We start from the raw sequence: 121,706 nt of genomic DNA, 5'->3' as shown, positions 1-121,706 counted from the left end.
AAAACGTGAGTTTTGGGTAATTAGCTTCTGGATAATGTTCAAAGTTGGAACATGTCAAAAGAAACAGGCTGAGAAGTGAAAACCTTGGACTAGGCCAACCTTAATGTTCAAAGTCTGAACATGTCTTTAACGCTTTTCTTAAAACGAAAACGATTTTAAAAAATAACTTTAATGAAAAAGAACAAACTAACCTATAATAATATATATTTGTGTTTAAATTGGTACATACATTATTACTGATTGTAAAAGAAGACGTGTTTCAATTCAAATTAAATTAAATTTATTTTAATAAATTTAAATAAGAAATCAAGAATATAAATGTTAATCTCCACCTTTTTTTTTTTTAAATATAAAATTTCGTATTTTAAGCATTTTTTTAAAACAAATTCATGGAAAGCAACCATATCAATCGATATGAATTCAGGATGAAGGGCCCGGATTTATTTCCGGGTTGATCAGATTCCGAAAACCGTTAACGCGCATAGAGATGGATGTTTGTGGATGAAAGATAATCGGTTTTTAATTGGGACGCCGTTTGTGACCAGACCAGACTAGACCTACGTTCATCTGGATGTCCAACCAGATTATGACGCGTCAGCTACACCACGTGGATCACCCAATCACCAACGATGGTTGTGGGCCTGTGGCGCTTCGTCCGGGGATCCTAGCAAGTTAGCAACCTATTCCTGAGCTCTATATATATATAATGGGTTCTTCTATACACGAGGATACGAAGTCCGTGGTTTATTGCGACTTGCGAGAGAGAGAGAGAGAGGACCAGAAGGCAAGGAAGGGGAGAAGAGAAGGGAAGTAATCTCCTTTAATTCTCCGACCGTCTCGTGCTCCAACCGTTTCCGGCAACCGGATCTCCTGTTAATCATGGTAAGTTTACTCTCTCGTCTCTTTGGTAATTCGAAATGTTAACTCGTTTCCGGATGGATTTTTTTTAATTTCTTTTATTTTTATCTTTATTTGGATTATGCTGTTGACATCGTAGTCTTTTCTTGATCCGTTCTTATTCCTGATAAGTCGATCGCTAGATCGATCTGATCTAGCCGAATGCAGCTGGAACGGTTGTGATTAACGAAGGATCTAATCTATAATTTTGTTCTGCGAATAAATATTTGATGTTGATTCGTCGAAAGCGTCCATAACATCCCGCTCCCCTCTCTTGCTGCATGCAGATGGTATATTATGATTGTATTTCCGATTTCTCATCTTTTAAAATCGTTACCATCTATTATTGAAAAACAAAAGACTTGAAAGGTTGTTGTAATTGTAAATGCCGAGGTGAGAGAATATGAACCATTTAGTTACAAATAATATTTAGCATTTCAAGAAATCTAAAGATCTCTCGATCTAAGTAAATATAACACCATGCATCTAAGCATTAAAATAGATTTCAGTGCTATGAATAAGAAGTAACCGAAGGTATGAGAAAGTAATGAGTTTTTGTATGTTAGTTTGTTGCGCCTTTCTCAGTCTATATTTATGATTTTATTTTTTTTACCTTGTTTGGATGGAAATATAAACCTGAATTAGAGGGTAAATTGAAAAATTGAAGGCCATGTCTTTTTTTGCCCTATGGTTTGATGATTTTGAACGAATTTGTCTTGTTCGGGATGCTTGTGCAGACAACTTCAAGGCGACTTGCGGATAGGAAGGTGGAGAAGTTCGAAAAGAACATTACAAAGAGAGGAGCTGTGCCCGAAACAACCACGAAAAAAGGAAAGGACTATCCTGTTGGTCCTGTTCTGCTTGGCTTCTTCATTTTTGTTGTCATTGGTTCATGTAAGAATCTACTTCCTTGGTAACCTTTGTACCTATTTGTCATCTCTGGTTTGTTTTGTTTTGTTTTTGTTCAAGGTGGCGCTTTACTTATGACAAATTTTTTGAATAATGTTGGTAGTACAAGATGACTTAGTTTCTTCATTTGAATTGTAAGTTTAAACGATTAGCCCATTCTCTTAGGCTAGTAAGTGAATTGAAGGGCTCTCTAATTTACAACCCCCCCCCCCCAAATTATCTTCCTAAGAATTATTTCTGTGAATGATCACCAACTTAGTGACTATTTTCTGCTGGTGATCTTTGTTACTGTGCTTGGGTTGGGGCTGCTTAGAAATCTTAGGTTATGAATATCTGAGTTGTTGAGCTTTGGGATATCTATCTTGAACCCAAAGTTATTCAAATCAAACGAACTGAAATTTCTCATTCTATAATTTCAATGGATTGGCTAGCCGCTTTTTTTTATAAAATTATGGTTTAAGTTGAATGTGATACTTTAATCATGGCTTTCTACATCATAATTGACATGGGCTAACATTAATAGAAGTAATGAGCCTTCACAGAAACTCTCCACTTTGTGACTAGTGTGCTTAAATCTTACCGAACCTTAGAGAACAGAGTGGAAAATGAAACCTATTCTCCAGTTTGGACTCATGAAAGTTTACTTCAGGTTGAATTGAATTCGAGAATCTACCGTGGCCGCTTATATATATATATATATTTTCCTATCCTTGTTTGAATATGAGTTTTTTTGTATGGTTAAGTGGCGGGGTCAGTCAGTACAGTTATTTCTGAAAGTGCAATCACATTATCTAACGTTGGTTAATGGTTCCTTTCAAGGTTTACTGATGTCATATTTTCATTGTTCAAACAGCTCTCTTCCAGATAATCAGAACAGCAACAAGTGGAGGCGTGGCGTAAAACATGACCTGAAATTGAGAGATGGCAGCAGATGTATTCCTGTTATGTCTTTTAACTCTTTTTGTTAGCTGTTTAGAAAACCGATGATACATCAACTAGTGTTCGTTCTTTCATGTCGGGACTAACTCGAGTGTTTCTAATAAAAGACACAATTTCCATGTGTAGTAATTATAATTTCTCTTATATTATCTTGTTTCTATTGTCTTAAGGGTCCGCAAGTGACCTGAGCATTGGCTGAGAAAATTTTGGTTAACCAGCACACGAGGTCTTTGTTTTCGAGGATGAGAGACTCGAGCTTAGTCAAGCTTCCTTATTCATGAATAAGTTTTTTCCTTTGTTTTTTGAATGGTTTCTTGAATAAGCTTTTCACCCTCCAAAAAAGTAGAAACTCGTGAAAACTTATTGGGGACATTTCGGACTTCGGGGGATGGTGTACACAGTTTGAAGTCATTCGAAAGGCCTGGATACATGGATTGCATTGTTCTGATTAGCGTGCTCTTTTACAGCCAGTCTGAAAGAGGTTAGGTATTTGAGAAAAACGACAGAGGTTTGCCTAGGATGTCTATGATATAATCCCGGCGCACCCCCAAAATGGATTCCAATCCGGTTGTAAAGATTGTTTTAGTGGCCGTTTGGTTTTACATTAACTTGCCAGCAGTATGGGGTACGAACTAAGAAGCCTAGGGTTTTCGGCGCGGGAATGAGTTCTGAATCTCTGATCAATGCGGAAGATTTTCATCACGAAACAGAAAAACGTATCCGCACAAACCCTGAATTATCTTATTATATGCATGGCCGCCGAGAGAAGGGAAGTCTTGAGAATTTTGAATACAATTTTATCTTCAGTTCTTACATCAACTAAGGAAAAGAAAATTCATTCAGAGTTTTTTTATAGTGGCGGGGTTGGGGGCACAATTACTTTTAACTTTTGATGCTCCTTGACCGTTTTCGCCAACTAAAAAATAGACACACATCCAGCTAACTGAGAAAATGGACAGTCTGGACTATGTTCTCTAGAACCGAAGTTATTGTCATTGTTTGTACACAAAAAGGGAAAGGTGATCATCATAGAACCCACAGTTACCATCTGAGTCACTTACAATGGAATTTGGCTGAAACAATTTCCAGTAATCGCTAAAGCCAATCATGCCTAAAACCCGAACTGAAATGACAAAATCCATCCGACACACCGATGCTGCTAGAAACAGAAAAATTGAAATTAAGCAGTAGCAGTCAGGCAAGGGTGAAATGCAGTGCCACATGCAATCCATTGCCGCTTCCTCCCACGTGGCACAGCACATCCAGGAACCTTCAGCCACTCTCTGCTTGATACGTTATAAGTAACCAATCGGTTCATTTGTCTATATCTCAAGGATAGCATGAGCAAGCCTTTGTTACCCAAGCAAGTCATCCTAACGTGCTTTCCGTAAAACTCCAAGCACCATATGTTTGGCATTCTGTCTACCTCCTTCCACAAGAGCGTCATTTTCTGCAGCTCCCATATGCAAACACATGTGGCTGCATTCTTTGTCAGCAACCCCACTAGCATGATCTGGCCTCCATACTCTGCGAGTGTGTGGTCAGTCAGATGTAGTGGGGCAGGAATTATATACTGCTTCCAAACCCCAGTTACCATATCATAGGACACAATCCCTTCAGGATCTGAACGCATGAAGTAAAGTGTTCCATCAATGGAAACAGCCTGTGACCGGAAGTTCAGGGATAGTGGCAACTTAATATACGAGGGCATGTTTCCAGGACGGATCCAAGAGTTCTTTACTGAGTCATATACTTCAAACTCGCCATTACACCCCACCCACAGGATCTTATAGCCCCCAGTGGTTGAATTCCCATTCAGAGTCATCCCTACTGCAACACGAGACCAGACCTTAACAGATCTAGCTGGCAACTCTTTAAAAGATTGAGTCAGGGGGTTGCATATGTAGAAGTTCCTATGACCAATATCAAGAAAACACACTAGGCCCCCTGCTGAAGCCACAGGCAAAATGATAATCTTATTGGGTAGAGAAGAAATGGTGGGGTGGAGCCATTTCTTCAAGGAAGGGTCATACATAGCTCCAGAATTCACGTTTTCATGGGTAATGGTGTAAAACCAGGGATTGCCTTGTGGGACTTGGGCACAATGCTGAGAGAAACTTTGAGAGTTCAGCAAGGAGTTCCATTTCTGGCAAACTGAACGAAAGCGAAAAAAGGTAGCAATGGGAATTCTTGCAATAACAGCTTCAAACAGGTCCTCTGGAAAATCTTTCCAAATCTGTTCTTCCATCACCTCAACTGTATTAGTAGTCATGGATGATTTTCCACGGGTCCGATCCTTCCGAGATTTCTTGGCCAGTGGAAGTTTGTAAGGTTCCAACATCTTGAGACTTTCAGACTTTCTAGCCGTCATTATAAGACTGTAGTAATCATCAGTAGAACTGTCATTGACATCGAGCAAGCACAGCCTGCATGGAGAAAGATAGTTATCAGTATATTTTTTATTTGAGGTGCATTACTGTGCCCATTCCAAAAGTATATACCCAAAATAACTTACACAATAATTTTGGAGAGAGAGAGAGATTGGGGGCATACAAAAGTGAAAAGGCTAATGAAATATTTTTTTTTATTGATAAACAAAATTTTATTGAGAATAAAGTAGACACAAAAGGCTAATGAAATATTTAAAGTTGAATGCTGGAAAACTCATAACAAATTAAAGAGAATTCAATCAAAACATGTTAATATACATAAAAAATGCTATTCGTTTAGGCAGCATTTGCAAGAACTTCTATGGACAGGCTTGTCAAATCTAAAACTCCAAGAACTTTAGAGACTATTGTACACTAGCAAAATCTGAAGGATAGATCTAAGGCATTGAATTTTCGAAGGTTATTCCTCAAGGAGAATGAAATTAACGACCAAATGCTTTCTAGTCAATACACCCAAGCTACAACTCTTCAGTTGTCCTCATCAACACAGATTTGTGCTCAAGGAGGAGAACAACGCCATGATTGGACTATATACTCACGACAAAAAGGTTCTTTGTATACAATATACAATAAGTAGTTTAGAGAACACTGGCATTTAGTAGCTCAATAAATCATTGCACTAATTACAACATGCATTTTAAAAGTGACCTTAGGCAAGTGAAATGAAAGGGAAGAACATCAATGGCAAAACTATATGAATTATATAAACATTGAAAGAAAATTTTGTAACCTAATCTGAAACCTAGTGAAAATGATGTCAAAACATAGCAAATAAATAAATAAATAAATAAAAGAAAAGAAAAGAAATTCTCCAACAAACACAATTTTTTTTTAAAAAAAATGTAATATTTAAGAAACTGTATATAACAGGCAGAACATTCACATTTTTGCATGGACTAAATAACACAAATAGCATAAATGTTTCTTAAACCTCAGTATCAACTCCATTAGAAGCCCATGCCAGAAGTTTATGCAAGGGCTCTGATGGATTTCTCACCCACAATACAGAAGTCAGACATTGTGGCGGAAAGATGCTGCTGCAATCTCAGGTTTCTGGTGAGATCATGCATAGTTTCACCTCATAGTTTTCAACAACCTATAACCCAAGCCAGACCAGACTGCAAGTAAGGCTACTAAGGCACCAGTATGACTAGGGAAACATTTTTCAGGCCATATAATCAGACAAAAGCAATGCTACGTCCACGAAATGACTACAATATGTAGTCTGATCTGTGCAGAATTAGACTATGGTAGCAAAACTTACTAAAGTTTATTTTGTGTACTTATAAAAAAAGTTTATTTTGTGTATTTACATAAAAAGAAGACTCAGAATATATCTAAAGAAAATTTAATCATGTACTTCATAACCCAGAGTAAGATGGTGGGTGCAAACTCTGGTTACTTGAAAGGTTGACATGGAAATATATAAAGTTTTTAAAATAGACATGAAACCTCATCAAGACAGGGCCCTTGGAACCCAACCTTAGAGAGTAAAATCTCAGATACACAATCCAACCACAAGAACTATGTATCAGGTAATCTAGGAGAACCCCTAGTAGGGAGTTGAAGCCAGGATGTACGAGTCTGCAGCTTATCCCAAGCCCATCTGTGACCACTAGGCTGCACCCTGATGGGTTAGAAACAATTTCAAATTGCAACTAGCTATCTTGTACACTGTTAGCAAAGATAATTAGTTGTATTCTAATACGTTAATGAGTATTTGACTGCATAGGTGCTAGTTTCCATGTCGCAAAACTATCACCTACCTCAAATCTATCTATCTCTGCTGCAAGGGACAAATTTAGCAAAGAACAGACATGATGTTGATATATAGGCCACACTCATGTCAGTTTGTCACCAATTCTGAAAAGCAAATCAGGTCTTTTGGGCTCATGCCTTAAGCTTTATTGTTGACATAAGTTTATATACCCAATTCATGAACTGCAGCCTTTCTTCCAGGATAAATCACAAATGAAGAAATCAAGATAAGACTGTGATAACTAACACCTTAAATTTTTTTTATGTAGTTCTTCTCATTTGGTGCAGGCCGTTTTACCTTTCTATAGTCAATAATCTGATATATATATATATATATATTTTATAAGTAGTAATCTTATATATATGTATGTATGTATGTATGCAGGGCGTTGCCACAGAGGGGAGAGCCTTCCAAGAAAAATTTGACCCCAAGTTCTCAAAATGAAATGGGTTGTATTTTCTAATAGAGAAAGATAGACAGATCACATTTTTTTTGTAAGTATCGGAAAAACAATTTAACACACCTGAATCACCAAGAAACTACAAAAAAAAATTCTTAATTCCAAAAAAAAGGAGAATAAATAACATGAATTAAAGAAATCGGAATGCCTAAGCAGAAGATCGCACCCCCCCCGCGGAAAAAAAAGGAACAGAGATTTCTCAAATAATAAACAAATAACATAAATTGTCTGTGCACAGTATGGATTCTCAAAAAGCTTGGAAAGATCTAGATAGAGATAGAGAGGGGGGAGGGACCTGTGGTGTTGCTGAGAGTGGAGTTCGGAGACAGGCAATGGATGAAGAGGTTGAAGAAAATGAAGAGGTTGAGGAGGATGAGGATGAGGAGGATTAGAGCCGTAGAGTTCCAAGAGCTCCTGAAGCTGACCGATGAGCTGCCTCAGCATGGCCAGCCCTTCCATGCCCCAGCCGAAGGCCACTCTCCGATTCTCTCTCCCCCCCTCCCCTATGAAGGCAAACTCAAAAGCTAAAAACCAAAAATAAAACAAAAAATAAAATAAAATAAAAACCTCAAAGCTCTCCACTCTTCTTTTTCCACGTCAGATGGCCCAGTCGATAACTTGTATTTGGGTTTCGATCATCCCGCGAGATTTGTACATCAATTTCTCCCCTCCTAGTTTACCGAACTGCCCTTCCTGAAAATAGACGTAGAATCAAATATGAAAGAAATTATGTGAGTATTATTATGCTAACAATATTACGATTAATAAATTTATATAAAAGAAAAATATTACGATAAAAATAAATTTATAAATTGATATAATATATTAAATTTATTTTAAAATAAACATATTTTATATTTATAAAATTATTTTTATAAAAAGCGGAATACCATTCTGCATTCCACGTGTGAGCACGGACTTTATAACTTATATCTTTATGGACTATGGTCAAGACGACTCAAAAAGCCTTTTTCAACCAGCTACACCTTTTTGAAAGATCAACGGCTGAGATTACATCTCACGAGTCACTTTCTTTTCTCGTTCTTCCTTCCACAGTTCCCACGCACACGGCATGATTGTCCCACCACTTTCATTTTTATGATGATTTTGTTAGATTTACGAAACTACCTACTATTTATTACTAATGTCCCCTCTTCAACAATTGTCATAAATGCCCTTTACCCCTCAACATCATTTATTTTATCTTTTCCTTTTAAGTTTTATGGAGCTCGATTTCTTTAGAGAAACCTTGTGATTTTACTTTATTTTTCCTGCATTGACTCTCCTAACCGAAAAATTCTACCCATATACTATATATAATTTTTTTTTCTCTTATCAAATATATAATGTACGGATGATAAATAGAAGAACTCAATTAATTTAAAAAGAATAAAACCAAAAAAGATTTAAAATTTTTATTTTTAAATGTAGTATGCGGTGTGTGGAGATGATGAGTAGTAAATTCCGTAAAAAAATAATTAATTTACAACTCTATTATAATTCTATATTAAATGAGTGATATTTTTAATAAATTTTAAGTGGCTTAATATATCAACTACTTAAAATTTAATACATAATAAATGTAATCGGAGATCATGATCAAATTTAGAATGAAGAACAAAATTTCTGTAAGATCTACGATAAAATGCTGCTATACCATTGATTTATGAAACAAACTAAACATACCTAACTAGTTAATTATGAGCTAAGGTATTAAATGAAGGTATGTACAAAATTCAATTGAAGAGAGTAGAATAGAAGTAATGTCATTATTCTATAATGCATGGTCTCTAGGGGACCCAAGTGTCATTTTGGATTTTTAATACTTTGCAACCAAAAGTTGAGATTGACAAAGGAAATTGCATAAACATCACCAACAATTGAAATCATGAGTATAGGAACATCCTTGTCTGCCCACACGGCCAAACCATCATTCATGGACAGGATTGCATCATTGTGTGGATGAAACAACCGTGCTGTAATTCGTGTGGGGGGTGGGGATGATTATATATATTGTATTCGTCCAAGTTCCAAGGGAATGCTTCCTTTGCTGACCCAAAAAAAAAAAAATAAAAAAAAGAGAGAAGAATCTGAATCATCTGAGAAACTGAAATTTCCCCTTTTCTAGAGCTACCATGCATCTTTCACTTGCCTAATAACATGGTTACAACCAAACTGTCATAGGTCATTTCTTTTTAACTCTTCCCCGCAACCCCAACGTACCCAAAAGTCATGGTCACGTCGGATATACATGATGATATGAATAATGTTGTTGCTTCAACGTAGCACTTGGGACAATGTCTGCCTTTAAGGTTAGGTTAAACACTCTACAAGATATTATAATGTGCTACATTATTTTCTTTGTTTTTGTTCCTTTTTTTTTTTTGGAATATTCTATTGTTTCGATGGGCTTGGCGGGAGGAGAGGTTGGTTGGTAGAGTACCGTGATTCAGCTTCTCGAGAATGTTGCTTCAAAATGTAAGCTTATCATGTGTAAAGGTATATATGAGGGAATATAGGAAATTTGACCATGTATTTCTATTAAATATGAGGATTTGGACTTTTAGTGCCATATTTGGTGATTTTTTTAGTGATTTTATATGTAAGAGAAATGTTTTAAGCACGTAGAGATATTCGATAAAAGTAAATCTACAAACTGATATGATTTACTGTGGTATATTAAATTATAAAATAAATTTAATATATCACATAAAAACACGTCAGTTTATAAACTTACTTTTATAAATTCTCACTTAGTCATATTTAAATGGATAATGACTTGAGATATGCTTTATTAACCAGTGCAACTGGCAACATTTGGATGAGAGAGATCCTGGGAAAAAATTCAAGAGGGAGATGGTCGGAGAGTAAATTTGAAGGAGAGAGGTGGGCAAATTGGGTAAAGAGAAAGTAATGCATCATGATATAGAGAGGCAAAAGGTAAGGTCATAGGGGAAGGGTTTGATTTTGAATGATGGTTTGTCAAAAACCAAAGGGGGAGGAGGATGGGGAGGCGGTGGGTAATCATTTCTTATGGTCTGGGGAAGAGAGGATTTTGGTCCTTTTGTGGTGGGTATAGTTGTATGATAGCTCATGATGATCATCATCATGGATTCCCTTCTTTTACGTGTGCTTTTGATTACTCGTTTGGCCACTTTTTCGAACATGGGGGTTCTTTCTTCTCATTGCTCTCGTACATGGGGTTCCTTTTGTTTTCTCCATATGTGGGCTTTTGTTTTTGGACATGAAAGTCACAGAATGATCAGCCATCAGACTATGAAGGATCTAAGAATGTGGTCCGAGCATGAGACCCAAGCCCAAGAAAAAATGGCCCTAGAGATTTGGCAAGCCCATTGGCCCACATGCACAACGACTCCTAATTAAAGGAACATTGGGATAAATCTTCCATGCAGAGGGGAGACAGTTTCACAAATTGTTTATAAAAGAATAAAAGAACAGTCCTACCTCAGTCATAGCCTTTGGATTTAAAAACTATCTTAACTCTTCTAGTCTAAATTTTTAAATAAAATATAATAAATAATTCAATTTTTTAAAATCTAAAACTAAAATTATATCAAAAAATTATATTATAATAATATTTTATTTAACTTCAACTCTCATGTCATCTCGTCTCAACTCAACACACTCTACAAAATGTGTTTCAAACAAATGCTTTGTTGAATGGATAGGAGTTGTAAGTTATTGATTTTTTTAATTAGCTGTTTTCTTGGGTCTAGAAGTCATGCTATGTGTTAGGGTGTACCATACTTACATGTTCCTATGTGTGACATTATTCATTATTAAAATAAGCGATAATTCAAAAATTATGAATAATACCACGTTAGTAGTTAGTTACATATTGTTCTACTAAAGTATTACGTATTATTATATTAGTTTCTAACTTAATTATATACTAGACTTAGTATTCTATATTTAATTTATTATACTAGTCACTAGTGATTATATATTATATATTGGAACATTGGTTATTATACATTACTATTATTATATTATATGTTTTTATACTTTAGTTATTATACATTACTATTACATGCTATTATATTTATATATTAATAATTTATTGTTACATAGTAGTAATATTGTAATAGTATGATGTTTATATATAAACTATTATTAGTCAATTTAATCTATATATATTATAGTATAAATATATTATTTAATAATAATGAGCTCATGCTAATATAGCATGGACTTTAACCAACTATATAAAATATAAATATATACAATTTTTATGATTAATATATAGAAAAACACATATATATATATTTATAAAATATATATAATATCGGTGTTGGAGTCGGCGTATTGGAGTCGGATCAGATCGGAGTTAGAGTCGGTTCAACTCCACCTCCGACTTCGACTTCTAAGGAGAAAAAGCCTACGACTCCGACTTTGCAAGGTCTTTCAAAATATACATTGGATATCTTGACTGACTTAGAGACACTTGGCAGCAAACCTCTCAAGCTGCCACTTGAGCATAATTTGAAGCTAAGGAAATATTCTGGTGCTCCACTCTCAGAACCGAGCTCTTATAGAAGACTTATTGGCCGTTTGCTGTATCTAACCACCACTAAGCCTAATATATGTTATGATGTCTAGCTCCTTAGTCAATTTATAGATCATCCCACGACTTCACATTTGGCTGCAGCTCATAAAATACTTCGGTACATCAAAGTAGCACTTGGACAGGGCATCTTGCTCTCATCTTGCTCTCAACTTCAACTCAAGGCCTATTGTGATTCTGATTAGGTCTCGTGTCCTGACACACGTCGTTTTGTTACCAGGTATTGCATTCTTCTTGGAGACTCACTTTTTTCTTGGAAGTCCAAAAAACAATCTGTGGTGTCTCATTCTTTAGCCGAGTCTGAGTATCACTCCATAGTCTCCACATGTTCTGAGCTCACTTGGTTTCGATATTTGCTTCTTGATCTTCGGGTTTCTCATCCTCAAGCTGCATTACTTTACTGTGACAATCAAGCAGCCATCCATATCGCTGCCAATCCAGTCTTCTACAAATGTACAAAGCATATCAAATTAGATTGTCACTTAATCAGAGACAAGATCCAAGAGGGCAGCATCATCACAACCCATTTTTCCTCGAAATGTCAACTTGCTAATATCTTTACAAAGGCTTTGCCTTCATTTAATCTTTAGTTATATTTGTTCAAGATGATAATAGTCAACCTCTATTTTCCATCTTGTGAGAGGTTATTACGATGATCAAGCGTACGTTCATCTTTAAAAGAAACTATAAATCGTTTTAGCCTAAAGTTAAAAAAGGGATAAATTATATTTATTCAAATTTGCTTATTTTTATTACTCTGATTTATTTTGTAAATAATTATTATTTTTTTATTTAACTAGCTGCTACTTTTTAGTACAGAAATGGTTAGTTTGTTATACAGAGTAACAGAGATGACGGAGGTGTACATGTAGGACAGACTGTACAGTGCTCAATACAGAGAACGTTCAGAAACGGTGTATATTCAGAAAACTCTTCCTTTATCCTTCGTGCAATTGCTCTCTGCGTTCCTCCTCCTTCTTCTTTGAACTCTTACAGACAGCACCACGACGCCGAACCCCTCCTCCCTCTCGACCTCACTCTCAGAAACTCTCTGTTCACCTCGGTTTCTTTTCGAAATGGATGCCGTTGATGATTGATTTATATGGCTCCCCCACCTTCTGTTGTGAGGCTTTTTACGGGATTTTACTCTGTGGGTCGTTGAAGAACTGGGTAACTCATTTTGATTTTGAATGACTTTGTCTGGTGCCTTATTTTTCTTTTTACTGGTTTACTTCTTTGTTCATCTTCAATTCGGTTTCTCTATCTTTATATGCGGATGCTTTTTCAATTTGATTTTTGTCTCAAGTGGTTCAGATTTTTGCAAATTATTGTACATGATGGGTAATTTGCTTCCAAGTTTTCTGAAAACGGTAGTTTTTATTGTCAAATTAGAGGAATCTAAGGTGATTAGCTTACCTTTTAGGTAGTTTAAGATTCATGCGGAATATGGATGCAAAGTAAAAGTGTTTCAATCACATAATACTCTGCTATAACTTTTTTTTTTTTTTTCCTTCTCTCTGCCTCTTTTGGTTAGAAGCCATACAGCTTCAATTAGTAAATCATAATTGAATGAAACCAGCTCCTTTATGGCTTGTTTAAAGAACAATTATTTAGTTAATGGTGTTGTTTGCAACAATAGATAATTTTGTTGCAAGTAGATTCTGGAAATATTGTAAGAACAACATTTGATGGCATACTATCTCACAGGAGGCCTGCAGATTCTATCTAATAGAGAGTGCCTTTGCACTAATGGTGGCTTTCCTCATTAATGTGTCCGTTATTTCAGTAAGTGGTGCAGTTTGTAATTCCACAAATTTGATTTGCTGAAGAGCTGCGAGGATTTGGACTTGAATAAGGCCTCATTTTTATTAAGAATATGCTATTCATCCAAACTTGTTAATGTTCCCATTTTTTTTCTTGGCCCTGGCACTTGTTTTCTCACAGAAAATGGCAATGGTTATTAATCCAGATGCTTTTGTAATCTTGGTTTTAATTTATTGTTTACAGAATGTCTTAGGTAGTTGGAGTTCAAAACTTTTTGCAATTGCTTTGCTGGCATCAGGTCAGAGTTCTACCGTACATAACAGGAACGTATGCAGGACAATATGTTATGCAGGTACTTTGCTAATTGACCATACATATTTTCAGGCCAAGCAAATATTTCCCAATTCTTTTGTTTATCCAAAGGACAGTATTTAAATTTCTACCTAGAAAGCTTTCAGATTTGAAATTTAAAGTTAAGAATAATCCATTTTATCTAGCATTGTCTCTTAATCTCAAAGAATACAGATAAGTTATGTCCGTTTCCTTTTATAGAATGAACAGCCAGGGAATAGAAAAATTATATTTCTAATCATAAAGTATTGGTAAATTAATTTATGGATATTTGCTTCATGATGGCCTTGATCAGTGATTGGGAATTCATATTCTAACTGAATTGTTTTTGTTACTAGTTCAACTTCGAAGTAATGCCTGAATTACTTGGATGCTTTTAAGCAATTACTTTATGGCCTCCCATTTATTTTTGGGAGTCTCATATCATGAATATACTTTTGTCTAACTTGGTTGAATTACAAGATCATCACACTAATTATTTTGACCTGACTCATCTTATATTTTTGTAAGATATATAAAGATATTGGTGGCTCTGCTGGGGCTGGAAAGCTGATCATCATTATTGCATCAGTAAGATATATAAAGATATTCTTGCCTGTAAATTACCTTTTTCTTCCAGAATATGGGATCACAATTCCAAACTAAATTGAATATACTAAGAGACGCCCTGAGCTTTGTATAGATCTGAACCCTATATTAGTACTAAAATGCATGTTTATATTCACAAATCAATGCAGTTGAATTAGACTTATTTTCAAGTTAGTTTCAAAGGAATAATTCATGATTGCTAGTAAAATAGCCCAATCTGTTATGGCTTTATTTTTTTCTTTTGAATGGAATGTAAAAGACATTGGATCCTCCACAGCAATAAAACTCCCAAATGTTCTCTAGGTTTTCACATTTTCCCAAATGTTTCAATGATCTTAGTATTGGAAAATTACATTTTGGAACGGAAAGCAGTGTCTTTCTGCTTGAACAAAATTCTCTGAAGAAAAATAAATAGATTTTACCAATTACCATTGTTTAATTCACCATTATGGTCCCTTGGCTATATCCAAACAGCACCTATACCACCGCACGCCATATAGAAATTCCTCACTGTATGCTAAATGATTACAATATACGTCATTGACAGGCTTAATTTGTGGTTTAAAATGACATTCGTGATCTCATTTTCAACATGCAATGTTTCGCAAATTGGATGTTCTTGTCTATCTCGTTTGTGCTGCAGCTTAACTATCATTTGTGTTGTCAGATGATTTTATCATTTGAGCTTCCTTTTCCTCTCATTCCACTCCTCAAATTCACCAGCAGTAAGAATAAGATATTGGGGATTCATGCAAACTCCAGAGCGGTAAGGTTTATTATGAGTAGCAACTCATCTTCCTATTCTATTCCTTTACATATTTGATTCCAGGGTTAGGCTGGGTATATTTGAGTTGGTTACATATTTCATTTCCGTCAAACACAAAATTGCTGCAAAAAGACCTTTTTCTTGTAGTGGGATCGGTTCTTTAACGCAAATTTATTATGAAAAATATTACTCTCACCGCTACTTTCTATTACTGTGATTTTTTATTTTATTTTTATTTAGTGATTAAGTAAGTATTTTTTAATAATATTGTGATTTTTTTATTTTATTTTTTATAACTAACGATACCTACAACGATAATTGAGAGCGGTGACGGTAATGACACTCATTTATTATTGCATTTTTCTATATTGTTTGAACAAATACCACTTTTCCTCTTAAATTTTTATAATGTTTTGTGTCCGATAGACAGCGGACAGCATCGGACCAAGTAAAACCTAACACGAGAAAATGTGCTCTCGAGGACGGAACTTCTGTTTCGATCTTCAAAGTTAAAAGTAATAATCAACTCCAATTATTAACAATCTCACTCGCCTGATGAAGCCACCTGGTGCCAACCTTAATCCACACAAAAACTTGTGTCATTCTTCGATTGTTAGCGTTAATAAAATATTCAAAGGCTCACACACAACACATCTCTCGCTTTTCACCTACCCACCCGTGCCTGCCTTCATATCCTATGTTGTTGTTATGCGTGAATAATTATTTATTTATTCCAAAGATTAATTGGACCTATTTCCATTTATTTAGTAGTATCTTCATGTCAATTTGTCCGAGTTGTAGATTACTATAAACATATATAAGGTTGGTTATATAATCGTTTATGACACAAACTTCTAATGCTTGTTTATTTCTTTTTCCTGCTTTTTGAACGTGAGAAAAAAAGGTTTGTTATTACAACACGAGTAAGAGAGTATGAGTAAGTTGAAGTAAGTTAAAGATTTCAACAAACTTATACCAACTCTTTAAATAAGTTAGCAGTCATGTTATTACAACATGTTAAAGTTTCTGTCCTTTTGAAGTTAGTCTCTACCCTTTCTTTGTGTGTGTGAAAATTTGCCCCCTTTGTATGTATGAAAAATATAAAAAACTCATTTTTCTTCCCAACTTTGTATGTATGAAAGAGAAATACTTTAGTCATAAAAAGATTATACAAAAATTAACCTATCAAATTATGTAATTTGATATGATACATCAAATTATAAAGTTATTTTTATTATAAAATAGATGAAAAATTATATTGGGCCCCATGATTTTGCCCCCTTAAAATTATTGCTCATTTTTTTTTTCTATTTTTTTTAACGGTCAAAGAAGTGATTATTAGTGAAGTGATTTTTTTTAAATATTTAAAAATATTTGAAAGAAAAAAAAAAGGTGCAACTATACTAGTGGTAAGTTTGAGGGGGCAAACTCATGAGACTGAGTAGAAGTACCTAAGAGCATTGGTATTGGATTAGCCAAATGCTTTTTCATCTTCAAATTTAGTAAATATCGTCCATATTTGCTCCACATTGAATCAGCTAAATTGTTTTCATCCAAACTATAAACTATAGTAAATTCATTATTCTTTTCAAATATGAAAAGAACTATAGCTAGTCTAAAAGTATTTTTTTAGATTATTATATTATAAATATGAGATTTTTATTCATATGAGATTTTACCATCTATATACATATGAGATTATTATATTATAGATTGTTAAATTGTGAAAATAAAAATAAATATGATTTGTTGGAGGTTATTGAAAATTATGAAAATTAATTAAAAAATATAAAAAATAAAAAATAATAATATTTTATTATTATAGAGGGTGTGATGACTAATCTAATGTAGACTTCAAGTTTTGAATGATTAGTTAAAAGTGAAAAAGTTACATATTAGTCAAAATTTGAAGAATAAGATGACCAATCCAATGCTAATGTTTTAAAATAGATACAATGGAATCGCGGATCATATGAAGATACGTCAATTTATAAATTTATTTTTATATAATCTCTTTATATTTATAGTACTTCTACATAGGAAATAGTTATATTATAATTACGTGTTCAAGTTTAACCCAAATATATATGTAAAACATTTAAAAAATATATAAAAATCGTGTCATTTTGAAAATACATGTAAAACGTTTATGAAATATTTTGTTACATGTGCACACTGTATTTTTTAAGGAGGTCAACACCCCAAATTTTATTAAAAGAGCATCACTTTTATAGAAAAAGCTAAAACCAAGTTTTAAAACTGTAACCTATAAATGATATTAAATGCTACATATAAGAAGTATAACGCAAACCAAACTACCTATACGGCGTGTTAAAATAATAATAATAATAATAATAATAATAATAATAAAATAAAGAAGCTATATGGCTACTTATCTGAACTAGAAAAAAAATGGCTACTTTTCAACAAAAAGTTCAAGGATTATTGTCGAAAGCAAGGAATTTCAAATCAATCCAATATTCAGTTTATAAGTTTTGCACAAATTTTTTATAGAATAAAGCTATTCATTATTTTAATTTTCATCATCATTTTATAATATGATATTAAATGATTAGAAACTATTTATTATATTTTATTTATAAATATATCAACTAATATCACATCATGAGATAGTGAGAGAATGGTGAATAGATTTACTTTAAAAAAAAAATAGGGCCCATTATAAAGAAAAAAAATGTAAAAAAGTCATTTTTTTTATGAGATCCACATTTTTACAAAAAAATTTATACAAGATCTGTACCTTTCATTATTCTATGTAACAATTTTACAATATGTATGCGGTAGTGGTGATAATTAGATTTACGACTTAGCTCAAGTTTAAATTGAAAAATAGTCTTAACTTATCTTATCTTATCTTATCATTATAATTTTTATAAATTTTTACATAAAATATAATAAAAATTTCAACTTCTTTATCCAAACATGAAACCTAACCTTATATTTTTTTCTACAAAGAGAGGATTTCTTCGCGAGAGTAAAAACCTACGACCTCATTCTTCCTTTTCATTATTACAAAGAGAAAATACCAATTGAATTACAATTTAACCAGTGATCTATATTAATTATTAAGAAGACGTTTGGATTCGAATATGACTTGAGATGACTTGAGATGAGTTGAGATGGATTGTAAATAGTAATGGGATGAGTTATAAATAATAGTAAGATTTGTGAGTTAAAGTTACTGAATAGTAATAAATAATAGTGAGATGAGTTGAGATGAGTTGAGATAAGCTGAGATGAGCTGAAATGTCTTGTGATAAAATACTAATGATGCCGTATTTTTATTTTATCTTATGACATCTTAACGTCGGGAATTCTCGATCCTCGGGGAGTTGATCATAATTACTCTCGGTTGACTAAAAAGTTATGCGGTCAACCTCGGAGTGAGTCGACTCGCTATGACTCGCCATCTCTCTCACTCTCTCTCTAGCCTTCGATTCCAACAAATTCAACTTTACAAACCGGCCTGAAGCAAAAGAGAGCTTGGCTGCATAAGATTCTTGTGAACCAGAGATGTACGTTCCGCCCGCATGCCGCTCTGGAACAGAACGATAATAATCTAAGCGCCCCGCCAATTTCCATCCGAATCACCGTTTCTCATCTTGGCAACAAAAAGTAAGCTATGCATTCTCTCTCGCTCTTAATTTTTTCTTTCGATTTCTAAATCTATAAGCATCAAAGAAAGAAATCTATAATCCACGCAGACTTTCCCCGAAGCGAATAAAACCTTCGAGTTTTTTCTCCCTTCAATCTGAAACGCAAAAAAAAAATAAATAAAAAGGAAAAGAAATTTGTTTTTTCTCTGATTCTGGCACTTGTATTGTGTTGTCATTGTTATTCTCGGGATTGATGAGAAAAAGGAAATGAAAGAAAGCAATGATTCCAGATTATCTGCCATCTGAGAGGAAATACACGGTGGAGATCTTTTTTCTTAATTCCTTTTGGCGAGAAAAATAGGAGTAATAATGACGATAGATGGAGGAGTGGGAGTTGCCGATATTTTTCTATATTTGGACACGCTCCTGTTAGTTTTATTCTGGAAACCAAGTCCTTAGTGTTAAGTTTGGTAATTGGAAATGGAAAAAGATATGATTCCTTTCTTTTCCTGCTCTCGATTTTCTCGGGAAAGTGGTGGCTGCAGAGAAATCGTTACGACGCCGTTTTTCTATCCCAAATAGAAAGTCGTCTGTTTTTGTTTTCTTTTTAACTGGTTACTCGATGGTGCTACAGGAAGGGGACTAACTTCTCCCAAAGCCTTCAAAACCACAGGGGACTGGGAGTCTGGGACCAGCACCTATACCTAACAGTGACATTTCATTAATTTTGACAGTTTGCGTAATAAATATTTTCTCTCGCCAAAAGCCAGTTTTTTTTTTTCTTTTTATCAAATTCGATTTCCGTGCTCAGTGCAATGCAACAAATTATACAAATATAGGAACTAGGAAGCATGATAAAAATAAAATGGTGCGGCATTTAATTTTGCATTTCGTTATTACATAATCGAGTATGTTGGTTGGTATTTGTATGTTTGATTAGGTGGGAAAATATGGTGGAGCCGATGTATTACATAAGAAAGGCAGAGAGTCATGGGTTTAGGTTGCTGGTAATTGTGTAGTTTGTCTGATCTATCAAGGTGTACCTAGCTTTTTGTTGATGAGTTTGTTGTCTTATTCATTGCCCGACTTGTGGCTTTGCGTTGATGATGTTAGGTGTGAATTATTGGAAGGGTAGGCTGTGTGTTTAGTGCTTCGTTGAATATGAAGGGTATTTTGCATGAAGGGTGGTAAAGGAGACGAAACTGTAAATAAATATAGGAAGTTTGGTCACTGTAAGTGTTGCAGGAAACTGGGGAACACTTCCCGTCCCTACTCGGGGTCAAAGGTGACTGATTGTATTTTCAGAAAGGCAGCAGATAACGTGCGGACTTTTGTGATTTGCTTCTTTCTCTTCCATGATAAAAAAGGAGATGGTAATTTTTTCTTGGGTTCTCTTGAGGTTGGGACTTGCTTCCGTGGTATCTTAAAATCCGGGAATGACTAATTGGCCTACGGCGATGGATTATTGACTCCTGCGGTAGTCTTACGTGCCAAAGAGTTGAGAGTTTCTGCTAATGGGAGGTCGAAATTTCCTCTCTACATATTTTGAGTTGTGTACTTGGGGGGGAACAGGGAGGGCACTCTGACATTGTCTCTGCAAGGCCACTGTTTTTTTCCGTGATTTATCAATCATCTGAATCAGAAGAGATGCCTAGCTCTTCATTGTGCGAGTAAAGAAGCTAATGCCTATTCTTGACAGTTATGAGCTTGATTTGTATTATCTGTCAGTTCTTTCTATTGTCTTCTAACAGGGTGTTCTTAGCAGGTTGGCGTGGGGTTTGTCAATCACTATAAGAGTATTTTGCGACCACCTCTCTCAGTATTGGGTGCTATAATTCTTTCTGTAGTATCTCAATAAAGTCAACTTTAGTTTCAAGTAACATTTTCAGGAAGCGGTGACCAGTTGCTTTTTGCATCTTTTGGAGAAGGTAGTGTGATATCAATTTATGAGTTCAGTCTTGCTGATGGAGTGGAGTGAAAAATCCCCCTCGCAATGGGAGTGGGAGAATCTATTCGTTTGCAATGCAAAAGCAAATGAGAATTTAAAGTTGCAACCAATAGAATGGGCTATGCAAGCAGATCAAGGAATTAACCCTGGATGCTTTTATTCATCTGGGGGTGGTGGGTCTGATCCAGACTTGGGACATGCTTCTCTGTCAAATAGCTTCAAATCAGCTTCAGTAGATTCATATTCAATTGGTGAAAGTAAGACATCCAAGCTCACTCTTGAGACCTTTAGAGATTTCCCGAAAGATTTTCACAGGAAGAAAAAACTGGCCAAGGTGGAGACAAATGGAACTTCTCCAACACTTGAGCTTCCATCTGGCTCTGGTGAGCCATTGCTCAGTCTAAAGCTTGGTAAGCTGATGTACTCTGAAGATGCTTGTGTTGGAAACAGTACAGAGACCTCAAAATTTTCTCTGACTTCCATGTCATCAGCAACCGCAGCTAAGAAATGCAAGTCCAGTTGTCAGAGCACACAGACATTGCACTGCCAAGTTGAAGGCTGTAACCTTGACCTCTCGTTGGCTAAAGATTACCATCGCAAACATAGAGTTTGTGAAAGTCATTCAAAATCCCCAAAGGTCATTGTAGGTGGTCTGGAACTTCGGTTTTGTCAACAGTGTAGCAGGTAAATGCTTCTTATAAAATGGTAGTTATATGTCAGAACATATTGAAATCCAGTAACAATTTGTTATTGATGATTTTATCAGTAGTCACTCTTTTATCTAAAGTCTCTGGTCATTAATAATTCCACTCGTGTCCTGATTCATAACCAATCAACATTAGCTTCAAGTCCTAGCTCACAACTTTGATACTAGTATCCACATTGTTTTTAATGCCGAAGGTTCCACAGTCTGTCCGAGTTTGATGAAAAGAAGCGAAGCTGTCGCAGGCGTCTTTCTGATCATAATGCTAGGCGACGCAAGCCACAGCCAGAAGCAGTCCATTTAAATCCAGCAAGGCTGTCTTCATCAATTTATGGTGCTGTTTTTAAACTTGGAATTAAACTTTACCTTTTTTCTTTTTTCTTTTTTCTTTTCTCAATATAGAGTTACCTGGACTAAGTTATCATATGAGCATGCATAATACACATTATTATTAGTTTTGAATCCATGCATTAAGGTGATTTCATTGACAGGTTGTGATATAATTATTTCAACTCAAATGTCATTTGATACAATGTTCAACTGTACCATTGGTGAATTCGTAGCTTTGTGTTGCCTTTTGGATGCATCTAATTTAAACATAGCATGTCAAGTGTCACAAAAATTTCTGCATTTATGGACCCCAAAGAAGTCTCTCCTTATTTTTTTCAAATTGTAGGGAAATTGAATTTAGTAAACTATTAAAGCAAATTCACAAATTACTTGTATAAAGAAGTTTTATTCTTAACAAACTCATCAAACTTGCCTGTTTATCCCACAAAAAACCTCATCACGTTATCCAAATTGGGACCATAAACACCTGCAAAAGGCTATTATTCTAAACAGTTTTCAACATTTTGAAAAGAAACAACAACAGAAAACTCCCCCAAACAAAAACTCTATCCCACATAATCGATATCCCACAAAAGGCTCCTTTAGATTCTGAACACCACTAAATCTACATGTTGACAACCCACGAACTCTTTTTCTGCACTATGCATGATATGCTCCATTTTTCATTTACCGAAGACATAATATAAGCCTTCCATCGTCTAAGCAAATTCCTCATCCTTGGCCGCTTCTTTTCCAATCTCAAGCACCTAGCGTTCCATGACAATAGCTAAGGCTTCATATAAAACCATGAACACCCCTCCTCTTATTCTTGCCCTGACTGAACTACTCCCTTACAAATTGTAGTTAATTTTTTTTTTTTTTTTTGTAAGTAAACGATTATATTGATATGAATAGGCTTAGCCCAAGTACACAAGATGGTATACAATACAAATTGTGGTTAATAGAGCATATTGATTGCTTTAACTCTCTACTAACCTGGCTCAGGGTGGCAGGTTTCGGATTAAGAGCCAAATCATTATGATAGATCTCACTTCAATGATTTTGAACAAGGCCATTAGCTCCTCTTCAAACCTTTCACAAGCAATCCTCCCAGAATGACTGAAACCCTTCACTTTCGGTAAGATTGAATCTAATTCCACTACACCTATGCCTCTTGAACTCGTTTGGTCAGAAGGCCAGCAAATTTCTGAGGCTCGCAGTTAAGAGGTTCCTCTAAAAAGGGCCCTTACCCAAAAACGAGACCTGCTCCATAGAGATCATGGCTGGCCAAGAAATCCAGGCACTATGGAGAGTCACCGAATCTCTGTCAACCACAAAGATCAATCTTCCAAAACTCAAACCCACTTTTGGCAATTTAAGCTGGAGTAATGAAGGGATCCTTGACTTGCAATACCACCCACTTGTTTCTGCGGCTGCTCTGTTGTCTCAAATGCTGGTCCAATAGTAGTTAAGCCCATGTCCACTTTTTATTTATTAACTCAAGCACCTCCTCACTTTTGCTTGAAATGCCCCTATGAGATACAATAGGTCATATGTTGCCCTAAACCAACCAAATCCCCAAATCTGACAAATGGCCTTGAGAAACTCGAATAGGCCCTACTCTGTTTCTCTCGCCAATAAAAGACTGGAAGAAATCAACCTCTTAATGAAGCTTTTTTGTGAAATGACTCCAATTAATAATAAATCTATCACGACTGCCACCTCCTACTCGATTTCTGTTTCAGTCACGTGAATATTTAACAAACTTTGAAAGTTCTCCAGCCTGAGTCAGAACTTCTATTATGACCAACAACCAACCAAGGCTGACTCTGCCCATGAAAACTCCCTCCACATCCTATAGTAATTCAAAGGACTGAAATATCTTTATTGGGCATAAATACAAAGGACTTTGCAACAAAAGCTGGATCAAGTACCCCATAATCAATAAGAAGGAAAAGATTATAGGAAATTGAAACACAACTCAGAATACCTGGGTCAAAGAATCATAAAGAAAAAGAGGAAAAAAGGAGAGAGGGTTGCTGATGGTTGGAAAAGGGTTTTCAGTTCTTGATAATATAGTTGTACTTATCAAAAGGGTACCTTTAGTCTGAATTAGACCAGTGAAGCAACATATTAGTAACCTCTTCATTTGACAAAGTGTTTGGCAGTTGGAAATTGTATATTTAGAGGCATTGAGGAACAGATATCTCTTAGGTGATTTCCAACTATTCCAAACCTAAAATAGAGTTCCATAAAACTCTAGCAACGTCACAATGAAGTAAGAGATGATCACCCTTTTTCCACTTCTCTTACATATGCAGTACCATCAACCATGATAACATGTCGCTTACTTAAGTTGTCCACTGAGGATCTTTCCTAAAGAAGTTGTCACTCTCTACCTTAAAAGACTCTTAAAGGAGCCTTGTTCTGCTATCTATTCTTTCATAGGAAAGAGTAGCTATCACGAGGAGACAAGGCATTATAGAATGATCTTGCATCGAACACCCCTAACTTATGTAACGCCCCAACGGAAGGCCCAAACCACATGACCTATACTTAAAAATGACTAGTCAATAATACAATTGGAGTCCCATTGGAACCTTATAAAGAGTAAGAACTTCTCCTTTCTAAGCAATGTGGGATCTCATACATCACTTACCCTTATCCTTATTATATGGGGTTTCACAATCTCTCCCCCTCGTCGGGCCAGTCCATCGTAGGTGGTACGGCTTAAGTCTCACATTTATGATTAGGATAGGTTCTGCTACCATTTGTAACGCCCTAATGGAAGGCCCAAACCACATGGTCTATACTCCAAAATGACTAGTTAAATGATACAATTGGAACCCCATTGGAACCTTATAAAGAGCAACAACTTCTTTTTTCCAAGCAATGTGGGATCTCATACACCACCTACCCTTATCCTTATCATATGGGGTGTCACAGCTTAAAAGTGGCCCAACAGAGTTTAACTTAGAAAAAGGGTCATGCATTTTTAACTGCCAGTTACTAGCACAATTACTACTGTGCAGTATATGAGTTACTTTGTGATAGATGCCCTGCAGAATAGGGTCCTTTGATACACAGTTTAATGATAAAAACAATGTAAGGTAAAATCATTATCGAAGCAAAATTCATTGGGTTTTTTATTGAGTACCTCACAGATGGGAAGCAGCAGATGAACCTTGTCTTTGACAGAGTCCCACTTGTTTACACAAGTGCTTCTGTTAGTTCAACATGGGAGGACATATGCAGCTCCAAGTTTACCCAAACAAAAGAGTATCCTCTGAAGCCTGAAAAAACAAGCGACACTGATATACAGCTGCATTTTCCCCGCAATGAAATGCCATGTGCCATCACTGCAATTTGTGATGATTCCAGTAGGCTTCTGTCATCCAAGGGCACCGTAGGTGAGGTTCTCAACCCAGGTTTGTTTCTTTCTTCCTTATAGAGAGCTTAGCTTTATGATATTTTAATTTGATTTTAGATTAACTTCAGAAAGGGTATTGATTGCCAGACTTTGCTTGCACCGTTGTATAGGCTTAAAATCTTTCCATGTCAGAATTTGCTTGTTTGATTACATAATAATTATCGTGCATACTTGAATGGTCGTTAGAAAAAGTAAAATAAATTTTATTTACCACATGAGAGATAGCCTTTAGTACTTGTTCATTCCAAGCCTTTAACAATGCGTTTAGTGTATGGGTTAGGATAAAATTTGGAGTTCCTTGGAAGTGATAGGAAGACCACCACTGCCTAGCCATATTGACAAATCCTTCAATTACTTTTTTTATGGGTAAACAATATTTTATTGAAAGATAATAATAGGCATAGCCCAACTACACGAGACATATAGAAGAACATCACCTAAGCATGATTATTTAGTGATACAAGAAAGTAATGAATAATCAGGCCATTACAGTCAATTTGTAATTGACCAATGGAATAGTGTTAAAAATGAACCTTCTAAGCTCATCCATTGACCGCTCTCGATATTCAAAACTTCTTGCATTCTTCTCCCCCCAAAAGACACCACCATAGGCATATCGGTGCCGTCTTCCATATTGCTGCAATATGTTTATTACCATGAAGACCTCTCCAATTCGCTAGAAAACTAGCCACCCTTCTCAGCATCACCTAAGCTGACCCCACTCTAGCTAAGAAGTTCTTCCATAGGGTCATGGCAATCTCGCAATGGAATAGTCAATGATCAACTTAATCCCCACTCTTTTTGCTCATGCAACACTAATCCATAACAATGATCCGCCATTCCCTTAGATTCTACACAGTGAGGATCTTCCATACAAAGAATGTTGTCCTTAGGGAAACGTTGTCTTCCAAGTTTTCTTCCACAGGAATGGATTTATATTTTGTGTAATGAGAAACTTGTAGTAAGAACGGATGGTGAACTCCCCCTTCTAAGAAGGATGCCAAAAAGTCTTGTCTGCAGCTCCCCCCACTCTATAGAGTACACAAGATTGTAGAACTCATGAATGCATGAATTTCACAATCTTGTGTGGCTGTGAAGATTGTGATATTCCACTAAGGAAACTCGTTGGAATATTTTAAAAGATCTGCGATTGAGGCTCCTGCATCCATGCAATTTTGTAGATCTGGGTATGCTTCCTTGAGGGCCCTGGCCCCTAGACAAAGCCTTCAATTATTAACCACATTCTCAAATTTAAAATACTTACTGCCCGCTTGAATGCTTCCACAATCCAGAATAATGAGAAAGCAATTTGAGCTATGTTTGGTAATATTGTTTTTTTTTTATAAGTAAACGATAGTATTAATAAGAATAGGCATAGCCCAAGTACACAAGATGGTATACACGAGGTAAAGCCGATCTAGGAAGAAGAAAAGGAAACAAGAAAGTCATGGATACCAAGGCCATTAAAATCAACAGCTATGGCCCATAGAAATAAAGTTCTAACAAAGAGTGATCTAATATCTTCTAGAGAGCATTCCTTGTCTTCGAATGTCTGGTCATTTCGCTCTTGCCATAAGCACCATAGAATACATATATGCATCATTTTCCACACTGCTTTGATTTGTGGAGCACCTCCAAGATTTTTCCAACTAGCCAAAAACGCAGCCACTGTGGCAAGCATTACCCAGGCTAGCTCTAGTTTGTAGAACACATCATCCCATATCGCTCTAGCAACCTCACAATGCAGTAGAAGATGATCCACAATCTCGCCACTCTTCTTGCACATACAACACTAATCTATTATGGTGACCCCACGTTTCCGTAAGTTATCCACTATCAAAATCTTCCCCAGAGAAGCCAATCAAGCAAAAAATGCCGCTTTAGGAGGTGCCCCTTATTTCGCCAAATCCTCTTCCATGGGAATTTATTATCCTGCAAATGTGTGAGAGATTTATAGAAAGAGCGAACCAAGAAAATGCCTTTACCTACTGGTATCCACCACAACCTATCAACTCCTTGAGTGCTCGGTCTCATGGAGTATAGAAGACGAAAAAAAACCTCAAATCTATCAACCTCCCAATCTTGGGCAGCTCTACTAAAGTTCACATTCCACTATACTTGGTCCCCGGATATCACCATAACATCAGCCAGCTTCTTTTTCAGATGCAATCCTGAAAACTGAGGGGAATGAGTTCTTAAAGGCATTATCTCCACACCATAGGTCACTCCAGAAGTTAATTCTAGAGCCATCTCCCAACACAAGTCTAGTTAAGGAAACTGCTCTTCCGAATCAAAGAACACGGGAAATCTATTAATTTTAGACCAAGAAGGATTGCCTTGATTGTTATAGACCATATGAAAGAACCTCCAACAAGAGGAGTATCCTTAAGATCCTGCTCAAAACTGAAATTTGGGAACTCCACTTTAGCCAAAGCAAAGATCAGGTTGACCCATCTTTAACTTGGAAACTGATTGTCATGACATTGAAATCCCAACCATGCACTACGATACTTCCACAAACTACAAGGACTAGTCAGCTCCTTCAACAGATACTTTTTGTCTCCATCGGAATTTGGCCCATCAACTCCTACAAAAGTCCACAACGAAGCTATCTCCCATGCTTGTAAAAGATCAAAGACAGTAAATTCCCCTGCTCTCTTCCAATTTTTCCACCACCCTATTGGACCCAAAAACAAAATTCAACCGGACAAATCCATCCCATGTGATCAATGGCGGATCAAGAATTTAATCTTTTTGGGAGGCGAATTAGTATTAAAATAATTAAATATTCTTCTATGTATGTTCTATAATGTATATCCTACTATTTATGATACACAAATTTATAAAAATGATATGAGATACGAAAAATTAAGAATATGTTTATATATAATGCACATTTATAATAACTAAAGATAGATCGGAGTTTAATTTCTCTAACAGAAACTTATATGCTCAACTTTAATTACAAGGAAAGATGTTAAAAAAACTAAGAAAAAATGAAGAGAAGTCATATGTAGAAAAGATAAATATAATAAAACAAGTAATGAAGAAGATTCCAAGAAGAATACAAAATGATTATACACTGAGTGTTTTAATTTATACAAATCAGGGTCCCACAAGCTCCATGCAATACTTCTAGATGATTTCCAATTTGTTTCCTGCACATGAACAATATCAACCTTCCATTCCCAAAGAAAATATTCAATTGTAAGGCACTTGTCAGCCTCATCAAACCTCTAGCATTCCAAAATAGTATCCAGAAAAGTTCTCCCCTTGGTGCGGCCACTGAACCAGAATTTTGTTGAGGTTCTGGTTGCAGTGGCTAATGCTGCCTTTTCCAGTGGTTTCATGTTAAACCTTCCATCATTGTCTAAAGGTGTGCATGTTACACAGTTTATGACTATTTTGCAGGCTTAGAAGAACCCATGATCTTCACGGAGCAGGAATCAACCCGAGATTTCCGGTGTGCTCTCTCTCTTCTGTCAAACAATTCCTGGGGTTCACGTGAGTCAAAACCAGCTCTACACCTACATTCCAACCATGCAATTCATTCTAGTACGCCGCAGCCTGCAATGCAGGTGATCCAAGGGTTCCCAAGTGCTTTGTCGGACTCTCGAGCTCACATCTTAGGGTCTCCAAATAATGGGATTACCGATTTTCAAGACTTCCAGCTGTTCAGATCACCATACGAGTTCGGCTTTCATTCCAACCAGTTGAATTGACCTCTCAAAAACCTGGTACTGGTGGGTTAACAGACTAGTAACTTTTTCTTTCTTTTTCCTTCGGCGGTTAATGGACTTGTAACTGTTTGCATGCAGACTGGCCCATCTGACTCGTCTGGGAGTTCCATCTCCATGGCCCAAAGTTTCTTCCTTTTTCTTCTGTTTTTCTCTTTGTTTTCAATCGCATATTCGAAATTATCTTACCATTAATAAAATATGTATGAGACATATTGCAAAGTGACTTGACGTTCAGTTATCCTCTAAAATAAATTTGCTGATGCAGAAGCAGAAGCAGAAGCATTATTAGCATCGCGAGCAGAGGGTGAGATTATTGAAGGAACATCCAGGGGATTTCGAAGTAGTAGAGAGAACACTTTTAGCTCTTCCACTCACTTTTCAAGGTTCATAGATTTCAACTCTTTATTTTACCAACAAAATTCTGACTAATCATTGAAGGTGTACATGCTCTCAACAAGAAATTTTTAGCGAGTGAACCTTTCAATAATTCAATAGACGGCCCCACCAAGAGAGAATATTTCAGCCCTGGTTTTAAAGTAAAGAGCGGTCCAATTCCTACGGCATCCGATCACTAAAGTTGTGAAACGGAAAGATTCAATTTTTAATTTTTTCTAATAGGGTTAAGGAACTATATGTCAAGTCCCACACGAAGTTTTAAGAAATTAATAGAAAGTAAATTTGTCGAGGCTCTTTTATAAAGGAGATTTACAGAAATTAACTTTGCTCTCTCAAATATCTATATATATATATATATATATTTTAATAGTTTGGCCCCGCCATATTAAGCTTTCTTTCTTGTTCCAAATCTGCTTTGCTCGGGTTATACTTACAATAATCGTGGAGGTTCTGATGATCAGGAAAATTGTGTAACGGCCTTGCGTCAACTGGCTTCCCCCCCAACAGTGAAGTCATAATGAACCCTCCTTTGCCCGGGCTGTGATGCGAGAACACCGAGCATCTACAGACAGAATCACAACACCAGCCAGCCATAAAAGTTGCACTCGTTCTCATGGGTTTATCCGTCACCTTTCTTTTCCGATCCCTATTCAGCTATTATATTCACTTATTCAGTCAATGACACCAGACAAAATCTACCCAAACGCCCAACTAAAAAACCTACTTTTGCTCATCACAAATGCTTCAGGACCTGAAACTCAGCTTTGCAGACTTGTACGTGCACAAAAATCTTTTTTATTAGCACGTGCACCAAACTAGAAATATAATTTCAAAGAAACAACACCATGATTCGTGCACATAGATGTCGTGCCAGACCAGGTACTCAAGCAGGGAAACCAGGCTTAAGACCAGTTGTTCCGCTACTGCAAATTAAAATAACCAAGTGTCTTAAAGGAAATGCTCTACAAAAGAAAGACACTCAAGTAACACCAAAATGGCACTCAGAAAATCGATCTTACTGAAAAGTAGGGGCACGTTAATATGCCATCTAATCAGAGATTCAAAACCTCAACCCTGGATCCCATAGAACTTCAGCAGGATTGTGATGCACCATGGCATGCACATCATTTCACACTTCAAACAGTAAAGTAGTCATACACAGAAAAACCCTAAAAGCCAATGGTAGGTATGAAATCCTAATCTTGTGCCCGGGAAAGAAAGGACCAAGAGAGCCAGAGAAAACACGAGGACCCCAAACTGACGTCACATGCATATCTAGGTATTAAGACAACTTTAACTGAAACATCTGACTTAATATTCAGGCAACAAATTCTGACCACTGATAACTTATCTAACATGCCCACTGGGATAAATGAGCTGATTCGAAAAGTTACAAATCCTAACTACAGAAACCAGAACCAACCTGTAAATCCTTGCCAGATCAAGCTGGCTGACACAATCCATCAAGAACCATTCATAGAGACCACAAATACCATTGCAGTTAATACAACCTGACACAGATCATGAGAACGTAGAGTAACTCAACAACCGCAGCAACATGAGGACGACAAGACTGACTTTCAGACACCCATATTGAGCAATGCTGGACGACAACTCTGGACCTTCTCAACCCTCAAACATGTCCTAGTACTCACTGGAACAGTAGACAATTGCAAATTAACAGATGCAGTGAAGAAATAAAATAAAATAAAATTAAACACAGTTGAAAGAGAAGAAAAACATTGGGGGGCAGGAGAGAGAGAGAGAGAGAGAGAGAGAGGTAATCCTTACAAGGGATTAAATGTAAAATAGACTGTTCACCACGTTTGTTATGTGTATACAAAATATTATAAAGCCTAGAAACAATTCTAAGCAACAAGTAGAGACACAGAGAACATGTCACACAACAAACCTGGTTATTTTCATCTGGCGTTGGTGAAGGGGACTTGCTTGACTCAACTGGTTTGTCAGCCCCACAATTCTGTCTATTGCACTTGGTTCTAAATGGATAATTTATATTATTACATTTCTCACACTTCCAGCTTCCCTCGGGCATCTTTTGTTCTGAAAGCAACATGTAAATGAGTATCAAAAGTTGCAAAAAAAATACTAGCAACACTTGTAGGTCCAAAAGGAGGGAAAGGCATTTAATGGCCAAGGTGCATCCAATCAACTTACTAGAATTCTTGTCAGATTTCGGAGCCTGTATATGCAAGAGAACGGATTATACATCAAATAGATAATGCTAAAAAAGAAAAAAAAAAAACAAAACTAAAAAAAAAAATTGAATTGTGTGGTAAATTATGGTGCCAATTGCCAGTTAAGGCTAAAAACATAAGGAGCATGACATGGTGTGGTAAGCAGCACTTACTTGGGATCCAGGCTTTGGTGTGTTGCACTTTCTCATGTTACAAACCGTTCTAAATGAAAAGTTGATATTTCCACATTTCGGACATGTCCAATCATTATCACGTGTTGCATCTAGAGGTGCATTTAAAAAGGAAGAGAGAAAAAATTAGTTCACAAGGAAGCTGCCAAAGTACACTGATAATTTGTGAAAGGCATTCATCAACAGCCTAAAGGTGACAAACCTGCACCTTTCTTTTGGGAATTATCCTCTGGAAAAAATCCTGGCCTTGGTCCCTATGCAAGTGAAAATGCTCATTAATTCTAACATCTACATGCAGTCGATTCCACATAACGTTCAGCAGAATCAAGAAAAAGCTCAATTAGAGAAGAAAACTATGGCACAACATATGCATGCCATCTATTTATTTTATATATTTATTGATAAGTAACATGCCATCCGTTTGTGTTTCTAGCATAACTGTGCATGTGAAACATCAAAAGAGGGATGGATTTGAAAGCCACTTGTAGACAGACTTCACAACAATGCATTGCAGAACTAATCTTAACAAAAATAACTCAAAACTGATGGCATGCTTGAAAACAATCACAGCACAAAATGAAATTCTGATAATCTATCATGTAGAAAAAGATAACATCAAAAGCAGGACGCATTTGAAAGCCACTTGTAGAGAGGCTTTTCGTAAAAATGCATTGCAGAACTAATCATAACAAAAATATGTCAAACTGATTGCACACTTGAAAAGAATCACAGCACAACATGAGATTCTGATAATCTATTATGTAGAAAAAGATAGGATTAAGGGTTGCATAAGTCTCCAGAGTTCCCAATCCTAACAATGGAATAATCTTTGCAACATACCATGGTGCCAGGGCCAATGGGCATACCCAGGCCATAACGATCCATCAGAGGGGGCATACCATACATCCCACCTGAAAAAGGACACAGGAGAAAACGGAAAGAAAGTATAAATAATTAAGAATAGACACAATCAGAAAGTAGATTATTAAATATTAAAGGTCTTCAAGATCCGCACATCATGCCCTCCAAACTAATTTTTTTTTAATAAAGTATCATGCCCTCCAAATTATGAGAGATAAAGCCATCCAATATAAAAGTAAATATATGGCCTGTGTCTATTACACAAGGGGAGTATAAACTTAGAAGGAATTGAAATTTATGACAAAATCTAGCTTACACAAGGAGCTTTCTCATAATTACATGCATACACACATACGCACATGCATCAACATCAACATCAACAGAAAGATGAATGAAAGTGTTCAAAATATCATTTTTTGATATATATAGGTAGTATCCAAAATATAATTACAACTTAATGGACATGGAACAATTGCAACATGGCCATAATGGAGTCAAAACAATGAATTAGTTAGAACTTCATTTTTTTGTATAAGTATGAATTAGATAGAACTTAAATTAGGAAAGGATGACTGTAAACTCGAATAATTTTTTTTTATCGGTAACTGTAAACTAGAATAATAGAACAAAGATAGCATAATACCATTTCCCATCATAGATCCACTTGAGTAAGGTGTTGGTCCAGACATATGTAGAGGTCTGAAAGGACTGCCAGCAGAAAGGCGGCTGCCATAGTTGTAGTATGCTGAACCACCGGAATATGGTACATCGTATGGATGAATAGACGACCCATTGAAAAGAGAAGAACCATAGGGTGGCATACCCAGATACATTGAAGATGGTGCACCTGAACCTATATAAGGAGCTGAGGATGTGTAGCCCTGTGGAGCTTGCACAGGCTTGGCAGCAGATTTCTGGAAAGATAAAGCACCATATTACAACTTTTTAAAAATATCCGACAATTGAATTTTTTTTTTTATTAGCACCGGGTGTTCGGGAACAGCATCCCAACTAATCCCAGGGGTGCATAGGCCCTCAGCAAGGAGTTTCCCGCAAGTGCACCTCAGGTAATTCAAAGGAAAAATCCCTTAGTCCGATAGCCCCTAGGAATTGTTTGCACCCAAGAGGATTCGAATCTTAGACCTAGAGGGAGCATACTATCAAGACCAAGGCCTTTACCACTTGAGCCAACCCCTAAAGGTAACCAACAATTGAAATGAAATGAACACAAACCAGGAAAAAACAAAGTTGGAAAGGTGAAACAAAATCAAGAGAGTCAACCACGAAACACTTCACAACAACCTAATCAACAAGATCACAATGTGCCTTACAAAATCATAGCTAAAAAATAAAGGCTGGCATTACACAGAAAGAAAGAAGCCACTTTCATCACAGCCAAAATAAAATAAAAACCATATTATCCTAAAATATCGTAAAGAGTAAGTTATAGAATAAAGATGGACACTTCCCACAATAAAAGACTATCTTGTGACTTGCTCAAATTTTCTATCTCTGAATTGACAACAGCTACACTGTCATCTCTGAGAGTTTGAATTGTGCAGTCTGATCAAGGAATGTAGGCCACCGGTGACCAGCCTCCTCTTAGTAAGGCACCTTTGGGCGGAGCTTTCTGGATCAACTATCTTACTTTCATGAAGAAAGCCACAACTCGAATTACTTTTTATTAGTATACCTTTTGCTTTTACTTTTAACATTTACTAGATTGGACACTCTTCAGAGACAAATCCAAGATAGCCCGGACCCTACTGTCCATCAATAGCTGATTCTCCCAAGAACCGATACATTCACCCTTGGGTAGAGTGACCCACATCTCTATTGGTATTACCAGCGGAGGTCCCTCCTTCAATCTCGAAATCTGAACTAAATCTGAACTAAATCTGGACAACAAAACCCTGATCGACGATCAAAATAGAATTCCGAATTGTGTAAGAGAGCGCATACTGGAAAATTTTAATTTTTAACACTTTCAAAACCAACTTGCGTATTTTTTATTTTCCAATGGTTACATCTTTCATTAATGGAAATCTTTTGATGTAGTGAGTAATAGCTCTGGTTGTTTGCTGTTCAACCTGGGAGCTTCAATTCCCATAAGTCTCTACCTTTGATAAGGTATAGACCCGAACCCAATTAAACCATATCGAATGGTCCTTGTCAAAGCAGATATGCCAAAGATGCTTGAGCATAGCTGCTCTGTTCCAAATGAGTTGGTTAGTTCTCGTTACTTTATTTACTAATTAGGTTCCAAAAAATGCAGTCCACACATTTGAATTGTGCTATGATGAGGCCAAATTCACAAACAAACACACTTAAAGTCAAACATATATGACACAGCATGAATTTTCATATCGTTAAACTAGTAAACATATCGGCAACCATGAGATGAAACAATCAAGAAACAGAATAGCATATATTGCATGGAAAAGTGTGCCTACTAACACATGGATAACTGTGTCTTTAACCTAATAAGTAAGCCTCCCAGAGAATTATTAACAAGAGTGACTTGTAAAATCAAGTTGCATTCATTCTAGTTAATATATTGCATAGTGAGTAAATATCTTACTGAGTTATGATCGGCAGGCCTTGGTTGAGTGCAATTACGCATATTGCAAGTTGTTCTGAATGAAAAATTGACATTCCCACAGCTAGGGCAGGTCCAATCATCTTCCCTACGACTTCCTGCAAACCAAATATCAATGGACGCATCCCATTATCAGTACCAAAAAAGCAATAAATATCAATACCTAATCTAAACAGTTAATGTTTATTACATCCACTTTCTCATAAAAGCATGAGTATGTCAATAACCATTTAAATAAAAAAATATCACCAGGCACAAATTTACCATGGCTGCTATTGGGGTGTGTGCACATAACTGCATATCTAGATCTTACCAACTATTTACAGACTTATTAGCATATTGATAATATCATTCCCCACCCCTTGTTTATGGGAGGAGGAGATGCAATTTGGCACAAGGAATGTTGCAAAAATTAGAAAAAGAAAAATCTTCAAATATGGCTGACCAGAACAGTAAAGATCATCACTAACAAGCACTATAATAATCAAGTCCTCATAACTACTGCATGTACGACACCATTAGCATACCAATTTTTTTTCCATGCCCATACCTCATGTCCATTGTCCTACATACTAGGATTTCATTATTTTATTTGTATAACCAATATGGTCAATGAACCATCTATATTGAACACAATTACGTGGTAGTAATGTGATCACATGGAAATCCATACCATCCAACAGATTAAATTTCAATCTAGACACGAAATCAGATAGATTACTTCATCAAGATTCCTCAAATTTATCTATAAGCTGTGATTGGTGATCTGTAACATCCTAGCGATAAGCCACATTTTTAACATGATCTGTGAACAATACTTGGCAACGATCTATTGTAGGCCCATAGAACCACATTTGGTAGATGCATTGGTCAACGTAACTCCCAAATTCAGCCAATTCAATACATTATTCACAAGTCCCATACTCCAATTGGCTTCTAAAATCATACAATAAACAGAAGAGGTGGTACATTGCAACACGTAAAACTCAATGGCATTCATCGATGGGAATATCATATGCATTTAGATAAACAACAAACTTGAATAGTTGAAAAATCACGTCAAAAGAAAGCCTACCATCAGTTCTAGCACGCTTGGCTGCTGAAGAATTTCTGTTATCAACCTGAAGCACCGAATAAAAAATTATCGACGTGCTCCATAAAGTAATCAAAAGTAATTCTGCGCAACAAAACACTGCCTAGGACTACTGTAAGACCGTGAAAAATGTAATTTCAATTTCAATCGCAAAAACATTCAAATGGTTTAAAAAAGACAATCAAGAAATTAAACGAGATAAAATAATCGGAAGGAAAAAGAAAAACCAATTTCCATTACCTATTGAGATATTCATCCTTTAATTTGTAAAAAAATAAAACGTTCAGATGTGCTAGGGTTCCGAAAAACGAATGAGCAGTTAATGAGGGAATGGGACGAATTTAAGCGACAATCACCTGAGACATGGTGAGAATGACGGGAGAGAAACGGAGAGATCTTGCTCAAAGGATTCTTTCTTTCCAATTCCTGCTCTCAAGATTCGAATGCAAGCGACACGATTCGCCGTAGGAGGCCAAGGCAAAGACAGTGGGCCGAAATGGAACACAACCAAATCGTCGATGACTCGAAGATGCTAGGGGTTTTTTAGTAAATTAAAGACTACGATTCCTCGAGTCCGAGACTCGTACAAGAAACGCACCGTTTTGAGTGTTTCGCGCCTGGGTCAGGAACTGGGAGGCTGTAGAGTCGTAGACCGAGCCAGATGGAACTTTTCAAAATATTTATGGTAAAGATTGCTTAGATTTTTATGATCTTGAGGCCTACAAAATGCCGCGTCAACGATAAATTATCATCTCTTTAAACTATCAAAAATGCTGGTTGCACCCGGGACGGGGGACACGCCGCGTACCTGGGTTCCAACTCAGCATTATTGAAACGGTGCGCATGCACCTTAAGTCAAACGGTGCGTTTGCACCTTAGGTCTGTTTCTCTCCAAAACTTTCTATATCGAGTAATATAGAACGATCTGCACCTTAGAACCCTAAACAGCCATGGAAGCCGATGAAGAACCCCAATCTTCACCATCCCAATCTTCACCTCGCACTATAAACAGCTCCAACCTTCCCAAGCTTGGAACGATCTCCATTTCCCCACAAAGTTACGATGGGTGGGCACAAACTTCTCCGCAAACAATTTTGCCCAACAATGTGCTGCCAGAGGAAACGCGATGGGAGTCACAGGTTGTTCTCATTCTCTTGAACTAGATGGTTTTTCTCATTCTCTTGAACTAGATGGTTGTTCTCGTTCTCTTGAATCCTCGATCTCATTTTCACACTTGGCATGCCCAAAAACGAGATGGGTGTTGTCAAAATCACCGAATCGGTATGGGTTTAGTTTTGAATTTTTGGAAACCCTAACCCTAACCGTAATTGGGAGATTTCGAAACTCTCATTGATTCGAAATTGCATTTGATTTAGAAAGATGGTTTCTGCACATGATTATTTCTATTTTTCGAATCTGGAAACCCTAACCCGAACCGTAAATGATATATTTGGAAACTCTCACTTAGTGTTCGTTGATTTAGACAATATCAATTACATTTATAAGGAAATTGCACCCGGTTTATTTGATTTCGTAGTGTTTCTTCAGCCCATAACATCTCTCTCTGTTTTATTTGTTTCTTCTTCTCCTTTCAGTTGAGTTGCAGTAGAATGATTTATGTAGTCATTTACTCGGTACCATCTGTAGGCATTAATATTGCTCCAACTTCCGGCATTAATATAGTCTTAAAGAGAAATTTGCACGTACAGATATAGCTCTGGTTCATGTTGATAATTTCATCATTGTTATGATATATACAGTACTATAATGCAGTAGGTAAAACAGACGTAGATTAATACTAACCTAATTGAGTACTATCATATTAACAATGCTTGGCCTTGAATTTAAATATAATGCAGTAGGTATATATTTTACATACGTATATTTTACACCATTTCAATTTAACTATAATGTTTGTCTCTATTAGATTAAATTTAAGAATATGTCATCAATTAATAATGCTTGGCCTTGAATTTAAATATAATGCAGTAGGTATAAACATACGTATATTTTACACCATTTCAATTTAACTATAATGTTTGTCTCTATTAGATTAAATTTAAGAATATGTCATCAATTAATAATGCTTGGCCTTGAATTTAAATATAATGCAGTAGGTATAAACATACGTATATTTTACACCATTTCAATTTAACTATAATGTTTGTCTCTATTAGATTAAATTTAAGAATATCTCATCAATTAATAATGCTTGGCCTTGAATTCAAATATAATGGGCACCTATGGTATAAACATACGTATATTTTACACCATTTCAATTTAACTATAATGTTTGTCTCTATTAGATTAAATTTAAGAATATCTCATCAATCACCACAGACTCTTCTTCATCTTTTGGTGAACGAACTCTGTGTCGACCAGTATGCTTCTGTAAAGTTGAAGCCCAACTGAGATACTCATCTACTGCAAAAAATCCAGGACGACCCTTCTTAGGGTGTCCTAAGTACAACACGAAGGTAACTACATTCATGTTCAATAAAATTTGTTAATATTATGTGCATCTAAGAAGTTTTGAAAAGATGTTTAAAATGATTAGGGATTACCATATTGTAAGTATTTCAAGTGGGTAGAGGCAGATGAAGTAAGAAACTACGATCTTGGAGAAACTCATCATCAACTGTTAAGAACCAAGAAAGAGCTAGAGAAGATACTCGACGAGATCGAAAAGAGCAAGCTTGACCTCCGTAAGAGAGCGGATGAGATCGAGATGAGAGAGATGGTGTTATCGAATAGAAATGAAGAGGTTGTGAGAAAGAGTTGGCACTTGTTGTTCGTGAAGCTAAAATAAGACGTTCATGCAAATTACTTCGGGTGTATTGGGCTGTGGCATTTGTTGTAGCATGTTACTTGTCTTGCAAATAAGTTAGTTAGGATTAGTGATGGAAGTTAGTTGCTATGTATATATTCTTTGTTTATATGTTGGTTGGTGATGTTAGTTGTATCTGACTTGTGGAAGTAGCTACTTGTATCTGTGTAATTTTTAGAGGAAAATTCCTTTCATGTCCAGTGTATCTATGTCCAATGCTAATTCAGGAAGTACTTGCATTATTAATTCAGGAAGTGCTAAGTTTTAATTCAGGAAGTACTTGCACCTATTACAACAAGTAAAGAACTGGACGCTCATTCACGCTATTTCAGAATGTAAACATGCAGGCATTCATTCATGCTCAGTTCTTGCACTATGAGCTGACCCAGCAAGAAGTTATCCTGCCCAGTTGTAAGCTATGTTGTGATAAAGTAGCGTTAACTACTTTATAGCTACTACAAAAAAAAAGCTACCTGACATGCCAAAAGAAGGTACTTTTGAGCAAAAAGAATTAAAAAGGAAGCTATATAATTCATGCCAAAACTCCCTCCGTTGCAAGCTATAAAATTGTTTAGATCATAAAAGAAGCTATATTGGGCAGTCAAACGCTGTGTTGCGAGACAATACTTGAAAGCCAGGCCTTCTCGTGGTGTTAGATCTTCTTACGGGACCTCGCAATACTGCAGCATGTATATCATCTCGCGGTGGGAAGAAAGAAGCTACTTTCTCGTGGTGTCATGATCATTTCTTTTACACTTACGTGCTTTTCTTCAATCCTACTAAATGGGCAGCAACTCTCATATTGGCAAAAAATACAAATGAGACAACAAACATCGATATTCTTGTAACATTGAAAGAAATGATCACAAAGTCACAATTTTGAGTAGTAACTGTAAAAGACCTGATCTTCACACAACTTGTTTCTACAAGTACCAAAGGAAGAAGAAAAAAAAAATATAATAAAGATCATAACAGCAAAATGATCTCTCCCCTATTGGAAAACCACCACAATTTATCTAAAAATTCAGCACCACTGTTCAACGACTTCTTTGCTTGAAAGGACTTTCGCTGGGATCTGTAGATCAACATCACCCATTTCTGAACATTAGAACTTCTTATACACTGCCTTCAGCTTACGTTCGGCACGTGTCCTGAATGCAAGCTAACCTGCAGAAAAATTAAATGAATTAGCTAACATTAATGAAGATGAGAAGTAGTTGAGCTGTGATATAACTACTTTAAATGTGGAGGCAGCAAATATATATTGGTATTTAATACTCCATCTGCAACCATGCATGATATATCTTGAATACATCTCTTTCCCTCTAGACTTTACAGTTGTAACTCAGATATATACACAAATCGAAGAGGTGCAAATTATATTATAAGGATATATGCATGCATTCCATCAATATCGACCATCCAGTGAGGGAAATATTAATCCTCCAACTTCACCTAAATTACAGAATATGCAAATAAATGCATGCTCTCATATATACATATATATATATATATATAACAGACTTATGCATCGACACTATGACATTGCTCATGTACAAAATGTTTCAGCATTGTCAATATTACTCTTAAGAAGTGAAAAGTGTAGAAAGATTACACTAGCTTGACTCCCAACCATTCTTTCTCCGAGCTGGGTTCCACCAACCACATCAGCTGATTTCTCTTGGTCAAGCTTCAATAAATAAATAAAAAATCAATACATATATATAATTGCACCTAACCAACATTAGAAATATCTACCTCTGATGGGCCAAATAAATTCCTGCACGTGTCCTGCACTGGTATATCTTCGCCTTCTCTCTAATAAACAAGTAGCATTGGCAATAAGTAAGTTTTTGCATTAATAAATTTATTGATATAAACATGTATATTTAAAGCTTCAATAATGAGCACCTGTTTCCGTTTCAATTCTGCTTTCTTTGTCTTTCCTTTAACTCTCCGCATATCTTTTTCCATTCTGGATGCTCTCCTCAAGGATGGTGGTCTGCCTTTCCCTCTGACAACTAATGGACTGAGTACTTGTTTTGAGCTACCCACTGTGGCTGTGTCATTTTGAGTACAACCAACATTCGAACCAGTGAGGGAAATCGATGGGAGTTCTTGATTCTCAGTATATAATTCCATCATTGGGTGCAACTTATGTGTGGCATCCGCAGTATGTTTTTTTGAACTCGCTGCATGAGTAATCATTTGATAACAGATTTTTAATAGACTTGAATATCTGGAAGCATCTGGCCGTTGATCCCCTGCGTCATAGCTGGTATCGATTAACGTGTATCTCCTTTTGATATCATTCCTCCATCGGTCTAAAATGTACTTCTCTGGCAGGGATTTTATCCCGTTACATTTAAATACAGCGAGAATGTGCCTGCACAATATACCCCTCATCTGAAATAAACCACACGAACACTTAGCATCTGCATTTTCCTCACTAAAGTCCACATAAAACGTAACAGACTTAGTGAACTTTTCAACCCGAACTTCATCCTCTACCAGATAGGTCTTTACTGCACCATCCCTCTTAAGTAACTCTGGATCCAAATCGATAATGCCAGTAAGTTGCATCTGAACTTCCCTAAATTTAGCATTAGTGTACAGTTCTTGAAATCTCTTTTCGATAGGAGATCTAGATATGCAAGGAATGGTAACGCTAAATGAATGGAAGTCCGCGTTATTTTCACTCTCAACTTTTTTTTTCAACGCACTATCAAACTGATCGACAAATTCTTTCAAGTTTGTTTTTGCATGAACATAGCCATCGAAAAAAGCATTCATGCTCTCGCTGCGTTGCGTTGTACTCATCCCAGCCCAGAAACAGTCCTTCAAGAATGCTGGCACCCAATACTTACGCTCAGTGTATAAACTTGAAAGCCAGGCATTCTCATGCAACTTGTAAGAGGTGATAAAATGATCCCAACATTTCTCAAACTCATCAACAGTTTGTGTATCATACACACATTTCATCAATGCATTCTTCATCCCACTTTTGTAGGAAGCATAAGAGGACAACTTCTCGGGAACTTTTTTCAGAATATGCCACAAACAAAGTCGATGTCGGCTTTCAGGAAAGACAATAGCAATTGCATTTTTCATCGCTCTGTCTTGATCGGTGATAATAGCTTTCGGAGCGATACCATCCATACACTGCAACCACGTCTGGAATAACCACACAAAGGTCTCTGTATCCTCACTGGAAATCAATCCTGCTCCCAACAGAATTGACTGCCCATGGTGGTTTACACCAACAAATGGTGCAAAGGGCATCCCATACCTATTTGTCAGGTATGTAGTGTCGAATGTCACCACATCCCCGAAATATTGGTAGGCTGCCCTACTACGGGGGTCTGCCCAGAAGACATTCCTTAACCTCCCGTCATCATCCAAATCAATCAGTGCAAAGAAACCAGGATTTTTGTACTGCATCCTACAAAAATACTCTCGAAGAGCTTCAGCACCACCTTTCCCAAGCCTTAGATGTCTTGCCTTGTCGATATAATTACGACAATCATTTTCTAAAAATGGAAGGTTCTCGAATCCACCAGCGCCAACGACGAGAGATCCGAAACTCTTATTCATTCGGATCCCAGCCATATCATTTATATCTAGGACTCTTTTTACAGAGTCACTCACTTCTCTATTACATCGGAAGAAGCGAGATTTATTTGGGCTAAGGCCATGGTTATGGAGATTATTCACTGTTGTCAACCGGAACTTTCCATCAACTTTTAAGGCATTAACCTTTGCCTTACACTCTGTCTTTCCTGTTGGACGTGGTCTAGCGACATTCAATGTCCTATTTCGGGCCTTCCCACCACGGGCACAACCAAGGGTGGCATATCGGACAGTCCCATCATCCCCTTTATCAGTCCTTCTTATCATTACCCCAAACCCTGATTTCTTAGCATATTGCTTATAATAATCCATTAATTCTTCAAAAGAATTAAACTCCATTCCCGACTTTGGCTCTTCAATCATATCACCACCAACTTCATCCTCTAACTGCGGTGTCCCAACAATGCCTTCCTCAGTTTCTTGTAAATTTGGTCTATCTTCTTTGCTTTCTTCAACTATTCCAGAGGTACATGGAATATCAGTTTCTCTACATAGAGGTGCTTCCTCTGTATCATCTCCTCCACTCATAGCGGAGCTTGTAGTCATGAGAGGAGGAGTCGGGTAATCAGCATTCTACAAAAAGAAAAAAAAATCAATGAAATTAAACTAAAAAATAGGCCAACTTATACAAACAAAAATACAAGAACACAATTGTATCACCACTTGAATGTTTGTTGGATATTGGCCGCCATCTGGATATGGCGGAAAAGGCATTGGCCAGCCAGGAAGTGGTCCGTAGTAACCAGCACTAGTGTAATCTACAAAGTACCGGTTACTTGATGGTATATCCTAACATGTTATTACACAAGTTAGGTATGTATTTTGCAAATAAATATCAACTCAACACAGAAATAAAGCAAATTTTTATAAAATATAACATACCGCGGTTGGAGAATTTGAACGAGATGGTGTTTGCAAAGATGAGTGTTCTTCCCCTTTTCCCATGCCGAGAGGAGATAAACTGCATAATTCCACGAATTATTTTTTCTTCTCAAAAATAAAAAAGAAAAAAAAAGATCAATAAAGCAATAAAGAAAAAAAGGCATGTGATTTTAGAGTTTGAACTCTCCACCATCTTGGAAATTTCCTGAACCGTTGTTGCCATAGAAAGAAGGAATAAAAAATTCTAGATTTAACTCAAAATTCTAGATTTGAATGAAAATAAACATGATGTCAAGTAGATAGCTACGTTTCAGTATTTCTAGAGTTGATTCACTATTTGATCATTTCATGGATCTCTTTCAACATGATGTCACAGACCAAGCTGGTCCCTCCTGGCATTAAATCCTCACAGCTTTGGCCAGAAGGCATGGCAAGCTAATTACTGCACATACCAACAAAGCATTGCACAATTTTACTTCTTATCATGCATGTATCCAAACGGCTTATATATATATAATTCCCACAAAAGGCTGTGCTGTGGTTGGAAATATGAATAAACTAAAGAAAGAAACCAAAATGATGAAGAGCTGAATTCTAATGACCACTAACTAGAATGTAGTGAAAGGTATGAATAATAAATGTTTACTAGTTGTTGGTTTTTAGTGGGACCAATTGCATGGACTACGTGAGGATGAGGAATTAAAAACGAGATGTCATCTATCTTTAAAAATATTGAAATAAAACAAACATATATACATGTATATAACTAAAAAGCTTCAATATATAAATAAAAAAACGCACGTGCTATATCTATCTTTAGGTGTTCTTTTTTAAACAACTTGGATAATGGCAGCAAAGCCAGCAACACTAGATGACTTTTTGGGAGGGACCATCAATAGGGATTTGTCAAGAATTATGTTGGTCTTATTTCCTTAAAAAAAAAAAAACATATTTACAATAGATCATGCATGACGGATAAGTCATTAAATTGGTTGGGGGTTAGTGGTTTGGCACATGTTTACAAGAGATCATGATGTCCCCCGTCCCGGGTGCAACCAGCATTTTTGTATCTTAAAACACATGTTTCAAGTTTCTCGCTACACTACGAGCAATTCAAATCATCTCTAATTACTCCACCGAATTGATGGTCAAATACAAAGAAATATATATATATATATATATATATATATATAACATTAAATGTTTAGATCATTTAAGAGATTTTTTATTCCATTACAAGTATTCTGTCAGAATTTTCCAAGAAGAGATGCTGATGGCAATGAAACCTTTTTTGTGGCCTTTCTATGGCAATGATATGGTCTACATGTAGTGAAATGAGTACTGATCTCACTCTTTTAGAATGTAGTGAAATGAGTACTGTGGTGAGTGTAGAAATATATCCAGCTTTTAGGATTTTTTATATGGTCCTTAGTGTTCATTGATTCTCACTCTTAAAACGTACGCAAGCATGATGATCAGATAAAGGAAACGCGTTAATGTGGATCCCAAACTGACAACTCTCTGTGTTCATGTGAATCATGCTAGAGTTTATATAGAACATGAAAACTCAGTGTTCGTGTGTTCAATAAAAAATCTCTGTGTTCATGTGAATCATGCTAGAGTTTATATAGAACATGAAAACTCTCTGTGTTCATGTGTTCTGTGTTCAATAAATTCCTGAGGGTGTCGTTTCTTGAGGAATATACTATCACACTCAGTGGCGAAAAATATACAAAAATAGAAATAGAATACTAAAACAGAGAATGCTCATCTGGCCATGGAAGATGGAACACGATGCATAAAACATAAAAAAATAAAAAATATACAAAAGAATGCTCATACCCACAACTAAAACTTAGATGCATAAAACATAAAAAAATAAAAAATCAATAAATGCTCATCTGGCCATGGAAGATGGAACACGATGAAGAAAAATAGAAAAAAAATAAAACAAATATGGAATGGGTACGACGGCACTCACTTGAAACGAAGAACCCGCTTTTCTTTTCGCAGCAAAATCGTTTCAGAACTCGGAACCCACAAAAATGGTTTCTCTGCAAAATAATTTCTGTTGCTTTTCTTCTTCAGCGCAAAATGGTTTATGGGGCTTTTCTTTTCATCGCAAACTTCTTTCTGGTGCTTTTGTCTTCAGCTCAATCGGACCACGATGAAGAACGGTTATCGCGCAGAATGGGTTCACCGCAAAATGCTTTCTGGTTTCAGGCTTTCAGAAACAATTTTCGCGCTCGTTTCTCCCCTCTCCGTCTTCTTCTTTCTGCTTTTTTTTTTTTTTTTAATATTTCGTATTCAAACTTAAACTGACGTGGCTAACGCCACCTCAGTGGTTCCGCAACGGGTACCTGTAGCAGAGTTGTTAAACTATTGTTAACAAATACAAAAATTCTACTTTCGCCCGGTGCGGGTACCCCCGTCGTACCCGGGATTCCATGTACGCATTAGTAAAACGGTGCGTTTGCACCCTTCTAGCAAGCTTCCCAAGAACGGCCAACCAAACTGTCTTAAACATTCATTTTCCCTGCTTTTAAAACCAGTTTCAAGAAAAATAAGTTCAATTTACTCTCTTTGAGGTTGTGTTTGGATGTTGAAGTGAGTTGAGTTGAGTTGAGTTGAGATGATAAAATATTGTTAGAATATTATTTTTTAATATTATTATTATTTTAGAATTTGAAAAAGTTGAATTGTTTATTATATTTTGTATTGAAATTTGAAAAAATTGTAATGATGAGTTGAGATGAGTTTGACAACCAAACTCACCCTGAAGCTAGGCATCATTTGCTCAATCGTGCCTTGTGTCTTGATCTTCCAGTACTTGCATCCATGGACACCGCTCAATGGCCACAGGTAGATAGATCCAAATACTTGGTCTTATGGTTCTTGATTCAGTCTGAGACTATTATTTTCTTTCTAGGTCAGACTTTTCGTGAGAATATATGCCTACTTCCACTACTCCCACTTCCTCTCAGCTTTCCACTTTGGAGCTTCTTTCTGGACTTACTTCAAGGGGTTTCAATTCCTTCATGCCCATGCTTGTTCCATATTCGAACACAGTTTATATGTCTGGGTTTCCCCTACAAGATTTCAAGGCACCAACCTCGAGTTTCTCTCTAGATGGATGAGGATAAAGAACTTGAGGCCCCGAGAGAGAAAAATGAGAGGATGCGCGCTCAAATTAGGGTTCTAGACAAAGAGAAAAAAATCGCAATTTGAGCCAGTTTTAGAAACGTTTGCGACTCTTTTCTAATCTCCCTCTCCTTCTCCCTGATTCTAAGTCTTCATCTTCATTTAGTTACTATATCTTGTTTCAGAGAGATAATAGGTTCATAGAAGAAACTCGACAAAGGCACGGGAGCAATGGAGGAGGGAGAGAACGAGATAGTAAAGGCACAGTGATCTGTGATTTTGCAGTACAAAAACTCTACTATATTTTATCTGATTTTGTTGATAAAGACAAGTCTGAGATGAGATTGGTTTCTGAAATCGACTTTTTTTTTTTAATAATAATAATAAGGTGGTGTGGCATTAGCCACGTCAGGCGATTCCACAACAGGTACTCAACAGTGGGTAATTGTAGTAGAATTGTAACAAATAAGGGTCAATGACGTGGGATTATAAGAGAGACTTAGACCCGTTTAGATAGTAAGTTGAGTTGAGTTGAGTTGAATTGAATTCTTTATGAATAGTAGTGAGTTGAGATGATAGAGGGAGTTTTGTGGGATTCACCTAAGATGAGCTTAAGACTGCGTTTGAATGTTGAACTGATTTGAGTTAAGTTGAGTTGAAATGAAAATTAAATAAAATATTGTTATAATATTATTTTTTAATATTATTATTATTTTGAGATTTGAAAAAATTGAATTGTTTATTATATTTTATGTTTGAATTTGATAAAATTGTAATGATAGATAAGATGAGTTGAGATGAGTTTGGGATCCAAAATGGCCTTTAAATGTATTTGGATGTTAAAATGAGTTTAGATGTATTTATGAGAAGTTGAAAAGGGTTGTGGATCCCGCGTGTAAATAAGTGTTGAATCGAAAAATATTGTAGGTCTTACGTGTAAAAAGGTTTTGAGTTTAGTAATTTGAGAATTGGATATTTGGACTCAGCTTAAAATTAGATCTCAATTGAGTCTAACAACCAAATGGGGCCTTAGGCTACATTGGGATGTTGAACTAAGTTGAAATGAGTTAAGTTCTTTATAAATAGTAGTGAGTTGAGATAGTGGAGTGAGTTTTGTAGAACTCACCTAAAATGACTTTATATGTGTTTAGATGTTAAGATGAGTTTAGATTTGTTTATAGGAAGTTAAAAAATATATGAGTTTCATCAATGATTGAGAAGTTGTTGTAATGATTAAATAATTAATTTATTAAATCTTTTACTAATAAATAACATAAATCAAACAGAAATTCCCTCAAAGCATGTAAAAAATAATTTCTCACTACTTTTTGTATGCAAATTTTTTCTTACTCAAAATTTATAAAAAATAATAATAATAATAATTGTTAATCAAAAAACAACAGTATCATGCCCACATTTTATTCCATTATTTGTGTACATATTACTTAATAAGTAGTAGAAAAGATTTTGTGCGGGAGAAAAATAAAAAAAAACTCACCCACACTTGGGTTGAGAGAGAGAGAGAGAGAGAGAGAGAGAGAGAGAGAGAGAGAGTCTGGTGTATACAATAACCTGAGCCGAGCTTAGTCTCATGAGGACATTTTTTTCGAGTTTATGCGGGTCTTCTAGGGATAATGAGATTGGGGAAGAAGATGCTCTTTGACGGGAAAGAGAAATAGAGAGATAGAATAACACGCAATGAGTTAGAAAAAGTTACAAACATCTTTGCTACTTTTGTCAGTTGTGGGTCCCATAGGTTTGGTCGGTCTTAACTTGAGTGAGGTTCAGTGAAGGCTTGACTGTGTATTTAGATGTTGAAGTAGATTTAAAATTGAATTGTACTCAGATGCTTTCAACTGTATATTCCATCGCAAATGCTAACCAATTAGGATGGCAACATATAAAGAGATTAACATTTTAGGGTCAAATTGCGTGCGTGGTAGTTATCACTACAACATATAAGATTTTTGCGGCACTTTTTTAACTAGGCATATATATTCCATCGCAAATGCTAACCAATTAGGATGGCAACTAGATGTTTAGGGCATTAGTATTGGTCTATGCATATGCATATGCAAAGTCATATTTGCATAATATAATCATAAAATCATCCACATTGACTCATGTATATCCAAATATTTAGTTATCTATAAATAGTGCTTATCCATATTTGGATAACTACTATTCACCCTACAAATCATATTTTAATCATTATTTCTCTCTCCTCCCACTCTCTCTCACAATTATTTCATTTTCTCATTCATTCAACAATACAACAAATATTCACTTGCATATAGGGGTGAGAATCGGGCGGTCCGGACCGGGAAAACTGACCGGACCAGCCAATTCGGTCCGGACCGGACCGGACCGAGAGTTGTTCCGGTCCGGTCCGGTCCAAAAATCAGAGGACCGAATTAATTCGGTCCGATCCACGGTCTGGCCGGTTTTCGGACCGGACCGGACCGAATTAAATATATATATATATATAATTTAATAATTTATATATATTAAGTATATAATTTTCATTTGACTAATTAACCTAATCCTATTACTAATTCATCATTAAGTAATTATTAACTAATACACATTTATAAGTTTATACTAATAGTAATATTTATAATTTTATAGTAATACTAAATTATTAATATTTATACTAATACAAGTATTATATTAATAGTCTAGACTCTACTTCTAGACTCTAAAGTCTAATATGGTATTAATAAAAATATATACTAATAGTATATTAGTAAATTAGTAATAATCTAACATAGAGTAAGAGTCTAAGACAATAGTTAATAGTTATAGACTTATAGACTTATAGTTATAGTAATATAGTTATAACTTATACTAAATCACTATAACTAATATTAGTATATTACTAACATATAGCTATAGCCTATACTATATTACTAATAGTCCAATACTAATACTATTAATCTATTATATAGTTATAATTTATAACTTATATTAATTATGATTGATAATAATTAATCACTATAAGTCTATGACTCTATAGTATTAATGTATTATTATATAATATATAGTATTAGTATAGTAATAGACTCTAATATGGTATTAGAAAAAAATATACTAATAGTCTAGTACTAAATTACTAATACTATTAATCTAGTACTAAATTACTAATACTATTAATCTATTATATTATATATAGTTATAATTTATAACTTATATAGTATTAGTATACTAATAGACTCTAATATGGACCTATGGTATTAAAAAAAAATTATACTAATCACTATAAGTCTATAGTATTAAATTATTAATGTATTATGTATTATTAATATTAATATATAAGTCTATACTCTATAGTATTAAATTATTAATGTATTATGTATTATTAATATTAATATATAAGTCTATACTCTATAGTATTAAATTATTAATGTATTATGTATTATTAATATTAATATGTACTGTATAACTCAAGTGCACTGGGCACTGCCCACTGCCAAGAAGCCGAAACGGCGCCGTTTAGTATAAAATAGGACCTAAACGGCGCCGTTTAAGTCCAGGAGGGCGTGAAACGGCAGGATTTTGAAACTGAGTTGCGTGAAACGGCGTCGTTTCACGCAACTCAGTTTTTTTTTTAATAAACCGCATGTTGAAACGCCGCCGTTTGGGTCCAATTTCAATCCAAACGGCGCCGTTTCAACATTAGTTTCCCCCCCCTCCCCCCTTCCCAGTTCCTCATTTCGCCCCCCTCTCCCCCGAAAGGCGATTTTGTGTGCCGTGTGCGATTCGGAAAACCCTAGCCGTCGCGACTCGCATCCACCCTCCTCCAGCCCCTCGGTCGCCTCCCTCCGTCGAGATTTTGGTACTCTCTCTCTCTCTCTCTCTCTCTCTCTCTCTAGTCTCTGGTATTTAATCGTCGCCTATATTGATCATGAATGTTGGTATTTATCGGCGCCGAACGCCGATGTTGGTTCTGTGAGCTTGTGTTATGGTGACTCTTGACTTTAGTTGTGATTTGTGAAGTTGTTGTGAGCTTGGATGATGTGTGTCAAAAAATTGTTGTGAAGTTGTTGTGACACGGACTCACGGGGTCAGGGACTTCGAAATGTTTTTTTTTTTTGGTTGAAGCAAAATTTTGTTTTGTTGGTCGAACTGAGATGCATATAATTTGTAGAAATTTTGGGAATATGAGATGCATAAAATTTGTATAAATTTTGGCACTCTTGGGCCCTTGGCAGTGTTGGAACTTGGCACTCTTGCTGTTTGTAGAAAGGCTTTGTTGGAATCTGTGACTGTGATGCATATAATTTGTAGAAAAATATAACTCATATAGTTGAGAACTTGATAATCTGAGATGCATTAATTTGTAGAACTTGTTGAGTTGTTGACTGATATATATTATATATATATACATAAGTATATATATATAATATATATTATATATATATATATAATATAATATATAGTTCTTTTATTCTGAATTTACAAGGCTTTAAGCCTTTAACACTATATAATTTTTCCTTGTTTTCTAATTCTTTTATTCTTTTGTCTTGTTTGTCCCGACTCCATTTTATAGATGGAGTCTTCTACAAGTGATGTGCAAGGGTCAAGACCAAACATGCCTCCACCCCCACCCACTGTAAGTGATTAATCAGTTGGTGGGTCACAAAAAGGTAGAGTTAGGTCATTTGTTTGGGATCATTTTAAATTTTTATGGATAGAACTTGTTGGGGACCCGAGATTTGCTGATTCTGTGGAGGGGTCAAATTCAATGCCTACTAGCCCTATACCCAATGATGATTAAAGACTAAAGAGGTGAGAATATTATAAGCTTTAAATTCTATCGAAGTTGTTGATTATGCTAGTTTGGATGTAGCAGCTAGAATTTTGATTTCTACTTGATAATTGTTTTTTTCTTTTTTTGTCGCAGCCCTACTTGTCCTAACTCTTGAGTAACTGAAGTCTGACTTGAAGATTAGTAAGCTGGATGTAGCAAGTAGCAACTAGAATTTTGATGCATATATGTCAAGTGTTTAAGTTGTTAATTTTGGATTATAATTTGTAATTTGTAATAACTTTTGTATTATTATTATTATTTTTTTTTTGGATTTTTTTTATTTTATATAGATTAGTTTTAACTTTTAACTTTTTTTTATCATTGTATTTTTCAAAATCAAGTTTTTTAAATAGTTTTAGTTAAAAAAATATACCAAATTTGAAATGGGCCGAAAATAATTGAAATTGGACAAAAAAAAATCACATTTAGATGGGCTGAATGGCCCATTTTAGGCATGTCCAGACCGACTGGACCGACCCTGGACCGGACCGGACCGAAATGGACCGGACCGGACCGGACCTATATGTGAGTCGGTCCGGTCCAGGGTGGAGAAAGTGTAGACCGAATAGGTCCGGTCCGGTCCACATTATGGCCCAAGATCGGATCGGACCGGATCGAGATCAGCCCTACTTGCATATTCATTTTATTATTATAATATATTATATATATAATTTTCATTTTATTATATTTTTAATATAATATATAAAAAAAATTATATTTTTTATTATTACATTTGTATTATTAATGTTAAATGTATATAGTGGATGCTAATTGTAAAATATATAAAAAAAATTGATTTTAACAAAAAATTAATAATATTTTATTATTATTTTGTCTCAAATATGCATAAGCCAATGTGAAAAATTTACTTGAATGGCAAAGTGGATATGCAAAAGAGATAATTCTACGTATGCATATGCATAGACAAATACTAATGCTTTTATTGGGGCTAATTGAAATGCGGCCAAAAGTTCCTTTTTGTGGCGAGAAAATAGCGCAGCAAAAACTAATCGCAGCAATAAGGCCCATATGCGGCAGTTTGCTTAGCCACAGAGATAAAAGGCTAATAGAGCGAGACAAACTCGCCGCAACTAAGGATTAATTGTGCTGCAATATGTGGCAGTTTGTTAACCATGGTAAACCAAACCTTTCAAAAAGATTAGGCCCGTTTTACACGACGATCTTCCTCTGCCGTTAAGGCTTCGTTTGGAATCACAATTTCTCTCAACTCATCTCAATTCATCATTACAACTTTTTCAAATCCCAACATAAAATATAATAAACAATTCAACTTTTTCAAATTCTAAAATAATAATAATAATAATAAATAATATTCTAACAATATTTTATTATCTCAACTCAACTTACTTCAACATCCAAACGCAACCTAAGTGTTTGGTATATATCATGCAAATCCCAGCAGATCAGTCTCTCACCGCGAGTCTATTGCCTGCTGGCGTAGCCTCATCGTCAATGCAATCTCGCTCTCTCTCTCTCTCTCCTTCGAGCTCTCTCTAACTCCGGGCTCTCTCTCTCCCCACCCCACGTTATTAGGCTGCCCCACCGTCTCACCATACCAGTCCATGGCAGTGCGCCACCACCTGCAGTAAGCTCTCTCCTTCTATCTTTTCCATACTTTCTTCTACGGTAGTTATAAGACTTGGGTAATTGCTGTTGAATTTTGTACCCACACTTTTCAACTATCCAATTTCGTGATTGTACTCTGATATTTTCCCTGATTTAATCCTACCCACGTGATAAATTGTATGTTATAACTTAGTACAACACAATGGATATAAGGACAGATTTTGGTTCACATTGTTCCTGACGTTAAAGGGGTTAACCAACCAATGTGGGTAAAGTAGTTTTTTTCTATCTTTAAAGGGGTTAACCAACCAATGTGGGTAATGTAGTTTTTTTCTATCTTCAAGATTGATTGAAAAGAAACTAATCCAATTATCTCAGTTTGCCTTTGGGTGCACGAATAACCTATATTTATGGCCAATTTTGAACTCGATAGTGATGGTTGTATAAAGGGTGAAATAATAAATTAATGTTTTCTTTGTTCTCGATTTTTATACTCTGTTTTCCTATTTTTTATATATAAAATAATTACAAGTGTATCGTTTTTTAATTACATCTTATATCTAGGCTCCAAGGTGCTGTATGTGGGGCAGGACAAGTCTGCATATCAACTTTTGCCAAGTCTTTAAACAACGTGTTTTTCTTCTAATTAAAAGAATCCTCTCTATTAGAAGTAGAACAAACATTTTCAAAAGAGTAGTGCTACCGGCTACGTACGTATACTTACAACTTTACTTATAAAAAATTTACAAAAACTCATTTCTCAGTTTTATTTTAAAATTCAAATTTTATAATTTTTAACATATTAATAACTGACACATAGATAAATAAATTTGTATTAAATACAGTTAGCATATGCACTAAATATTAATTTATCTGAATTTATTTTTATCTTTTTAAGTCCGTACTACTGTATGTATCACAGCTCAAGATATGAAGGCAGTCGATAATACATCACGATTAATTAATATCAAAAGGGTATAACTTTTACAACAACAACTCACAAAGACTTGATAATTACTGTCAACAAGTAACGAAGACTATATTATATATTAGCGATGACTGGGTACGTACGTACAGTCCCAGTCATGCATGGCCACTGGCTACACACACACACATATATATATATATATATAACAAATTAAAAAGACTTGATCATTGAACACGTACAGCAAGATACAGGCAATATTAATGATATATGAAGAGTACTTGAACTTTGAAGTCCTAAAAAGTAAGGTTGAGCGAATCAAACGAGCGAGAGAAAGGATGATCAAGTAGTAGTAGTACTACTAATTGGGAATGCAAAGAGAATGATGGTTATAAGAGCCATCGCCAACAGCCCAGCCAAGTGGGGTGCAACGACGACTCTAAATCCGAGGCTGGAATCATTAGAGTTTGCTGGTGAAGATGGTATGCCTGTTGATGATGCATAACTACTGGGAGTCGCTGTAGAATCATTTGTGAAGGCTGCAGCGTCTGGGGATGTAGGAGATATTCCGAGCAGCTCTGTACAAAATTAAAAAATAGAAATCACAATGCGAAGTTAGCTGCGCGCAACGACACCGTCAGAATTATATATGTGCATATACATACTCATGTAAGATATATACTATATATATAGAGCTTTGCTCCACCACATTCCATACTCCACACTTTTTTAAATTTTTTAAATTTTTAATATTTTTTTTAATATTTTTTTTTAGTTTATTCTTTTTAAATTATTTTAAATTATTTATTCATTATTTATATAATAAATATTTAATAAAAGAAAAAAATAATAAAAATTAAAAATAATGTGGAGTGTGGAGGTTGTATAAATAGTAGGAGGTTGAGTAGATTTTTTGATATATATATATGGAAAATTCTTTAATAATAAAAGAATTACATAAAAGTAAACACATGCATAAACTAATGTGACTTGATGTGATACGTCAGATTGTAAAGTTATTTTTATTTTAAAGTAGATCTAATAAATTTTATAAAATTATATCAATTTATAAGTTTACTTTATATAATTTTTTTATATATGTAGCAATTATATATATATATATATATCTTTTATAATAAAAGGAAAATACTTATTGAATAGATGATCTACCGATAGTTTGACCGATATATATATATATATATATATATTTTTAGTGATTAAGAAAATGAATACTATAATTTAATTTATCTATTTTTTATTAACAAAAAAAAAGCATTTAAAAATGTAAAAAAAAATACCTGAAAGAAAAAAAAAATCCTAAAAATAGACCGCATCGGTTCACCATAAGTCCCGGTAGCACTATCCAATAAAAAGAGCCTATACGTACATAAACAGTGATTTTTCTCCAAGTTTTGTTTTCCCATTTTGTCCTTCTTTAATCTTGCTTTTTCTCCCATTTTCTCCCTCTATATTCTTATTTTTCCCTTTTTTTATCTTTGTCATTGTATTTCTTCTATTTAAAAAATTACGTCTTTATCCTTTTATTTTATTACTTTCTAGTTTATCTTTTTTACACTCATTCATTCCCTTCAAATCGTTTAAAATTTTATTTTATAATTTTCTTAATACAAATTATGAAACAACTTATTTGAACTAATCTATTATTTTTATAACCGATCCCAATAAATGTAAATAATTTGGAATCATTTTTATAACCATCTTCTATTATTTTATTCAATTTTTATGTACTTATATCATTCTCTTTAGAGATAAGGACATCTTAACTTTTATTATTATTATTATTATTATTATGACAATATGTGTTATTTTGTTTGTCGAGAATGGAATAGGTATTTCAAATTGTATAATCCTTTTTTTGAATGAATCATTATTTCTATTTCAAATTGTGTTAAAGAGCTAAAGACAAAAGACCAAAAATAGGTTTGAGTTTTTTAAACAATGCTCGACAGTAAATAAAAAAAAAAAAAAAAACCAACAGTTGAGCATACAAAAAATCTAATGAAAGAAATCATAACTTCGATATGAATTTAAGACGATACATAATTAAAACGATGAAAGTCTTGTGATAGAAATTAAAATACAACATAAAATGAAATGGAATATAGGAGGAGGGGCACGAGAAATTAGATCAAAATTTTAAGAATTATATGTTTATTGTTTTCGGTGTATTCAAGACAAGCATAGATTTTTTATTTTTTATTTTTATAGTAAGATTGGGAATGAGATTAAATATTTCAATCATGTTTCTCGATTTTATAATTATGAAAATCAATTTAATTAATTTGATAATAATACAAATAAATCAGTAAGATAATAATCTAATCAAATAAAACTCTAATTTGATACTATCTCTCCCATTAGTTTTTTATTTTATTTTTGGGTCTATTCACATGACACAAATATGTACCTATAGGCTGAATTCAAAGCTGACACGTGCCTTTTAGATTAGGTTTGGATAATGAGTTTAGATAATGTGAGTTGAAATAAAAGTTAAAAATTAAATAAAATATTATTAGAATATTATTTTTTAATATTATTATTATTTTTAGATTTAAAAAAGTTAAATTGTTTATTATATTTTATGTAAAAATTTATAAAAATTATAATGATGAAATAAAATGAGATGAGTTGAGAGTATTTCTCAATACAAACTGAGCCTTAAGGGTTGTTGGGGATTAGAGACGGTTTCATTTATCTCTTCTCAAATTTTATTATTTTATTTTCTTTCAAAATTTCACTCAAACACAAATATTTTTTAATTATAAATTTTTAATTTTTTAATTTAATCATTATCCAATAATTATAACTTTTTCAAATTTTTAAATAAAATACAAAAAATAATTTAATTTTTTAAAATTTAAAAATAAAAATAATATTAAAAAAATAATATTATAACATTATTTCAACTTTATAATATTTTTATTCAACTATTTTTTTTCTTATTTTTCAAAATTTAATAAACATTTTAACTCAAATTATTTCACTACTATATACAAATTAATTATCTCATATTACTCCCAAAGCGTTCACATTAACCATCTATTAAAAGATAATAAAACTTAAAATATTGTTTAAAAGATAATAATTACAAAAAGAAGTCCGAAATATTATTTTAATCACAAAAGAAGTCCAAATTGTCATTTTAAATAAAAAACTTAGAAAGATCACAAAATAATTAAAATTTAATTTGTATAAATCTCTATCAACCAGATATAAATATAAATATAAATATAAATTGAAATTCATGCAAAATTGTTCTATATGGACCAAAACTCGGTCCAAATCGTAAGATGGTTGTCAAGCTCTTTAATAGCCGATGGCCTAAATCGTAATTAGCTAGGCTTCTAGACACCGCAATTGACGGGTATACTTGGTGGAAGTTCCACCTTCTTATGTGACCGTGCAGCCTGAGTTATCCACTTTCAGCACGTCTTTGTGTTTGGAATTGGACCTGCCGATTCGACTTTAAACGATGGAGGCTGATCAAAATTATTTTCTCCTTTGAAAATAATTTCTCGTACTTTTTAATATCTCTCGGTAGGTATCATAGACCATCAAGATGTACGTGTCTGATTTTCCAAAGCCCTTCTGTCTCTACCGATATTTTCGATCCTGGAAATGGTTGAAGTTAAATATATGTTTGAAAACATAATTGTAATAGTTTATTATTATTTAAAAATTATTTTATTATTATTTATAAATAATTTGAGATATTTTTAATATTAAAATGGAGTTTGATTCATACCAGTTCAGTCACAATTGTTTCAATTTAAGTGTATTATTTGGTTTGATAATAGAGTTTTGTTCTGCATCAATTATTATTCACTCTTACGTCTTATACCTATAACTTTTTCGTAAGATTTGTGGATATTTTTTATAAAATGTGAGAGTATTTTTTATAAAATATAAAGTGTAAGATATTAAATAGTAATTGATGAAAAAAAAATTCTTGATAATATAATCAACATTGGACTAGACCGATCGAGGATTTGAGAGACAAACTTGAATGGACTCCGAGTTCTACTTGTTTTGGAGTTGGAAAAAAGGTCTGTTGAACAAAGAAAACAATGGGTCATGGCTTTATCGCTTTATGCTTTGTTTGAAAGTAAAGACTACTAATTTTAATTTTTTTTTTAATGTGGATTTTTATTAATATAATAAATATTCATATTATGTTCTAATTGAAAATAGTCGACAAATTTATATATTTTTAATGCAAATATACATGATTTTAGATGATTGGATTAATGTTACAGTAAATTCATTATCTTTTTTAAATATAAAAAGAACTATTGTAAATTTAAAAATATTTTTTAAAATTATTATATTATAAATATGAAATTTTTATTTATATAATTTTATTATTTATATACATATGAAATTATTATATTATAAATTATTATATTGTAAAAATGAAAATAAATATGATTGTTGGAGGTTATTAAATATTATGAAAATAAAATATAAATAATAAAAAATAATAAAATTTTATTATTATAATAAAGAGTATAATAATTTATTAATTAATCTAATATAAATTTTAAATTTTAAATAATTAATTAAAAATAAAAAAATTACATATTAATTAAAATTTAAAAAATAGAACTGCCACTCTAGTTTAAGCTTTATCAATATGGTAGATCATGCAAGTGAGATGACAACTATTCCGTCAACCGCTAAATTTTATAGATATCATCATGAGTGTCGTTTTAAGAGTCATTCATTGTCTAGTCTAGTAAAACAGAGGATAGAGGATTTGTTAGTCATTTCACCAGCAGCCTCCATCTCTGACCATGTCTCGACGACAATATTGTAAAACAAATGAAATGAATGCCCCTGTGGAGTGACTCAAATGTCTCAAATCAGTGCTCTGTAGCAATGATAGATTAGTGCTCGAGATACGAGAGCCACTCAAGCCGATGTATCATGATAAGCGTACCAGAATTCAAAACTATCTATCACAATGTGAACGTGTCAACCGTTACGAGTACTCTTTAACCAATTATTTTTATAATATTTAATATTTTATTTCAAATAATCAAAATTAAATAAACTTTAGTAAATAATAATATTCTATCTATTAAAAAAAAAAATACATAAAAGTATATTTTTAGTTCTGTTCAGGTTACTTATACCCCTCTCAGTCTGCTCTTTCGTTTACAGGCTTGTCCCGCACTTCCGACTTCAGACGTTAGACTGACCTAAAAAATAGGAGTTGCAGAATTATTTGTATTCAGAAGATAAACGATAAGACATGAAGAATGGCCGTTCACTTTCCGAGAACACGTTGTTAATCGCAGTGGCTTTGGCCGGTCTAATCGTCGGCGCGGTGTTCGTCTACAGCTTCATCGGATCCGGGAAGAATTACCTGCTGTGCTCGCAGACCGAAGGATCCGGCATCCGTGCTGTCTCCGGCTACTCGCCCACGGACATCCAGCTCCGAGCCATCCTCCACTACGCGACCTCGAGGATTGTTCCACAGCAGTCGTTGGGTGAGGTTACCGTCTCCTTTGATGTCCTCAAGTCCCGCGCGCCTTGCAACTTCCTCGTCTTCGGACTCGGTCACGACTCGCTCATGTGGACCTCGCTCAACCCACGCGGCACGACGATATTCCTCGAGGAGGACCCCAAGTGGGTCCAGACCGTTCTCAAGGACGCCCCTGACCTCCGGGCACACACCGTCCCGTACCGCACGCAACTCTCCCAAGCCGACGAACTGCTATCCTCCTACCGCTCTCAATCGCTGTGTTCGCCTTCGAAGGCTTTCCTGCGCGGCAACACTCGGTGCCGGTTAGCGCTGGACAACCTACCGGAAGAAGTGTACGAGAAGGAGTGGGACCTGATCATGATCGACGCGCCGCGAGGGTACTTCGCGGAGGCCCCGGGCCGGATGGCCGCGATTTTCTCGGCGGCTGTTATGGCGAGGAACCGGAAAGGATCCGGTCCAACGCACGTGTTCCTGCACGATGTTGATCGGAAGGTGGAGAAGATGTACGCAGAGGAGTTCCTGTGCAGGAAGAACTTGGTCAAGGCGGTAGGGAGGCTTTGGCACTTCGAAATTCCGCCTGCGTCTAACGTGAGCGATGGTGGCAGTACTGGTGCTCCATTTTGCTAGAAAGAGCCAAGGATCTTGTTCGTGGGTCCCCGTCCCCCCGTCCCCGTCCCCGTCGTCGTCGTCGTCTTCTATTTGTCTTTCTCGTTTAGACATTTAAGTTGCTAGAAACCGACGGAGAAAGACAACAGTTATTTCCAAAAGAAATTTAGAATTTGGAGATTTTACAAAACGTTTGGGCGTTGTGTTCCAAGTTAAAAGGAGTTTTGCCTTTCTATTTTTCTTCATTATCTTGTCTGTCTTGTGTGTTGTTTTTGACATTGTCACGAGGTTTGTGGAGGCGTTTTGAAAAATTTTCAAGAGATTTGAAGAATGAGAAGTAACACATGCACGCAGTGATTATATAAAAATAAATTAGGCAGTTTTATCTTATTTTATAAATTTATTTTTATATAATTAAAAAAATGAGATATTCTTTTTGGCTTGATAGCTAACGGGGCACCACGTATCCATCCAATATGAAAAGTGTACACACTCCTACACTATTTTTTTAAAAAATTGATGAATTTAAAATTTATATAAAAAATTATTTAAAAAATGATAATTATTTAAATAAAATGTACGATATTTGTATATTTCAAAACTTTATCTAAAAAATGAAGTTACTTCTTGGCTCTTTATTTTATTTTTCAAAATTTTGTTTTTGGATAAAAAGGTACTCATTTTCTACTGCTGGTGGGTGAGAACGGGGTTAAGCTTTTATTGAGCGTAAGATTAGAATACTTATGTATATATATATTGAAAAAATGAAAAGAATGTAAGATTAGAATAGTACTGGCCAGTCCACAACAAAGGATTACAAATTATAAAAATTAATGTTTCTAAAATCATAATAACAAGGTCCGCCTTTGCACTGTTTTATCTGTTGGCGTTTGTACAGTAGTTGGACTACTGTTTGTTTAATTTGATGAAAACCAAGTTGTGGTTGCAGTCTGCAGATATTCTTTCGATCTGTGCCGTACAGGGTAGTTCATAGTTGATTTTTTTTTTTTTTGAAAGATAGTTCATAGTTGATTTGAATCTCTCTCCAAGTACGATAGAGTTGGATTTGTCCCTGTCCAAACTTTGTGATTCACTTCCGTCTTATTATAAAATTAGGATTAAATGTTATAAAAAGAACTCATACATAGCACATATGTTTTTTTTTTTTTTTTCTTTTTATGTTTATACGTAAGTAGGTATGTGATGTAGGGCTGTTAAGTATAATAATTTTAAAACTTAGCTTAACTCATATATAGTTTATCTTTTAAGAGCAATGTTATTTTGTTACATGGCGCATTAAGGAGGCTAGGATTTGCTCTTGGTAAAGTGTTCGTGTCAAAGAAGAGTGCAAGTGAAGTGAAGTGGTTTAATGAAGTGAAGTGACGAAGTGAGGCCGTGTGCCTTGAAGCGTGTGAGTTCTAATAAAACTTACTGATAGCTGCAAGCTATAGGTTGGGCTATTGGATGAGAAGTTAGCTAGGCCGTTAGTGGGCCTTTATCCTTTATCTTTGTTACAGATAAGATCTGGAGACGTTTGGATTCGAAGATGACTTGAGATGAGTTGAGATGAGTTGAGATAAATTGTGAATAGTAATGAGATGAGTTGTGAATAGTAATGAGATTTGTGAGTTAAAGTTGCTGAATAGTAATGAATAGTAGTGAGATGAGTTGAGATGAGCTGAGATAAGCTGAGATGACTTGCGAATCCAAACACAGCCTAGTGTTATGTTTATTTTATTTTCCTAATTTCCTAGAGGTTGTGAGTAGAGAAGTGTCAGGATTTGTTATATGGAATGGCAGGGGTTTGTTATGGGGGTAAGCAGAATATTTCACAATTATTTTTCCTGTTCTCTAGTGGATTGCTCCCATTAAAGTGAGTTGTATTCCCATGCTCGACGTAATTCCAAATTTTCTATCAGTTTCTCTCAAGTTCTACTCTATTTTCTATTACATTTCCTTGGGTCTATTACAAAGTGGTATTAGAGAATTCGTTATTTGTGATTTATAAATCTCATGGCAGAAGGCACCCATATGAATCAGCTTTAGGATGGTCTCAACACCTTGAATAAGTTAACAGAATCCCAGTTCAAAGTTGTTGAACTTGAAATGCAGGCCTTGAGGAAACAAATGGAGAAATCTGTTGAAGTTGAGATGCAAGCTATGCATAGACAAGTGGAGGCAGTCACGCACCAACTCTCTTATTTAACATTGGAGCTACAAAGAAAAAATAATCCTTAGTTTGAAGACTCATCATCAAGCCAAATGTCAAGACAGGAATTAGTAGTGACATACATGAAAGAAATTTAACCAAGTGCAGTAAGATTGGATTTCCTTACCTTCCATGGAGAGGGCCCTTTGGGTGGCTATATAAGATAAATCAGTTTTTTACCTTTCATAACACACCACCACTACACAAAGTGCGACTTGTATCTTTCCCCATGGAGGAGAGACATCCCTGGTGTGGTTCAGGACTTGGATGAGTCTAGAGCTTGTATAAGTTGGAAGGAGTTTGTTACATCATTAATTGTTAGATTTGATTCTAGTAGTTATGACGAACCAATGGAACAGCTAACTCGCCTTAGACAAACGAGTACAATGGAGGTTTATAAAGCTAGTTTTGTGGTCTTATCAAATAGGTTAAGGGGGCTCTCTGAAAAATACAAACTAAGTTGCTTCTTAAGTGGATTATGGGATGATATAAGGCTACCTATCTGTATGTTTAGCCCCAACAATTCAACTACTGCCTACAGCCTAGCCAAAATCTAAGAAGAACATGTAAACCTACACAAAGATTAACCAACTGTAGCCTGAATTCATACACCACTAAACCAGCAACCTTGAAATTCCACCAAACCCCACATCAAACAGAACCCAACAATAACCAGAGCAAAGCCATTGTCCTAGTACAAAAGATTATCCAAATCCAAACGGAAACTAGGTGTGAGAAAGAGTTATATTATTATTGTAACTCCAAGTGAAATCCTAGCCATATGTGTCACAACGCTAAACTATATTTGATTGAGGAGGTGGAAGATGGTATGGAGGGGAGTGGGGAGAATAATGATCCAGTGATGGAAAAAATGGAGGACTTGAAACTGCTTTATGCAAAAAAAAACCACAAGAAATTTCGTTAAACGCCATTATATGATCCATAAGCCCTAAGACAATGAGAGTAAAATGAAAGATTGACAGCTAGCGAGTAGTTATCCTTATAGAGTCCTGCAATACCCACAACTTTGTGGATCCTACTATACTTGATAAGGTCTCCTTACCCTTAGTTGAGGAAGATAAAGTAAGGGTTAGAGTTGCAAATGGTGATCAAGTGGACAGTGATGGGAAGGTTGTAGGGGTTAATGTTGACATGTATGTCTTGGTTTTAGCACGATGCGATATGGTACTTGGAGTTCAGTGACTGCAAGGTTTAGGGTCAATTTTGTGAAATTTCTAAGAACTTACTATGCAGTTTTTACATAAACAAAACCCAGAGAAGTTGAAGGGTTAAGTGTGAATAACTGGATCGAAGAAGGTTTTGTCAGTATAATGCAACAAATGGAAAATAATGGGATCATGAAGCATTTGATTGAGAAGTCTAGTAGTGCACCAACCCAAAACATTGTCTCCCCTATTTAGCAGCTGCTAGACTAGTATGCTGACATCTTTGCCTCACCAAACAACTTACCACCTGCAAGATCACACGACCATGCCATTAATCTTAAGCCAGGAACAAACCCCATTTCTGTAAGACCTTATCGCTACCCTTATTTTCAGAAAGATGAAATAGAAAAAATGGTAAAGTGTTGTTAGACTCATGGATTGTGAGACCTAGCTAAAGTCCATATTCTTCACCTGTGTTTCTTGTGAGAAATGCATATTAGACTTGGAGACTGTGTGCTGACTACCAGGCTCTTAATGGTGTCACTAAGGATAAATGTCCTATCCCGGTGGTGGAGGAGCTAATGGATGAACTATTTGGGGCTAAGATTTTTTCTAAACTTGATTTGAGGTTAGCTACCATCATATACGTGTGGAGCCAGATGATGTCCCAAAGACTACATTCAGTACTCATGAAGGCCACTACAAGTTTTTAATTATGCCACTTGGCTTAACTAACACACTCTCCACATTTCAAAGTTTGATGAACATTTTTTAAACTCTATCTCAAAAAATTTATCTTAGTTTTTTTATGACATTCTGATTACAACAAGGATGTAGAAGAGCATTTGGAGGAGGTAATGGATGAACTATTTGGGGCTAAGATTTTTTCTAAACTTGATTTGAGGTCAGCTACCATCATATACGTGTGGAGCCAGATGATGTCCCAAAGACTACATTCAGTACTCATGAGGGCCACTACGAGTTTTTAATTATGTCGTTTGGCTTAACTAACACACTCTCTATATTTCAAAGTTTGATGAACATTTTTTAAACTCTATTTCAGAAAATTTATCTTAGTTTTTTTATGATATTTTGATTACAATAAGGATGTAGAAGAGCATTAATTCATTTGCTACTTTTGACACCTTGAGGAAGAATCAACTATTTGCTAAATTAAGTAAATGCAGATTTTGCTGTGAAGAAAAGCTAGGGGCTATGTTACAATGGCCCAAATCCAAGTCTCTTAAGGCTTTGAAGGGGTTTTTGAGGCTAACTGGATGCTATATAAGATTTATCAAGAATTATAGGGGCATCATTGCAGGGTTCACTAAGTTGTTTAAAAAGGATAATTTCATTAAAATGAAGAAGCACTAGCAACATTTGAGAAGTTGAAATCACTCATTACTTAACCTCCAGTTTTGGCTCTGCCCAACTTTTAGCTTTCCTTTACCATCGAGTGTGATGCATTCGAGGATGCTACTGGTGCTGTGTTAATGCAAGGAGGCAGGCCTTTGGCATTCTAGAGTAATGCCTTGAAGGGGAGGGCACTAATGCTCTCAACCTATGAAAAGGAGTTGTACCCACTGGTTTATACAGTGCAGTAGTGGCGTCCTTATTTGCTTAGGCAGTCTTTTGTGGTCAAAACTGACCACTAAAGCCTCAACTTTTTACTGGACAGAGAATTGGAACCCCTATACAACAAAAATAGGTGTCAAAGTTGATGAGATTCAACTTTATTGTTGAGTACAATAAAGAAAGGGAGAACCTAGTACCTGATGCATTATCTAGGCAAGAGGAAGAGGAAGTTAGGGTGGCTATGCTCTCACTGCCCAACTTTGATTTGATTGAAGACATTAAAGCTTCCTACCTCTCGGATACTAAATTCAAAGAACTATTGGAGAAACATCCAAGGGGTGATTTGCCTGCCCCTTATACACTGAAAAATGGACTCTATTTTTATAAGGGAAGAGTGTAGGTCCCTACTGACTAGGCCCTTATAAAAAGGCTATTGACTTTGGTGCATAGCAACCCTATGGGGCAACACTTGGGCTTTGACAAAATTGTCCACATGTTAAGAAGGGATTTTTATTGGCCTGGTTAAAATTATATGTAAAGGAGTTCCTTAGAAGGTGTGAGATTTGTCAAATGGTGAAGGTGAATAATACACTACCTAGTGGGTTGTTGCAATCTCTGCTTATACCACAAAACCATGGACAAATATAACTATAGATATTTGTCCATGGATTTTGTGGAGGGGCTACCAAGCTCTGGGGGCTTTAACACTTTGTGGGTCACGGTGGACAAATTCACCAAATATGCATACTTTGTGCCGGCTCATCCCTACACTGCAATAGTAGTAGCTCAGTTATTTCTAAAACATATATTCAAATTACATGGGATGCTAGGTTCTATTGTCTGGGACAGGTTTCACCAGTAAGTTCTGGAATGAGCTGTTTTCACTATAGGATGTCCAGTTGACCTTTAGCACAGTTCACCATCCATAAACAGATGGAAAAACTGAGGCTGTCAAAAGTGGTTGGAGAACTACTCGAGGAGTTTCACCAATGATAGGCCTAAGGATTGGTCAAAGTGGGTGGAGTTAGTTGAGTGGTGTTACAACTCTAACCTACATGATTCTACTAAAGTATCCCACTTTGAGGAGTTATATGGATCTAAACCTCCCAAACTACTAAATTACATGGCTGGAACCTCAAGGTTGGAGGAAGTCGACTTAACACAAAGAGACAGAGATCATCTCTGGACCTTACTCAAGAGAAACATCACCAATGCACAGAATCTTATGAAGCACTACTCAAATCAGAAGATAAATATATGGGTGATTGGGTATACTTGCGGCTTTAGCCATATAGGTAGTCCTCTGTACACAACTATCAAAATTTGAAGCTTTCCCGCCACTTCTTTGGGTCGTACCAGGTAGTGCAGAGGCTTGGCAAGGTGGCGTATTGCTTGAAGTTATCGGACACAGCCCAGATCCATGACGTGTTCCATGTTTCTAAGCTCAAACATAGGCTAGGGCAAGACATCACCCCAATGCCAATGCTGCCACCCGTGAACACTCGGGGCATCCTCAAGCCAGAGCCCGAGGAGGTCCTTGCCCGTCGCATGAGGAAGAGAAATAACATACCTTTTGTCGAAATCCTTGTACGTTGGCAAGGCCAACACGCCGAAAAGGCTTCGTGGGAACCATACTACCAGATGCGTAAGGATTTTCCTCACCTTAAGGACAAGGTGTTGTGAAAGGAGGGATAATGTTACACGACGTAGTAAGGAGGCTAAGGTTTGCTGTTAGTAAATTGTTTGTGCCAGAGAAGAGTGCAAGGGAAGTGAAGTGGTTCGGTGAAGTGAAGTGATGAAGTGATGAAGGGGTCGTGGGCCTTGAAGCATGTGGGTTCTAATAAAGCTTAGTAGTGGTAGCTACAAGTTGGAGGTCAGGCCATTGGGCTAGAAGTCAGCTAGGCCGTTAGTTGGCCTTTATCCTTTATCTTTGTTATGGATAGGATCTAATATTATGTTTGTTTTATTTTTCTAATTTCCTAGCTGCTGTGAGTGGAGAGGTGTTAGGGTTTGTTATATGGAATGACAGGGGTTTGTTGTGGGGGTAAGCAGGATATTCCGAAGTTATTTTCCCTGTTCTATGGAGGATTGCTCCCCTCGAAGTGAGATGTATTCCCACGTTTGACGTAATTCGAGATTTTCTATCAGTTTCTCTCAATTTCTACTCTATTTCCTATTACATTTCCCTGGGTCTATTACATATTTATAGGCATTTACACCACACATCATCTACATAACATAATTTGATTGGTAAGATTTAAATTTTAAAATTTATCTTCTAAATTAAATTATATCATGTGGATGGTATATATTGCATAAGCCTATGGATAGAGTTATTCATCTTTTAAACTGATTGGTTTTGATATCTTAATTTTATTTTTTATTCCTTACAGTTTTAATTTTGATAAAATTTGATATTTCATTAACAAAATTAACATTTTGTTAATCTATCGTTAAAATATTGACATGACATGCCATCGGTCATAAAAAAAATAAAAAATAAAAATGTAAAGGAAAAAATATATAAAATAAGAGAAAAACATAAAACTGAATTAATAAAAATTGAAAATAGTTCTCTAAGGGCCATCAGATATGTCGGTGCCAACAGTTCTCTAAGGGCCACCGGCCATCCTGCTTTTTAGATGGCATGTGATATGAAATGCTACACCAACACTTTTGAAGATGTTAATGGAGATGCGGATTTGAGAAAAATTTCCTTTCGCGTTTGGACCAATGGTCTCAAAAATTCAAAAGGATGGAAAAAAAAATTAGATTTAATTATTTACATCTATTTTAACACTATACTATAATGAATAAAAAACTTAAAATCAAAATATAGATAGGGATTGTTGTATCTAAAAAGCAGACCATATAGATTAGAGAAATTCTACATAAAAGCCTTGCATCATATACTTCTACTTAATAAAATGTGATTTATCATTTTTATTATTCTATCTTAAATCTTAAATATATGTGTTTAAAAATAAAAAAATAAAAATGACAAATTACATATTAATTAAGTGGATATGTATATTTTAAGGTTTCATTAAGTGGAAATGTATAGTGTAAGATTTCATTATAACATTTATTTATAGATTATCTTAACAAGATTTATTAAAATTAATCAATGTTTTTTATAAATGTTTTTTCAAAGTTTTTTGAAAAAAAAATGATATTTACAGTCGTAAGTGTGTAAGCGTCGTATAATTATTTTGAAAAAAATAAATAAATATAAGATCAATATAAAAAAAAATTAATTTTTTAATAATAAATTTTATTAATTTTTAAAATAATTTTATAATATTTACGCATTTCACGAATTATTAATCTTTAAAAAATCATCTCCCAGACAAAATGTCATCTGACAGTGCCTGGCCCTTGTCTCATCTGGGTTACTAAAATCTGACCACTGAAAGCCGACGGCCTGTGGCCTGATGGCACAACGCCCTTATCTTTAAAGAGAGCTGCTACGTCCACCGCTTCCAGCTCCCGCTGGGAGCTACCGCTAGGTCAAAATTTTTTTTTTTATATATATATTTTTAATACTTTTAAATATTTAAAAAAAATAAAAAAATCATAATATTATTAAAAAATACTTATTTAATCACTAAGTAAAAAAAAAATAATAAAAAATCACAGCGGTAGAATAAAACAGTAGAAATGAATAGTAAGAGTAGCATTTTTCATCTTTAAAATACCATGATTCGACCCCCTCTCCCAATGTTAAAAAAAAAAAAAAAAAAAAAAATCTGACCACCGACAATCTGAGTCAGTAGTGACCTGGTCGTGGTTGTCTGGAGTGGGCCTCATGTGGTGGGCCACTTGTGATGACCAAGATAGTCCAGAATGGGTAGCCTAGCACTACGAATGGCGCTCTTGCCTGCCCGTGGCCTAACCAAAGTGGCATTGGGCAAGGAGTCTCCCTACTTTCGAAAAAGGAGAATTCTACTAACTACACCCTTATTCCAGTTTCATCTCACTATAATAAAATGATATTGTTCATCGACTTTTGAATCTATCTTTTAAAGAAATAAAGGATGATTTATAAGTGATAAAAGTATCATATTTATTATTTTATGTGGTAGAATGAGAATAAGATAAGAGTTCAGTTTGTAGTATTAGGCTGTATTTGGTTCCCAAACTCAGCTTGTTCAACTGAGTTTAATTTAATTTCAACCTAAATCTAATATTTAAACACCTAATTTTTAAATTATTAAACTCATCCAACTCAAAACTTTCTTACACGTGGAACCCATAACATTTTTTAACTTAAAACATTTTTATACGTGAGACCCGTAACTTTTTTCAACTTAAAATATTTTTATGTGTGGGACCCATAACATTTTTTAATTTATCATAAAAATTACTAAACTCATCTTAACATTCAAATACACTTTAAACTCAGTTTAGATAGATCCCATATAACTCTCTCTTCATTACTCAACTCACTACTATTTATAAAGAACTCAACTCAACTGAGCTCAATTCAACATCCAAACGCAACCTTACTTTTAAAAAAAAAAAAAAACTTCAATTTCTGATTTAAATAACTATTTTATTTTTTTGTAATTTTATTTTTTTAAATAACCATCACATATTTCTTGTTAAATATGCCTAGTTAAAAACGAAAAATAAATATTATGAATCAGTCACTATCCATTCCCATGCTCCACAACTATAACTTTTTCTGAGGATATTTTACGAATGTCGAAGTATTTTTCATAAGAAGTGAAATATAGAGTGGTGAATAGTAGCCAATAATAAAAATTTTTCTTTCCACAAAATTACTTTGTAGTTGATAATTACGTTCCATATTTTTTTTCTATCTTTCAGAGTCTACAGGTTTGAATTAAGATTTTCCCGTTGGAGAGAGCAAAAGTACCACCAAGGCCAATTGCTATACAAAGATTGTATTTTTAACATACAAACGAAACGACCTCCACGTACAAGTATTTTTATTGCCTACATATACTTATCATCCAGTGGTCCTTAATCCATCCGATGATTTGTCCTGGACCCATTCCTATATTTTCTTTGGTCTCTCATCACTGAATCTATGGACAATACAATCGAACATAATCCTCTCATTTTCCACAAACCTCTAGTGTAAAGGCAAGACATGACATTGTTTTATTGCTCTGTTGAGGCTAAGAAGTGTCAAAATTTAGACCAGCAACAATGACTACACATAATTACATATTTGGGGTTTTGTTCAAATGGAATGAGCAGAAAAAGAATTAAACAGATCTAATATCTCATTCTCCTCCAAAGCCACCCAAACAACTCTTGCCAATCTTCGCGCACCTAGAGCTTCTTACGCCTATAAGCAGAGAGCAACAAACTCTTTCCCGAGCTTGAAACACATGATATCTTTCTAATATGGAAGATCAAAATTACAAAGAAATCTTGAACATATGCACTAGATTAATTTTTTACCCACCAGCTGTTGCCTACAGAGATGTCATGGGTTAGAACATACCGGGCTAACATGGAATGAGAACAAAAGAAAGTGAAGTTGATGGTAAGGGGCAATCGTAGAGCTATAGATGATCGACCAATCTACACAAAATTCATGCTACAAAAAGTACTTCATACGTTCATCTCTCCTCATGGCATTGTATACGGCTTGGACCTGGAGTACACCAATTTCATGTTAACAAATGCCGAGCAGGTTGTAAATCATATTGTTAATCAATATTTGTCTGCCTAATGTGGATTTCAAAAGTAATCAATATATCTCTTTCTTCTAGAGAAAGAAGAAATTTCATTGATATCTGATTGCGCGTTTGAGAGAAAGAGAGACGGAGAGAGAGACCTGCTCACTAGAAATGACTTGAATGGGTCCAATGTTCACAGATACATATTTGCCTCTCGATGACACTTTCTGCCTGACACGACCCTGTGCAAAACATGAAAATATGATGTTGATTAGATAGTATTTATACCGTTATATTTACTTAATCTAAGTAGTTCTTTATAAAAGTTCAGCTGTCAAAAACACAACAGCATTATACTTCAGGAATATCTATATAATTTTGTAGCCGACACAATATTTTCACAGAACAAGACAAAATATGGAAATCAATTACTTAACTAAATTGATGCAAACTTTGGGAATAACAAAAAGATCATTGGGCATTGCACCGATAAACTTTTAGGTTAAAGGTGTTTCCTAAACAGGCCAGTCCCACAATCAATCGTTCGACTTGCAACTTAGATAATTGCTAAGGTGTGTATTGCCCATAAATTAAGCTATAATAGAAAAGCGTGATTAAGCAGATGACCATGAAACAAACTCAGTGAGGGTTAAAGAGAACTTGTGGCAGCATAACTTACAAGGTTAGCAGAACAACTTGCCGTGGCATGGCAAACCCAATCCTGACAATAGAATAGGTAATAGATCTTTTCCAATGTAATCCATGCTCTTCTTAGTCTTCCACATCCCCCTTTAAGAGCCTCCAACAGGAACAATATTTGTCTGTCTGGCAGCTTTAGAGCCATGACAGAATTTTCTCGTACAGCCATATATCAAATTGATTGATACTCCCTTATTTTCATAAGTTACAGCTATATTCAGTAGGAGATTCTAGTTCACAGAAGGCTCAATGGTCTCTCTACTTATGGCATGGTCGATCCTGCTAGTTAGCAACCTTTACTGCCATGGGACATCAGTGAAAAAAGGGAATCCTATCAACTTGTTTTGACCTAGGAAAAATGAGATGGTGAGCTTAGTTATACCTTGCCAAAACCAATCTATCATCCAGCTCCAGACCAAAGGCCACTCAAGAAAACCCTGGATTTGCTTTATTTGTATCAAGAGCAAGATACAGGAAAATTGCACTACAAAATATTCCTGCCATTGCTGAAAGGTGATTCTATTATGATTTACAATTCTAAAGAACTTACAAATTAAGAATGACGCACCAAGATAGAACACAGTGTGTTAGTTCTGGCAGTCGATAGAGTAACCATGCCCACCAGCTTTTACCATTGCCGCCTATAGATATAGATGGGAGGTAGGAGAAAGTAGCTTCTTAGGCAACGGTAGCTTTCTTCTCTTCTCCTAAGCTGCCATCACAACTAGTCCTTGTATGCATTGCACATTTCTAGTCCAAATGTGCTGTCTAGTTGTTTCTACTGTTTGATGGATCATTAGAGCTTATGCTTCTTGAATTTGACATCATTGCAATCATGGGTATACAGCCTTTGGACCAAAAGACTATTTTGGCATCAACTATCTCCTTATGAGTTGCAGAGACATAATAGATGTGGTCTTCTCAGGCTTACTAGACTGTTGATAGAAAGCATCAACCAATCCCAACTAGCAAGTATGCCAAAACGTTACTTTGCTTTTCTCCAACTCATCATCATTTAAATTCACTCAGAAGACATCCCATTAGCATTTTTTTCCCACTACCCCTCATATCATGTATAATAAACTACAAATTATACAATGCGAACACAATGTATCAAAACAATACCACCTACAACATAAACCTTGAAACAAGTCTGTAACACATTCAAACTTGATCAGTATTCACTACTACACTCTCTTGTCTACAGCTAACTATAGTTCATGCTACAATAAATCAACTTCTGAATACTATATCAATAATTTAATTCACGACAAAAACAATGGATAACTACCTCGGGGATTGGTTGTTGAATAACAGATTCAACAGCGACAACCATGGCTTGCACAAAATCATCACCACCAGTTCCAATCGCCGTGAACCCTCTTACTGTTGGGTATGAGTTCACCTATCAAAAGTAGGACGCACCATTAATTTCATAATGATTACCACATTGTAAACACAATCGACCTCGACCACGACCACGAACACACATGTGAACAACGAATGCAATTGATTTAGGACCAAACTGGTTCAATTTTAAAAATAAAAAATAAAAAAACCTAAGCTGAAAAAGAAAAAAAAATCGTACAAATTTACAATTTCCATAAAAGAACGTGCAAAGTCTATGTGCATCAAACTCGTTCACTCCAGAAATATAACCCAATAACGAAAAAATAGGGATATATTTGTTGCATATGTTATCTTTGAATGGTAAGAGAGAGCATATAAGCGAACCGCTTGAGCTGGGTTCCTTCGTACCATACCTTCTGATCCAAAGCGAGCCATTCATTGGTTGAATCGTCTGCTACGGTGCCACCAATCACCACATTTGTGGTTTGTCCAACTCTCCCTTCCGTCTTAGAGACCTCTGCATCCAATAGGACCAATACCAATAAAAACTAACAAGACTCTAAAATAATTTTAATTGAAAAAAGAGGGAGAGAGAAAGAGACAAAGATTGTTCGGAGTCGAACCCGAAATAGCTTTGAGAACAGCTTCTTGAGGCGGGCCCTGGTCGTCCTGAGAGGAAGACGGGCTTTCGTTGTGGGAGCAATCGAGTTGAGTTCGTTTGGCCGCGTGAAAACCTCGGGCCTTGGGGTCCCGGGATTTGCCGCTCAACCTGGGCGTAGAACAGAAAGATCCGCCGGTCCTCAATGAAGCTCGAACGAAGGTCTGATTGAGACAAACGGGTTGCCAGGGCTCTGCCAATAAGACGAAACGTAACGCAGTCCTGCTCGCCATCTCTGCTCCTCTTCTCGATCGAAAATTGTGGAGGTGGCCCTTCTCGGCTGTGTTTTTATTCTGTATTTAACTCAGAATTTTCCTTTTTCTTTTTTTCGTCTTCCCGAATGATACGGGCACCCTTGGCTTCTAGTTCGGAGGTCTGAATGAAATGTCCAGGAGCCCCAAGGAACATGGAAAAGATAATGTTAAGAGAGGTCAGAAGTCTCATATTTTGTAAGCTACTTAAAAAATATATAATTTTATTTTTTATTTTTATTTTTTTATTTTTTATTTAATAAAATATGAAGATAAATAAATAAAATTATATATTTTTAAATAGTTTATAATAACGTAAGAACATTGATATTGGATTAATTAAATATATTTTCATCTTCAAATTTAGCAAACATTATCCATATTTGCTCCACATTGAATTAGTTAAATTGTTTTCATCCAAACTATAAGTTACGGTAAATCTATTCTTCTTTTCAAATAAGAAAAGAACTATAACAAGTCTAAAAGTATTTTTTAAAATTATTATATTATAAATATGAGATTTTTATTCATATGAGATTTTACCATCTATATACATATGAGATTATTATATTATAGATTGTTAGATTATGAAAATAAAAATGAATATGATTTGTTGGAGGTTATTAAAGATTATGAAAATAAAATAAAAATTAATAAAAAAATATAAATAATAAAAAATAATAATAATTTATCATTATAGAGAATGTGATCTGATGTCGACTTTAAGTTTTGAATGATTATCTAAAGGTGAAAAAGTTACATATTAGTCAAAATTTAAAGAATAGGATAGCCAATCCAAAGTTTGATAAAAAGTACATGATTTCTATAAATCTAAAACTTTCCTAGCCATAACTCCACATTGAATTAACCATTGAATTCATCAAAATAATAATATAATATTATTTTTTTAATAAAAATACTTTTATTTTTTTTTCATATTTTATAATTACACTAATCATATGTTGATTAATAATTTAATTTGATTCTTACATTATTATTACAACATGGTTGGAGATTAAACGTGAATAAAAAAGATCTTTAGAGATTAAAAATAAATAAAAAATAAATTTGATGAATGAATAGTAGACCGTAGACCTTCAAATTTGAAGAAACCTATAGATTTTTTTTTTTTTTTTTTTTTTTTATAAACAGAAATAATTTCATTCCACTATCTTAGAACAACCTTACAAAGCAGCATGATCAAACCACAAGGCCTGTTCAGCAAATTCGGGGATAACACCCCACCACATATGAACATTCAACACATTCCAAGCATGCCTAGCTAAACAATGAGCCACACCATTGCCTTCCCTATAAACATGCTCAACACTCACTTCTTGGAATAGACCCATTAGACTTTTAACCTCTCTACTTAAATTTCCATTAAAAGAAAAGGACTCCTGAACAGCTTTCAATTCTTGCACAATCACCAAACAATCGGACTCCACAATTAATTTTGGGACGCCTAAAGGAAGACACATTTGCAGGCCTCTGAACACAGCAAGTAATTCGATAGTAGATGGCTCAAGCACTGCAGATTCAGCAACAAAAGTTGCCATCACCACCTTTCCCGTACTATCACGTAAAACCATTCCAATCCCAGCCTTTGTATCCCCTAGAAAAACCGCCCCATCAACATTAAGCTTCAGAAAATCAGAAGAAGGTGGACACCATCTGAAATGGTTCTTTCCTTCCGTTACATTAAAACCCTTGAAAGCTGAGAAAGACTTGTACAAAGAAAGAGCCATATTTGCTGCTGCAAAAGGAGTGATCAACTCTCTTTCCATCTGCATTTTATTTCGTCGAAACCACATACCCCAACAGATGACAATCATGATTGTAAAATCTGATCCACTACCAGAACTTATCACTCCTTTGACATTATCCAACAAGCTTTTACCATGTTGAAACTTGAAACCAATTGGACCAAGCTGCCTCCACATCTCCCTTAACTGAGGACAGAACAACAAAGCATGAAGAACATCTTCATCCCTCTCTCCACAGAAACAGCAACCGCCTTCCACATCAACTTTCCGAGTCCTCAGATTTTGGAGTGTTGGCAAAATATTCCTACAAGCTCGCCATGCAAAAGTTTTAATCTTCCGAGGTACATTCATCTTCCAAATTTTCTTCCACATGAGTCGATCTTGCACCCAACTAGAAGATTCAGCCATCTCCCGTCCCCTCAACATCTGAAAAAGCCTATAAGCACTTTTCACAGTAAAACAGCCACTTACTTCCTCAGTCCATATCCATTTATCACTACAAGGTACAAAAGGCAATCTAATCTTCAAAATTTCTTCAGCAACCATTGGATCAAAGAGAGCTCTCACAGTATCAAATTTCCAACTCCTTGTTTCTGGACAAATAAGCCTATCCACAGTTGCCTCCTCTTGGGAAGCAGGAAGCCCCTCAGTCTCAATACACCTTCTTAATAATTTATAGCCTGGAACCCAAGAATCCTTCCAAATAAACACAGATTCTCCAGACCCAACCCTCCATCTACAGCCCTCGGATAACCATGTCTTTGCTACACAAATCCCCTTCCAAGCGTAAGAAGGATTTACACCCAACTTAGCTTCAAAGAAAGTACTATTAGGGAAATATTTAGCTTTATAAAGCCTGTGCAGTAAAGAACCCTCATTTTGTAAAAGGCGCCAACCTTGTTTAGCTAATAGAGCCATATTAAAATTGTGTAAACTTTTAAAACCCATCCCCCCTCTGAATTTTGACTCACATAAATGCCTCCAACTTAACCAATGCATTTTCTGTTCATGACCCCTCTGTCCCCACCAAAACCGAGACATCATACCTTCCAATTCCCTACATAAACTCAAAGGTAATTGAAAGCATGACATAGCATAAGAAGGGATCGATAAAGCTACAGCCTTAATAAGAATTTCTCTGCCTCCCTGTGATAGTAATTTCTCCTTCCAACTTTGCAATTTGTTCCACACCCTCCTCTTGATATCAACAAAAGCAAGAGATTTTGACCTCCCAACCAAATTTGGCAGCCCAAGATACTTGTCATATTGCTGAAAAGTCCTAACACCCCACAAACTCAACAACTCTCGCTGCTTTCCGGCATCCACATTCTTTGAAAAAACCACAACAGTTTTTTCTTTATTCACTTTTTGACCTGATGCTGCCTCATATTTCTCAAGCACCCCCTGAAGATTCCTAGTAGTTTGCACATCCGCTTTGCAGAAAATTATACTATCATCCGCAAACAACAAATGGCTAACAACAGGAGCCCCTCGACAAACCTTTAATCCCCAGACTAAATTATTCCTCTCAGCATCTATTAACAACGCAGTGAGGCCCTCAGTACATAAGAGGAATAGGTAAGGGGAAAGAGAATCCCCTTGCCTAAGCCCTCTAGTAGGCAAAATAGGGCCATGAGGCTCTCCATTAATCAAAACAGAAAAAATCACCGTTGTCACACATTTCATAACCAGCTGCACAAAACCATAAGCAAACCCCATTTTGAGCATTATTTTTTCTAAAAAACTCCACTCCACCCGGTCGTAGGCCTTGCTCATATCCAATTTAAGAGACATATACCCCTTTTTTCCATGCCTCTTATGCCTTAGATAATTAACCATCTCATAAGCAACTAACACATTGTCGGTAATCAACCGACCCTTGACAAAAGCGCATTGAGAATCTGATATAACCTCAGGAAGATGAACATTGAGCCTATTGACAATAACCTTAGAGACCAACTTATAAACCACATTACAAAGGCTGATTGGGCGAAAATCAGAAACTAACTCACAAGTTTTTTTCTTTGGTATAAGGCTGATAAAAGTGTGATTAAGATCTCTAGGAAAGTGTCCAGTATTCAGAGTATGCAACACAGCAGTTGTCATAGAGTTACCCACAATAGACCAATATTTTTGGAAAAAAAGGGGGGACATACCATCAGGTCCCGGGGCTTTAGTAGGATGCATCTGCTGAAGGGCTGCTTTTACTTCATCTGCATGGTAAGGCTTCAGCAGTTCTGCATTCATCGCAGGTGTCACCTTTTGCTGCACACTTGCCAAAACTTCCTCTTGATGTCTCTGGGGATTAGAAGTGAAGAGATCAGTAAAGAAATCCACAATTAGTCTATCCCGCATATGACCTTCATTTACAACACCCAGTGCATCCTTCAAGCCTTTGATAACATTCCTTTTCCGTCTGCCGTTTGCTTGAGAATGAAAAAACCTTGTATTCTGATCACCTTCTTGGAGCCACTGGATCCGAGACCTTTGCTTCCACATAACTTCCTCCCTCTCAAGCCATACCTGAACTTCTCTTCGAGCTTTAGTCACAACCACACTATCAGGATGTAACGAATCTCTATCTTGAATCTGCTTCAAATAATGCTTTGCCATATTCAACTTTCTGGAAACATTCCCAAACGACTTTTTATTCCACTCCGAAAGCTGCTCCCCACACTTCTTCATGGACCTCAACACATCCTCCATACGCCCCCCATTTCCATCAGTATGCCACACTCGATTAATAATCTGAGAGCATTGTTCCACACCCACCCACATAGCTTCAAACCGAAACAGTTTAGGAGCCTTATTTCTTTTCTCTAACTCTTCAGAATCAAACCACACAGGAAGGTGGTCTGAATAAGCTGCCATACCATGCCTAACCACAAATTGAGGAAACAAAGCACAAAATTGATTGTTCCCTAAGAACCTGTCCAAACGCTCAGAAATAGCTCGAGAACCCGCTCTACCATTACACCATGTATATTTTGGACCTCTAAACCCCAAGTCACGCAAAGAACAGTCGAAAATAACATTCCTAAATGCCTCCATTTGGTTCTCTGATCGGGGTCTACCCCCCCTCTTTTCATTAAAATGCAATAATTCATTGAAATCACCCCCTACAAGCCAAGGACCATCCACCCCAGAATTTAGCCTTCTAAGTAAATTCCAAGTCAGATATCTGTTTACCACCTCAGGATTGCCATAAACTCCCGTAAATCTCCACTCAGGCCCATCCCCATCTTGAATCAAAGCATCAATGTGATGCAGTGAAAAAGATTGAACCCTAACGCGCAGATCCCCTTTCCACAATAAGGACAATCCACCACTCCTACCCACGCAATCAACCGTAAAACAATGAGTTAAGTGCAAACGAAACTTACAATTTTCCATAGCTCGTGCCTTAAGCTTAGTCTCCTGAAGAAAGACCAAACTGGGATCTTCATTCGTGATCAGATCACGTAAAACTCGAATTCCCTGAGGGTTCCCAAGCCCACGGGAATTCCAACACAGAAGTTTCATGGCTTTCGGCAGGGCTGGACTCCAGCCTCTGCCGATAAGTCAATGCGAACTTCATGGAGCTGGTCTCCACCATCCAGCAAGAAAACCCCACCCTTCTGCCTCTTCCCATCTAAAATCGCAGTCTCCGGAGAAATTGATAAGGATGCCTTTCGCTTCGCATTTCTTTCTTTCACCGAAATGGACCCCCGCGTGCCCTGACCGAACCAAAACCTGGGTCTTACGCTTCCACTTTCCTTGATCCCCAACGGATGATTCAGAAAGCCCCATCTCTCCCTGAAAGTCCAGCGTATCAGAGCCCATAATCTTACCATCAAAACTCCCACAGCCCAATGAAACAACACTATGATTTTTATGTGGGAGAAGGCCCACATTCACCTCGGAAATACCTTCCCGAACCCAGCCCACAGTATTATCATTTAACCCCTCCAACGGTACCCCACTCGTCACGCCACCCGGGAACCTCAATCCCTTCACACCATTAACCGCAACTGACTCCCGGATACTACGCTCAGCCGAAATGTCTTCCGAAATTGCTGGGATGGGACGTTCCACAAAATCAGCACCCGAAGATCTCAACATTGTCGCTTCTGTAACTACCTCCTCAACCGTGCATGTGTGGCGGGACCCAGGGTCCATCACCCCCTCCGCCGCAGAAGGAGGAGAACGCCCTGAACCCTCAGTGATTTTACCTCCACGACCCAGTCCTCGCAGCCATGGACCATAAGGAAGAGGACCCTGAAGCAGGTCAAAACTTCCCCGTTGATCGCAATCTTGCTGGCCATGACCAAGTCGCCCACACACGTAGCAAAAATCAGGTAAACGCTCATAGGAGAATCTTACCCAATAAGGCACACGAGTACCAACACACAACTTCTTTCCCCTTAGCAGAGGTTTTGTAATGTCCATACGAACCCTAATCCGCAGATATTCCCCCCATGCAAGTTCCCCTGCCAGGAGATCAATTTCCTCTATAATACCCAGCGCAGTACCGATCAATTTTCCCACAGTCTCATTGCGGGCCATCAAAGGCAGATCGTGAACGCGTACCCAAAAGGATGCCTCAGTGAGATGCAGCATTTGCGTTTGTTGATCACCCTCAAAATCTTTTACTAAAACCAACTGTTTATCAAACGTCCACGGACCATCCCTGACCACTCTCTCCTTATCCTTAACATCATCGAACTCTGCAATCAGGAAATTTGAATCTAGGTTTTGAATGCGCATCATCTTCACAGGGCGCCAAATTCTTCGCAGCATCTGTTTCAACGCTTCCTTATTATAGTGTTTCAGAGTCAGCAATTGAATTATCAAACACTTTTCACCCCGACGAACAGTATCACGAACAACCTCTTCATCGATGAAGACCACCTCTTCCTCGGATTCCGTCAAAGACAACCGTCCATACAAACCTTCCAAATCCTCCGCCATGAACCCCTCCGATCGTAAACAAAATCAATAATAAAAGCGTGAGAAGAAAGAGGGACGAAAAAAACTACTCGCAAGTGGCGAGAAAAAACCTCTACTCACAGTAGGCGAGAGAGGAGTTTCCTACCGGTCTTCTAAGTTTTGACTAACCATTTCATTTCCCTTGAACAGAGGACCAATCAATCAGCAAATTAAGGGTTTGAATTGTGGCCGTCATGCTAAAACCTATAGATTTACTGTAATTCAAAGTTTCACATTTATTTATTTGACTAATCTAATGCAGTCCAATTTTAATAAAATTCATCAAATTTCACATTTAATTAGATTTGTAATGAAGCCAATGCTAATGCTCTAATGCTCTAAATCTTTTAACTACTTGAGAATAACTTCCGGTCGGTTAACCAATTTCTCTTAAATAACGGCATCCAATTAAAATGTGTCACGTAGACACCTCATATTATCAAACGTGTGACCGCACTGCAGAGGGACAAATTGTTTTTTCACTCCCGTGAAGCCCCATCTCTCCCTCCCTTCCTCCTCTCTCTCTCAAGAAACGACTCACTCCCTCCCCTCGAGCCACCCCTCCCGTCCCCTACCTCCCTCCTCCTATTTCTTTGTCCTCTCTCTCCCAGGATCTGTAGTTGTGTTTACCCTCTGTTTAACTAAAGAATTAGAGGCTTGGAAGCCGACTCTGTTTCTACTTCAACAAAGTAGTGAAAGAGAGCTCTCTGCTGCTTTTTCATCAATGGTCATGTATCCTGCATACTGCTGGAAACTAACATGTGGCTGCCCTGGCAAGTTGATGACTTTATCATCTCCTGCAACTAAGTTCAGTGCCAAGAATACTTGCAAAAGAGTTGCATAGATTGTTCCCATTATGATCCATGATTTCGGTCGCATAATGAGATTTCAGGGGAAGGGAGAGAGAGAGAGAGAGAGAGAGAGAGAGAGAGAGAGAGGAGAAAAATGATGACTCGCTAGCTTTTAAGAGTTGGTGATGGATATTCTTTAGATAAATTAATGTGATTTAGAGCAGGAGAGGTGCACCGGCGTGGAGACGGAGAGGTTCGCCAGTGTGGGTACGCGATTTCTGTAGATTTGATTTTACTATCCTGTTATGCAGTTCATGTGATTTGTATGTGGATTGGTGACGTGTCTGCATATTATTTGTTGCCATTAAAAGCTTGAGAACGAAAACGTTCCAAAGAAGGACTCTAACTACTTTATTGTCTTTTCAACAAAAACCCTTACTCTGGCAAGCGACTGTGAATTGTCGTGAAAAACGGTAAATAAATTTCTAATTTTCAATTGCTTACTTTTAAAATCCTAAAAATAAGGGTAATGATAGGCTTACTATTGTATTACTACCTATCTATTACTAAAAGACATTTTAAGTTTTTTTATTTTTTTATTATTTTCTTTTAAGTATTTTTTTAACATCCTTAATCACTAAGAAAAAATTAAAAAAATATATATTTACTAATACATACTTTCTTAATCATTAAGTAAAATTAAAAAATTAAAAAAAAATAAAATACAAAAAGAGTAGTAAATAGGTAGTAATTGAGTAGTAACCCTATCATTATTCTAAAAATAATGTGACTGACGTTTCCGATTAGGTAACGATGCATCTATTTCACAATTAGGCTATAACATGTCATTTCATTAAAGAGAAATTCTATAGGCAACCGGCTTGCATCCCCTCTACGGCCTTGTGATTGACGTGAAATTATTTTTAAAAAAAATAGACAAAAAGAAAATAAAAGTAGAGAAAAATAAAATGGGTAAGCTTTGTCTTTGCCTTAGCTGTCAAAGCTCAAGCTGTCTTCTCCTGAGCTATCTTCGCCTCGTCTTGGCCCAAACTTCGTCTTCTCCCGAGCTTCATCTTCTCCCAAGCTGTCTTTTTGGTCTGTGGCTTCTGTGTTCGTGCGAGAGCGAAACCAGAGAGTGGAAGTGAAGCATTCCATTTGTGGTCACTGTCGTGGGTGAAGGATTCCAGTTGTTGCGGTCGTCGTCGTCACACATTCTAGATCTTTGAGTCACAGTCATCATCGTGGGTGAGAGAGAGGTCTGCGATCGCAGTGAGAGGTCCACTGTGATTCAGAGACGATGGGGAGAAGACGATGGAGCGGGGGGGAGACAATGGCTTCTGTGTTTATGGGGATGGGGGTTTCGATGAGTCAAAGACAAAGGACTTCAAGAATTGTCTTTGATTTATTCGGTTTTTGTTATTTTTTTTAAATAATTCCACATCAACCGCGAGGCCGTGGCGGGGACGCAGGCCGTTGCCTATAGAATTTCTCTAATAATAAATTTTAATTTTATAAAATTAATATTTTTATTTAATATAGAATTGTAATAGAGTTATAAGAAATTTGTAGATGAATCATTTTATTTTTTCAGACTTATTCATGCACTACTTAGGATCTATGTCCACAGTAATCAATAACAGCCGATTAGCTTTTATTGGTAGCGAAGTTGTGTGAGAAGACGTGATCATCAAGATAGTTTCTATAAACGTAAGGCTTATAAAAGTTAAGAGTTAAATAAAATATTATTATTATAATATTTTTTAATATCAATTTTATTTTAAAATTTGAAAAAATTAAATTGTTTATTATCCCGTCAAAGCTCGTTTTGAACCTCATTGTTGTTGTCAAGGTGAATATATAGGTACTTCGTCAGTGGCAACCCTCAAGTTTTGTATGTTCTCCAAACTTCTAATTAATACTATAAGAGACAATATTTGAACCCATCCGGCCATGAGGCAAAATAATGCATATTTAATGTGGTAGGTAAATGGAGAGAAATCATCAGCCATTTTCAAATGGGATTGAATTCTTACCATTCGGTATCGGTCACTTCAAAGGACAGGTCTTTTTGTTGATGATATTTTGCATTTTCAAGCACTGCAACCCTTTGGTGAAGAAGACTTTGATACAGCTAGTTATATACTCATGTTTTGATTTCAGACAAGATTCTGATCGATCCCTCGTTCGTTTGAGTGCCTCTCCGGCTTTGAAAATTAGGATGGAGGCTTTTGGAAAATCCCAAGTTGTTGGGGTTGGGGTAGACAGGCGGTAGTTGGATTTGGCTCCACCTAGGTAGTCAATTACCTAAATGAGGTTAGTCAAGTCAAATAGCCATTTTTGTCAAGTTAATGTAATATATATTACATGACTAATAATTGGGTTGTTTGGATCACTTTAACAACATTCAAAACACGTTCAATTTTGGATGGTATGGAGCGGTGAAAATACAGATCAACGAAAGAAAATGTCGTCAACGACTTGATCATTAATTTTTCATGTACACGACTCCTTTAAAGGACTCCAAATACACTGTCCCAGCAGACATACTTCAATGGTTAACTTTTCAAAACCGTGATGATATATTTTGTTAAAACATTCTGTGTAATAACTCCTGTTACTCCCACGTAGACATGTCAAAATAAAATGGAGTAATGACATGAGCGCCCCACCCCCCGCCACCCCCTGTCACTGTCCTAGACCCATTTGGGCAGCGCGGGCCGCAACTCTAGCCATGGCCTGCAAGGAAAGCAGTCAAAGGGGGCAGGAGGCGGGCGACGGGCTGGGTGCAGTCCCGCCCCCCTCTGCACCCCGCACTCCTGAGCTGGACTTAAGCTCTAAAAAATTTGTATTATTTCTTACTATTCACACAATCTCTACACATAATTTATTTTTAATTTTTATTATTTTTTTTATTTTATAAAAAATTTAATATATGAATATTAAATATAATAATTGAATTAGTTTAAAAAGAATAAATTCAAAAAAAATTTTAAAAAAAATATTAAAAGTTTTAAAAAATATGTTGTGTAGAAATTAAGAGGTTATGTAATATTGCTCCTTAAGCTCAACTCCAAACATGCATATATGTGTGCGCGCATGTATAAAAAAATAAGAGCATGCGTATATGTGTGCGCGCATGTATAAAAAAATAAATAAATTCGTTACCAAAACTGTTTAAGAGTTCTACGACGTCATTTTGAGGTTAAGTTAAATTTAGTTCTCCTCTCTCCCACTCTCTTTTCTCTCTCTCTCATGCGGGCTGTGACGATGCACTCTTAGAACCTCTCTCCCTCTTGCAATCACTGCGGCAGCACGGCCCGCTTCATTGTCTCCTCCTCCTCCTCTTCTTCTTCTCAGACTCTCCTTCTCGCAATCGTGGGTTTGCTTCAAATTTTTACTAGTTTAGTTTTTTTTAATGTTTCCAATTTGCTGTGTATTGGGTTCATTTGTTATATATTTTTGGTGTATTTAACACAAGATTGGATAAAGGATTGTATGTATATAATTTTTCTACTTAAATGTATATAAAGGATCAGTGACCGGTCGATTTTGAAGACATACAAAAATTACTAGCTGATCTTAAAAATCTAATAGTGGAGTTTATCCTGTTTTAGAGTAATTTCGCATCGTTCACCACTAGTATTTAATATTATAAAAAATCTATATATATTGTATCTATTTCTTATATCAAATTATAGTAAATGCTAATATTTAATAATGTGTATACACTCCAATACGAGAAATGTTGATTATCATCTTAAATTAATGTTATTCTTAGTCATACATATTGACAAAATATATTTTAGTTAATCGATTGACTTACATATCTTATAACTCTATTCCGACTATATATTAAATTAGTGATAATTTTATAAAATTGTAAGTCATTTTTAATGAAGTGGCATGCTTACAGTGATTGATTTAAAAAAGACAATAACAAATTGTAAAAAATTACAAGTATATCATTATTTTATATTTTAAGTGGTTATTCATAAAGAAAATGGTACACGTGAGGGAGGCCTTAACAGGGTCGGGCCAAACCACACGGGCCCAGCCCACAAGGTACTGATAGGTCTAAGGGAAGCCCAGTATTAAGAAATCGGTATGAAATGATAGGATGGGCCAGACCGAGAAGGACAAAATCCATCCAGGAAGCCCAAAGAGGAGCAATAAAGTCGCATAAGCGGAAAATGGATCCCTGAGTTAGGAGGCCTGATACCACTACTAGCCTACAATTCACATACACAGTGTCAAGGACAATACTGGTCCTTATACACTGATGGTTGGACAGACCTGGAAGGTGGGTGCACCAAGTCAAGACCACGTCGCATTTAATGAAGGTCAAGACAGATATGCCACAACGTGAACCCTGGACTGTTAGCGGTTGCCACGATCAAGCATGGATGACCTATTGCGTGGCAGAACGTCGGGAGAGGGCACGACCTGAGTACGGAGCAACCATCACCACGATCGGCTTGCCAAGGGACCACCCTAACCAGGGATATATACCCCCCATTGTGGGGGCAAAGAACTCTCAAAGCATTTTCATTTAAGCTCCCTTAAATCATAGATTGAGAACCCAAGCTGACTTAGGTATCGAAAGTGTTTCTCACCATCCAGAACCCTCATTTCTCCATATTCGCAGAAACGGATCGACTCATCGGAGAGTTGCTTGGGCGGCGAATCACGACATCAATGGTACATTTACAACTATTTTTAACAACTTTTACATAATTATGTTTTAAATTAAGAATATTTTTACAAAATAATTTATAAAAGTAAGATCACTTTACAAAATTACTCTCATATTAACACATGTTGTATAAAAATTGTAAAAAAGATTTGTACTGTTATAAATATATACATGAACTTGGTTGATGACCATTTAGATTCCAAAAAATCTACACAATCTCTTACCATTCACACAACCTCCACACACCACACTTTTTTTAATTTTAATTTTTTTTCTTTTATCAAATATTTAATATATGAATAATGAATAGAAAAATTGAATTAGTTTAAAAAGAATAAACTAAAAAAAAAAAAATTTAAAATTTTTAAAAAAATGTGGTGTGGGAAGATTAGGAGGTTGTGTAGCATTGCTATTTAGATTCCATGTTTTATAATTTTCTCACATTCATGTATTAACTCTTAAAATTACTAAATTAATGTATCTCTCTTTTATATTTCTTATCCCTTTATCCCTATAATATTATCATTTTTGTGACACAAAAAAATTGAAAACAAATTATATTAACCTCCTGAAAAGCTATTCCTACGTTGCAATATTTTATTCTCTTACTATTCTCTTAAATTTTACCACATGTATGTGTCTGATCATTACGCTATTTATAAAATCACTTGAAACTCAGTCACATCATAAGTGTAACGACGGTCATGAGGCGGCTCAGGACCTCAGGTTGCTGATAACATGCATATCAGACTTGGGTTGGGAATTTGGGACCGCTTCCATAAATCGAGTCACTGCAATTTGATCGAAGCCGTGGAACAAACGTGCGTAATTGAACATTTCAAAGTTCAAAGTTCAAACCTTCTACACTTTTATAATCTCACTTTTAATATTCTACACGTGCGTAATTTGATCGAAGCTCGGCCTGTTAGGGTAATGAAATCATCTCATATAATTTTATTTTATCTATTAATCTCACTAATGTTTACAAATCATCTCAATTCATCTCATCTTATTATTTAAATAGAAATGAGACAGACCATCCACCAACCCCAAAAATCCCAAGAGGCTTTCAGTTTTGTTTGTAGTAAAAAATTATCAGCCTTTTATTTATTTATTTATTATTTTTTCATTTTTTAGTTTATTTTTTATTAATTTTTTATCTTTTGTTTGAATGTTTCAAAATAAATCTGATAATAAAATAGTAGTTTAGTCATTCTTTATGGTGGTTGTCAATTTAAAAGAAGTTATTTTAATGTTCCCGAGCTATCATTTTTCCCCTGTAATATTGTAAGCTTTTATACTATCAAAATTATCGCTTGATATCCTTTTCTAAATATACGTCATAATATATATAATTTAATAGTTAAAGTTTGAGATGATCTTGTGGAGAACGAATGCCGAAACTTATATTTTGAAAGAAAACTCTACGTAGTACGTACTTTACATTCATCCAATTCTTATCCCGCTAGGATAGGTAATATTACTTACCAATTTTTGAATTTTTCTTTTAAAAAATAATTGACGATCTAAAAGTAGGAGTGACAATATGTGACACGATTCGTGAATCTAAAAATCCAATATGAACACGATACAAAATCAGCAAGTTTGAATTTGGTGTTAACAAGTTTGGGTAAAAACGGATTGACTCGTTAAGAAACGATTTATAAACGGATCAATAACGGATCAACCTACTTAACACGAAATCAAACCGTTTTGATCAATTTAGAATTTATTTCAAAATTAGAATTTTATTATTGTTAAATTATAATATTGGTATTTTTCAGTATGCTTATATTTTTATTGTTTATATTGTAATTTTAGACCTATGCTCATATTTGTTATTGTATGGTTTGTAATATTAGTTTTATTATATGTTAAAATTTGAAAAATATTTTTATAAGATATTGTAGTTATTAATAAATATAGATTTTAACTTTTATGTGAAATTATATTAATCAGGTCAAATAGATTATGTGTTTTAGTCCAACCCATTTATATGAAACAAAAAGGTTTAAATGAATCGTATTGTGTTAATATATGTTTAATTAATTATTAAATGAGTCAAAACGGGTGACATGACATGATCCGTTATCTAAATGAGTTGGGTTAGAATTTGGAAGTTTAACATATTTAGTTTAATAGGTTGGGTTATGATTAATCCATATAGTCAAATATCCATAACTTAATACGACCCAAAAATATGATTTGCTACCCCCATCTTAAAGTGATGAAAAGTGCCGCAAAATAAAAGTGAAATAAAAATATAGTTTGTAATATTACTCATTTTGAATTTAATCATGTAAATGATAATTTTGATATCTTGAGAGTAAGGAGATAAAACGTAATTACCTCATAGATTTATACTACTTTGGTAATTATCTTTTTAGAAAGCTTCGAAATTATTATAACTAGTTGTGAATCCGATTGATTTATAGGTATGGTTGATTTTTTTTAAGTACTGTTTGATTTTTTTTTTTTCTAATGTATGGACTAGGGAAAATATATGTAGAAATAAAATTATATTTATAGGAAGATTAAACTTCATATAACCTCGCACAAGTGTCATATATAACTTTCAATAAATTTTATATATTAAATGAAAAGCGACACCCTCCCCGAGTGAACGAATAATCAACTTGAAGTTACAACATCGAATAGCTTTTAAAATCCTAGCTATTAGATGGAGTCCAAGATTAAGGCCGAGTTTGGATTAATGTCAACTCAATTCACCTTATATGATTATTATAATTTTTTAAAATTTTAAAATAATAATAATATTAAAAAATAATATTTTATTTAACTTTTAACTTTCATATTAATTCATTTCAGTTTATAATTTATATATTAAAAAAATAAAGTTTTGCTATACATAATTTAAGAAAATCAAAATATCAATCAATTTTTAATATAATTGACGTGAAAAGTTTCGACATTAATAATGCAATAAACGTAACAAAAATAAGATTTAAAAATAAATTTTTTCTTTAAAAAAATGACGTGTGAAAGCTTTTTGTAGTTACATCATAAAGAAAAAACACTCGACAGAAACCCACCACACATAGTGTGAGATAGAAGTCAGGGATATGCAATTGTAAAAAGGCAAAGACCCAGATCTCATTCGAGAGTAGAGCCGTGGAAGACAGAGAGGAACCCCACACATCCTCACACCTTCGCTAAATTCCAAAATCTCCAGCTTCTAAGAACAACCAAACATCTTCAGCGACTACGTGTTCTAACCGCTTACCACTTCATTTCTCCCTCTATATATAAAAACAACAAAATGCTTACCAAAACCATTACAATATTGATTTTATAGCGCCCCCGAAAAAATCTCTCTGTTCGTTCTCTCTTCTCTTGCACCTGAAGAGGTAGCTCCCCTCCGGCTCCCTTTTTTGAGCTCTGTTCGAGGTCCGACAGATCGAGTATGAGTCCTGTCGTGTTGACTCAACTGGCCACGGGTCTGAGCGTGTTGGCCGGGGCCGTGTTGGTCAAGTCGGTCATGGAACAGAAGCCAATGGCCGGCCCGTTCCCGCGGTGCCCCAGTTGCAACGGAACAGGCCGGGTCTCCTGCCTCTGCTCCCGCTGGTCCGACGACGATGTCGGCTGCCGTTCATGTGCCGGATCCGGTCGAATGGCGTGTAGAAGCTGTGGCGGGAACGGTACGAGCCGGCCCTTACCTGCCCAACTCATCGTAAGGCCACCAAACCGTCCCTCTTAATCCGGTTTGTGCTCGTTTGTTGTTACGGTTCTGTCAACTAATATTACAGTCTCTCTCTCTCTCTCTCTCTCAAGTTCTCTCTTTTTTCTTCGAATCGAATTATGTAATATAAATCCCATGATACTTCAAGAGCGAGAGAGAGAGGTGGGAGATAATCAGTTGTAATTGTAGTCACACTACAGTATTGAAATTCTTATAAAGTAGGGGTAATTTATTTTCTTCTGAGTTTACTCAATTTTTATTTTTTACGCACCGGAAATTACGATCTGAATTATCATGTTGATTTGCTGTTTTAGTGCTATGATGATGATTGATGAAGTGCTGCTTTTAGTTTGCAGATTTTATGACTGAAATCGTATAAATCGATCGGGATCCATAACATTTCTTACAAGCATGTTATTAATTATCTTTCTTTCATTCTTGAATTTTGGTCATTGCTCTGGATTGAATTCATGAACCGACAAAAGATGAAAGCAAAATGAAAAATGCATGTTCTTATTCTCTTAAAAAGAAAAAAGACCTTTACTCTGTTGGGTCTCTAAAAGAAGGGGAATGAGAAGACGTGTAAGGGGAATAAAATGAAAAACGCGACCATAATTTTGGTATGTGATGCGTTTGTGAGTTGAGTTGTGTTGAATTGAATTAAGAAGATAAAATATTATTTTTTAATATAAATATTATTTTAAAATTTAAAAAAATTAAATTATTTATTATATTTTTTGTTAGAACTTAAAAGAAATTATACTAACAAATTGAGAAGAGTTTTAATAACCAAAGGTACCAATCAGGGCAGTCGATCTATCAAATGACAACCTCGGCGGCTTTAATTTGCTCATTTTTCTTGCATCAGAAAGCCATGTTTGCGTTGAAGGCTCCTTCATATATTTGTTTCTTTTTTAAAATAAAAATAAAAAATAAAAAATGAAATTGCTGGCTTGCTTCTCAATTAAAAATCTAGATTTTTTTTTTGTTCTCTTTGTCAGAAGGATAATTGTGTATAGCTGAAATCCATATTGTATTGAGGGAGCAGTGTCCCTTTTTATAGAGTTTACAAAACTGTTTCTGTTACAAGAGAACTAATAAGATGATGACAAGTGTAAAAACTAGAATATTCTAAGAATTCTGTAAAACTAATTTATCTAGGTTAATACGTCCCCTCGAGTCCAATGGGGTTTCAACCACAGTGAGACTCGTTCTAAACCTAAAAAATGTATCAGAAACTAAGGGCTTTGTCAGCACATCAGCCAACTGATCTTTGGAATTGCAGTGGGCAACTGTTAGACTTTTGGCAGCAACCCGATCACGAACAAAATGATAATCAATGTCCATATGCTTTGTCTTGGAGTGATAAACAGGATTGGCAGATAAGTATGTTGCACCAATGTTATCACACTACAAAATTGGAGATTTAGGAAGAAAAAGACCCAACTCCCGAATCAGTTTTTGCAACCAAATTAATTCTGCAGCAGTGGATGCAAGTGAGTTGTATTCGGCTTCTGTACTAGATCTTGCAACTGTCTTTTGCTTCTTTGAACTCCAGGAAATAAGATGGTTTCCCAAATAAACACAAGAACCAGATGTTGATCTTCTGTCATCTGGGCACCCTGCCCAGTCTGCATCTGAGTAGGCGTGAAGAGTAAAGGGCGAGAGAAATCTGAACATCAAACCATAATTTATTGTGGCCTTAAGATACCTCAAAATTCTTTTAACAGCCAACCAATGAGATTGTTTTGGGGAATGCATAAATTGACATACTTTGTTTACTGAGAATGATATGTCAGGTCTAGTCAAAGACAAATATTGTAAAGCACCAACTACACTTCTAAACAAAGTAGTATCATCAAAGGAGGGAGTATCAAACTGTGAGAGCTTGAGAGATGCAGACATGGGAGATGTGATGGGTTTTGCATGAATCATGTTGCTTCTAACTAGTAAGTCTTTGATGTACTTACGTTGAGAAAGAAAGAGTCCAGAATCAGAGTAGTCAATTTCGAGACCAAGGAAATAGGAAAGTTTGCCTAGATCCTTGACAGGAAATGCAAGACCCAAATCATTGACAAAGCTGTTAATGGCACTCGGCTTGGATGATGTCAGAACAAAGTCATCAACATAAATTAGCAAGAACATGTGTAAATCACCATGACGCAATATGAACAGAGACGGATCAGATTGAGAAGCAGAGAAACCATAATCAGTTAACCAAGAGCTTAATTGTGCAAACCAGTCCCTCGGGGCCTGTTTCAGACCATAAATCGCTTTATGGAGCTTGCAAACATGCTGAGGAAAGTTTGAATCAATAAAGCCCTGAGGCTGTTACATGTAAACAATATCAGACAGTGATCCATGCAAAAAGGCATTTTGTATATCCAACTGGCGCAGAGGCCAGCCACGAGTCACAGCAATTGAGAGAACCAAACGTAGGGTAGTCGGTTTGACTACCGGACTAAAGGTATCATGGTAATCAAGGCCAGGCTGCTGATGATAGCCTTTAGCTACCAGTCTAGCCTTTCTACGTTCCAAGGTTCCATCAGAGTTTAAATTTTGTTTCAAAAACCCAACAACAACCAAGAACATTATAAGAAGGATCAGAGGGTACCAAACTCCAGGTTTTGTTGTGAAGGAGAGCATTATGTTCTTGAGACATTGCATCTCGCCATTCTAAAAATTTGGAGACAACTGAGAAGCTTGAAGGATCATCTGGTACCGTAGCCATGGAGAGGAAACAATGCCGTGATGGAAAAGGAATGGTGCCATTTGTGGAGATTCGGGGACGAGAGGAATTTGTCTTGCTTCGGGTGATGATGGGAGACCGTGGTGGTCGAAGAATAGAAGAAGACGAGGCAGTATTTACAGGAGTGGAAGATGAGAGATGGTCAAAAACATTAGGAGTAGAAGAAGACGAAGGCAGCGGCGCAAGAGATGAGGAAGTATCTGAAGAATTAGGGTTAGATGTATTGGACGATGAATGGCCGGGTAATGGATTGGGCGGTAATGGGTTAGATGAAGGGCTAGATGAAATATTTGTGGGTAATGAGGTGAGCGGTAATGGGCTAGATGAGGTATTGATGGGTAAGGAAGTGGGCGGGTCATTGATTGGGCCAGGATATGGACCAAGGATGAATTGAGAAAACAGAGGTAAGTGAGCAGTTGGTACGGGCTGGGCTTGAGGTGTGGTTTGAATGGGCTCCGAAAAGGGAAACTCATCTTCATGGAAGGTCACATCCCTTGAAATATATAGCCTATTGGACTTAAGATCCAAATACTTATATCCTTTGTGATGTGGACTATAACCCAAGAACAAACATGGAGTAGATCGAAAGAGAAGTTTATTTTTATTGTATGGTCTGAGATTGGGAAAACACTTGCAACCAAAAACTTTGAGGAAGTTATAATCGGGATCATGGTTGAAAACAATTGAATGAGGAGATTTATTGTTGAGGATTTTTGTAGGTAGAAGGTTAATTAAATACACTACTGTTTCAAAAGCATCAGACCAATATGATTTAGGAAGAGAAGCATGGGCTAGCAAAGCAAGCCCAGTTTCGACAATATGTCGATGTTTTCTTTCAACTATACCATTTTGTTGATGCGTATGAGGACATGAAAGTCTATGAAAAATACCAAGTTTTTGACAAATTGTTGTGAGAGGCTGGAATTCTCCTCCACCATCCGTTTGAAGTGTAATTAATTTGACATTGAATAATCGTTCAACTTGAGATAGAAATATGTGAAAAATGTGTTTCAGATTTTAGTTTAAGCGGATAAAACCATGTGTACCGAGTAAAGTGATCGACAAATGAAGCATAATATTTAAAACCAAGCCTTGAATTAACCGGAGCTGGGCCCCAAAGGTCCACACTGACAATTTGTAAGGGCCTTGTGTAAACGGCCCGACTGGAATTAAAAACCAACTGATGGCATTTAGCCAAGGGGCACTCGGAACAAGTGAGAGGCATTTTGTTGGAAACAAAAGACAAACAGTTGGAGTGTAAAATTTTAAACACAAGCTCGAGTGATGGGTGCCCCAACCGCCGATGCCAATTTGAGACAGAAGTCCTGTCACCAAGAGCAGCAGAAGGAGAAGTCTGAAGGGATGAAGACGAGCTCGGAGAAGGAGGGAAGACATAGAGGCCATTACGAGTTGGACCTGTGAGGAGGATTTTCTGGGTCCGGGTATCCTTCACAGAGAAATGAGTGGAGTGAAACTCAAAGAAACAATTATTATCGATGCAAAATTGAAGAACGGAGACTAGATTCTTGGTGATGTTAGGTACATGAAGGAGATTGCATAAACGAAAATTAGAAGAGTTTGAATGGAAGAGAGAGTCACATAAATTCTGAATTGGAAGACAAGATCCATCTCCAACACGGATTGCTTCAGGTCCATGATATGGCTCGGATGACAGATTCAAGTTTCCCAAGTCGCTGGTTATGTGATGGGTAGCGGCGGAGTCCGGGTACCAAGTTGAATCTGAGTTGGTGGTTTGGTTGTGGGAAGTGGTATAGTTTGCGGAAAAAGATTGAGGTGGGTCATACTGATAGGAATGATCAAATCTATGGTAGCATTGGAGGGCAACATGGCCCGATTTCTGGCATACTTGACAGGTAGGGCGAGGCCCACTAGGTGCTTGATGAGTGTTCCCTGAGAACTGAGAGACCTGTCGCCCACCACGAGAGTGATGACGACCTCTCCCACGGCCTTGTCTTCCACCACGAAAGGGAGCACGACCTCGTGTATCTCGAGAGGAAGTAAAGTTTGCTGAAGGTTCATGTAGGATTTTTGAGACATGACTCAATCTGTTTTCTTGGACAAGTAAGAGTTGATAGAGTTCATGAGAGGTTAACGGCTCAGCGCGAGTTGTAACAGAGGTTACGAAACTCTCATAAGCAGGCCCCAAACCAGTGAGAAGATAAGTAACAAGGTCCTTTTCAGGAATGGGGGAGCCAGTTGCTGCAAGGGTATCGGCAAGATTCCGGACTTTTCCAAAATAATCAGAGATAGTTTGATCTCTACGAGAAAGATGAGTCAATTGATATCTGATTTGGAAGTCTTTTGCCTGTGATTGGGATGTAAACATGGACATCAGGGCAAGCCATAAGGCTCTAGAAGTTTCGGCTGAGAGAACATGGCTACTAATTGAATCAGAAAGAGAAGTAAAGAGTATACTGAGCACGAGTTGATCTGTGCGGGTCCAGGAAAGAAATTTAGGGTTGGTCTGTTTGGTGGGAAATTCCGTGGTAATAGGCAAGAATTGAGAAGGGCAGGGCAGAGTTCCATCGACATATCCATAGAGATCTTGCCCTCTAAGGTATGCCGAGATCTGCACTTTCCATAATAAAAAATTTTCAGTTGTTAGCTTGGTAGTAACAACATGTGAGGAAGATGAAATAGAGGAGGCCATGGATCAAGAGGACTGCTAGTCGAGCAGCTCTGATACCATGTCAGAAGGATAATTGTGTATAGCTAAAATCCATATTGTATTGAGGGAGCAGTGTCCCTTTTTATAGAGTTTACAAAACTGTTTCTGTTACAAGAGAACTAATAAGATGATGACAAGTGTAAAAACTAGAATATTCTAAGAATTCTGTAAAACTAATTTATCTAGGTTAATACTCTTTACGTAAATTAGTATCAAAAGAATATAATTTTAATTAATTTATTAGAAAAAGAGTGAATATTTTAAAAGTTCATAATTTTTTTTGAAGGTAGAATAAACTTTTTTCATTCATAATAGAATATTACAATTTTGACCTAAGACATACAGAAAACAAGTCAACTACTGTTTTTTAGGCTCCTCAATATATAAATTTCTTTGTGATTGACATAGTCTAGTTTATTGCTGTAACTCTCTATAGACAAATCGTCTAAGAGACTATACTCTGTCCTAATACAGATTTAACAAACCACACATTCTATCTTAAGACAGAATTAAACAATCTCACACTCTGTCTAAGACAGAGTAGATGACACACTCTATGGACAAAAATCCAAGATACTGTATTTTTTTTAACCTAAAACAAAAGAAATAATAGAAAACGTAAAAGATATATAGAAAATAGCAAATTATAGTTTGAAAAATTATAGATCCGTAGTTTTAACTTTAGAGAAAATAAAAAATGCAATCACCGAGACTGGTGGTGCGTGAGGGACATGCGCCACCTTGAAAGTACAGCAGAACATCAGGTCTGAAGAAACTGATGGCCTTGTTTCCAGAAAAGCCGCGCGTGACAACGATAGAGCTCCCTTTACGGTGACGCATAGATGTCACACGCGCACTTTGGGTTGCCCGTGTGGCTCACGCATCGCTCCGTTTGACGATATTCTTCATCCTTTTGAAGGATCGACATCTTGCAGTGGAGCGCATGGTAGTAGTTTGGCTCTGGATAACAACAGATTCATATTTCGCCATACTATAAACGAAAAAAAAAAACCAAAAAAATGAAAGAAAAACTAGAGAGAAGGAGGAGGGATGAGGGAGGAAGGGAGGAGGAACGAAGGAGCCAAAGCTTCAACCCCTTCCTCTGGTCAGAGTTCTTTTAGGGGGGGGGGGGGTTATGGTACAAGGCCTGACCTTGTACCACAAGCCCAGCCCCCTAACCGACCACAATGCACTGGCTCTTCACCGTTGGTCGGGACAAGAGGTCGGGCCTACCGCACAAAACAAAAAGGAAGAAAAATAAAAAGAAGTCACAAGCACAGGACCACAAAGATAAAAAAGAAGCCCACTTTATCTATGCATGCCAGCCCAATTACAAAAGGTCCGAATAACAAAAGAAAGGAATACAAGCAAAACACAAAGGCTTAGAGCCCCCCCCCCCCAAAAAAAAAAAAAAAAAAAAAACCCTAAGAGCACTAGCATTGAAATGTATCTTCAAAATTTGATGAAAAGTACATATTTTTCATAAATATAAAATCTTTCTATCTATAATCTCACATTGAATTAGCCATTAGACTCATCAAAATAATAATATTTTTAATTTTTCTTTCTTACACTAACCATATGTTAAGCAATAATTTAATTTACTATTTAAATTATTGTTTCCCAATTAATTTTTTTCCTCAACCTAATTATCCAACAAACAAATTTATATAGGAAGATCCTCAAATGCCTATAGCAACAACTATGAAGACTCTCAAAACTTATCTCCGAAAGCCACTGAACCAATCTTCAATACTGCCCTATTAATCAGAAACCTAAAAATCCCAATCGAAAGTTCAAACCACCCAACATTTCATCAGAGCTCAGATTATCCAAAAACCTTCAAATGACTAGATCATATGCAAAATACACTCTACATATATTTCAAAATACTTCAAAGACAAGAGAATAATGGATAGAAATCTTTACTGGATTTTTCTTATAAGTATAAATCCACAATATATTTCGTGCAAAAGCATATGTAGGCATGCATGGAGCAGAGCTATAGGATCCATTTTACCAGATAATTTATATAACCTAGAACCTACTAAAAGGAATAAAAAAAAATAGAAAATCATTACATTCAGAATTTAAAAGCCCTTGAAACTCACACCAGAAACCGTGAACCTTCCAAAAAATTTGTAGTATTAAGAGCCAAAACATATTCAGGCGATCCATAGACAGTGAATCCCTTTACCCATACTCATTCTCAGAAGAAAAGGTGATGAATCCGTTGCATGCAAAAGGAAAGGGCATAGCTCTAGCCTCAATTCCTTCGAAACCCTAAACCCATTACTAAGTGCTTCCTGGGAATCAGGAAGAAAGGAAAAGGGATTTGGGGGGTTAGAGGAAGAAAGCAGAGAAGAGAAAGGGAAGAAATGAAATTGCGTGTGAAATGATTTTGATAATAAAATAATCCGATAGATATTCAACAATAGTTCTTCAAATTTGAAGATGAATGAGAATTTCCTGTAGCTCAAAGCTTCACATTTGAGTAGAAGATGAATCCAATGCCAAGATTTTAAAGTGAAATTCATCAAATTTTAAAGATTGGACTCATTTGATGAGTCCAATGCTAGTGCTCTAAGAAGAGGAAGGTGGGGCGCCCGAGGGGAAGGGTGGCTTTCTAGGTTTCCTGACGTTCTTGACAAAAGCAAAGGCTAGAGGGTCCGGCTCCAAAGACTTCAAATCCAAGGTGTTGAGGTCCACATCGGGATTCTCCCTCAAGAGATTCCGGAACCGTTCGAGGCCCTTCTTGTAGCTGTAACCGCATGCTGCATCCCGGATGGCTCGAGTGCGCTAAATCTGGGTCCTGACCTCCTCAATATGCTCAACGCTGCTTTGAAGGCTAGATGTCGTATCATTGGCATGATGCAGCTTAGTTCTAAGATTTCTGATTTGGACCTCCCTTTGCTTCACCTCAACTTTCTAGCACTAGACCTCTCGGACTAGGGAAAAGTGTTTGAGCGTGAGTTGCGAGCGTCGCCTAACGGTTGAAGCCAGCTCCCCATCCAACTGGCTCCTCTCCCCCCGGAGTGCAAGAACCCCCCGCCGAAGGTCATCCTCCCTTTTCTCCGAGTCCTTCAGTGCGTCCCAAAGGTGTCGCATCTCTTGGGAAGCCTCGGAGAAGTCCACCTTGATGCTCGCCTCGTAAAAGTTCATAAGAATTAAGATCATGATCCTCGTCTCTATGTATCTTGATGGAATTAAAGTCCAACTTGTTTGAAGACTAGGAATGATCATTTTACTAATATAGGCTTTCAGCCCAAGTTTCACCACCTAACTTGCCCTAGTTTTATTTAATTGTTTTTCTTCATATGTCCGTATTTAGGGTTCTAGAGCACCGTAAATAACATATGCATTCACTAGATTGGATTTTCTTAGGGTCTGTTTGAGAATATAACTTTTCTTAGATATTTTTAAACTACTTCACTATTATTCACAAACTATTCATTACTATTTCACTATTATTCTCACTATTATTTATAGATCATCTGATATACTCTTAGTATCTAAATAAAGCCTTAATGTGGGCAATGCAGCACCCTTTTGTGGCCGTAGACATGATGATCTTATGCATGGCAGCTGGGCATCCAATCCAAGTAGATGAATTAAGTGAGCTTACAAGCTGTAAGAACCACTTTTAGGTGAAAAAGAAATCTCGGGAACTAGAAAATTTTTAGAAAAAGAAAAGAAACGAAAACCCTTTTTCAATGACTATAGGTAAAGGAGTATTTCTCTTTTTCCCCATTCCATTTCATGACTTATTAGTATATTAGGTCTCAGCAATGCTGGGATTAATGGCAATTAAGCTCTTTAGAGTCTTTGACTCGAGGACTTGGCGTGCTGATCATCTAGTTGTCAAGAAAGAAGAAAAAAGAAAAACAGCTAAAGAAAAGTCAAATCCAGGAGAAAACTAAGAAAAGTAGTATAAGCAAGTGGTTGAAAGATCTATAGTTTCTAAAGGTAGCATACGGCCTTTCCATGTCCAAAGCCAACAAAAGAGTTGCATTGATTCGTATATTCTGAATTAATTAGTGAGTTTAACCAATGAAACAAATCAGTTAAAAACTCTCAACATTAATGCATGGCATTCTACGCTTATGACTCCAAATTCTGGATTTGATGAGACGACATTCCGTCGAAGAATGTCTGTAAATTGTACTCTCCGATTGACCCAATTCCATATTTGCTGAGTTTCGTACAATCGAAACTTCATGAGCAGCCACACATGATATCTAAAAACCTCATTTACGTTAGATACTTCTTGAAGCAAATTTCATTACTGTAATCTGTCCGAACTAATATTCAGCAATTCTAATTTTAAAGAGGCATTTGTACATTGCAGTACATTGCATGAGCATTCTGTAGGAAGACATGATCAAACACAACACAAGTTCCACTAATACAAACATTCCTTCTGAAAGCGCACATCTTTTAAGCCACCTACGTAGGTAAAAATCGATCACTCCTTGTCTGTCTCACACTTGCAGTCATGTACAGCTTTCTTCCTCACTTGGGGGTGAAAGCCTGCAACAACAAACCGTACAATCGATTAGCTCAAACAACCAAAACTATTTTCATGCAAAGTTCTTAATGTTGATGTAACAGTCATATCTAGGGGCGCTGCACTTACAGCAAAAACAGTGGCGTGACCAGGATCAGCAAGGTGGGCAAAGAGGTTGTCAATGGGGCCTGTGCCAGTGTAAATGTGTTGGAACCACGCACCCATCACAGCCAACATTGCCAACCTCCCGTTCTTGATTTCTTTTGTCCTTAACTCCTTGATCTTCTCAGGAGAACCGGATCCCCACCCAAGTGGATCGAACCAAAGTCCTCCAGGATAGCCAACGTCTGTCCCTGTGAGCTTGTTGTTTGGGAAGATGGGGTCTGTGTTTACAGACCCTGGCTTGATGATGTCTGCCCAGCGTCTTCCCTCGGCCCAGCCGATCAAGATCAGCTCGATGATGAAGAGAGTGGTTGTGTCAGTGAAGTATTCCAGCTCTCCAGCAGTGTACCAAGATGGGGTGTTCAGGATTCCAATCTTTGTTAGTAACTCTGGAATAAAAATACCCGCAGCGCCTAACATTGCCCATCTGCAGTGCACAAGCTCGGATTGTACGTTCCATCTTAGGCTCTCGGGATCAGATGCTGTTAAACAATCAATATTGCAACATTTTAAACTAGACTCAAGAAAAGAAAATTGTGGCCTGAACATCACCATATATGTTGGAGGTCACCTAAGGAAATGAGTCAAATGGCCAAATTAAACATGCATGTGGAATATTTTTTACTTAAATGGTAAGTGGAGTAGGATGTAATTCGGCTTGAACATACAAAGACCCAGAGGATCAAAACCAAAGTCTCCAGGGAGGCTGCCGTCGAGCCATGGAGGAGGGGTGCTGCCTGGGAACCAGAGAGGCCTATCAGGGTCAGCAGCAGCAGCACACACCGAGAGTGATCGTGTTCCTCTGGGTGCCGTATTGTTTCTCACTCTTAATTTCCTCCCACCAAGGAAACAAGCTTTTGTTGCACCCAATGCTGATCCAGTCTTTTGGGAACTGCAATGTATGAAAGAGTACTTGCATAGTTAATTAACCATAGACATCTCTGATCTCTCAATTCCCTATGTTTTTGTTAGAATATAATTCAAATTATAATTAAATTTTCCTTCATTCTCTCATCAGTTAAGCTTTCGTGATCTGGAGTAGCATGGTATCATCAGAGCAGAACAGATGTCTTGAGTATGAGACAAGTGGTGTTTTAACAATTTTAGCACCTTTTCAAACTTTAATTACAACCACTCGTTAACACCAACTATACGAACAAGCAACAGCGCATGCATGAAGTTCCAATCTGTGCTCATAAATAAATTCCTATAACTTTATTAATGTCATTTATTCACTAAACCAGCTACTCTATATGAGATTCCTATAACTTGATTAATGTCATTTTTTCCGAAAGAACATTGTTGTCGGCTATGTTTTAGAGGAACTTGCCTGGGGGAAGAGATGGCGACAGCTGCAATGACAGAGGAAGCACAAGCAGAAGCCATTTTAGGCTTTCAGCCAAGATTTTCTTCAGTTAGTATAGGCGCTGCGTGTTTGATTTATGTACGTACGGGAAGCAAAAACGTGCGAATCTGTTTATGTAAAGCAGGGGCTTATCTTAAAGGATAGGAGACTGAAGGTGCAATTGGATGCTGTGTTGCCATGTGTCATGCAGAATCTGATATCAAAACCTCCACCTCATTTCTAAGGATTCCGCAGATATATCGAATGTGTGTATGTTCTAATTGTGAAATAGTTGGTTTATAAAAATATTTCATAAAATAATTTTTATAAATTATTGTACAACTATTTTTGATAGATAAACAATATTTACAGTCATAGAGTGTGCAGGCGTTGTACACTCATTTTGAAAAAAAAAAAAGAGTATATATGAGACTTACACGAAAAAAATTATTTTTTAATAGTAGACTCTACTCTTTTTCAAAAAGAATACGCGACGCTTGTATAACTCATGACTGAATTTAGCACAATCCATTTTCATATAAAGTAAATATAATATTTCACATCTAATTGCATTAATTTATAAAATTTACTATTTATAGAATGTGTATATTAACCCAACACTTCTCATTGAAATATGGTCTTTTCTCTTTAAGCCAGAGTGACTCAAAGCCCAATGAAGAAGGTGGGTACATTTCAATTAGATTTTAGGGCCGAATAGTGCTTCTAAGGTTGGGCTCTGATACTACTAGGTATGTGGAAGAACAGGGCTCGTTTTGGTAACATATATCTAATTGAATTGGGATGGACAGAACCCAGATATTTCAACGCAGCTACAACGGCACCCTTTTTCTTTTGTTTGATTGGAACTCCATCTTATATAAGACATTCTTTCTTTAATTGATGGAATTGGATTTTTCCTACGAATCTGGTACGTGATGCCATTGTCTCTGACAATGGTCATGTTTGTGTTGAAAAAAAAAGAAAAGAAGAAGAATTGAGGAAGTACTAGAATATCTTCCTAGATGACAAGCTTGTTCTTGTCTTCGCCAAGCAAAATCAAGGTTGTCACCATGAAAGCATACATAAGGCGAGACCCAAGGTACCAAAGCCACACATTAATCTATGTCTTGTTCAATCAACTTGCTGCACATTGGGTGGCCACTTTGATGGTGGAAAATAATTTAAATAAAACCAAGGGCAACATCAAATTGAAGATGCTCTCCATCTCACTTGAAATTATTTAATAGCGTAAAACAAGAGTTTATTTTGATAATTCATTTTTCAATTGAAACCACAATGATTAAAAATATCTCATAATTTACCTAGAATCGATACTCTCTATTTCAAATGAAATGGAGAAGATTTTGGTTTATGGTCGCGACTATAACGTTCCATAGTTTTCTGTATACAAACATTTTTTTTTCCCGTAAATCAATGTTATACACTATATTCTCATCATGATCTCATGGACTCTCACCATATTACTTGATATAATAATGCCTATGAACTATTAGATCAAACATTCTCCAAAAAAATATAAACATAATAAACATTCTCTAAGATAAGAGTAGAATGAGAGTGTGTCGTATGATATTTTCCTTTTTCAGAAACAAAACTAATTTCATACAATCTTATCCACGCGGTTCTGGATCACTTCTACATATATATGTTTCATATCCTTAATGTATTGTTCCAAAATTCGAAATTTCATACGATCGAATTCAAGCTTTAATTTTATACCGTGTTGTCTCGCTGACAAAAACTGGCTATCCATGCATTAGAAAGAGAAGCCTTGCCAAGTGATCGGGCTATAGCGATTTATATAACTTGTTTACTGTGTAGAAGCTAGCTGATCAGTTAGCCAGCCGAGGTCATTTGTTTTTCTTTCCTTGTTTTGTGTGAGATCAACACATCAAATGCTTATTAAAAGATCAATTCAAGATTGGAATGCTGAATTAATTAGATTAGTAGATAGTTTTAAAGACAAAGGAGTACTGAGCTTGAGACCAATGACATGATTTCTGATCATGATGAACGAGCTTGGGCATGCAACAGTCAAATATCATATATATGGTGGGAAAGGAATGCAAAAATCTACACTGGAATGAATAGATCGAACAGATCATCAAAGCAATACTTCAAGCAATAGTGAACAGTATGTGAGATGCAGACTTCTTGGTTGAATGGAGTTTAATTACTTGTTTGTTTTCACAACTCCTCTCAACTTATCTTATCTTATTAACTTTCTCATATTGATCTCACACAAAATAAAATAAACAATTTAATTTTTTCAAATCTCAAAAGAAAAATATATAATATTAAAAAATATATTTTAACAATATTTTATTTAATTTTTAACTTTAATCTCATCTCAAATCATCTCATGATCTGCGAAAACAAATGAGGCTTCGCCGCTAAATTTGGTGCTTTCACTTCTTTTATTTTTTTTTTTTAATTTTTATAAAGCGTATAATTGGTGCTTTCACTTTGAGACTTTGAGTGTGATTGAGTGAGTTGTGTGCAACATTAGCCGTTAAATTAAGTTACGTTCCGACATAAGATTTATTTTCTGTTACGAGTGCTTTTCATACATTCTCTACACGTGTTCTTACAAAAAAATTGTTTATTTATTATCAGTTAATATTTCCTACCTAAACGACTATTTCATGTTAAAATAAGTCTATTATCGTCACAAATAATCATTTAATTTTTGTTGTAAATAATTGGTCACAAATGGTCACTTTTTTTGTAGTGAAATGAATTTATTTATAAGAAAAATTTAAAATTAATTTATCTTACAAATTAATTAGATCATATCATGTTCACGCAGGTGTGGAGATCGAGCGTATATATAAGCTTACAGTTTTAGTTTTTTTCTTTTTCTAATTAACATTTTGGATTAAACTAAATCTAGATTCATCAAAAAAAAAAAAAACTTAATTTTTTTTCCTCTCCCCCACTCATGATATTGCAGTACGTACCGTGTAGTACTAACCATCCAGTTTACATGTACAAATAATTAGTCAGGTTTTCATGAGATAGAGATGCATACGTACATAATCATCAACAAAAAATTTACCAAGAAATTAAAAGCACCGACCATGAAATTTAGTACTGTTCAATCTAAGGCTTTTAAGGAAGCAAATGGTTGCTAGCTTGCAATCATATGATGTACGTGTAAAGTAATTAGTGAATGTTTGAGGTCTACCAACAACATCAACGCATGTTTGATAGGGGATTTAGCAACCTTAGAAAGAGAGCAATATCCTTTACGTGTTCTACTTTTCCTTTAATTTCCTTGGATTCCTTATCATTCTTTTTTCATGCAAGCATGTGCTTCCCAATAGTGCTGCAATTATGTCTTCAAAGAAATTATGGGATCGATCAAACTGTCTTCTGATTATTATGTGGTCTGAAAATGATACCATTAATACATTACAAATTTCCACCCTTTGCTCTCTCTCTCTCTCTCTCTCTCTCTCTCTCTCTCTCTCTCTCTCTCTCTCAATGGGGTCTATAACGTAATACCATAGATTTAATTCGTCGATGGGTCTTTTTCAATATTCTTCCTTAGTTGCGAAGTCAACATGCGAAGATGCAGTCCTTTGGCATCATTGGCTTGTGTTGAAGAAAAGAACAGCTAGATAGCAGTAGTTCTCCTTGTGAGTTTTATTTTTTTCTTTCTAAAAGTTGTAAATAATGCCACATTTCGTTGTTATAATGGCGAGTACAACTTTTCCAAACCTCTTGAAAGCTGTGTATTTAGGTTTATTGTGTCGGACTCTTCCAGCTTACTCGGCCCCAAAAATTATCATGCTGTTTTTGAGTTCATCTTCATAGTCCCCATTCATTATAAATTTCACATGGTGGTGGGGTTCTATTGCTCATAGATTAGGGTTTCAAGCTGTAGTTAATTGAGAGGGAAAATCTATTAATGCCGATAATGACCAAGTCTTCACTTGCTTACTACATCATGGGACTATTGAAAAAATAAATGATTTGTATAAGCTTTTAATAACAACTCTTATACAAGCCCTCGCAAAAAAGTGAAGTTAACCTTAAAAAGATAAATAAAAAATAAAAAATAAACTATTCTTTATTAGTAGAACTCACATTTTTATAAAAATTTTATATGAGATTTGTCTATTTGAAACTTGTATATAGTATTACTATATTGAAATTGGAGGGTGGGACTGTTGGAAAATTAATGATCTTCTCACTTTGTGGTTGCAATGTCTGCAACATCACCACCATATATATAAAGATTTCGAGTAATGTTATATATAATATAGTCGTGAAGTGTGCAAGCATCGTGCAGTTATTTTAAAAAAGAGTCGCGTCTATTGTTAAAAAATAAATTTTAATTTTATATAAATTTTATATTTATTTATTTTTTTAAAAAGATTATACAACACTGTACATTTTTTACTACAACTATCATTTCTCAATTCGCTGTCATCCTTTGGTGGACAGCTGCTATGCTATATTATCTTCCTGCACTCTTTGACCTTTCCTCTTTTGTAAATGAGTTCGTTCTTTTCTTATTTTTATTTTCTCTCTGCATAAGTTCTTTGGTCAACTATTTGAGGCCAGAGATTTGAATAAGTTTTGCCTCTGATCATCTGTTCATGTATACAGGCACAGTAGTACTGTTTCATGATGAACACTATCGAAATCATGGATGTGCAGGGTGTTAAATTTTAAAAAATCTCTGATCAACATGAAAAAAAGAAAAAGAAAAGGAAAAGCAAAAATATTCGTGAAAGATCTGGTTTACAAAACGAATTTATATATATAAAAAGTTATTTTTCAAATGGACGATCAATTTTTGGCACGATACACCATATTGTAAAATTCTTTTTTCTTGTATAGATTTATGATCCACTATATTTTTTGAAGTAGCCGAAAATGATAGATCGATATCAATTTTTGAAAAAATTATTTTTTTCAGTCATTATTCACACATCTCACACTCTATAAAAAAAATATTTATATATTTTATAAAAAAATATCCTACAATCAATAAAAAAAATAATTATAGCTATGAGATGTTGGATGTCTACGGTTTGCACGGTCCAATTAAGGCAGTATTAAAGCTGCCAACAACTCCAACTACAGAATGTTAATAATTCGGAATCTTGTCATTGAGTTAGGTCAACTTTATTAAATTTATGCAGGGCGACATTAATTTTTCTTACAGTACTAGTATTTGTAGGGACCGGCCGGGATTTTGCTCCAAAAAAATCAAGCTAGGGACAGAATTTGGAGTCTTTACTCATGAATTGATCATCTGAATGGGGCTAGGAATTAAAATTAATTCCATGATCGATCGACGCAGCTGTCTTTGTTGTGGCCATGCATGCATGCAGCTCGATCAGCATTCTCAAAGTCCACAATGCAGTATTTGGATTTCTGGATATAATGATCTCTCCGGCTCTAAAAGCCTTTGAAACTTGAAACTTGATCGAAATATATAGGATGACGTTTACAATCAACGTACATTTCATATATACGGGCTGGGTTTTTTCCGACCCGGCCTGGAACCCGAAAAATTGGATTCCAGTTTCGGGTTCCGGCTCGGATTAAAACGGATCCGAAACTTGCATTGTAAAACCTGGACCAACACGATCCGAGTACGGGTTAAATACGGTACCCGGGTCTTTTTTTAAAAAAAATCTCATATTGATAACCCCTCCCCCCCCAACTACTTTGACCCACTTCTCTCTTTCTCTCTCTCTCTCTAGTATCTCGCTCTCTCTCTCTCTCGTTGCGCTGCGGTAGATGCAGAAATCCTAGCCGCCGCTGCATCACCTGAGCCGTCGCCGTCGCCGTCGACCTTTGCTCTAGGTCGTTATTCTGGTAAACCCCCTGCGACTACTTCGACTCACTTCTCTCTCTCTCTCTCTAGTCTCTCGCTCTCTCTCTTGTTGCGCTGCAGTAGATGTAGAAACCCTAGCCGCCGCCATTGCATCGCTGCATCTCCTTCGCCGTCGCTGTTGACCTTTGCTTTAGGTCGTTATTCTAGTAAACCCCCCTTGCGACTACTTCAACTGACTTCTCTCTCTCTCTTTCTCTCTCTCTCTCTCTCCTCTGTCACTAGTCTCTCGCCGCATCTGTTTGCCGTTGAGATGGGTCGTGCGGTGGTGGATGGATGCTTTGACCATCTGTTTGCTGGTGGTCGTGTGGTTTTTGGAATGTTTGGAAACTTGTTTTTTTTTTTTTAAATCTGTGTTGGGTATCGACTGTTTATGGATTCGTTGATTCTCTATTTTAATGAGTCTGTTTGGTTGTTGGGAAAGTTGAAGGAAAAATGCCCAAATTTGTTTACTTCATCCTTTTCACTCTCTGTATGTACTGTTTGGTTGTTGGGAAAGTTGAAAAAAGCCCAAATTTGTTTACTTCGTCCTTTTCACTCTGTTGTGTATGTACTCATCCATTCTCTGTTTTAGTCCAAGAGAAATTTTCATAAACACCACAGTTTGAATCCAATGTATCTGGAATTCTTGATGGTCAAGTCGATGGCTTTTGAGCTTAAAAGGCCTTGTTTGCATGAATAATTTATTTGCATGAATAACTAGGGGGTGGAAAAATAAAAATAAAAATTCTCGGGTACAACCCGGAACCTGCATTTCCGGGTTTTAAAAATTCGGGTCCATCCGGGTTTCGATCTGGATCTAATCCGGAATAACCCGGTCCGAGTTTCGGCCTAGATTTAAAATCCGAGTTCCGATCTGGGTATACCCAAATTCCAAGATCGAAATCTGGATGAACACCCCTATTCATACCTAAACTTCTTATACAAGTTGAGATCGATCGAAATATATTATACCTAATTAAATTTGTCTCGTCGTTACTCTGAATTACTTAGCAGAACGTACGTATACTTGCATGCTGCATGCATGCTTCCACGATCAGGTCATGCCTTTAATTAGCATGCTGCAGCTAATTAATATATATATATATATATATATATATATATATATATATATATATATACGAATCATGCATTTATGATCATGGAGCCCTGAGTACTGAACAATATGATAAAATTTGAAGTTTCTTTGCCGCATGACCTATAAAATAACCATTTTTATTTATTTATCGTTTTCAATTAATTAGATCGATCGTTTTAAGTGATTTGAAAGTTGGTATTGATCACAAGATAACGATAAAATGTATGGGATTTTGCCAAATATTTAATAATATATATCTACGAATCCATATTCCATATGAATAATAATATACATACAACACCTTACATAATATATTGTACAACAATATTATTATAAAATAAAAATATTTTTATAAAATGATGTTACTTTTATAAGTTGTTTTATAAAAATATGATCTTTCATTTAAAATATAATTGTGTAAAATATTATAAAAAATATTATGTTTAAATCATTTTTCATTCCATATATCGTTTTTGTTGGATCAATATATAGTACTGCGTGCATGCGTACGTCCACAATAATATCACTCTTTGCAACTATTTTAAAAACAAGCCTGCAAATTAATGGCTGGTTTCGTTGTACAAAATGAAATTATCTCATCTCATATTATCTCATATAATTATTATAATTTTTTTAAATTTTTATATAAAATATAATAAATTTTTTTAAATCTTAAAATAAAAATTATATTAAAAAATTATATTATAATAATATTTTGTTTAACTTTTAACAAAATATCTTATACCATATCTTCTTAACTGCATAGTCAAACAATGCCTAAAACGTCGTATCGAAAATCCGAAGCCTTGAATATATATTCATGTGTTCTACCTAACAACAAATAATTTTAGGTGTATTTGCAGTCCCAATATATAATTTGACAAGTGGTATCAGATCGATCAGTCAGAGAGAGGCCGTCATCGATACGATATAGTAACTTTCTTCGACACAATTTTCTTGCCACCCACACCAAGAACTGCTACTTTACTTTACTTTACAGATCATAGTAATGATGCCTAGCACAATCAAATGATCTACCTAATCGGTAATCCACAGACACTGTGACCTTCTCGGATGAAATCGGGTGAGCAGAGAACATAACATACAACACAGAAACAAAATTAAGAATTAAATTGTTCTGAGATTATTTATAAATTATTTATCATTATTAATAAATTATTTTATTATTAATTACAAATAATATAAGATATTCGGAGCCATAAATATCTAATTAAACTTTCATTAACGTATATTAGACGCCGACCAAACAGTTTTTTATTTTTTTATTTTTTTTCTAAATGCGCACAATGATGCAATATTCATTGCTGACTATAATCCAACGAATCCGGCTTCTAATCTTTCACAGGTATATCAGCATGTATATAATGTGCTGGTGTGTTCAGATATTGGCCGTATATCATCGTCATGACGTTATTTATATATCTTATTTTTATTATTTATTGCTCTTAATGTAGAGGGAAAAATGCACTGGCCCATAAATTAGACCCAGTTCATCTAGATATTACTAAGGACAAAAAAAAGACCATAAAGAGATAAGAAGGAACATGTGTGAGACATAAGAGCTGCACATGTCAGGAGGGATAGGCGACGAGAGATATTAGGATTATAAAGTAGCAGAGGGTCAGAAGAGGAAAGAAGAGTGTTTACGCAAGGGAGATCTTCCAACTCATGTACAGTAGGGAGTCAGACAAGTCTATAAAAAGAGAGGTCCAGACAACATAGAAGATGAATTTTTTTAGTGATTAGAGGTTGATAAAATAGGGAGATCAGGACGATGAACAGACGATCCAATAGGGAATCAATAGAAATATATTGAAAAAGATCTACAACCTTCTTTACACAGTGAGATATGAGGATCTATGAGTGATTGTAAACAGATATATATTATATTAGAGACTTCCCTTCTCAAACCTCGTGGATGTAGGCATATTGTCGAACTACGTAAATCTTATGTCGTCTCTTTTTACTTTCACAACACTTATTTTTTATTCACCGCCATGGATGTACGAGCCGTCACCGTACAACCGCACCGGAACACTGTCGGGAGCTCCAAATAATTCACATTGCGACACCGGGGATGTGAATTTGTTTAGGCCCACAAAACACTACGTCAACACTTAGTTTTGTGTTTTTGTATTTTTTTTAAAAGCTGATTAAATAATGAAACGCTTAATTCATCTACAAAATTAAATACTAAAATCTGAATTTTTTTCACGTATATAATGCTATAGCTTTTATGTGCTAAAATAGTCACATATTTTGGCACTCATGTTCATAAAAGAAAACAAAATATTTGGGATATAATTCAGAATCTAAACTGCATGCAGCAAGCAGTACTCAACATTAATAATCTAAAACGATTTATATATAAATCGTATTCATGGTACGTACTCCGATCCTAACCAAAAATTGTAACGAGGAGAAAGCTGCTTAATTATCAGTAGCAAATGAAAGCCCAGACTTATATTTCCTTCCTTGAACAAATTGAGTATAGAATTAAAGCAAAATGAACAGTGGAGAGTGCTTGCATGACATCAAGTTTGGTGAGGTGTGACAATATCTTATAAGGGTGAGCCAATCTTGACTTTAATTATTAATAGCCCTAAATAAACAATAATATTATTATTGCATTATTATTAGAATCGATGTTTTGTTTATAGATTGTGGCGCGCGTAATGATTGCATTATATATATATATATATATATCAAAGAAAAATTAGAAATCACGTGTATACATCTTTTGACCCGTAACTCAAATTGCTATCACATGATTCATGTTACATTTTCGATTTTTTTTAAAAGATAACTCAAAAATAAAATATATTATATATAGTTTGACGCAGCTAGATTTTTATTTTCTATTCGCTATTTTCTATTTTTTAACGTTGTAACTAGCTAGTTGCATTATTACGACTCTAAAATGAATAATATATATATATATAAGGCGTACGCACGTTGTTTAGACTGCATGCACTTTAATTCCCTCACGCAGGCAGGCCACAGACAAATTAAGTACTCTCTAATCAACTACTAATAGCCCGGAATTGGTACGAGTTGGTATTTTATGACTTTGAGGTTAAGAGTTCGAATCAGGACATAAGTTAAAATCATTTATAATAATAAAGTCTGACCTTTAGGCCATGAGATGAGTTTTGGACCAACTAGATATTTTAAGGGTGTTGTGGTGACGAAATCGCCTTTGAAGCAGTAGTTATGACTCAAATTGGATATTTGGTAGCAGGGAGAGGCTCCTATAATCACGCCCAAGAAGTATTGCTACGCTGGTCGCCCCCGCCTCTCATTTGTTAAGAAAAAAAAAAATCTCTAATCAACATTATTATGATCTTTGTATTGTAAAAATATTCTTCAAGATAGGGAAAAGGTAGGCAACTACTACTTTTCCATTGGAAAATGATAAGTTACGTACAACACTAGTATTACAATTATTTTGCAATTTTTATTTTAAATAGACAATATACAATTACTTAAAATTGCAACTATTTTTAATAAAGTCGCATAATTATATTGATTAATAATGAAATAAATTGAAAAATAATTGGAAGTACAATTTATTTAATAAATTGGAGTAAAATGACTGGCACCTCTCTACAACTTTTCCGAAATTCCTAATTTTACTTTGATTACCATCTTTTTTATATGTCCAAGCAGAGTGGAAGAGATTAGAGTGGCTTCAAAATCATAGAATTGGCAAGCCAGTGTGTATATATTTATTACATGTTCAAATAATTATTCTATTTCATAAAAAGTTTTTTTTTAATCACATTAAATGATCACGTTGAGTTTAATTTTATAGAATCTTTTTATAAATGAAACATTTATCATGATCTATATATATGTAATTGCCATTTGTATTTGAGTCTTTGAGTCCTATATACATACCCACTTGCAATTACCCACCCTTGTTTGGGTACATATAGGGTAGCCATTTTTCTTTGAGAATGAATGATTATATATATATATAGATCCACACTGATGGTTTTTACCGACATTTTGTACCAAATTGTTTTTTTATTATTTTATTATTTTTAACTTTTATTTAATAGTTAAGAAATATTTTTTAATGAGTTTGTGAATTTTTTTTTTATTTTTAAAAAAGTTTAAATGGGTTTAAAAAAGTTTGAAATAAGTAGAAACAAAATTTTTTTAAAAAAAAAGGTTTACAGTATTGTTGGCCTAGAAAAAAAGGTGTTCTTTCTGCCCTATCACCGAACCCACAATTTGGACCCCCCGCACCTATCAAATATTCCAACCAAAAGATAAACTAAAAATGATATAAAAAATAAAATAAAATCATGTGAGTCGTCATGGTATCTTAATCGACTATGATCGCGGCCAGTTCCAAACTAGCTAGACAGTTTGGGCAAGTGGGGTGGGTCCGAGTAACCCATGCATGCATCAGTACTACCCAACCGCCCTACCTTTGAGCAATAATCAATAATTAAGCTTGTGAGCCATTTGGTCTACAAGATTTTACTTCTCGCATGCATGCATCATTAATAATTATCTAAATTCAAAATAGAGCAGTTTTCCTCTAAGTTCTCATGTCTATAAATGTACCACATGATCTCCCTTGATCAGCATGCATGTAAAATGCACGTGTTATTTTAGCACATGATATAACTACAAAAAAATAGATTTTTGTGATCAATTTATTACAATCAAAAGACTATTTACAACCAATTTTAATTACAAATAGTCATTTTGTTAGAATTAACTGGTCGTAAATAAATAATTTTCTTGTAGTGATATATATTCAAACTGGAACAACATGAGAATTTTTAAAAGAGAAACGATATTAATCTTGATGATCTTATATTTCGCCATCTTGATCAATAACATTTGCGGGTCATGACGTTGTACATTTTAATTTTTAATTAACTCATATTCATTTAATTAGTGATTGGCATATATATATATATATATATATATATAAAGCTAGTTGAATTTTGCCACATCACGAACAAGTGTATTTGGGAAAGACAAAATTTAAAATGAATAAAAGTATTACTCTTTTTTTGAAAAAAAAAAAAAAAGGATTTGAAAAAACAAGGCTCGGAATTAAAGATCTAAGAAACAAATATAAAGCATGATCATGAATGCGGGGAGCATGCACTTTTATCATGGTACATAAAAGCTCTATATTCTCGATCTACCAGAAAAATCCATCCAGGCCCTAAGGTGTGCAATCATCATAGGATGTGATTCGGATTTTGTTTTTTTTTTTTTTTTTTAAATCTTGATCTCCATTCACCTACCACGTGGCGCTATTTTATAAGCTCCAAAAGTCGTAGGAAGAGAAAAATAACTTTTGCAGGCTGTAGGGATCATGAGAAACATAATGACTATTATGGCCTTGGTGATTTTGAAAGTACTTCACTTGCCATGCACGTAAAGGCAAACTACTTGTATAATTTGTCCCAAAGCCAGGAGGCATAAAGCAACCAATTACTTCTTGCTTGCAGGGCCAAACAGCGAGTGAGACCATCGAGAATTGATTCTCAAGGCTTTAGAAGTAATTGTCAACCATCAAAACCCCAAAAAAACCTAAAGATCAGTACTTCGATCGTGAAGGAACTTCATTCAGAGGATCATATGTTTCCGTCATTTGAAGATCAATCTCGTAATTTTACACATCAGAATTAGCATTAAAGTAAACAAACACCTATACACAAAGCCTAGAGAGCGACTTTACGGCAATGAATTGTCAAACACCGGCCAGCGACAATGCACAATGAATTGTCAAACACCGGCAGCGACAATGCACAAACTGTTAAATTATGAATGAGTACTGTAAGAACTGATGAAAAAATAAACTTAAAGCAAAAGGTTCACACGGCTATAAATATTAATGGAAAATGCTAGTGACCCTTTTAAATTTATCGCTTAATCTTACGGCTTGCATGCATTTTAATTTTTTTTAATTAATTTATTTTAATTTAATGATTAGAAAAATAATTATCAATAAAATTATGTATTTTTTTATTTTTTTAATAATTAAAAATATTAAAAAAATAAAAAATTTATAACTAACAATATATTCATCGCCGGCCCGCTAGAATGATGCATAAAAATTAAGACTGGTCAAACGTTCTCTGACCAGCCGGTTCTGGGATTCCCAAGTCACGTACAACCGAGTGTGTAGTTACATCAACGTCCCAGAGTTATACATGCATGCATGACAAATCTGTGAGCTTTTACAGGTTGGACATGAGCTTAAAAGAACTTGAGCTGCCAGGGGTGTTTACGTCATTTAGGTAATTAACTAGATAATTAACCAAACTTATATTACGTGGATAAGAAAACCACCTCCAATTATTCCCTTTTTCACATAAAAAATTAAAAAAAAACTGGAACGGCACGTGGCCCCATCGTTGGCGAAGTTGACCGCCATGCATCTGATCAGGTCGCCCTTTTTAACCATGTTTTCACGGTACGTACGTACGTACGTACCTTGCATTTCAAAGCCAACTTTAATCATGAGTCAAAAGTGGGATACGTTTCTTATACCGATGCTTAAAATAATCACACTTACACAGAACAAATTAAACAAACAAAAATATATATATAGGCTGGCTTAGAAGACACTCAACCGTGGCATGCACAGACAGAGCTGCATGCATGCGAGTTGTTGCATACCAATTTCTCGACACACTTTTCGAGGGTCCTAATATATGTATGAGTTCTGGCAACATCCTCTGCACTGTCGACCTCATTCTCTTTGGAGTCAGCTAGCGATATTGATAGTTTATAGATTTAAGAGATCGATCGATCGTCTTTCGATTACTTGAGTTTAAGGCTTTTTTGAATCCCAACGAACGCAATTAGGAATGAGGAATGAGATTGACGTTCCGGATGATCTACGTTATAACCTGTTCCTTAAATTAATATCCCAAAACTTATGCATGCATGTGATCTGTCATGTATTTTTGTGAAAGTAATAAAAACCTCACGTACGTAAATAAACGGCCGTCACTTCACTCCATATTTTTCAAATCTTTTTCCAGAAATTTAAGCCCATATATAATAATTAATGAATAATATTATATATACTTACAATTTTAAATTATATTTTTATTTATAAAATTCATTTTATCAATTTTATTTTTATATTTAAATTTTAAATTTTATAATTTTAATATATTAATAATTGGCATGTGGATAAATAAATTTTTTATAAGATTTTTTTCAAATATAAATGGCATTATTGAGTTTACGCTTAGCCAGCATTATTGAGTCTGCGGTACAAAACCGCGTGAATTATCACATGTGGCAAAAGAAATGGAACGTTGCTAAATCTTGGATGAGAAATACTACCACATGATGAAATTCAAATGGATCGATGATATAAAACAACATCACATGCTCTTGTTTTTTTAAGCTAATAATTAATAATATCCCTCTATATATATATATATATAAATTCGGGTGTGGCGCAGATCGATGCATGCTACCAAGCGTTTTGATAATTTTCGTCAAATCATTTTTTTGGGTGGTCCGGAAAAGGACAAATTAAGATTGGCATCAAATGACTATATATATATATATATATTTACACAAAATCAAGTCTTTATAATTTCATGTCATTAATTTTTTTCATTTTTTAGTCTAATTCTTCGTTAAACTATTGATTATTTCAATTCCGGTGAAATATTTCCTATTCTAAGTACTACTACGGTGTTCTGTACATATATATATATATATATAAACATGATATGCCTATATAATGAAGCAGTAATAATTAAGGGATTGCATATATATATATATATATATAATAATAATTTCAACAGAACCAAATTATATACAAAAACTAATATTTAAACATAAGATAAATGTAAAGGAGTGAAACAAATATAAATGCCTATCTAGGAATTAAGTGTCGTGCATGCATGTGACTGTATTAAAGTTTATTGATCGAGTCTCTTTTTTGGCCATGGGAACAAAGAAAAAATAGAATAACTATATACGTACTGATCAGTTATAAAGAACAACGGTACGTACGTACGTAGGATAATTAAAGAATTGGGAGATATATTTTTCTCCAGAATATTCAAGCCTCTATGCAGCAACTCTAAGCTCCAGCATGCATATATGGCGTATAATTACTCTAAGACAAGCGGTTTCAAATGTATATATAAGCCGTGCAAGTTTTTTGTTGTAAATAAATGAATACCACAAAACACTTACACGAGACTTATACATTTTGAATTTGTATATATCATTATTCTAATTACTGATCTTATATTGGACACTTCATGCAGTGATCTGCTTCTACCAGCTTTAATTAATTTGTATTACGTGGCATATATATGAAATATCAGCACCAATAATCTATATAAGCTAGCAGATGGCCACCCCAGAATTAGGAACAAGTACTGATCATGACTTGTATCGATCTAACCCTCCAACAAAAGGAGGCTCTGCTTGCGAGTAGCTCGCCTCAATAGATAGATAGTTGTCCTAATTTAGCACAAGGATGGCATCGGCATGTAACAAATTCGCAGCACTACAAGATATATAGCCTTTTCTAGCGTAAAAAATCGTCGCAGATAACCCTCAAAATCGTTGCAAATAACCTTTCGCAGCGATTTATGCTGCGCTGAATATTCGACGCAATTGTTGACTCACTTAAAAGTTCAACCAGTGAAACCAAAAATTCATCGCAAAAAATGTTTATTTGCAATGATTTTTTTCGTTGCTAATTATTTTCACTCTTTATCGCTACGAAAAAATATTTGCAGCGTTTTATATCGTCGCAAACACACAAAATATCGCCGCTAATATCTTCATATTATTTGCAGCGTGTTAAAAAATCGCTGTGAATAATATTTTTTTGTGGCGGTTAAATTCGACACAACTAATATACTCTTTTCCAGCGAGTAATTGTCGTTGTAAAAGAGTATTTGCGGAGAACTAAACTCGCCGGAAATGATATTTCTAGAAATAAAAAAAATGTACAAAACAGAATAAATAAAAAAATATAATGCACATCCAAATTATATTTACTATAAATTTCTAAATTCAATTCCCATATCTTTTCATTTTTCACATTACCTAGCTCCACTCAATGCATGTGGAAACTACTAAATCAAAAAAACACCCAAACAAGAAAGAGAGTGAAAGGGTTCTCACAATCATCACATCAAGTGAGAAGTTCTCATACAACTGGTTACAACAAAATTTAGACATCCCATTACAACACTTTTGCAAACCATAGTTCATAACCTTGAATCATAAGTTTTAGCACATCAATTTCAATAAGGAACCATAGACTTCATTCATGGTTGTTGATAAAAACAACAACAAAAAAAATGGACTACCAAACTCTGCCCAAACACACAAATATGTACAGAATTTATATGATTGGTTTAACCATGTATTTGGCATTTTGGTGTGGTAATAGTAATAACTTCCCACTAATGTCTTCCATTCACAAACTTAATCAACTTGCAATTTGTCTTGAGTAGACTAATCAAATTTTAAGCTTCAACTAGTTCATGCAGGTATTAATGATAACATATACCTATGCTCAAAAAACAATCATGAGGCTCTTTATAGGCTGAAAAAGCTCCCCCTGCAAGCATTCAAAGTGCATGATGAGCCAAGGTAAAAATAAGCTGAATAGAGTATTTTACATAGAAGGAAACAAAAAGTTACATAAACCATATTCATTAACCCAATAGCTATCATTTCCTTGTTTCCATCTACTCGATAGTCCTTTAGAGCAGCAAAAGTCCTTCCCACAGCAATGCCTTCCTGTTTGAAACAAAATTAAAACAAAAATCGATTAGCATTTTGTGGTTATAAAAACCAGAAAAACATTACAAATATTGAATATTGATAGGCCATGATGGTCACCCTTGAATGCAAAGACCATAAGGGTTGGGAGGATCATAGACACAAGAGGGGCTCTAGCTGAAACCCTGAACAACTTTGGTTTTCTCATGCTCTGCATGATATATAAGATCACACAACTAATTAAATGTTATTATTCAAGATTGGAAAATGAACTAAGTTGAATTGGAATGAAAAGCTTATAAAAAATAATGAATAAGAACTAAGAAGTAGTACTCGAGAGCCTTTCTTCACAATATGGTAAATATATAAGTGAAAAGTAAAACAAATTAACAAACTAAGAAACTTGATAAACTAATATAGTCTCAACAAATATACTAGGGGTGAACATCAATCAAAATGCATAGTAATTCTAGGCAATATCTTCTTTTTATAAGAATTCAGACCCAAATTAAAACTAAAATAGTCAAGAAAAAGCTATAACTAGGTAACATGAACAAACTAAAATAGTCTAGAAAAAGCATAACCAGGTAACCTGCAATAATCCTCTGCATGCACAAGCAAGTCAAAAATAAAACATAAAGCAAAGGTAAATACTATTAAAATAGAATCAAATACCAAACCTGTTAACGGAACGAGCACAAATTTATAGAATGAGTATTCAACGCAAAATATGGAAAGAAAAATGAGAGTAAACCACAACTTGTTCAAGAATAAGTTTTGTAACTGCACTAGTAGGAAGCTGAGAAAGAGAGGATGAGGGAGGGAACACATTAGCTAAAAAGGAAAGTGGAAGGCATTGATATAATAAACAAGTGAACTTTGTATTGTTCAAGAATATATAGCCAAAAGAAAAACAAAAGTTCAACAAAAAATAAAACCAGGTAAAGAGTAAATATAAGGTAAAAAAATTAGAGATAAAAAGTGAAACTTAACCATCAGAAGTATGGATAATCAACTTACTACAAATTCATTGGCCAAAAGACAATAAAAATGAAGTAGCCTCAAGTGGTGAACTGTAAATGCTGTAGTGTAAAGCTAAAAAGTTCACTACTTTGCCACTGGTAATTGACATATGCAGTTTCATTGAATATAAATCAACTAATATATGGTAATTGACACATGTAGTTTCAAATTAATGCAACAAGTTTATATGACTAAAGCAGAGTTATTTTTCAGAACAATGTTTTATTCTGTTATTACATAATCAAACCAAAGCATATGGGATAATTTCAATTTGGTTTTGTATGCTCAGACAGTAACTATTGAAAAAGGTCAATAGATAAAAGGTATAACATACTTGGGCTATGAATCCTTTAATTATTCAATGAAAATGTGATCCCTCGAAATGCAAAGGTTTTCCAGTAGACTTTCCAATGCCCTTCTCTCCTGCTGTAGAACAGCATAATAACATGACTCAAGATTATTCAATTATAAGTCTTCCAAATCCAATGAACCCAGCCACTTGAAATATAATCTGAGCCAATTATTCATAACATGATAATAGCAACCACTTAGTTTAGGAAGTGTTCAACTCCATACTTGACATACATAACTATGGAATGAGGGCTTAAATTATAATCAAAATTGAGAAATTTTATCATACCTGTACAGAGTGCCAGGAAATTCTCTGTCGTCCTAGGAATAACATAAGCAAACACCTACATATTAATCAACTAGAAAGAATAACTCAAATTTGGAAATACTCCTAAAGGTTGGTACCATATGTAACCACAAACAGGACCCGTAGATCTTTATCCAAACTAAATAGGCTTCATTATCATAAAACACATTAAAACTAAATCTAACCACTTTAAAGCTTTTAAATTGATTAGAGCATTCGGAATAAAACCCACGCAAGCCTAAATCCTGATCTTCATTCAAGCTGCATATCAATTCAAGAAATTTATTTTCATTAAAAAAAAATCTTTCGAATCCCAAAACTCTTCGAAATACTGGCCAAAAAATTTGTATGTTTGATTAATAAGCTTATAGCGGCATAACCCAAAAAACCCCAAACCCTAACGTCCCAACCATGCTGTCTCTCAACCCAAGAAACTTAATTTGCATGAAAGTTCGTAGAAATGTATCCAAATATGAAGGCGGAAAATCGAACTTAAAAAATATGACAAAATCACCAACAAATCAAAGAGGCTTAAAACCCTATAAGTAGATATAGTAGAAGAACAAGGAGACGCCACAAAAACGCATCGCAGAGACTACCTTGCTTGCTCGTGAATCAAACTGAGGGAAGAAGGAGGGGGTGGCCGTCGAGATGAGGAGGCGGTGGTGTGGTGGGGCCATTGGCGACGAGCTGTGCGCGGTGGAGGCTTGAGGGAGAAGACAGATTGTGGAGAGAGGGGGGAGGAGGGGAAAGAAATTAGGGCTGGAGGGAAAGAAATGAGGGGGAAACATAGGGCGGGCGTCTTAACTTTTATTAGCATATGTTATTACGGCGATAATGTTCGCCGTAAATAATGTTTCTTGCGGCAATTTTTCCTAATCGACGGTAATTTAATGTCGCTACAGTTAAAAATACTTTGTTGCGACAATAAAAATCGCCGCAGAAAGTACAAAAATCACCGCAAAAGTGAATCTCTCATGCTCTGCTTTTTGATTTCCCACTTCGCATTGGATATTAAGCAGCGACTTGGAATTCGCCGGAAATAAAAATTATTTTTTTGCAACGCTTTTAAAATCGATGCAAAAGCCTAATTATTATTTGCGACGATTTTTAAAGTTAAAAAATTGCTGCAAAAGGCCACTTTTGCAATTGCAGCAATTAAAAATCGTTGTAACAAGTTTTTTTAATATGCCGGCGACTTTTTTCGCCACAAAAAGTAAAAAAATCATTGTGAAATATCAAATTAGTATTTGCGTCAAATATGTTCATCGCAAAAAGTTAAAAAATCGCCGTAAAAGACCAGTTACAAAATTTTATGTAAAAAGATCACGACGATCTAAAAATTGCCGCAATTAAAGGCTTTATGTGGCGATTTTATTTCCAACAATCATAAAATTGCCGCAAAAAGCTTTATTTCTTGTAGTGTCAGGCTTGTAGCATAATTAAAGTAAATAGAATACATATATTAAATTATATTATATTTGCAATTATCATGAATATAAAAAATGTAGATCAAGAGATATAACAGTACTAATTAGTATATGAGTAGGTCTAAACCATAACTTTATAGTAAATAAATACTTTAATATATGTAGATCACCACTATATCAAATATTTCGTACATGCATATAATATATATATATATATATATATATTTATATATTTATATAAATGGTACTACAGATCTACTCCATGTTTGGGGTTTAAAGAGGGAGCCTAGCTAGCTACGTCTTTCATCGCATGCAGCAAATTACCACTCAATCATGCATGCGTGATACGTGCATGCATGGTTGCATGGTTGCATGGGATATTGTTCTTTTTATTTGTATTTTATTATTTTTAATTACATGGATAATTAACGTCAGATAT

General features: G+C 35.5%; 10 protein-coding genes across 19 annotated transcripts; 5 read left to right on the top strand and 5 right to left on the bottom strand.

Annotated features, from left to right (window-relative positions):
- The first annotated feature begins 716 nt into the window (after window positions 1-716).
- On the top strand, window positions 717-2,901 carry LOC109010065 (stress-associated endoplasmic reticulum protein 2-like). The gene is made up of 3 exons (XM_018990777.2): window positions 717-882; window positions 1,635-1,791; window positions 2,660-2,901. The coding sequence occupies exons 1-3, from the start codon at window positions 880-882 to the stop codon at window positions 2,704-2,706; spliced, it is 207 nt and encodes a 68-aa protein (XP_018846322.1). The 5' UTR covers window positions 717-879; the 3' UTR covers window positions 2,707-2,901.
- A 770-nt stretch (window positions 2,902-3,671) lies between these two features.
- Window positions 3,672-8,036, bottom strand: LOC109010064 (F-box only protein 6-like). The gene is made up of 2 exons (XM_018990776.2): window positions 7,710-8,036; window positions 3,672-5,171 (listed from the first exon to the last, which is right to left on the bottom strand). Exons 1-2 carry the CDS (start codon window positions 7,871-7,873, stop codon window positions 3,926-3,928), a joined length of 1,410 nt encoding a protein of 469 aa, XP_018846321.2. The 5' UTR covers window positions 7,874-8,036; the 3' UTR covers window positions 3,672-3,925.
- Window positions 8,037-12,787: 4,751 nt separating this feature from the next.
- Window positions 12,788-16,537, top strand: LOC109021756 (metal transporter Nramp6-like). 3 transcript variants are annotated; one of them, XM_035686548.1, is made up of 5 exons: window positions 12,788-13,169; window positions 13,707-13,784; window positions 14,007-14,115; window positions 14,635-14,684; window positions 15,370-16,537. In XM_035686548.1, the coding sequence occupies exons 1-5, from the start codon at window positions 13,080-13,082 to the stop codon at window positions 15,523-15,525; spliced, it is 483 nt and encodes a 160-aa protein (XP_035542441.1). In that variant the 5' UTR covers window positions 12,788-13,079; the 3' UTR covers window positions 15,526-16,537. The 3 variants fall into 3 exon arrangements, 2 of the variants coding, with proteins under 2 accessions (XP_035542441.1, XP_035542442.1); XM_035686549.1 differs by lacking the exon at window positions 14,635-14,684 and having other exon boundaries at window positions 15,370-15,449; XR_004798564.1 differs by lacking the exon at window positions 13,707-13,784 and having other exon boundaries at window positions 14,625-15,474.
- Window positions 16,538-18,827: 2,290 nt separating this feature from the next.
- Window positions 18,828-29,720, top strand: LOC108979715 (squamosa promoter-binding-like protein 2). Of its 7 annotated transcripts, none has more exons than XM_035686545.1 (5): window positions 18,828-21,717; window positions 21,934-22,070; window positions 25,231-25,494; window positions 28,908-29,239; window positions 29,502-29,720. In XM_035686545.1, exons 1-4 carry the CDS (start codon window positions 21,032-21,034, stop codon window positions 29,216-29,218), a joined length of 1,398 nt encoding a protein of 465 aa, XP_035542438.1. In that variant the 5' UTR covers window positions 18,828-21,031; the 3' UTR covers window positions 29,219-29,239; window positions 29,502-29,720. The 7 variants fall into 7 exon arrangements, with proteins under 7 accessions (XP_035542438.1, XP_035542434.1, XP_035542435.1 ...); XM_035686541.1 differs by lacking the exon at window positions 29,502-29,720 and having other exon boundaries at window positions 18,828-19,104; window positions 20,851-21,717; window positions 28,908-29,493; XM_035686542.1 differs by lacking the exon at window positions 29,502-29,720 and having other exon boundaries at window positions 18,828-20,755; window positions 20,851-21,717; window positions 28,908-29,493.
- Window positions 29,721-30,616: 896 nt separating this feature from the next.
- LOC108981487 (ranBP2-type zinc finger protein At1g67325-like) lies at window positions 30,617-37,223 on the bottom strand. 2 transcript variants are annotated; one of them, XM_018952677.2, is made up of 10 exons: window positions 36,931-37,223; window positions 36,557-36,602; window positions 35,464-35,579; window positions 33,526-33,796; window positions 32,862-32,932; window positions 32,224-32,275; window positions 32,004-32,113; window positions 31,811-31,835; window positions 31,545-31,696; window positions 30,617-31,286 (listed from the first exon to the last, which is right to left on the bottom strand). In XM_018952677.2, exons 1-10 carry the CDS (start codon window positions 36,937-36,939, stop codon window positions 31,284-31,286), a joined length of 855 nt encoding a protein of 284 aa, XP_018808222.1. In that variant the 5' UTR covers window positions 36,940-37,223; the 3' UTR covers window positions 30,617-31,283. The 2 variants fall into 2 exon arrangements, with proteins under 2 accessions (XP_018808222.1, XP_018808221.1); XM_018952676.2 differs by having other exon boundaries at window positions 30,879-31,286; window positions 32,230-32,275; window positions 36,931-37,091.
- Window positions 37,224-41,623: 4,400 nt separating this feature from the next.
- Window positions 41,624-43,976, bottom strand: LOC109003556 (protein FAR1-RELATED SEQUENCE 5-like). Its single transcript, XM_035686232.1, has 5 exons — window positions 43,914-43,976; window positions 43,692-43,820; window positions 42,723-43,604; window positions 41,775-42,563; window positions 41,624-41,665 (listed from the first exon to the last, which is right to left on the bottom strand). Exons 1-5 carry the CDS (start codon window positions 43,974-43,976, stop codon window positions 41,624-41,626), a joined length of 1,905 nt encoding a protein of 634 aa, XP_035542125.1.
- Window positions 43,977-59,525: 15,549 nt separating this feature from the next.
- On the top strand, window positions 59,526-60,863 carry LOC108981485 (probable methyltransferase At1g27930). The gene has a single exon (XM_018952675.2). The coding sequence runs from the start codon at window positions 59,652-59,654 to the stop codon at window positions 60,510-60,512; it is 861 nt and encodes a 286-aa protein (XP_018808220.1). The 5' UTR covers window positions 59,526-59,651; the 3' UTR covers window positions 60,513-60,863.
- Window positions 60,864-70,546: 9,683 nt separating this feature from the next.
- LOC108981488 lies at window positions 70,547-74,244 on the bottom strand. Its single transcript, XM_018952678.2, has 5 exons — window positions 73,771-74,244; window positions 73,561-73,664; window positions 73,089-73,202; window positions 71,257-71,340; window positions 70,547-71,073 (listed from the first exon to the last, which is right to left on the bottom strand). Exons 1-5 carry the CDS (start codon window positions 74,036-74,038, stop codon window positions 71,017-71,019), a joined length of 627 nt encoding a protein of 208 aa, XP_018808223.1. The 5' UTR covers window positions 74,039-74,244; the 3' UTR covers window positions 70,547-71,016.
- A 15,186-nt stretch (window positions 74,245-89,430) lies between these two features.
- On the top strand, window positions 89,431-104,920 carry LOC109015539. The gene is made up of 2 exons (XM_035686539.1): window positions 89,431-90,062; window positions 104,882-104,920. Exon 1 carries the CDS (start codon window positions 89,699-89,701, stop codon window positions 89,990-89,992), a length of 294 nt encoding a protein of 97 aa, XP_035542432.1. The 5' UTR covers window positions 89,431-89,698; the 3' UTR covers window positions 89,993-90,062; window positions 104,882-104,920.
- LOC108980372 (chlorophyll a-b binding protein, chloroplastic) lies at window positions 99,650-101,628 on the bottom strand. Its single transcript, XM_018951273.2, has 4 exons — window positions 101,412-101,628; window positions 100,750-100,973; window positions 100,049-100,563; window positions 99,650-99,942 (listed from the first exon to the last, which is right to left on the bottom strand). The coding sequence occupies exons 1-4, from the start codon at window positions 101,465-101,467 to the stop codon at window positions 99,925-99,927; spliced, it is 813 nt and encodes a 270-aa protein (XP_018806818.1). The 5' UTR covers window positions 101,468-101,628; the 3' UTR covers window positions 99,650-99,924.
- Window positions 104,921-121,706: the final 16,786 nt, after the last annotated feature.

This window comes from Juglans regia, chromosome 16 (assembly GCF_001411555.2).
Source record: "Juglans regia cultivar Chandler chromosome 16, Walnut 2.0, whole genome shotgun sequence".
Taxonomy (NCBI): domain Eukaryota; kingdom Viridiplantae; phylum Streptophyta; class Magnoliopsida; order Fagales; family Juglandaceae; genus Juglans; species Juglans regia.
Note: the sequence above shows the minus strand (reverse complement) of the source record. Positions and strands in the feature narration are given on the sequence as shown.

Coding starts and splice junctions, on each gene's coding strand:
- LOC109010065 (XM_018990777.2), top strand. Junction 1,792..2,659: donor TTTTGTTGTCATTGGTTCAT/GTAAGAATCTAC, acceptor TTGTTCAAACAG/CTCTCTTCCAGATAATCAGA.
- LOC109010064 (XM_018990776.2), bottom strand. CDS start 7,873: ATGGAAGGGCTGGCCATGCTGAGGCAGCTCATCGGTCAGCTTCAGGAG. Junction 5,172..7,709: donor CACTCTCAGCAACACCACAG/GTCCCTCCCCCC, acceptor TTCTCCATGCAG/GCTGTGCTTGCTCGATGTCA.
- LOC109021756 (XM_035686548.1), top strand. CDS start 13,080: ATGCCGTTGATGATTGATTTATATGGCTCCCCCACCTTCTGTTGTGAG. Junction 14,116..14,634: donor CAGGACAATATGTTATGCAG/GTACTTTGCTAA, acceptor AGATATATAAAG/ATATTGGTGGCTCTGCTGGG. Junction 14,685..15,369: donor TGATCATCATTATTGCATCA/GTAAGATATATA, acceptor TTGTGTTGTCAG/ATGATTTTATCATTTGAGCT.
- LOC108979715 (XM_035686545.1), top strand. CDS start 21,032: ATGAGTTCAGTCTTGCTGATGGAGTGGAGTGAAAAATCCCCCTCGCAA. Junction 21,718..21,933: donor TTTTGTCAACAGTGTAGCAG/GTAAATGCTTCT, acceptor TTAATGCCGAAG/GTTCCACAGTCTGTCCGAGT. Junction 22,071..25,230: donor GCTGTCTTCATCAATTTATG/GTGCTGTTTTTA, acceptor AGTACCTCACAG/ATGGGAAGCAGCAGATGAAC.
- LOC108981487 (XM_018952677.2), bottom strand. Junction 33,797..35,463: donor GGCCTGCCGATCATAACTCA/GTAAGATATTTA, acceptor TTATCTTTCCAG/AAATCTGCTGCCAAGCCTGT. Junction 32,114..32,223: donor TTCCCAAAAGAAAGGTGCAG/GTTTGTCACCTT, acceptor ATGCACCTCTAG/ATGCAACACGTGATAATGAT.
- LOC109003556 (XM_035686232.1), bottom strand. CDS start 43,976: ATGGGAAAAGGGGAAGAACACTCATCTTTGCAAACACCATCTCGTTCA. Junction 43,605..43,691: donor ATCCAACAAACATTCAAGTG/GTGATACAATTG, acceptor TTCTTTTTGTAG/AATGCTGATTACCCGACTCC. Junction 42,564..42,722: donor ACCAATATTTCGGGGATGTG/GTGACATTCGAC, acceptor ACGTGGTTGCAG/TGTATGGATGGTATCGCTCC.
- LOC108981485 (XM_018952675.2), top strand. CDS start 59,652: ATGAAGAATGGCCGTTCACTTTCCGAGAACACGTTGTTAATCGCAGTG.
- LOC108981488 (XM_018952678.2), bottom strand. CDS start 74,038: ATGGCGAGCAGGACTGCGTTACGTTTCGTCTTATTGGCAGAGCCCTGG. Junction 71,341..73,088: donor TTCAACAACCAATCCCCGAG/GTAGTTATCCAT, acceptor TGTTTTGCACAG/GGTCGTGTCAGGCAGAAAGT. Junction 71,074..71,256: donor AAGTCATTTCTAGTGAGCAG/GTCTCTCTCTCC, acceptor GGTGTACTCCAG/GTCCAAGCCGTATACAATGC.
- LOC109015539 (XM_035686539.1), top strand. CDS start 89,699: ATGAGTCCTGTCGTGTTGACTCAACTGGCCACGGGTCTGAGCGTGTTG.
- LOC108980372 (XM_018951273.2), bottom strand. CDS start 101,467: ATGGCTTCTGCTTGTGCTTCCTCTGTCATTGCAGCTGTCGCCATCTCT. Junction 100,974..101,411: donor GTCGCCATCTCTTCCCCCAG/GCAAGTTCCTCT, acceptor CATACATTGCAG/TTCCCAAAAGACTGGATCAG. Junction 100,564..100,749: donor TTTTGATCCTCTGGGTCTTT/GTATGTTCAAGC, acceptor ATTGTTTAACAG/CATCTGATCCCGAGAGCCTA.